Source organism: Mirounga angustirostris, unplaced genomic scaffold (assembly GCF_029215605.1).
Source record: "Mirounga angustirostris isolate CCGP_5_RB_7025 unplaced genomic scaffold, mMirAng1.0.hap1 SCAF_8, whole genome shotgun sequence".
In the NCBI taxonomy this organism is placed as follows: domain Eukaryota; kingdom Metazoa; phylum Chordata; class Mammalia; order Carnivora; family Phocidae; genus Mirounga; species Mirounga angustirostris.
The window spans coordinates 24,719,521-24,863,699 of NW_026991716.1; the positions used below are offsets into that span (position 1 = coordinate 24,719,521).

At 40.5% G+C, this 144,179-nt stretch overlaps 1 protein-coding gene across 3 annotated transcripts; it reads left to right on the forward strand.

The window, feature by feature from the left end:
- The first annotated feature begins 17,277 nt into the window (after nucleotides 1–17,277).
- On the forward strand, nucleotides 17,278–101,263 carry MYLK4 (myosin light chain kinase family member 4). 3 transcript variants are annotated; one of them, XM_045866470.3, is made up of 15 exons: nucleotides 17,278–17,514; nucleotides 19,121–19,391; nucleotides 76,458–76,536; nucleotides 76,881–77,331; nucleotides 78,507–78,805; nucleotides 79,957–80,062; nucleotides 82,275–82,368; nucleotides 82,445–82,554; nucleotides 82,833–82,974; nucleotides 85,750–85,820; nucleotides 86,633–86,761; nucleotides 87,365–87,517; nucleotides 90,575–90,653; nucleotides 94,594–94,666; nucleotides 97,283–101,263. In XM_045866470.3, exons 1-14 carry the CDS (start codon nucleotides 17,498–17,500, stop codon nucleotides 94,639–94,641), a joined length of 2,049 nt encoding a protein of 682 aa, XP_045722426.1. In that variant the 5' UTR covers nucleotides 17,278–17,497; the 3' UTR covers nucleotides 94,642–94,666; nucleotides 97,283–101,263. The 3 variants fall into 3 exon arrangements, with proteins under 3 accessions (XP_045722426.1, XP_045722427.1, XP_054361732.1); XM_054505757.2 differs by lacking the exons at nucleotides 17,278–17,514; nucleotides 19,121–19,391 and adding an exon at nucleotides 55,921–55,970; XM_045866471.3 differs by lacking the exons at nucleotides 76,881–77,331; nucleotides 78,507–78,805.
- Nucleotides 101,264–144,179: the final 42,916 nt, after the last annotated feature.

A 144,179-nucleotide genomic window follows, 5' to 3' on the forward strand; every position in this document is an offset into this window, starting at 1 on the left:
GTCTCTTTATGCAAGATGATTTTACAAATAGGGGAATGACTCTCGAGGCACTAGAAGTAGATAAAGAATAGTAATCAAAAGATAGGGTAAAGGAAGCATTGTTTCTGTTGATACTGGATGTCAAGTGTGTGGCCCAGCCTCCTGGTAATTGTGAAAAGGTGTGAGATCTGATTTTTTCATGGTTTTCTGACTAGATATGTTAGTTTCAAAAATAAAATTAATAGAAAAGGTATGTTAAAATGAATTAAGAATCTTTATTCTTTGGTCATCATAATTTGAAACTGTGCAAAAATGAAAGAGCATGACCTCTTATAGCCTTTTACCTATCCCCAGAGCAACCAACATAGGAACATCACAGAAGCAAGTACTTTGAGGTTTGTTAGTGCAAGAAAAAGTCTTTTTCCCCTACCCATCTTAAGTTTATTGGCCCTGTGAATTAAATCTTCAAAAGAGACTAAAAAGAGAAAACAAATTAAAAAAAGAAAAACATTTATTAACACGTAAGGCACTCATATACACGGAAGTTCATCACTTAGTGATGAACTTGGGCTTACTACATCTTAACCAAAGAATAATCTGTAGAGGAGCGACAAGACAAAGGAAAAGGACTGAGTTTCAAGAGTGGCAAATAGTGGAAAGGTAAATATATGGGAAACTAATGGAAGATAAGGGCCAGTTAAGTTTGTGATTTCTCTGGTGCCATCTGTGGGCTGATAAAGGTCTGGAGTTGTCTCTGAGGGTAACTAACTTCTTCTTTTTTTTTTTCTTAAGATTTTATTTTATTTATTTATTTAGAGAGCTAATGCGAGCAGGCGAGGGAGCAGAAGGAGAAGGAGAGAAAGAATCTCAAGCAGACTCCATGCTGAACTTGGAGCCTGATGTGGGGCTTGATCCCACGGCCCTGAAATCATGACCTGAACTGAAATCAAGAGTCAGAGGCTTAGCCAACTAAGCCATGTCCTTTCTGGTAGAGAGGGGAGGAGGGGCGTCTTTACAAATTTATGTTCTGCTTTTAGGCAAATGTGGGGAGAGCAGAGAGCTTTTCTTGTATCTGCTGCTTCTTAATTGCTTTCAAGTCAAAATACAGTTAGTTGACCCTCATACAATTGTGGTGTTAGGGGCAGTGATCTCCCCCCCCCAACTCAGTCGAAAATCCATATATAACATTTGAATCCCCCAAAACTTAGCTACTGTTGATGGGAAGCCTTACCCATAACATAAATAGTTGATTAGCACATATTTTATATGTTTTATGTATTATATACTGTATTTAAAGTAAGTTAGAGAAAAGAAAATGTTACTGAGAAAATCCATTTACAGTACAGTACTGTTTTTATTTTTATTTTTTGGCAGGCTCAAATATTTTATTTTATTTTTAAGTTTTTATTTAAATTCCAGAGGGTTAACATACAGTATAATATTAGTTTCAGGTGTACAATATAGTGATTCAACGCTTCTATACATCACCCAGTGCTTCTCAGGACAAGTGCACTCCTTAATCCCCATCACCTATTTCAACCATCCCCCAACCCACCTCCCCTCTGGCAACCACCAGTTTGTTCTCTATAGTTAAGAGTTTGTTTCTTGATTTGCTTCTCTCTTTTTTTCCCCTTCGTTAGTTTGTTTTGTTTCTTAAATTCCACATATCAGTACTGTTTTTATGATAAAAATCCATGTGTAAATGGACTTGCCGAGTTCAAATCTATGTTGTTCAAGGGTCACTTTTAATCATTATGCCAAAGTGGTATATTTTGGTGTGCCAAATTCTGCTACCCTTCAGATTCTAAGGCTGTCCTCAAAACAGGTTGTGGAAGAAAGTATTACTAAATATGGAAATGTAATACACTACATTAATTTTAAATGATTATAGAAAGATAGGGACTTATGGTCACCCCTAACACAAGCAAATTATTTTAATTACAACAAATTAGACAACTGTGAAGTTTCTTAAATGTCTTTTCTTTTGGTAAATGTAAGGCTTAAAATATATATATTTTTAGAAATAATACATGTTATTATGGAAAATCTACTCAGACAGAGATCAGCATCGTTAATATTTTAGCAGCTTCTTCCAATTTTTTAAAATGCATTTCTAGGGGCACCTGGGTGGCTCAGTTGGTTAAGCAACTGCCTTCGGCTCAGGTCGTGATCCCAGGGTCCTGGGATCGAGCCCCACATCGGGCTTCTTGCTCAGCAGGGAGCCTGCTTCTCCTTCTCCCTCTGCCTGCTACTCCACCTGCTTGTGCTCTCTGTGTCAAATAAATAAATAAATAAATAAATAAATAAATAAAAATGCCTTAAAAAAATAAAATGCATTTCAAGATTACACTGTATATTTACATATAAATGTGATTCTATATCTGTCTTCATTGTTACCTAATATGTATATGTATTTATGGGTAAAATCAAAAATATTTATTATAATGGGAAAGTATTTATATAATATGGAGTAAAAATTAGAATGCAAAACTATACAGTATTTTCTTTTTAATACATGTGCTTTGCTCATGTATATATTATATATAAGAAAAAATAAGAAAAAGGAAAGAATATAAAGAAAAGACAAAATTCTCCACATATGTATGTATATTGTACATCCATGGTCATATCCATGAATAAAGTTGAGGTATTTGGTTGTACTGTGAGGTGAAAATGGCATTTGACGTGGACTTCAGGAATCTGGGTTTGAGTTGTCCACAGTGTGACCTTGGGCAAGATACTCAACTTCCCAGACTCACTTTCCAAATCTAAAAGAGGAACAACAATGCCTATCTCGATGAGGCACTAAATGATCTGCTGTGAGAAGCAAATGACCTTATAAATGTAAAGTGTGTAGTATATTGCTTGACACACAATGCCTCTATTTTATTCCTGAACCCTAGCTCATTCTGCCTGAAGTTCAAAGTTTTCTCCACTAGATGGTGATGGTAGAAAAATGAAGTGAATCTACCATAGCAACTTTTCTAACCAAATTTAAACTTTTTTTTTTTTTACTCAGCTAAATACAAATAAATTTAAACCATATGATAAGGTTGCAGGAAATGAGACCATTGTAAAACAGTAAAATCTAGGCTTAAATTTTCTCTTTAAATAACCCACTGATTAATTATTTTCAACTGCCCTTGGCAGTTTACTTTGAGCAGTGTAACGATCTTCTCTGTCCTCCTTCCCCAGAGTCAGTTTGGGAATGATGTATTCAGTGGATGACTCAAATAAGTAACCACAAGTATTATTGAACCTCCAGGCATCATCTTGTCTCCTCATATTCATACCCAAGGTATGTTGGACATTTTGAGTCCAGTTAATCCTGACATCTTTAGTCACCATCTTAGAAGTGAGCCCTATAATTATCTGTTCTCCTTTCTGCTTTGTGATTCCTCTCCCTTAACCTAACCTCATGTTGCTTTCTTTCCTAATATTCCCCTGTATCTTCTGGAATCTATGCCACATTTTTTATTAAGTTTATTCTTATAGGTTGTATACATTTTCTTGATATTGTAATAATGTCTTCTGATTGTTCTATTTTCTTACTGGTCTTACTGGTATAAAAGAAATGCATTGACTTTTTATTAATCTATTTTATGTTTGGCTTTTTTCAAACTCTTTTTTTTTATTTTAAGTGATTTTCTATTGATATAATATAAAAATAATATATCTGAACTTTGTCCCTACCTCCTGACACAGAGCTTCAAAATCCCTTGGACTCTCCTGAGTGACAGGAGAGTCTTTATTATGCTAATCAGTTTGCCTCTGATGGGTTCTGACATAGCTTCAGAAAGGTGGCTGGTCCCCAGAAAGACCACCCACATGATTAGAACTTCAGACCAACCTGGGGGTGAGAACATTGGAGATTGAGTTCAATCACAGGGCTAGTGATCTAATGAACCATGCCTACATAATGAAACTCCAGTAAAAACTTTGGACACCAAAGCCCATTTGAGCTTCTTGGCTGGTGAATATCTCTCTTCTTGGCAGAGAGAGTAATGAGCCCTGTCTCCATGGGAGTGGGCGTAGAAGCTCTGCTTCTGGTATCCTCCCAGACCTTGCATTCTGTGTATCCCTTACCAAAAAATTGTAATTATATGCAGAGTGCTTTGAGTGAGTTCTATGATTTGTTCTAGTGAATTATCAAAATTGAGGGGGTCATGAGAACCCCCAGATTTGTATCCAGTTGGTCAGGAGTGCAGCTGGCCCCTCAGACTTGAGGATGGTGTGGGGGCAGTCTTGTGGAGGACTTTGCCCTTAGCCTGATACTAACCCTGGTTAGTTGGTGTCAGAATCGAATTGAATTACAGGACACCGAGCTGGTGTCAGAGAATTGGTGTCAGAACAATACTCTTGCCTTTTCCTTTTCAATGCATTTATCTATTATTTTGTTTTCTTTTTGAATTGCATTAGCCAGTACTAGGTATTATTAAATTATTGGAGAAAGCAGGTCTCTTAATCTTCTGAAGTGAAATTTAAAGTTGCGTAGACAAAATTCTAATTCAATCCCTGATTTAAAAAAAAAAAAAAACTTCTATGGATAAAGAAGATGTGGTATATATATACAATGGAATATTATGCAGCCATCAAAAGGAATGAGATCTTGCCATTTGCAACGACGTGGATGGAACTGGAGGGTATTATGTTGAGTGAAATAAGTCAAACAGAGAAAGACATGTATCATATGATCTCACTGATATGAGGAATTCTTAATCGCAGGAATCAAACTGAGTGTTGTTGGAGTGGGGGGTGGGGTGGGAGGGATGGGGGGACTGGGTGATAGACACTGGGGAGTGTATGTGCTCTGGTAAGCGCTGTGAATTGTGCAAGACTGTTGAATCTCAGATCTGTACCTCTGAAACAAATAATGCAATATATGTTAAGAAAAAAAAAAAGAAGAAGAAGAAGAAGAAGGTAGCGGGAGGGGAAGAATGAAGCGGGGGAAATCGGAGGGGTAGACGAACCATGAGAGACGATGGACTCTGAAAAACAAACAGGGTTCTAGAGGGGAGGAGAGTGGGAGGATGGGTTAGCCTGGTGGTGGGTATTTAGGAGGGCACATTCTGCATGGAGCACTGGGTGTTGTGCACAAACAATGAATCATGGAACACTGCATCTAAAACTAATGTTGTAATGTAAGGGGATTAACATAAGAATAAAAAAATTAAAAAAAATAAATAAATAAAAAATAAAAAGAACATCAAAAAAAAAAAACAAACTTCTAGTAAAATAGGAGAAAGATACCTCCTTAAGGTATTTTTTTTTTTTTTTGCCACAAACTAGCAGTCATTGTTATGTTTCATGGTAAAAACACTAAAGATATTCATCATATTTTCACACATATACATCTTACTTCCTTGCCCTAGAGTTCCCTTCTAGCCCTTTGCTATGTCTGGGTAAGTATTTACTCTCCAGTTTAGATAAGTCCTGTTTACCTGCCCCGACCCTCCAGGCTGCTTTGGTGCCCTTTGCCATATGCTCTGGTGACTATTGACACCTTGTCTATTCCTTATAGTGGACACTTCATAGGATTATACTTCCCAATTACAGGTCTTCCCATTGCTCTCCTGCCTCTACTTCCATTATAGGACAGAGTTTTTCACCTTGTATGCTCAGGGTCAGACCCCAGGCCTGCCATGTAGCAGACACTAGGAATGTACTCGAATGGAATCCATGAATAAAAGCAATCAGGCAGGCTTCAAGTATAGACTTAATGCCTTTTTCCTAAGGTTCACCTTTGGAGCATTCTGTTTCTTCTGTAAAAGTCACCTGACTGGGTTTTCAGGTATGGGAAGGTTTGATGAAGACTTCCCAATGACACGGAGGTATTTAGACAACATTCCATAAAGAAAAAAGATACCTTTTTTTTTTTTTTCCCCTCGGGTGAGAATAAGATGGTCATCTCCAACAATGGAGAATGGCCCCTGGGAAGTCAGACTGAGTTGCTTTGGGGAAACATGGATTTTAACTGAAGATGGCAGAGGGTTTACCATGACATCTGTTTCCTTCTTGCCGATCAAACTGCATTTGAAACCTCATGCAGAGAGGGCTGAAGCCCAGAAGATGAACAAACTGCGAGAAACTGGATGTTCTGGGCATAAGTGTTGCTGCTTTGGGAGCTAAAAGACCCAATAGCACTGAGTTGGAGAGGAGGCCATATTCCCCAGCTCTGCTCTGGCCCCCGAGGATGGGCAGCTTAAGGAGCACCTGTGGACAGCACCCACAGCACAGACTTTGGTGTTGCACCGTGGACACCATGAACACTGGAAGTAGTCAGGCTTCTTCAAGGAGGCTCTTGAACATTGGCCTTCAGTACGCGTAGAGCCCTGCAGACACAGGATGATGCGGTCAACAGAATAGTTTGTAACACAAACTAAGCAACCCGGTGAAGAATTTCCAGAAATAAGTTGGGGATACTCTGGGAGCTGCTAGGTGACTGGTTGGTAGAGTGAGGCATTGCAAAGGAGAATCTCAGAGATCTTTTAAAAAAGGCATTAAAAATTAATATGAAGGTCACAAATGTTCTTGTCAAAAACTGAATAAACAAAAGAGAAAAAATGAACCTTGGCTTCTACCTTATGCCACAGGCAAAAATTAATTCAGGATGAATCACAGGCTTTGATGTAAAAGCTAAAAGTATAAAGCTTCTACAAGAAAACATAGAAGAATGTCGTCATGACTTTGGGGCAATGATTTTTTGGGAGGACACAAGCAGCACTAGTTATTAAAAAATATATGTATATATAAATTAGACTTCATCAAAATTTAAAAACATCCACTCTTCAAAAGATAGCTTTAGGAAAATAAAAACACAAGCCACAGACTGAGAGAAAATATTTCAATACATACATCTATACTGGACTTATATCCAGAATATGTAAAGAATTATTGCAATTCAATAAGAAGACAAAACAGAATGGGGAGAAGGTATAAAAGAATAGTTCATGAAGGAGATATATGAATAGCCAAAACACATGAAACATGCACAGGGAGATGCAGATTAAAACTGCAATGAGGAGGGCCTGAGCTTGGTAGGTTAAGCATCTGCCTTCAGCTCAGGTCATGATCTCAGGGTCCTGGGATTGAGCCCCGCGTCAGGCTCCCTGCTCAGTGGGAAGTCTGCTTCTCCTTCTTCCTCGGCACCCCCAACTTGTTCTCTCTCTCTCTCAAATAAATAAATAAAATCTTAAAAACCACAAAAAGCCCAATGAAATGCTACTACATTCCTGCTAGAATGACTGAAAAGAAAAAAAGACTGGAAATATTAAGCATTGGAAGCTCTAACGCATTGCCCTAATGTGTTGATCATGAGAGTATGAAATGGTATAACCATTTTGGAAAATCATTTAGTAGTTTTCTTAAAAAGTGAAACATACCCTTGCTGCATAACCCAGTGATTCCACTTCTAAGGAATTTACCCAAGAGAAATGAAAACATATCTACAACATGTCCACAAAATGACTTGTATGCAAATGGTTATAGCAGATTTATTCATAATAGCCCCAAACTGAAAACACCCCAAAAGCCCTTCCACAGATGAATGGAAAAACAAATTTTGGTTTTGTCATACAATGCAATTCTACTCAGTAAAAAATAAACTGCCAATATATACAGCAAGATAAATAAATCTCAGAAACATTACGTTGAATGAAAGAAACCAGACACAAAAGAGTCTATATTGTATGATTCTAATTATGTGACATTCTAGACGAGGCAAAACTAATCTCTCGTGATAGCACTCATATCAGTGGCTATCTGGGGCAGAAAGGTGGGCGTTATTGATGGTGACAGAGTATTAGGGATTTTGGGGGATAGTGATAGCAATATGGTGTATATTGATTGAGGAGATGGTTACACAGTTGTATATATTTATAAAAACATCAAACTGAAAAAAAAACACATCAAACTGTACCCTTAAAATGAGTGCAGTTTATGGGGCGCCTGGGTGGCGCAGTCGTTAAGCGTCTGCCTTCGGCTCAGGTCATGATCCCAGGGTCCCGGGATCGAGCCCCGCGTCAGGCTCCCTGCTCTGTGGGAAGCCTGCTTCTCCCTCTCCCACTCCCCCTGCTTGTGTTCCTTCTCTCGCTGTTTCTCTGTCAAATAAATAAATAAAATCTTTAAAAAAAAAATGAGTGCAGTTTATTAATGCAGATTTTATCTGAACAATGTTGATTTTAAAAAATACAGTGAGATCCTATTTCATACCCATGCAAATGAATAAAATTCAAAATGACTGACAATACCAAATGTCAGTGAGGATGTAGAGCAATGGGAACTCTCATACGTTGCTAGTACGTTGCTGGTGGAAGTATAAATGGTACAAACACTGAAAAATTTCTTGTTTTTTAATAAAATTAAACATGCACCTACCCTATGACCTAGCACTTGTACTCCTAAGTATTTACCCAAGAGAGATGAAACATGTCTACAAAAAAATTTGTGGAAGAAGGTTTATAGAATCTTTATTTTTATTTATTTATTTATTTATTTATTTATTTATTTATTTATTTATTTATTCTTATGTTAATCCCCATACATTACATCATTAGTTTTAGATGCAGTGTTCCATGATTCATTGTTTGGGCATAACACCCAGTGCTCCATGCAGAATGTGCCCTCCTCAATACCCACCACCAGGCTAACCCATCCTCCCACCACCCTCCCCTCTAGAACCCTTAGTTTGTTTTTCAGAGTCCATCGTCTCTCATGGTTCGTCTACCCCTCCGATTTCCCCCGCTTCTAGAATCTTTATTCTTAACAGCAAAAAAACCCCAAACCAAACCAAAACAAAAAACACCTGGAAACAATGTAAATGAGTAGCTGATGGAATAAACTGTGGTCTATTCACACAGTGAAATACTACCTTGTAATAGAACAGGATGAACTGCTGAGGTATGCAACAACATACAAGATTTTCACAAATATTATGTTGAGTGTAAGAAGCCAGACACAAAACAGCACGGACTATGATTTCATTAATAGGAAGCTCAAGAAAAGGTAAGAGCAGGAAAACTATAGTGTTTGAAATTAGAAGGATGGGGGCACCTGGGTGGCTTAGTTCATCAAGCGTCTGACTTTTCATTTGAGCTCAGGTCATGATCTCAGGGTTGTGAGATTGAGCCCTGCATCCAGCTCCATGCTCAGCAGGGAGTCTGCTTGGGATTCTCCTTCCCTCTCCCTCTGCACCCCCTCTAAAATAAGTTAATAAATCTTTAAAAAAAGGAATTAGAAGGATGGTTGTCTCTGGGGTATTCCCTGAAAGGGGTTATAATAGAAATATTCTATATCTTGATTAGGATGTTAGTTAATTGGGTATGCACATTTCTCAAAACCCACAGACCTGTATAGTATTTTAGATCTGTGCATTTCACCATAAGCAAATTTTATCTTGGTTAAAAAAAAATGAATGGGAGAGGCTTCCATTTTCAACAATGGCAGCTGGGAAATTCAGATCAACACCCCTGCTGAAAACAACTAAAGATGCTGAGTAAAATATTTTAAAAATCTTTAAAGTATCAAAGGCCTGATAAAATAGGCAAAACTTCAAGGGAAATCCAAATCCAGAGACAAGAGGGACCTGCACACAATATTTCCTCTTGCCCTGAGGGCTTTTGGCAATTCTGCCAAATGTGGGCTTGGATTTTGGTGGCCTTATAGGATGAGGATGACAGTAGTTCAGCTTGGGGTCTACCCAAGCAGAGGGGTCTACTACACCTTCCTCCATTAAGCTCGTGCCCCCCAAAGGGCAATACCCTGAAGGTGAAAGTGAACCAGAAGTAAATCCAAAGCCATAACTACTCCTGTAGGACCATGGGGAAGGTTGCCTTGGCACTGAGCAATAATGTTAAAAGTGTCTGTCTTTGAACCATGAAAGACTATGGACTCTGAAAAACAGACTGAGGGTTCTAGAGGGGAGGGCGGTGGGAGGATGGGTTAGCTCGGTGATGGGGATTAAAGAGGGCACGTTCTGCATGGAGCACTGGGTGTTATATGCAAACAATGAATCATGGAACACTACATCAAAAACTAATGATATGTATGGTGATTAACATAACATAATAAAAAAAAAGTGTCTGTCTTTGAGCAGTGTGGCTGCAGGCTCAGCTCTGTGTGATTTTGCAGCCTTGCAGTTTCCTGAGTTGAGCCTCAAGCCAAAAACTTGTTAGGTCCCGGATTTCTGAGAAGTGCTCCCAGGGCTTGGCAGAGGGACAGGGAGACCCTCTCTAGACCTTTCTCTAGAGAAAGAAGCACATTTCGAATAACCCATGAGTCAAAGAAGAAGTCAGAATGGAAATAAGAACATATTTTGAGCTCAATGATACAAACATATTACATTTCAAAACCTGAGAGACATACCTAAAACAATAGTTAGAGATAAATTTGTAATCTTAAATGCACTTACTATAACAGAAAGAAGGCTGAAAACCCCATAAGGACTTTTTTTTTTTTTTAAAGAAAAACTGTGGGCTAATCTTACTCAAGAACCATAGATGGAAAAATCTTAAAAACAAAATATTAACACATCTCATTAAGTAATATATGAAAGATAATAAGGAATAACCAAGTTGAGTTATTCTAGAAACACAAGGTTGATTTTAGATTCAATAATTAGATTCAAAAATTAGAAGATTCAATAATGTAAATAACCACATTAATGGATTAAAGGAGAAAACCATGCAATCATCTCAAAAGACACACAAAAATAAAAGCACTTAATAAAATTTAACATCCATTAATGATTTAAAAACTCCTAGAAAACTAGGAATAAAAGGGAAGTTTCTTAATATGAAAATGAGAATCCATGAAAATTTTAGAGCAAATATTAATCTTAATGGTAAATGGTAAAACCTTTCCTATTAAAATCAGGAACGGAAGCAGGATGTCTGTGAGCATCATTTCTATCAATGTTACATCTATGTTCATGGTTCATGTACATCTCTAATGTTACATGGTTATTGAGTGAGATTGGCCTTCTTCCTGTTTCCAACCCTTAACGCCCTTTCTTTCTTTCTCTGACTTGACACACTACTGTCAAGCACAGTATTTAGATTATTTAAAAAATTATTTAAAAATAATTAAATTTAATTAATTAATAGTAATAAAATACATGAAAAATGACATGGCAGTAAGAAAAAATGATAGCAGATTTAATAAAAAATTAGCAAAGAAATATGTTCTTAATAAAAGACAAAGGCCAAATGATACATGAAAATGTTCTCAATTCTTCAGGAGACAGAGAAATGCAATATAAGTTAAAAATGATAAATTATTGTATATTAGATCAGGAAAAAGTAAAGTATTGTTAAAGATATGGAACAGCAGGAACATTCTCACAGTGCTGGCGAGAGTCTATATTGGTATATACATTGAAAATATACATCACGCATGCACAATAATATTCATACAAGTCCCAAGCTGAAAATAGCCAAAATGGGTGCACGCATAACTTTCATAATATTTATAGAATGAAATATTGCACAACAATGCAAAATGACAAAGACAGCTATCTCCAATAATATGATGAATCAGTTTTAACTGAAAAAAAGATACAAAATAATGCAAATAGTATGAATACATTTACAAACAAATCCAAAACTAGCAAAATTAAACAGTATATTTAGTGTGCACATTATAAGTGGTAAAACTACAAAGAAAATCAAAGAAATTTTTATAAAAAATTAAAAATAGTGGTTAATTTAAGGGGGAGGACAAGGGAATGGGATTTTGGGACACTAGCAATATTCTAGTTTTGATAGTGGTTTTATGGGAGTTTACAATTATTTCTTAGCTGTACATACAGTTGTATGTCCTTTCTAAATGTGTATATTCCAATGAAAGAAAAATATATTTCAAGTTAGCATGACTTCATTTTGCAGCCATAGGCTGGTAAGGCCCTGATGTACAGTAACAGTAAGTGATCTTGCCCTGCAGTTAAGAAAATTGAGATACTTGGAAGTATTTTTCCTCCTTAGAATTTAAGTTTTAAGTTTTTCAACTGGAATCTTTTATTTTTTATGAGATTTGGTAATATTAACAATAATATTACCAACGATAACCATCAAGGCTGACATTTATTAAGTCCCTCTGATGCATCAGCCATTTTTATCTCATTTCTTCTATCTGAATGACCCTGTAAGGTAAATGTTATCTTCATTTAACAGATGAAAAAAGCTTAGGCTTAGGAAAATGGAGCAACTTTGCTGAGTTCACACAAGTAAATCTCATATGTAAGCCTAAGCTGTTTACAAAGCCCATGCTTTACCCACTAGGTTGGTCTCTTTATTAAGGCACTTGTTATTTTAATGGCATTTTTTTCAGATTAAGAAGAAAATACATGTTTATTTTAGAAAAACTGGTAATTCTTGAAAGCACAAACATTAATTCCCATCCCCACTCTAGAGTTAAGCATTGCTAATATTTGGTGTAGCAACCTTATCCATTTTCCTGTGTGTCTATCTGTATTACCATTCATCTATATATCTATAAAGCATCTTTTTTTAGTCAAAATTAGAATCTTATTGCATATACTATTCTATAATCTGTCCCTTTCCTCCTAACTACCACATTCATCTTTTCTCGTGTTGTTCAACATTCTTCTACATGGGACTTAATGGAAGCATAGTATTCTTTTTATAAAAGTACCATATCTATTCAACCAGCTTATACTTAGGTTCTCTTTCAGTGTTTTAAATACAATAAATAATGTCATCATATATGAATTCAAAGATAATATTTTGTGTACAACTCTATTTTGGGGGAGGCAAAATTCTTAGGAATGCACTTGAGGGTCAAAGGGTATGGCTGAATTGCCTTTCTTAAAGATTAGAACAATTTACATTCCAACCAGAAGTATATGAGAGTGTCCATCACTCTACGCCCACCCAGACTTCATTTACACTGAGGATGTTTCTGTATAAGGCAACTCTACCAACTCCTGTGGTCCTTTCTGTATAATGCCATTTTGCCAGTTCCTATGGTCCTTTTGCACCAAAAAAATATAATAATAATAATTCAATGCTTTTGAGCATATAGCATAAAACCTAAGAACCTATTAGGAACCATTACATAATAGCCAGATTTACTTTCTACCTAAAAATACAACTTTTACCTTTAGTAGGGAATAACACATCCCTAAAAGTAGGTGAAGTTTTCAGCCATCTCCTCATCAGCCACTAATACCCTCACTACTGCAGTATTTTTCCCTATGGAAAATCTCTCTCCTGAACCTTACCCTCTTGGGAAGGGAAGGGAAGAGCAGGCCAACATTTGGTCAGAAGAGCGTGACTTGGGCTTTGCACTTCTGTAATTTCATGCCTTGTTACTATCATAAGCTTCTTCTAACTCCTGAAATTCACTTCTAATTTAGAAGGCAGAAAAGCATACCCAAGAATGTAAACATAAATACACCCTTCTTCCAATTCCAGAAACCAAGAAAATGATGATTCATGCTGTAGAATGGAATTTTTAAAAATTGGACATAAACACAGTTAGACTTTTCTCCATTGTTTGGAATAGGTAGTCACATAGCAGCGTGGATTTCACCTTCTAGCAAGCATTTTATTGTGTTTTAAAAATTTTTTATGGTTAAATAATTAATGGAAGGGAGATATGTATATGGAATGGGGGAAGGGGAAGAAAGAATCCTATGGTGTTGGGTTGGAATTAAAAATATACAAGTATGAACTCCTGATTTTTAAAAAATTATATTTCCTAGCTTTGTCCATGAAGGAGCTAGAAGCAATGATCCCCCAGTAGCAAAGAACACTCCGATTGCCCTTGTCTTAATTTCTAAATACATTCTTCTCTAAAAGGAACCAGGGCTCCTTTGAGAAATGGCAGATTCTAGAAATAGAGCTGGAAAGGTACAACATGGGCTTTGAACATCTTGTTATGCCATAAAGTAAGGAAGTACTCAAAAAATAATGGTGGCATGTCAGAAGTACACAGGAGTGTGCTCAAAAGTGCTCCCATGGACCAAATCTGGAACAATTTGAGCATCAAAATGAATAATATAGGGAATGTATATTCATTTAAAAAAACCCACCAGTTCGTGGCGATACTAAAAAGCAAAGGGGACCAGGATGGAGATGGAGAGCTCTTCTCTTACAGATGAATGCCAATTAATAAATGTAGAAGAAATGATAGAATTAGAAAATCACCGCTTAAGAATTGCTGTGGTAATAATTGATTCAGGCAAGAATAGATACTAAAATCATAGGATGACAGATTGTTGGGGAATGGGATATCCATAAATTCACAGAGCTGCTTATTAATTCCAAAAAGAAAAAGGGTAACTTTGCATTGGAGAAAACTTAATCAGATCACCAAATTTCACATGACAGATCATGCTGCAAGCTACACCATTGCTTCTTGTAATGTTCTGAAAGACACAACATCACTTCCATGGTTTTCATACCCAATGGTTTGCCCAGTTCCAAATATGAAGAAAAATGAGGTGATTCAAAATGAGAGATAGTTTGTGAAATAATAGGTTTGAAGTCTCCAACGACATCAGTGTCATGAGGGTTAAAAAAAAAAAAGACTGGGTGATTGTTCCCCAAATATATAAAAGTAGACTAAAAAGACTTGCTAACTATGTGATTTGTGATTGGATCCTGTTAGGTGAGAAAGTGTCTTTATTCTCAGGAGACATATGCTTAATGTATTTAGGGATAAAGTTTCATGAAGTTTGTAACTTACTCTCAGAAAAGAGAGACAGCAAATATAGCAAACGTTAACATTTGGTGAATCTACGTAAAGGGTATATGGATACTCATTGTTCTATTCATGTAAATTCTCTGTAGGTTTTAAGTTTTAAGAAATAAGTCAGAAGAGGGGCGCCTGGGTGGCTCAGGTGGTTGAGAGTGGGACTCTTGGTTTTGGCCCAGGTCAAGATCTCGAGGTCTTTAGATCAAGCCCTGTGTGAGTTCCTCTCTCAGTGGGGAGTCTGCTTGGGATTCTCTCTCTCTCTCCCTCTACCCCCCCACCCTGCCTCTGCTTGCATGCACTCTCTCTACATATATAAAATAAATAAAAAATCTTTACAAAAAGAAAGAAGTCAGAGGAAAGGAAAAATATTTAACAAAAATTTTATGAAAGTCATATGAGCTTTGGAAATTTATTTATGAATAGTATTTACACAATGTTCTTTGTTCCAATTGAATATCACGTGTATTGTTTAATACACAGCATATTTACTCAATGACATGCATTTACATTTTATAAGAAAGTAAAAAAGGGTATAACTAGATGAACAAATTGTGAAACCATTACAGAAGTAATGAACTAAAACATTATTTAATATTTCTGAAGGAGATTAATTTTTAAATGGTCCCATATATATTTTTGTCTAGTTTTTAAAACTCTCCTGTTTTTATTTTCATTTTTTATTACACAGAATTCAGCTACTTACTCAAAGTCACTTGGAAATATTAAGGATTTAATGTAAATACATCTGGACTTTCTGTAACGTCATTATCCTCCTTGCTCTAAGAATCCTGGCTTGAGTAGAAAATGAGATAGAATTTAGTTTTAAATTGCCATTAATTTTTCTATTAATTACAAGTCATGCATTACATAGTATTCATACCATGAGAAGAGTGAGATTTTTGACTTTTCCCCGACTCACTGTTCCCTTCCCCTTTTCTTTGGCCCCAGGTGACCCAGCAAGTATGGGTATAATTTACGTCCCCTTGGATCCCAGCCTTGGTCACCTGGAAAAGCTGGCCATAAATGTTCAGTAGTGCTTTGTTCTTTTGTTTTCTTTTAACAAGTTTACTTTTTGTTAATCATATTACTAGATTTCCCTTTTTCTTAATTACTTTATTGAAGTAAAATTTACATATGAAATTCACCCATTCTAAGTATACAATCCAGTAATGTTTTAGGAAACTTAATGAGTTGCACACTTATCACCACAGAACAGTTTTTTTTTAACATTTCTATCACCCCCAAAAGATTTTATTTATAGTTAATCTCTGTTCCTGCTCTGAGCCCCAAGCAAACACTAATCTACTTTTTGCGTCTGTAGATTTGCTTTTTCTGGACATTTCAAACAAATAGAATTATGTATGTAGTCTTTATTTCTGGCTTTTTTCACTTAGCACAACGTTTTTGTTTATCCAAGTTGTAGCAGGGATCAGTACTACATTCATTTTTGTTACTGGGGAGTATTCCATTTGAATGGATGTATTACATATCTCTTTTTACCAAGCCAATTGATGGAACTTTGTGTTGTTGTCAATTTTTAGCTATTGTGAATAATGCTGCTATGAACATCCATGTGCAAAGCTTTGAGTGTTCATGTTTTCATTTCTCTTGGGGAGATATCTAGAAAAAAATTGTTAGGTCCCTTGGGAAATCACTTTTTAAGAAACTGCCAAACTGTTTTCCAAAAACTGTACCATTTTACGTTTCCACCAACATGTATGATGAGTGTTCCAGTCAGTCACTCCACATCCTCGCCAACATTTACTCTTGTCTGTTCTTTTTTTTAAGATTTTATTTATTTATTCATGAGAGACAGAGCAAGAGAGAAAGGCAGAGGGAGAAGCAGGCTCCCAAGGAGCAGGGAGCCCGATGCGGGACTCGATCCCAGGACCCTGAGATCATGACCTGAGCCGAAGGCAGAAGCTTAACCATCTGAGCCACCCAGGCGCCCTTGTCTGTTCTTTTAATCATAGCTCTTCTAGTGGGTATAAAATGTTATTTCATTGTGATTTTAATTTGCATCTCCCTAATGACTGACTTTGAGCATTTTTTCTTGTGCTTTGTAGCCACTCATTTATATATATTCTTTGATGAGATGTCTTTCAAATCTGTTGTTCATTTTTAAAAATTAGGTTGTTATTATATTGGTGATTTGTAAGAGTTGGTTGTATATTCAGTATACAAATCCTTTATCTGATGTGTGATTTCATAGTATTTTCTCCAGGTCTGTAGTTTGTCTTTTCATTTTCTTATGCTGTCTTTTGAAGAGCAAATTTTGAATTTCAGTGAAGTGCAATTTATCACTTTTTGCTTTTACGGCTCATTCTCGATGGTTTTTGAAAGGAAGAAAATTCAATAGTTATGTGGATAACAGGGGCATCTGATCGCCAAAGGCAAATGCTGCTTGGTTATTCTGAGTATTACCACACTGATGAGAAGAAAGGTGAAGGTGATATTTCATCCACTGTTCCCAGTACATCCTCTCCTTACCTGACCTCTGAAATGGAGCCATTGGCCTTGAAAAGCCTGGTGTCTAAAATTAATAGTCTTCCCCATCTGACTAAGAAGGCAACAGCTGAGCAACATGAGATCAAGGACCATATTAGTTTAAACAGGGGCTCAAAGTGGCATTTGAGAGAGAGGATACTTCCTTTCAGAGTGGACACTTGTCTTTTCAGAAGACTTATTCTGACTGAGAGTAAAGACCTTTACCAGAGAAGTGTGTAGTCATTTTGAGCTCTGTAAAACTTCCTTTTATCTGCTGGATATTATACTCTGCACTTGAAGGGGTCCGAACCCTAGGATGTCCTCCTATACATGGTAATTACTCTATTTTAAATAATTGTTATAACCTCTCACATCTCTTCTTTCTATGTTGCCTTAAATAACAGGTTGTACCAAACTCCAGGTAGAGCTTAACATTTATTATTTCTTTGCAAAATTATTATATCTTGGACCTGTTTTCTTTTTAATTTGTTAATTTTTATGTGGCTTCCTGATCCAGCATGAGTACCATCTGCAACTACATATTGTGTATAAGTCATAGTTTGCCTTAGAAATAGCCATGCATCTGCCTCCTTTTTTTAATAATGTTTTTTTTTTTTTTCAGGGCAATTTGAAAGACTGCTAGTATTGATCTATAATGTATCATAGTTCTAGAACTCTGGTTGGCATTACATTTCAGTGTATTTGAAGTAAGGTCTTTGTGTGGCTAAGAAGACTTTTGCAGAGCATTGGATTTTTAATAATTTGGAACTTAAGGTTTATATGAATTTTACTATCTGAGTTAAGAGAATGAAAAATGAAGTTTTGTGGACATAATTGCAGATGATTTTAAATTTGAGAAAAAGCTGGAAGCAGGGGCACCTGGGTGGCTCAGCTGGTTAAGCGACTGCCTTTGGCTCAGGTCATGATCCTGGAATCCCATGATCGAGTCCTGCATCAGGCTCCCTGCTCAGGGGGAAGTCTGATTCTCCCTCTGACCCTTCTGCCTCTCATGCTCTCTCTCTCTCTCTCTCAAATAAAAAAAATTTTTTTTTTTTTTTTTGGTGTGTGAGAGTAAGCTTTATTTCTACTCTCAAACTCTTACAACTTTGAATAAATGAAAAAAAAAAAAAAGCTGGAAACAATTTTCAGAAAATCTCCAGCAGGGGGCCTCAGCAGTCAGCGGTGGGAACCCGCCGCAAATTCCAATCAGTCTCTCTCTCCCCAAGCCCCCTTACCATCAAGCGTGTGGACATAAACTATGTGTAGATCTCTAGTATCAGAGCGGTATTATGTGTATTACTTAATTTGGAATAAAAGTATTCCAAAGAAAGCACAAGGATTTGCACTCGATACTTAGCAGTTAATGACAAATCGAAGAAAGCTATCTGGGTATTTTATCTGCGTGACAGCACTGTAAGGAAATTTCTTTTTTAGAATAAACACCAAACATTTCTGGTGTAGGCAGAGAAGTGCTCTGGAAATGGGCCATCTGGTGGAGATTACTCCCCATATGGGGACAAAATTCCCCTGGGGGAAGCATGAGAGACCCCCTCACACAGGAAAGAGCCCTTCCTACTGGGGATGGGAGGAGCAAAACCTGCAATCCCAATTAACTCCAACGAAATTTTATATTCTATATTTAAATTGGCCCCTTGATATACATCTCATTTTATGCACTGAGAGATACAGTCACCCAGGGAAACTGAAGGTTGCCTTTTACTGTTCACTTTTGTAGGACAAGTTGGGGGAAAAAATCCTTTTTTTCTTTCAAAGTTCCAGCATTTGAAACTTGATATTAACATTTCTTTTCCTAGTTTTGGGTCTTCTTTCCAGTTTAAGTAGAAGGGACTTCAAAATTCTCACTGGTCATTTTCTCCAGAAGTCAAATATGTGAGTAAGTGATGAGATCTTTGTTCCCCCTGCCCTTTTTTTTTTACAGTCAAGAGGAAGGCACGCTCAAAGCTCATGATTGCGTCTTAATTTACAAATCAGGGACAGAGGGAGATGAAAACCACACTCCAGACAGTAACTTAATCGGACTCACCACCAAGATGTTAAAAGTGAAGAGGCTGGAAGAAATCAACACATGTTATAACAGTAACAAACGGGAGGAAATGGCCTTCTTCCAGTGCATGGAAAAGGTTGAGAAAGTGAAATGTTTTCTGGAAGAAAGTTCCAGTGAACAGGAATCAAGATCTGGAAAGAATGAGGTAATTATGTGCTAATTTAGTCTTGTAAAAAGTATCAGTTCTACTTTATCTGTTCTTACATGAATCAGTAAATGTAACCATTTATCAGACTCGTCAAATTCTATTTTTGTCGCTTGTGTGAAGAATTACGGAATGTTTATGGATAAGACATTTTTCATTGTGTTTCACTGAGGATTACGTGTTGTAGATTATACAACCGAGTTTGGTAAGTAATTGAGTAATTTGGTAAGTAATTGAGGGGCTTTGAATGTGCATCTCTACCTCGTTGTGGTTAGTGGCTTAGACGTTATGAGAGGGAACTTCTGGAAACACACATTTCTTGAGCATTTACAAGGATGGGTGTGAAATTCAGAGAAGCACTATGAGGGGCACAATCGTTCTGCAGAAGAGTTTCTAATTTCCTCAAGACTTTGAGTTCCTCACAGTGTAGGTGACAAACCTGTTGGCAGTGACTGTCAGAGACGGGGACCAGCAAGCCTTCCCTGAAGGTTACGCCTGGGTCCTCAGTTGTGCGCAATGAAACCCTGAGCCTGATTCTGGCTACTTGATCTTTGGCAAGTTCCTAACCTCAGCCTAGATGCTGCCTCATCAGAATAATGGTTCGATGGCTGTTGAGGAATTTAAGTGTGATAATGTGTATAAAGCACTTAGCACAGTATCTGTTCACCATGGTAAACTGTCATCCAACAGCAGTCTTCTCTTCTCTCTTGACTTAGTCAGTCCCACTCACGGACCCATGGAAGTGCAGCTCCTGGCCCAGGGTTGGCCTCCCAGCATGTTGCTTGTGCCTTTCTTCTAGCATACACAATTGTTTCGAAGTCTGTCACCTTTCTCTCGATAGTGCTCTTCAAGGTCGAGACCTTGAATGACTTGTACTTGGACTCCCCTGGTAACCAGCACAGAAGAGGTCCCCAAAATGTCTGTGGAATGAACAGATCTGTAGAAGTGAATTCTGCATTCTGGTTGAAGGCTAGGAATGAGTATTTTTAAAGATCAGAGCAGGTGATTCTTACTAGGCAGGATTGGAAATATCCTTCTTTGTCCAACTACTCTTCTGAAGAGCACTATTCGGACAGGAAGGGCATTTCTAATGGTGCCCCGGACAATGAAGCAGGGCTGCTAAGTAACTGTCAGTGAGTATGGAATGATAAAACGTGCTGGAGAAAAGAAAGGAGTTGTGTTGAAACTTAGGTTTCTTGAGACCTCCACTTTCCCTATGAGTTAATATCTTGTTCAGTATACACCAAAAAGAAACTTCCACAGGTGAAATTGAAGTCACATATGAAGGACTTCCTCCTTAGGGCTATTAGGATGCAAATGAATAAACAGAAGGATTCCTTTTTCTGTTCATTAACTTCTCTAGGACAGAGAAGACAAAACAGTCTTCTTGGATAACTTTGAAATAACCAGCTACTGGTAATAGTTATATGAATTTGATTATTTTTCCAGGACTGTTTTTCTCCAGGTTCTGTGATATAATTTTTAGAAGTAGGAATTATCTTTGAAGAGGGAGATGGTGCTAAGCTGGAACAGGAACATTTTTAGGAAGAATTGTTTTCATGATAAACTGCACCAGAATATCAGAAATCAAATGATTTGGACATTCAATATTTTTGGATATTTTTGAGGGCAAGACTGAGAATGTTGCTCCTCAGAAACCCTAAGAGAGCACCCTTTGCACTTGGTCTGATGTCCCGCGTGTAACCTGGGCCTTCTGGCCTTGATCCTGCAGTCGATGCTGGGCGGAAGATGGAAAGGAGTGACTGGTAGCTCCCTATGTCCCATTCAGCTTCTTCTTTGTAAATGGCGAAGGGCCCAGAGATGTCAGCAATAAATTTCCCTGTCTCTCTCTCTCTGGCCCTCTGGAGGATGGATGGAACATGAAGGGGAGACACAGAGCTCTTCTTCTTTGTGTGGCTGCCAAGGTCACGGTACTGGAGGCCCTGGCTGGCCCAGTCAGTGGGTGCCAGGGTAGGCAGCGGGCCTTGGCCGCGGGTGGATGGAGAAGGGCATTCCAGTAGCTCAGATGTCAGCAGGTATGCAGACAGAGCTAGACTGACATGTCTCCATCTTCTGCTGGGGCCACAGTAAATCTTCACAATATCAGGCGTTATTCTCCAGGGACCGTCTAAAAAATGCTTGCCATAATTTGCCGTAAGTGGAGAAAACTTATTCTCCTTTTTCTTTTTAGTCCTCCTCTTTCTGAGAAGATTAGCATTGCTCATCACAGTAGAAAATGTCACTGTGGTGCATTGGCAATAATTTACTCTGAATTTCCGATACTCTAGTGATATGGAAGCTTTGTTTGGAAGGCGTGAAGTGCAATTTCTTTCTAGAAGAGTCTTTACTCCCTAGTCCAGGCTGGTAAAACTCAGGTTCTTTTCCTTTTCCTGCTCTTAACCAGGTTTTCTAATTTCACTTATTTTTCCCCCACTAGATTAATTTTAACTATCTTCTTTCTTTTCCTCTACTTTATTTTTTGTTGAATTTGTTAAATGCCACATATTCTACTTTTCTCCTGTGGTTTGTTCACTTTATTTTTCTACTTCCCTTTTTATTCTGTTTTTTTTTTTATTCTTATGTTTATTCTGGTTTTTTTTAATGACTTTTCTCATTGTCTTATATTCTAGAGGGTGTTCAAAATCACCTAAATAATGTAGAATTTTAAAAACTTTTAGCAGATGTGCCATAATAAACCAGGTCTAAGCCTACATAATGTGGTGTTGAAATAAAGTAAAACACAAAAAAATTAATCTGCTACATACGCGGGATGAGCTCACTAGCGATTGTGTATATACTGTTAACTCATAAATGGTAAATGACTCTCATAACTATAATTAGTATCATTTTTATAGAATCAAATCCAGGTTTTCTTCTTCGGTTAGTTCTCTGTTACCTATATAAATAGCCCCCTGGTATACTTCTCTTAGATATGATTTACTGTTTAACACACACACACACACACACGCACACACACATGCACACGCACTTTATTTGTTTAATAAAAGACAAAAGGGCCAGACAAGCAGAGTTTTACTCTTCCATTTGGTTCTGTCTGCCTCCCTTTGCCTGCTCCCACTTATGATACATATACCTACTTTTTATGCCCAAGGTTATCTATGTTCACCTCCTTGTCCTTTGCCCCCCACCCCCACCTTCCTGTAGAACCCTGGTTCCTGTCCTCCATCTGAAAGGCACGGTCCGAACCAGGGGAGTGAGGCAGAGCTGTGGGAGTAGAAACAAGGATGGCTCTAACAGAGGCAGAATGCTTAAGTGCCTGCTACAAATGCTCCAAGACCAAACAAAAAATATTTATCGACAGGATGTGAATAGCATAGAGTGGGTTGGAGCAAAGCGTGGATCTCCCTATTTTGATTGCAGTTGGTGCGCTTAATCGCAGATGGCATTTCCTGACTAACCACTGTGAAATTGTACCGCCAGTGGTGCTCACAGTGACTTACTTAGATATCAAAATATCATGGCTGAGGGTGGAGGCTTTGCAATTTTTAAAGTTGCATTTCCCTGCCCCCATCTCTTTGCTCCTTTGCTCCTAAGGGCAGGAGAAAGCTCCCTGGCGGTGGCCCAGCCAGCAAGGCAGATGCCAGTTTCTGTGGTGCTAATCGTCCTTGAACTGGGGACAAGCGCATTCAAGTTGGTGTCGTTTGTCACCAGCGGGTCTGTCTCTGTCCCTACACCTGTTTCAGATCTGTCACGCAGGCCGTCCTATTTTTCCTTTTAAAGAGGCAGATTATCTGTGGATCGTGTAGCTGGAAACACAAATTGCAGGACCCTGCAAGAACCCTCTGCCATGGGGCAGCGCCTACTCCTCAGAAGTGGGCATGTAACAAGCATGTGCTTGGAAACGTGCTTGTGCTAGATCAGGGGAGGGAAGGAGCGTATAAGCCAAGTGACTTCCATAGCCGCTCCCCGAGAATGGACTTAGCACTTAGAAGAAAAGACATCTGGATTGTAGGTAGCGTGTGCCTTATCTCGTCTTCCTTACTCTGGCGTGTGTTCCAGTCCATGATGACACGGGGAGGTCACAGACAGGCTCCTGCCCTGGAGGACACGCAGGTAGTAACATCACTTTTAATTAAGACAGATTCATTTTACTGTTCTATTTACTGTTCTATTTCCAACCAGGGAGTGGTGCTTGCCAAAGGAGACGGAATGCATGCCCCGTCTTAATCCTTGCCAGAGACTACCGCCTTAGGAGGGGTTGGGATAATAATAGTGGCATGTGGCTCCTTTCAACATTCCAAGCACTTGCACCAACTTTCGGGGAACCTCAAAGCAACCATTCTTGCTGCATGTTAAAGTCGGCGAGCTATTTTTGTTTTGAGAGCAAAATAGTGTCAACATCTCTCCATTCCCCTACTATGTATATGACTTAATTATGAAAGTAGAATGACACAAGAGTAAAACTTATGTCCCCCTTATCATGTCTATGGCGAAGGCAGCATCCGAAGAGCGGCCGCCTCCCCTGGGGGAGCCAGCTCGTCCAGCCTATATGCTCTTTCTTTGGAACCGTTGCCGGATCACGCCTTTCACGTGACACGGCAGCTATTCCAGGAATGGAATTCAGTCCGGAGAAGAGTCCAATTCCGAAAGAAGAGAAATAATTCAGATCCTAAGGATTTTAGCACTTCCCAAGAGAGGGTATTCGTGTCTGGGAAAACAGCTCTTTCTACAGATTTAATACTTTTATCTATTAGCGGAAGATACATTATTTTCAAGACAGTATAAAAACCGTTTGGAAGAGAGGACAGAAACCAGCCTGAATCCCAGGAAGGAGATAGGTAGCAGTGTCCCTCCACTTTGCTTTGTTGCCATCTACTCCCCTGCAGAGCTTTTAGGCTTTTCTCCCCCTGGTGAAACCCCTCCTGTGAAATCTTAACACCACAGATATACTGTATACCTGCTTACGTATTATAGGCATTATTTGTGCTTTATACATAAAAGGAATGCTTTTTTTTTTTACCCCTCCTAAAGAAACAATTTTACCCCCTTGGGGGGTGATACTACCCTCATGGAGAATGCATGATTTATAGTTAAAAAAATTTTCTCTATACCTGTATGCAGATACCAAAGAAGGTATAAAGAAATATTTATCCATCAAGAAACCACCCCTTCCGCATCCTGGTGGTGTTGGTGGACTGAGAGCTTCAGGCGTCAGGCTTTCATAATGGCCCTGAGCCTTTCCACGGGACCCCGACACAATCAGTATTTCGGGGACCATTACGTTCACTTTCAGAGGAATTGCCAAACCTTGGAATGGTTTATTATCTGATCTATCTTAGTTGAGGACAAGGTAAAAGAGATGGGAAAAAGATGGATAGACAGGAACAGACTTTTTTTTTTTTTTTAAGTAAGATCATAAAACATTCTAAGTCTCTTTAGGTCTGACCTAATGCCACCATTAGGTCTGTGTTTTCAGACTTGGTCAGTGTTGTCCAAGCATTACTCATTTTTGGCTGCTTAACAGATCTCCTATGGGAAATACCATGAGGGTTTTCATCTTCTATATGGAAAAGAATGAGTTATCCACCCAAGTTCCCGGAATGTAGCCCTCATAGTATTTCCCAGTGACAAAGTCAACAAGATATATGCATTAACTGGGAAAGTTGTGGGAATGTATTTCAAAAAGTTTTTGCAACTTTTTAACTGTAAAGAAAATGTCTCTTAAGTCAGATTTTTATAACATAGCCTATTGCTTTTTCCCCCCATTGTTAATGGTTATTTAGAAACATGGACAACCTATCGTCTTAGAAATTTCTGCAAGCCCAGAAGTTTTAGGAACTGTTTTTTCTAAGGGCATCAGAGAATCCTACTTGTGATATTAATGTACTCAGTATCCGTAGAACATAAAACATAGTGTTGGCATACAGGTATATAGGGATAGTGATAGAACATAAAGCAATCGAAAGATTTTTTCCAATACATCGGGTACAAATACTTGCCCATGTAAAGTTCTGGGTGTCCTAGACCAAACACACAGAGGAATCATATTGTTTGTGTCATTTCAGGTTCTCAGAATAATTAAAATTATGAGAGTTTTATGTTATTCGGTGTAATATGAGAAAAAAAAATCTTACTTTCTCTGAAAGTTAAAGCAATACAGTAAAAATATAAATATTGCAAATAAAGTCTGTGTTCTCAGGTAAGAAAATGCTTAACATACTTGATAAAGAAATTCACCTAAAACATTATAGTTGTGAAAAGCATATTGAGCTGTTAGTGTTTCTTTTTTTTTTTTTTTTTTAAGATTTTATTTATTTATTTGACAGAGAGAGAGATAGCGAGAGCAGTAACACAAGCAGGGGGAATGGGAGAGGGAGAAGCAGGCTTCTTGCCGAGCAGGGAGCCCAATGTGGGACTCGATCCCAGGACCCTGGGATCATGACCTGAGCCAAAGGCAGACGCTTAATGACTGAGCCACCCAGGCGCCCAAGCTGTTAGTGTTTCTCAGACTTCAGGTTTTCAGGCCACCTTCATGGGTTTTGCTGTATCTGCATACTACTTTAACCCCTGTCAATTAATATTTTCACATATCAAGTTATTTAAAAAATTTTAGCAAAAGCAACGATAGAGTGAAATCATGGTTTTGATATGCTTATTCTAGATTTTCAAAGACACAGTAACACACACACACATTTTAAAAATGGTTTATTAGTGTACAACATAAAATCACCCCAAATCCCTAATGATGAGGTGATCCCACGTCAGTCTCTGGACCCCTAGACTAAGGAGGCTATTTCCGGGTCTTTGCCCTGTGCCACTTGGTACTTTCAACTCTATTTGTCATTTTCTTGCCAGGCTGACCACTGCTGGGTAGGGTGACCTCAGAACTGTCCACGCAGAGGACTGGGTGGGGAGCAGCAGTGATGCACTGGGTCATCCCCACTGGTCAAGAGCTGTCCCATCGGGTGACTAACCTCTAGCACTTTCAGTTGCATGTAGCTGATCGTTGGTTCCCAGGGGTGTTCCACGTACTTCAGCCTCATTTACAATTTTGACTTCAGGAGGAGTGTCTGATTTGCTAGTCCATTGATTAGGTAGGAATGGTATGTGCTCATTTGGATACTGGCACAAACCTGCAGTATAATCCATGGCTCGTGGCTTCGTCCACTCAAGGGTTCTGATAAGCCCAGGTTAGTGTGGCATTTCCATAATGAATGGGACACTAAAGACACCAAAGGCTCTAGCAAGGAAGCTGTGACTCAGAGATTAGGGAGCAAGGCACATAGGAGCCTTGGCGCTCAGCTCATCCAAATCCTTCTTTGAAGGGGGGACTCAAAGTCCAAGAGAGGTAAACTGGACTTGCCCAAGATTCATTACATGGGAGGACTATTCCTACCTAAAATCAGAATTACCCTCCCAACCGTGTTTTCCGGGTTGCTCTTTACGTGTTTTGTTTTACTAGAGCCAGGCTTTTTCACGGAAGGGGTGGGGGGCACTTTGCATGGTGTCTGTGAAGGTTCCGCGTTGGCCACGGCCTGTGGGAACACAAGACAGCACGTATCCCGGGCAGGCGTTGGCTCAGCCGGCCCGGAGCGAGGCAGCTTTTCGAGTCCTGCAGGCCTGCCTCGAAGGATGGCTGGCTGGCCATCAGCCAGGCCCTGGCATTTTGCCTTGGCACCACCTCTTTCTAGGCAGGAGCATCTTGCTTCTTAATTTTCCTGTGCCTCAGGCTCTCCCTCTATGAACAGTTCCCCCAAGGCTTCAACTCGGGAGCCGAGAATCTGAGCAGCAAGGAGCCCAGTTAGAAGGCTCAGGTGGTGACTGAGCAGGTATAATGCTGCTGTCAGTGGCCAGGTGTCAGGAAATTCTAAAGCAAGGCAGTGACCAGGCTAGAATGAGGGGTGTGTGAGCCCAACGTCTCGTTTGTCTACTAGACCTTTAGCTTCTAGCTTTGTCATTCCAAATGTAAGCAGTGAACAAGGTTGTAAACTTTTTGTATGGCTTGGGGCTTATCTGAACTAATTGGGGTGAGGGGTAAGCATAAAAATGAATTATAGAGACAAGATTTTAATTCATAAATGTATTTTTTTCTTGTGTCCTTGAGAAATGACTCTACCTTCTGTGCAATAGAAATGTTTTATAATAGCATTTCCCCACATCCAGCTATACAATTCTTTTTTTAAAAAAATATTTATTTATTTGAGAGAGAGAGAGAGAGAGCAGGGGGAGGGGCAAAGGGGAGAAGGAGAGAGAGAGAATCTCAAGCAGACTCCCTGCTGAGCAGGTAGCCCCATGCAAGGCTTGATCTCATGACCCTGAGATTATGACCTGAAATGCAATCAAGAGTCAGATGCTTAACTGACTGAGCTCCCCAGGAGCCCCCAGCTGTACAATTCTTTTTTTTTATTTTAATATTTTATTTATTTATTTAATTGACAGAGAGAGAGAGACAGCGTGAGGGGGAACACAAGCAGGGGGAGTGGGAGAGGGAGAAGCAGGCCCTGAGCAGGGAGCCCGATGTGGGGCTCGATCCTAGGACCCCGGGATCATGACCTGAGCCGAAGGCAGCCGCCTAACCAACTGAGCCACCCAGGCGCCCCCAGCCGTACAATTCTACATGGAGTTTTCTCTGCTGTTTCTGGAGTGCCAGTATGCAGGTATAACCCATGGAGTTGTTAACTGCAGAGTTCTGATGGGGCATAATAATCAACCTCTGACAAGCATTGCACTATCGCTCTATTCCAGAGCATCTGTCATTCCAGGGGCCCACTTCTAGCTTGGATATTTTTGCCTCTAGCATATATTTGGTCTATAGGATGGTTTCAGATTCTGAAAGGGGTTTTGAGCTCCCTTGGACACTGGAGGATAAGAGAGGAGGAACTAACAGGAACTGAATATTTTATTTGGAGCTTCTAAGTCTCCTAGAATCTGCTAGAGGCCTTTGCACACCCCTGAGTCACTCATGCCCCTTCAGTTCTCTGGAGAGGGCTTTAGATGGTATCATAGTGTGACCTCAGAAAGTGCTCATCACTCGTTCCAGCCTAAACCCTAAGGAAGATCCCAGCAGCCCTTGGTGTTTTCCCAAATTGTCCAAGAAAGAGAAACGGGGGGATGGAACAGGCAAGGGGAACACATGATGAATCTACCTTGTGCAGCATCGTCTTTCACTGGAACATCATCCACGAGGCCTGCAGTTCTCAAAGTGAGATCCTTGGACCCCCCTGGGGCACCCTAAGACCCTTTCAGAGGTCTGCAAGTTCAAAACTATTTTCACAATAATTCAAATTATTGACCTTTTCCACTGCACTGACATTTGCACTGATGATGAACAGGCAATGGTGGGCAAACTGCTAACTCCTCAGCACAGAATAAGACAGCGGCATCAAAGTGTCCTAGTGATCATAGCATATTTCACCACCAGACCCTCGATGTTTTTGTTCTGTTTTGTTTTTGAAAGAGACCGTCTTCCTTAAAAATGTACTTGATGAAACAAGAATGTAAATGTGGTTAATCAGCCTGTATCAAAGTCATTTAGATCTTTGGGCCCATATTCTATATTAATCTACTCAGTAAGGAATTACTGAGCTTCTACTGCATGAAGACACACTGTTGATTCTGCTGGGACTGTCCCATAGTCGTCGCAGGATACGACTCTGGTTTGGAGGGTAGATACTTGAAACCCAAAGACACAAGCTGTTTCATGTATTGATGCTCACTGATGGTGTCAAAAAGAGGCAGAATCTGATGACACAACATCAGGTATTTAAAGGGTAAACATAGGATACACATTTAGGTTGCAAATGGCTTTTTTTCTGTTCAGTCTGAGCTCCACGTATTAGAGATGTTTTCTGTTAGGATCTCCCTTTAGACCACTTGGCAATCTGTAGTTATTTAGAAATTTAAAAATGAACAATGACCTGTGTTAGGTCCTACTTTCTTCCCAACCTTCCAGAATAAGCATGTTGAATTAATAGGATAATATAAGTAAGTTTCTACATTCTTAAGGCTGTGTTTGCATCTGCCTATTTAGAATTTATGCTTTAACTTGGGTCTATTTATTTATGTACTTATTTTATTTAACAAGCATGTAAGTGGCCCTCATTGTATGCCAGACCCTGTTCTAAGCAGTTTACAAATAACTCATTTAAACCTTGTAGGCACTTCCCCGATTGGCTCTATGGCTAATACTAATGATTGCTAACACTTATGTTGTTTATTGTGTCCCAGGCACCGGGTTAAGAACTTTTCATACAGCATCTCAGTTAATCTTCAATGTCCAGTGAATTTATATAATTATTACCTCCATTTTATAGATAAGTGAGGCTTAATGACATCCGGTACTTGCCCAGAGTTATACAGCTATATACCATGATATCTCTTGAATGGGTTAGCTTGCCCCATAACATGAAAAGGAAAACTACATTTATTTGAAGAAAATTTAACTGGAATTTATTTTTTTTTTTTAAGTTAAACGTGAAGTATTTGAAAACAAATCGTCTCTGATGGATTTTCTAAGGACAGTTTGTATTATCTGCACATTATCTAAAATATAGTTTCCATCTGATGACTGCTCTGCTTGTTTGTTCTATTTCTCTATGCAAACACAGCCAGAGTGGCTAGATTGAAAGCAGTCAGGTTTCTTTTACTTGACGGCGAGGCTCTTTTCTGGAACAGCGATGTAACAGGGACCTCTAGTGGGGAGAAGTTGCAAAAGTTACTGCGGCTGGGCAGTGAAGTCCCACCACTTCAGGCTAAGCCTTCTGATTGTAGGACGGGTGTCCTGTGGCCGAAGTCAGCCATCAGCAAGTGTTGGTCCATGGACACAGCAGAAGCTAGGCGAGAATATATTGGAACTAATGATTCTCTGAAACATATAATAAGGCTGGAAAATGATAGGCTAAATTGGCTTACTTTATTGTAACAATGCAGTACATCACATACAAAATATGTGTTAATTGGCTGTTTACATGATTGTAAGGCTTCTGGTCAACAGTAAGCTGTTGGTAGTTAAGTTTTGAGGGAGTCAAAAGTTATATGTGGATTTTCAACTGTGCAGGACGTCAGCAGCCCCAACCCCACATTGTTCAAGGGTCAACTGTATTTAAATAGAGAAGGATTTAGTAACTTGGGCTTGATAGAACATGAGAGAAGGTAGAGCCTATTTATTTTATTGGACACATGTTACTGAATATGTCACAGGAGTCAAGGCAATGTGTGGGTCGTTCAAGCCTGACACAGATACAGTTAAAGATTTATGAACTCTCAAATTATAACAATTACTATCGCTGATATGACAAAAGGGGCAGGAGACTCCACTGGTGTCCTGTCCAGCACCTTCATCTCTTGATATTTCAAATGGTGAATGACTAGACCCGACTTACCTAGCTGTTGGATACCACAAGAGATGCTGCATCATCTACCTCTCGACTCTCCGACCCTGTTCTCTGAGAACCATCCCTGGTCCCAAGCTCAGGAGGCCACACCCAGTTTACTAACAGAGTTGTATATTACAGCGAAGTTACTGGGGGATACAGGGAAGAATGGAAAGTCACCGGGCATAATAGCTAACTCTTAAGCTTGTCTACCAGAAGGTAATGACCTCTAATTGAAGCCTGTCTATTTCCAATTATTCTACTTTAATACTGTGTATTTGCATGATCATATCATCTTATGTGGGATTATTAATATTATTCCCCAACACATAACATTGGACATTCTCAATGCATATTACAATATTAAAGGCTCTGAGAGGTTCCCTGTTAAAACAGCAACAGAACCATTTTAACCAGGCACATGGGAAGCATTCAATAAACGTTAGCTCATATCTGAAACACTATTAGCATTCTAATTTATCCTGAGAGCTTTCAAAATTTATCTGACCACTGAACTCTTCTGTTTCCCGAATCATATTCACGTCTCAGGATGCCATAAGATGTACCTTGTGGAATGCTGGTTTAGAGAGGATCCATTATCAACTCTGGTATCAAATAGCCCCAGATTCAAATCCCCGTGGGGCCCCTTACCAGCTGTGTGACCTTAGTCATTGAGCCTGAATCTCTGTCCCTGGTTCATCATAATGGGCCAGAATGCCCACCTTGCAGAATAATTGGGAGGGTTAAATTAGCTAATCTGTTAGCAAGTGGCTTGGTGCCTGACACAGAGATGTAACCCCCAAATTTAATATCTGTTCCCACTTCTTTATTTTCACCACACCTTACCGCATTCTTTCTCCTCTTCTATGCCTTTTGAAATCCTTCCTGTCCTTCAAGGTCAGATTCAAATCCCACCACCATTGATTCTAATCTGACATCCCGCCTCCTCCCCCCACACCAAGTTTGCCTTAACTACATCATCCTTTAAGAACACCATTTAAATAACATATGCCATTTGTGTGGGTAGTTTTGGTACCCTTTCTGGTAATAATTGTTTCACAGGTTGGGTCTCTGCTCCTAAAAAGCTGGGGCTCCTTTCCTGTGGGGATCATTCCCTAGATTTCTTTGTATCCCTCTTAGCAACTGTGTTAGGCATGTCCATTTTCATTTGTGCTCTAGTTATTACCAACACATTTTAGGAAAAAATTCATATTTTAAGTCTTTGAAGTGAAGATAATTATTAATATACTTATGTCAAATATTTAAACAAAGCAATGAGTAGAATTCCAAATAGCAGAATATTTGGAATGATATTGGTGTTGGACATTTCCCCAAAAAGTTCCAAGAGGATGTGCTTGAATGAAATTTTAATCATTTCTAGACTGGCAGAATCAATTTTGAGAGATCAGTATGATCTGATCCACTCCAGCATTCTTCATTTACCCACAGATCAGAGTGTCTGCAGTAAGAGAATACCCATAATTCTGGGTGCTTTCTGGCTCCTTCTGAAGAAGAAGGCAGTCTGCTTCCTCTTTCTCTCAAGTCGAAATCTGTCTATCAACTTGTGCTCTGAAATGGCTCTAATAAAATTGAGTGAAAATTGTTTACAATTATATCCAAGGGACATTGCATAGATTCTGAAGCCCCTTTTGGAATTAATTATTCAATAAAGAGTAGGTTAATTTGAACGTAGTTTTTATTTTTTTGTTCCTTTTATATAGTCTGATCCTTAACAGTTGCTATTTATGTGTGATGAAGATGGTCATTCACCACAAACCAGAATCTTATTGTTCAGAGCGTGGCCTGTGACTTGTCAGCATCTCCTGGGAACTTGTTAGAGATACAGATTCTTAGGTCCCACCCAGATTTACTAAATAGGAATGCATTTTAATAAGGTCTCTGGATGATTCACATGCATATGTAAGTCTGAGAAGCACTAGAATATTTGTTACTCCCGCAATTGAAAAACGAAGGGTTAAAGTTTACTGCAAAAAATTGCTGAAAGGAAAATAAACATTTCCTACTACACTTAAGAATATATGCTTACCTAAGTAATATATATGTATATTACATGCATACACACACCTATATATTCAAAACATAAATGTATACGTGTATATCCTCCAAAGGGTCTCTCTGGCTGTTCTTGGGAACCAGGCAATATCCTTTCTTGAACATTTTATGAGAATATTTTCCTTGATAAAATAAATATGTCTAATAATAGTTCTTTCCATTAGATTTCCCAGGCAGACAAAATACGAAGCTTGCATTCCGGCCAGTGAGATTAGCTGGGTGAGAGAACTTGTGAAGTGCCAGGAATGGCCTGCTTTCCCCGCGAAGGTCACACTCTCAGAGACGGGTGTGGATATCAAGTTCCTTGCCCATTTGAGAGTTTGTAGCCCTCTGATGAGGCTCTGCGTCATGGAAATCCCTTGGTTGGCTCTTGCCGGCAAAGCAACAGGCGGTTTAATTGAAAGCCACGTATGTGCTGAGTAAAGGACTAATCCCTGAGATTCTACCTGGTCCCGGAGTTACTTCTTCCACAGGTGCTTCCTGGCATGTAAGCATGAGCACTTGTGGCGTGAAGGAGCTGGACCCATCACCTTCCCCTGGCGCCGGTTCTAGGATGGCTTTTGGTTCAGAAGCTCTCAGGGTCAAGTGGAAAGATCATTGGTATCCGGAGTCTGTGGGTCCATCTGGCCTTTGCCACTCACATTAGATAAGTGACCTTGACTATGTTATGTAACTCTCTGAGAATTTGTTTATCTGGGAAGAGAAACGCTGTTCGAAGACAGCATGTCTCAAAGTCTCTTGAGGATCACCTAGGGGGCTTGGGGACTGTACAGATCCCCAGCCACTTGAAAGACACTGAAGCAGAATCTCCATGAGTGGAGCTTGGGAATCTGTGTTTCTAATCACCTTTCAGGGGATTCTTACGAGAAATGTGGTTAGCAATGTTCGAGGGAAACCATTTGATTGATAGCCAGCTCACGTCCCTTCTTCTATCCCTAAACTTATTCGTATCAGCAGATGCCAATTGGCAACTAAGAAGGTGATTGTTGTGTCATTGCTGCGGGTTGGTTAGACTATAAAAATATATGAAACTTTGAACTATCTGGCCTGAGTACTCGTCACCCCTACCACTATAGTGAAATTAGTCCTGTGACCACTTGAGTTTCCTTATCTATAGAATAAACTGGTAATAATACACACAGATGAGATGATTTTTGTTCTGAGTCCATGCTGCATAACTGTCAGCTGATATTACAGAACTTCTTGACCCTCCTGTTGCTTGTTTGGTCTCTGGGGATTATGAATTCACGGAAAATTGTGGGAAACTATAGTTTTTACATATATATTTCCATTTCCACCATAACTCTTCTTTCTTCATGTCAGCTGCATCAAGATTAAAAGGAGAAATGTTTCGTAGGATTAAAAATTTGGTTCTTTCACACTGAGAGAAGAGAGAACGTTGGCTTCTTTACAGTTGGGTAGAAGATACACTAGGTAGTTAAGGTAGCAAAAGAGGATTCACCCAGGATAAAACCAACAGATTTAAAAATAATCCGAAAAGAAGAAAGATATAATACAAAGGTTTAAAGAAGAATTGAGAATCATTTTGCACGACATGCAAGCAGGTGGGAGGGCCTGTCCCTGTCTGAAGAATTATAATAAAGTAAGCCTTCCTTGAATGTATTTTAGACACTGAATAAAATCCAACCCCAGTGTTCTTAGCTCTGAACATATCCACAAATAGATCGAGACAGCAGTTGGGGACAGAGGGTCAAGGAAGGTTGTCAACGAAAGAATGTTTGGGAGGAACAACCAAGGTCAGGTGGAGCGAAGCCCGCACCTTTTTCAGTGTGAGGTCACTCTCAGCAGAAATGAAGCACGGTGCAGTCCCTTTGGCCATTACTGCAAAGCCTTCTAGATTTTCAGTTTTATGGCATTGGCAAAAGATTCCACTAGCCTCCCAGAATGTTGAGTTCACCTCCTCCCAAGACTCCAGCAGCTTCAGGGTTCACTCCGCATGGCCTGGCACAGAACGGCATTCCCTAGGGTCACTGCGGAGCTGGCCAATGAACTCCGTCAAGACCAGCGTCCAGCTCAGATGGATTCTGGCTGTGTGTGTGGGCCCAGGTGGGACTACTGTCTCCAGAAATGCAAGGAATTGTACTGTTCTGCTCAGGCCAACTGGAAAAGATTTATGAAATGCTTCCCGAGTGCCCAGATACCTGCTAGGATCTATAGAGGAGGCCAAAGAAATGGGATTTACGGTGCCCGTCATGATTAGCTGTTGGACCTATGTCAATTCCTGTAGCTTGCTGAGTAGGTATTTGAAATATGGGGTTAATAATACTGCTCTCATGCTGGCTGCTATGCAGAATACATAGACACTGTGTATAAAGCCCTCAGCACTCTGTCTGATACATACTGAGCACTCAATAAATGGTAGCTCACATTAATATTATTGTTACTGTTACTCGAGAGGCTTATCATTTAGTCAAGGTTGAAAGGTCTGACTGTATGAATCGGGAAGAAAACCAGGCTGGGCAAATTCAAGCGTGGTTCTTGGGGACTGTAATTCTCCAAGTGTAGCTGGCAGGCCGGTCCAGGCCGACCTCCTGTGGGACGGGCCTGCAGACCACTGTTGTTTGGGGCTTTCTCTCCTCCCACTTAGGTTTATGCAGAAATGGAGTCACCTGCTCAGATTGCTTGCTGACGACCTCACTACCATGTAAAAGAGAGCACGTCGTGGCCATAGACTGTTACGAGTACCCTCTCCTTGCTGCCACTTTCTCTTCTTTACCAATCCCTTAAAACTCCAATTTCTGAGCCGAATCTCCAAGTCCTTTCGGAATAAAAGATGAACCAGATAAAATGGGCCTGTGAAACTGGAATCACGGTGTTTGGAGTTTATTCATTTTGCCAGTCTTCACTGGGCACCCCAATGGGTGGGTGCCCGGTGCGTGGTGAGGGGGTGTGGATGCAGCTGTGAGTGAAAGAAACCGTCTCCCCTCTGTCCGCACCACCTCCCAGAGAAGTCAGGCCATTGAAAAGAGAGCTGAGGGTGAAGAGAAGCACAGAGACCAGGGGACTTGACCTAATCTGCAGGGAGCTCACGGAGGCCTCTTTGAGCACATGATGCTTCTGTTTGCCTCCACAGGATGAGCAAGAATAGATAGAGCCAGACAGCATACAGGAGGTGCTCAATAAAGGTGGATCAAATAGGTGAACTAAAGAAGGAGGCAGAGCAGAGAGACATGGAGGGAAAGGGCTGAGTGCCCCTCCAGACCTGCCTAAGCAGAGTCTGGAGAGGGAGGAACCTCGTAGCTGGCTCCGGAGTGGAGAGAGCAAAGGACAGCCTGTTTCCATGCATGCGACAACTCCGATTTCCTGCTAATATTCCTACGATTATTTTGTTGCCCCGAAAAGTCAATTCTGGCAATTCCAGGGACTTCTTAGAAATGAAATTATACTTGGTGCCATTTCCCTTCCTTCTGAAATTACTATTGCTATATTTTTAGTATGTTTTAGGGGAGTAAAAAGTATTACTTACCTCTAGTTTTCCATATAACCACTTCTGATGACTACTCCTTTTAAATACCTTTTTTTTTTTTTTCCAGGCCATCCAGCCTGAATTAACTTTTCTTTAAGAAAAGGTCTTTCGTGGTTTATAAATTTTAATGCAAGATGCTAACTGCCAGGATATTTTTGGACCACAACCAAGGATTTAACCAGCCTCGCTTAACAGATGAAACGAGGCAAGCCTGTATGCACCTGGACACAGTGGCTCTTTCATCGTTCACTTTCAAAGTCATGACACCTCCTGGTTTTAACCTCAGGACGTCAGGAATTTTCTTTTAAAACCTGTTTCCTGGAAATAGGTCTTTGCTGTGCTAATGGATAATTTTTCACTTCATATTTTTTTAAGGTGCATAAATTCTATTTTTTTCCGCTTGCAAATAAAAAAAAAAAACCCACCAGGGTATGGAGGGGCATGGTAAGAGTCTCCTCTGTATTAAATAGTACAGGCCATCCCTGTCCTGGATTTTTAAATATTTCATTAGCAACAAGGGATTCTTTCACTGCCCTATTCATTCCCCACCCCTCCTCAGACACTGGACTGATTATTTTGATTAAAAGTGCTGAGTAAGAGAATGTGGGCTGAAAATTAGCCTCTTCAGCAAACGCCAGCGCCTTTAACCACATAAGGACCTGCTCCTGTGGCTCTTTGGAGTCCTTGGTTCGATGTTGTAATTAAGGAAAACTGGGTTTGTGAGACTTGCTTCCTCTCGATGTTTCCTCATCCTTTCTCCCCCTGTGCTGGGCAACTCTCCTGGAACAGAGGGTCACTCTGAGCCGGGAAAGTACCTTTGTGCAACATTTTGAAAAGCGTTCCCTCTAAGGCGTAGATTTGTGGGAACATCCTTCTACATGCCCCATGGACTGACGTCTTGGTCAGCTGACATCACTTATGGGAGAAGAAAAAGGCATCCGTTCCTTAGGCTTAGCCGCGGGAAAACACTGGCTTTCAGGCCATTTGTTTCCTGGAAGAGCTTCCTTGTTTAGTGTGTGAACCACACACTGAATGTGGACGACTTGCCTGAACTGAGAACTTGCTCTTAGTCTGCTCTCCATTTGTTCTTGTTGAACTGCTAAGAGTTCATTCTTAAGAATGTAAATAATGCATTTGCAAAATCTCAGTGGGTTTCCTGGGAAGGCAGTGCTTTAGGGAAAGAAAAGCTAGCATTTGCCAAATGCATCTCCATCTGGATGGAGGTAAAAAGTTGTCTTGGGCCCAGTGGTCCTGCTGGGAGAAATTGCTTGAGTAACCCTTCTGGGTTATGTAAATAAGAAAATCACAGAAACCACTGCCTCCCGGATAGGTTTCAACGGGTCCCTTTGTAGTTGGGCAAAAACTCCTCTCCCAATGGTCTTAGTGGATAAATGCTGAAAAATGCCCCTGAGGAGGAGCCTCCTAGAAACAAAATGAGACCTTCGCTTTTGTCCCCAAAGTTATTAAAACACATCTGATGAACTAAAGTCTCCAGTCTGGAAAAGATCCAAAGAGGCCTAAAGAGAAACTCCCCTTGGGGGGGTCTGGCCCACTGCTGTAGGCAGGGGCTAGGGTAGGGTTGCCAAATAAAGTTCAGGACCCGCAGTGAAATTTGAATTTCAGATAAACAGTGCATCATTTTTAGTGTAAGTCTGTTCATGTAACATTTGAGACATACATAAATAACCCTAAATTTACTCATTGCTTATCTGAAATTCAAATTTCTCTGGGCTTCCTGTAGTTTTATTTGCACAGCAATGGGGCGTGGCTCACAATTAAGGCTGCACAGGACGTGTTTTGTGACGGGGGTTGGGAGCTAAAGCCGGGGAACCTCCGGTGTGATTGCAGCTGGTGGACTGGAACGCAGGGCTCCAGGGCGCTCACGGGGACCAGCAAGCAACACCTTCATTGTCGTGCTGGGTGGGCCCTGTGATGGCTCAGTGGGGACGCAGTGACCGAAGGCAGAGCTGCAGAAACCTGAAACTACGGGCGCCAGGAATGTTCGCCAGCTTCTCTCTCATGGGACTCGGGTGGGGATGGGTGGAGGAGGCCAGAGAGTCCGCTGATTGGGAGGTGGGGGCTCGACAAATTGATTGAAGATCAAGAAAATGCAGGTGTGGATTTCCTGGTTTTCCAAGTTGTGAAGAGAAGCCCGCCAGCACGGAGGACTTTCGGTGCACAGTGATAACCAGAAAAGAAGAGAAACACATCCTGTGATGCCCCAATCGGTTCCCAACCTCAGCCCCAGTGGGAGTCCCAGCCTAGCCCGGCATGATGGGAACGGGGTGGGGCTGGGGGCAGTGAGCAAAGTCACAGCTGGAAGAAAATGCTTTGTTGAGCAGGGCCCAGCATGCAGATGGGTAAAACGGGAAGTGGCAGGAGCTGACATGGGAAAATAGGGGGGCCGAGGCCTCGGAGAGCCTGATAGAGGAGCTTGACTCTCCCGAAGGCTGGGCATTATCAAACTCTTATTTTTTTTTTTTTAATTTTTTTTTTTTTTAAGATTTTTATTTATCTGACACGCAGAGAGAGAGCGAGCACAAGCAAGGGAGCATCAGAGGGAGAGGGAGAAGCAGACTCCCCGCTGAGCAGGGAGCCCCACGTGGGGCTCGAGCCCAGGACACTGGGATCATGACCTGAGCCCAAGGCAGACGCTTAACCTACTGAGCCACCCAGGCGCCCCCGAACTCTTTTATTTTTAAGCTCTTTCTTCAAACATTACATGATTAGGTAAGACAGAAACAGCCCTTCCAGAGGTCAAGGTGCAAACCTTCCACCTTGCAGCAAACAGGCAAGTGTCATTGTAGCCCATGTGTCTTACCTCCGAAAAATAAGACAAACAGGAAGAAACGAAGCATGCATGCTGCCCCGAGACTTGTCCCCCACTGTCTGATGCTACTTATGAGGATTTTGTGGCACCTGGGTTACCTTGAAAAATCGAGATAGCAGCCCTGCTAATTACTACCCACGTGGTCGTGGAGTCATTACCTCACTCTTCTGTGCCTCGGCTTACTTGTGTGTGGAATGGAAGAAAAATGAGCATTTACAAGGTTGAGGTGGCTTAAATAAGAGCAGGGCCAGGCCATTATGAAGTCCTCAGTAAATGCTAGCTAATAATAGTGATAATTACAAGAAGAAGTAAAAGGAGAAGATATGAACCAACCAGGTTACTCTCTCTCTCTTTTTTTTAAATTTCTGAGCTCTATCCCAGACCCATAAAGTCAGAATTTCTGATCCGTATGTTTAGGACCCGCCCCTAGTAATTCGTAGGTATTCTGAACTTTTGAAAACACTGCCTTTTGTTGTCTATGAAAAAATGCCTGTCCGTTGGGGGCTTCCCACCCACTTATGGGGGAAGTTGTGTCCCTGAGACTCCCGAGGAGAAGGGGAGCTTTCCTAGTGCCTCCCTGTCACCAGCTCTGGGGCAGCCTCTTCCCCTGGCATGCTCCCCACTCTTCTCAATTTCCATTCTACCCAAAAGCCTCCTGGGGCTTCCCTGTGTCTTGTTCCTGCCTTGTGTTCAGGCTCTTAGATTAGTAGAATCCCAAGTTTTTGTGTTTGAGACAGAACAGTGGACCCACTGTATTTGTTTTAAAGGGTAATAGCAATTGACTTCGATTTAGTTAACAGAGCCAGTTCTCTAAGATTAATAAAGATTGCCAAAGAGACCAGAAACAGCCAGTTCTCCAGGCCCTTGGGGTTCCACCCATCTGCCTGTGCCTACGCTCTCTGAAACCACACAGTGGACTTCACTAGGGCCACATTTCAGGTAACGGTATCTGATGCATATTTATAATTCCAAAGTATTATATACCACAAAATTGGTCTTTCCTGCTGTAAGGTAATAATCCCGTCTTAAGATATTTACATAGAAATTTGTTTTAGCTTGAGTTACCATTTGGTTAATTATATAGTAAAAAAAAAAGCCAAGGGTGTGAGGGCTGCTTTGGTCTGGGGTTCCTTTGAGCCACTCCTACTTTTCACTATGCTTTCTCATCTCTCTCTCTCTTTTTTTTTTAAAGATTTTATTCATTTATTTGAGAGAGAATGAGCTAGAGAGAGCATGAGAGGGGGGAGGGTCGGAGGGAGAAGCAGACTCCCTGGCTGAGCAGGGAGCCCGATGCAGGACTTGATCCCGGGACTCCAGGATCATGACCTGAGCCGATGGCAGTCGCTTAACCAGCTGAGCCACCCAGGCGCCCGCTTTCTCATCTCTTGTAATGGCCCTACAACTCTGGGCAGGGCTTCTGTGTCCTCTAAGTTGGAGTGAGTAACTTTCTCAATGGCTAGGGGAGTGCACCAAGGATGGAATTTAGTTAAGCAGACACCTAACACTGAGATCTGGTTTCACGAAAACCACTCACCTACAGTCTCCAAACACTTACAACTATTTCCTGGCAAATGGCTATGGCTTTGTGTGCCCAGAGCTCCTTCTTTCTCTCACCTCCTCCATCTTCTCTGCTTTTTATTACATCTGTCTGTAACTTGAAACATTGTACTTTTTTGCAATTCTATAGTTGCAGAGTCTCAGTACCATTTTTGGACTTCAACAAGCATTATACATTTCCTAATGTGATTATTGGAGATGCTGGTTATTTCTTAGTCTTTTTAGAAATGCTTTAGCGCCTCTCAGCTCCGTGAGACATTTCATAGTATGTACAACCAATAAGGAAAGAAGTCAGCCACGAGAAAACAGCCCAGCACCAACTTGCTCCTTGGTAAATTCAATGTTAGTGTCTTGAAAATGAGACCAAGAATGCTGACCTTGGTATATAAGAATGAACCTTCCAGACACTGAGGTCATTCCATATTGGAACATGATCATGAAGTCATGAGCTTGTAGCTGGATAACTATTTGTCAGGGATATTATAAAAGGGGTTTGAATGAGACACATTCATGTGCCCCTCCAGAATGTAGGATTCTTTGATTGTTTTAATATATTGAATCCTGAGATATGCTGAATTCTGATTTATATTCCCCCCAGATACATGAGATTATTTTAAAAAGTGCTCTGCACGCCAAGATTTAATTCAAAAGATGCTAGGTCTAGCATCCTGCTTAGCCACACAATATATTCTTAATTTTATATATAGTTTTAGTAAGCTTGAGTTGTTTGTGTCATGAGCTTGAACTTAAAAAATTATGTTTCTTAATAGAATATGAGGATTCTCCATGAGGATTTCCCTGCCTGTCTTAATCATCATCAAGACATGAACTAATTTTTCATTTGTCTGCTGCTGTGTTGCATACCGTGTTTAGAAAATTAGACCACATTGTGGTCTATAGGTTCACTCCATGGCGATGAAATGGACTCCCTGAAGATCTCCAGTAAATAATGAACTGTTGAGTAGATTCAAATGTCTTGGATTATTTAGGTCTAATGTCTTGGCCATAAAGGTGCAAAGGATGAATTTCTGTAGTGTGAGTTTACTTGGCAAAAGAAAAAAGAGACTTTCTTCTTTCCTCCACGATTTCCCTTATGGCTCTCAGTGACCCTTCCCACTTCGGTTTCTCAGCACGGGGTGACTAAGATCTTTAGATGCCTTTCTGCTTGGTTTCTTCTCAGCTGGTTCAATGTCAGAGCACCCCTTCACAGCTCCTATAAATCTGAACCCTCTGGGATTCCTGTTGTTTTTCCTTAACAAATCCCTAACCCAGAGTAAGCCCCCGCTGGGCCCTCAGGAGCAGGAACATTTGGATGATGATGACTAAGCAGCCACCGGAACGTCCTTGACGTGTCTAGATCACCAACACAGGTGCTAGGTGAGAAGGAGAAACATCATTCTTGGCTGCAGGGGGACTAAAGGAAGACAAAGTAATCTTTAAGAGCCAGTATAAGGAATATAAGAAACAGTCAATATAACTTTGTGTAGAAGAGCCCAGAAATAGGCTCCCCTGAGAGCTAGCAGAACTAATGAAAGGTATCTGTCTAGCCAGATATGCCTGGAGCCAGAGTTATCCACTGCCCAACCACTTCTACCTGAGCCCTTATTGAGGATGTGAAAAGCCCCAACTTTATGAGGTGTTTTGACTAAGCCATGAATGAAGAGGAAATTTGAAGACGTGATTGTAAATGAAAGAACAAATGCAGACCCTAGGGTGTCAGTGAGAAAGAAAACTTCAAGGTAGCCTAGTGTGAGGGCAGTCACCCAGTTTTATTGAAAGATCTTTGCATCTTTTGTACTTTCAAATATTTGAATGCTAAATTGCTTGAGCAAATTTGCTTCACTGCAAGCTTTAAAATACACTCTTTTTGATGCTCTACAGGGATGAGAAAGCTTACCTTTAAAACCTTAGTCATCTTAATAATTATCAGACATCACACAACTTATTTTTTTAATTAGAGAAGTAACAATATGAGAAGTTGGTGTATCATTGAAAAAATGTGAATTATTAAATGTAAAAGTGAATTATTAAGGTGATATAACAGGGTCTCAAATTTTCTTGCCAAAATTGGGGCAGCTCACTCATAATTAAAATATTTTATATATAAGATACATAAAATATTTTTATATAAAAATCTTCATATTTTTCATATAAATTTTTTATATTCATTTTACATTCACATAATTTAAAGAGTCATAAAGTTCTATAAAATTTTTGGTGAGAAATAGCAGTCCCTACCCTTATTCCCCACTTCCCCCTCATCAGAGGTAAGCATTTTTATTTGTTTTAGCTGATTCTTTTTGTCATTTACCACCATATGTCTAAATAACATGTATATGTTGTTTTTCCATTTCATATTTAGGCTTCTTTAATTGAATGCTGTAGAAAGAAAGCCTCATCACCCGCCTCCACCACACACACACACACACACACACACACACACACACACACCCCTTTTATGTCCTGCCTATTCCCCTCATTCTCCCAACATAATTGTAATTTTTGGTTAAATAAATTTTCAGTGTTTCAATTATTGTGATTTTGGAAAATTCTATTCATGACTGAGAGCAATGTAGAGCTTCACTGTGTATTTTCTTTTTCTTTTTTTTTTTAAATTTTATTATGTTATGTTAGTCACCATACAATACATCATTAGTTTTTGATGTAGTGATCCACGATCCATTGTTTTCGTATAATACCCAGTGCTCCATGCAGTACATGCCCTCCTTAATACCCATCACTGGGCTAACCAATCCCCCCTCCCCCCTCCCCTCTAAAACCCTGTTTGTTTCTCAGGTCCATAGTCTCTCATGGTTCATCTCTCCCTCCAATTCCCCTCGCCCATTTTTCCCTTCCTTCTCCTAATGTCCTCCATGTTATTCCTTATGTTCCACAAATAAGTGAAACCATATGATAATTGACTTTCTCTGCTTGACTTATTTCACTTAGCATAATCTCCTCCAGTCCCATCCATGTTGATGTAAAAGTTGGGTATTCATCTTTTCTGATGGCTGAGTAATATTCCATTTTATATATGGACCACATCTTCTTTATCCATTCATCTGTTGAAGGGCATCTCGGCTCTTTCCACAGTTTGGCTATTGCAGACATTGTTGCTATGAACATTGGGGTGCATATGGCCCTTCTTTTCACTACATCTGTGTCTTTGGGGTAAAAACCCAGTAGTGCAATTGCTGGGTCATAGGGTAGTTCTATTTTTAAATTTTTGAGACACCTCCACACTGTTTTCCAAAGTGGCTGTACCAACTTGCATTCCCACCAACAGTGTAAGAGGGTTCCCCTTCATTGTGTATTTTCATTTCTTACTCAGCCTTTTCTTTTCGCTGGAGTTACTGGTTGCCTTGATTTTAAAAATTTGTTTATTTAAAAAAATTGTGTCATTAATTCAAAACCAAACTATTAACTGTCTAAATCTTTTCTACAAAATTTCAGATACATTAAGTATCCCATTGAATTTATATTCTTGAAGGAATTTCTCCCGGAGACTTCTGATCAGTCTGAACTTTAATTCATTCTACGCTGGTTGCCCTCTAGGCCTGAAGCACGGTTGATATCCTAGGATTTCTACTCCCCATCAGTGTAGAAAGACCCTGTCTCCTGTCTCCTATATTGAGTATCCTCTGGTAGATATCCTTTGTTTTTCTTTCTTGTTTTACTCCTTTGTTTAGATAGGCCACATCTTCTGGTAGTTTCCTGAGAAGTGATGGAGGGATGTAATATTTTGAGACCTTTCATGTCTGAAAATGACTATTTTACATATGCACTTGGATAATGGTTTATCTGGTGTATAATTATAGACTGGAAATAATTTCTTTTCAGGATTTAGGAGGCATTGTAACTTGTCTTCTAGTTTTCATATTACTATGGAAAAGTCCAAATAAGTTCAGAATTCAGATCCTTTGTATGTGGCATATTATTTTTCTCTCTAGCAGCTGTGAGAGACCCTCTATTTGCCCCCGAAATTTGGAAATTTCATAATGATAGGCCTTGTACAGGTGTTTCATCCATTGTGTGGGATGTTTTCTGGGCTCTTACATCTTTTAAGCTGGGAAACTTTCTTGGACAATCTCATATTTCCTTGTTCTGGAGTTCCTATTATTTGAATGTTGGATCTCCTAGTCTTCTAAATTTCTTATCTTTTCACTTCATTTTTATTTTATATATCTGGTTGCTCTGCTTTCAATGACACTCTTTATTGTGGAAGTTTTCTTTAAATTTCCTTGTCTACTATCATAGTCTTAATTTCCAAGAACTCTTTTTAATTCTCTGAGTGTTTCTTTTTTTATGAATCCTGTTCTTATTACATAGATTTAATACATTCTCTTATTTCTCTGAGGATAGTGATGAGTTTTTTAAAAAGTTTTCTTTTCTCCACATAATCTCTGTTTCCTCTAACTGCTTTGTTTTGTTAGTTTTAAATCTCTGTTTTTCATGTTAGGGCAGGGATCCCAAAATTTGTCTGCATGTTAGAATCGCCTAGGAAATCTGAAAAAAAAGTCCAAACTTTAGGCCACATGCCAGACCAATTACACTGCAATTTTTGGGAATAGGACTTAGAGATCAGTATATTTGAAGGTTTCCAGGTGATGTTATGGGGTTTTGTGGGACAATTTAAGTTACTTCTCAATGTTTTCCTCTGTTGTCTTAGGATTCAGCTCTCCTGCAGGTGCCCGATTGATTACCACTTACCCATCTGCCTCCCACTTCCAAAAGTCTATGACTGTCATCTCCTTTCATTTTTTTTTGTGTGTGTTTTTGTCATTTCACAAATTCCTTTACTGTTATTTTAATGGGGTTTAAAGAAGGAGCAGAGTGTGGAGTTAGGGAAGAGCACATCGAGGAGGTAAGTTTTGAACCGGAAAGGCCCTACTGATACATTTACAAATATATCAGCTGTGATTTTACTTCACTTAATTTATAAAAAAAAAACCCACCCCAATTTTTATTAAATATGAGAGCACTGACATCACAGCCACACAGTAAAACCTCATGTAGTCAAATTTTGCTAAACCTATAATTAGTGATAATGGACTTGGTTAAAGTTTACCTTTGTTCAACTTGGCAGGAGAGGATTTGCTTAAGAAAAAATTACCTTTGTTCTACTTGGCAGAGGGAGGATTTGATTAAAAAAATTAGTGTAAACAAGATTGTAGATTAGCAACCTAGGTAAGAGAGAAAATATTCAAGGATATTATTAGAACTTACACATAGAAAGACAAACTAGTTCTTCTGATTGCAAATGCTGCTTGTCAATGTGAATCTGATATGGCATGTACTTGAACCATACTTTATTAGCTATTAATTTGTATTATAGAATTAAAAGAACTGGATTAAATTTGCACTTCTTTTTAAACAAATTTCATACTTTTTTAATAGACTTCTCAGGTACCTGAACTTGGAATTGTTAAGAACTTACTCTAATGAAAATAACAGAAAGACAAACTGTGAAATATAACATGTCATTTATAATTAATAAATCACTAAACACAGGCAAGAAATTCAGGGCTATAAAATGCCATGCATTTTCACAGTCAATTAATACTAAATTATTGGGCACATTCAATTCTGTAGCTGGGTGGGAAAAATCACTATATTTAATTGCTTTCAAATTCACAATTTTACCTGTGAAATGGTGGCCCTCTTTTCACACTCTAAGGGACTATTATAAAAGATGGGGAAATTGCACCTCAGCCTTCCAGTTCACAGGAATGTTGTTTGTTCTGCTTCTTTTAAATACTACCCATTGGTCTTTTCTTCCCACCCTCCATTTTTTCCCTCCTTCCTTCCTTCCTTCTTTCTTTCCTTCCTTCCTTCCCTCCTCCCTTCCTTCCCTCCTCCCTTCCTCCCTCCCTCCCTTCCTTCCTTCCCTCTTTCCTTCCTTCCTTCCTTCCTTCCTTCTTTCTTTCCTTCCTTCCCTCTTTCCTTCCTTCCTTCCTTCTTTCTTTCCTTCCTTCCCTCTTTCCTTCCTTCCTTCCCTCCTCCCTCCCTCCCTTCCTTCCTTCCTTCCTTCCTTCCTTCCTTCCTTCTTTCCTTCCTTTCTTCCTTCTGTCCATCATTCCTCACTGACAGACATTCAATGTGCTAATCTTCATGCATAAAATTAACTGGAGTGTTTTCTCCCATGTGGATGGATGTGACTCAAGGATATAACCCAAGATTTAGCTGCACTTTCTGCCCTTTGAAGAGTCTTCTTTGTGAAGAGTGCTGGCTTTCCCTAAGAAGCCCCAAGAATTTTGCTCAAAATTAGCTTCCCATTTTTGCTCACTGCTTACTAGTATGATCTGTCTGTAATAGCAAGTCCAAAGTGATGCCAGTGGAATGGTGGAAAGAGCACCCCATCATGAATTTAGAGAACTGGACTTAAAAAGTCACTTAAGGATCTAATGAGATTAGTGACTTCCAACCTTATTAATGTAAAAGAAAAAAGTTCACAGACTCCCTTATAATAGCAGTGATACTTCTGTTATTTCCTGTTGGGAAAACACATGACTGAAAGCTATTTATATTCAGCAGTTCTTTAAAGTAAGTCTGAATTTTACTCACCACACAGTATAAACAAACATGTGAACAATAGTCCCACATTCAGTTTGTGCTATTATTTAGCCACTATATCACTTAGGAATTTTATGTAACTTCTAGACAGAGAGCTCTAGCTATGGGGGATTAAACACATAAAGATTTAGACCCTCACAATAAAGAAGCCCAGAGGTGTTGGTTTACAGCCAAGGTCTCTGAAATTCTCTGGCCTTTTCTTCGTGCTCCCAAGGTGGTTGCTGGAGCTCCTGCCACAAAACCTACTTTTCTTAAAGCTTGAAGAAGGAGGGGCAATGGAAAGGCAAAAACATTTTTCTTGAAAGCTTTTTATTCGTTTATGTTTATATCTCCAGGACTACCCCATTTGCAAAGGAGGTTGAAGGATGTAGCACGTTATGTAATAACGTCTGTTAGAAGGGAAGATGGGAGAAGGCTGTCGGATAGGCAATCTATGACACAGTCAGGCTCCAGACAATGCCGAGGCTGCATCTGGAGTCGTGGGCAACGAGGGGGTTCTCCGTGTATGTGTTGGAGACCACAGGTAGACATCCAGGATTTCTTCCATCTCTAACACTTTCTGATACTGGGAGGCTGACATCTTGACATGCTGTGTTTAAGGCATTTCTCAGAGGAGGCAGCAGATGGTGAAAAGAGCACTGAACGCAGAATAAGAAGACATGGATACAAATCCTAACTATTGGCCGGGAGCTTGGGCAAGTTGTTTAACTTCTCAGAAGCTCAATTCTTCCCCTACAAGAAGGAAATCAGAATGTTTTCCCATAGGGCCCTTGTGAGGATTGATCTAGACTTAGTGCAGTCTCAAACATATAGGTGCCCACTCAATGTGACTTTGAGTTGAGGAGTGCAAGGTCCTAGTCTAACCTCAGATTTGGGGACAACCAGGGGAATGTGATGATGTGCTAGACTCTGCCTTGAATCCCATTTAGTGGTGCTGAGGCAGGCCCATCACGAGGCCATTTCCCAATACGAAACTGTCTGTTGCAAATGACTCGACCCCAGAAGCAGGTGTCAATTGGATTGCAGAGGTGTGAGGTCTGCTCCATCCTGCATGTCTGTGCTCTGGAGGTCTGTGTAGGTATCTGCTTTATATTTCAGGATTTTCATTTTTTATACTAGTTCATTTACAGATGTTTGATCAGGTGTGAACTTCTACCAAGAAGACTATAAAAAAGCAATTTAACAAGTGAGTCTGAAATGCCATATGAAGGGTCAGACTTTACACAAATTACGTACTGGACTTTAAAAATGAACAAAGTTGCTCTTTCTTTTTCATTTCCTTGAGACGCTCCTGGAAGGAAAGTTCAGGAGTTCAAACTGCCTCTTTTGGGCTGCTGTCCAAGCAACCACATCTCCCTGCCCTTTCTCACACTGTTCTCTTTCCCTGAAATGTCCTTTCCTTTCTATTCACTGGCAAAAAATGATTTATCTTTGAGGTCCTGGCTCAAGCAGCATCTTCACTTCAAAGCCTTTGATAACCCAAGACCCAGGCGGAAGAAATCCCTCTTTGCCCTGTGCGGCTGTGTTACCTATCTCGCATCTTTCCCATAATAACATTAGGAGTTTAGTGAGAGCTTCCCATGTGCCTGGCACTGTCCTAAGTGCTTTACATATGCTCATTCAATGCTCATAAAAACGTGATGAGGTAGGAGCTACGATTATCCTATCGCAGATGAAAATTGAGGCACAGAAAGAGTAAATAGTTTGCCCAAAATCACACAGCTAGAAAATGGCCAACTCAGAATTTGAACCCACGTTTCTTAAACAATTACAGCATACACATAATTATTTAATAATGTACTCATCAGTTGCTCTTACTAGATTATAAGAAACTCTCTGTCAGGGGTTCTGTCTTATTCCTCCGAGCGTACCCAACATTTTATCTTGAATGAATGAATGTATATATACACATACTAGCCTGGGGTAGCAAATTCAAACTGTACAGAAAACTTCAAAATGGACAGAAATTACTCTGAGGCCCCAATTCAAGTTTCTCTCTCCACAGTAAACACTGTTAATCATTTCTTGTGATTTCTTTTAGAAGTTTTTATGTGCATATCAACATATATGCAAATGCTTTAAAGGATTTATCCCAATAGGATCACACTTACATTCTGCTCCTTGCTAGTATGTACAAGTCTATTTTCAACTTAAAAAAAAAAAAAAAAACCAAAAATAAAAGCCAAAGGGATGATTCATGATATTTTGATTACGGTACCTTGAAAACTCCATCAACTTAGGGTCCATAAAAATTGTTGTCATTTAAAATTGTTGATCATAGCACCAAATCCAATTTTTAAAATGTTCTAACCACATGGTAGTAACCTCAAATCCTTTGGGGAAGAGGAAAAGGAATAAGGAAAGAGATAATTATTGAGCTTAACCAATGTACTTATCAACAGTGCATACTCAGAATCTTTCATTTTGGTATTCTTCTGCATTTACAGAGAAGTATTTATTGGTGGTTTTTTCGAGAAAAGGAACTGGGGAACAGAGAGCTTTGAGTGCGGTATGAAGGCTCAAAAATTCATGGTGGCAGCAGTCTTGGGAGCCTGGGCGGTGGGCGTGCGTAACAAACAATGGGCTCCTGCCTAGCACAGAAAAGTTTCCATAAATCTTGGATTTTTCCAAAGAACTTTAGATTCACACATGCTCTGAGTTCTTCTACTGTGCAAACATTTCATCTCCTTCTCTGGCAGGGAAAACACCTTCATTTTCCATGTGGTGCAAATACGTACCTCTTTCAGAAATGGAAAGAGAACAAGAATTTCTGCAAAGGTGAACCAGAGAAGAACAACGTATTTGTTTGTGATTTTGATCCTCACCTGTGGACTGGACACTTGAAGCAGGACCAGCTCATTCTTGAAAGTCAGCAGAAAGCTTGGACTCAGATGCCCTTTAGGGATATACTTCTTTCCTCCTCAGCAGATAAAATCTCCTGTGCTTCGGCCTTTAATGTAGCCAGGAAACCTTAACATGGCACTTTTCTCTGTCCACAATTGTCTGGTTAGCCTATTTTCTCTCTAGAAAGTTCCCAAACAGCATTACATATATTAGTGTCTATGACTTAAAAAAATTATGGTGAAACATAACATAAAATATACCATCTTAACCATCTTTAAGTGCACAGCTCTGTGGTTTCTCAGGACATTTACACTTCCATGCAACCATCCCCTCCATCCATCTCCAGAACTTTTTCATCTTGCAAAACTGAAGCTTTGTGTCCATTGAAGACTAACTCCCCATTCTCCCCTCCTCCAGGCCCCGGTAAACATCCTTCTGTTTTCTCTTTCTATGAATTTGACTCTCCTAGGTACCTTGTATATGTGGAATCATAAACTATTTGCCCTTTTGTGATGGGCTTATTTCACTGAGCATGTTTTCAAGGTCCATCCGTATTGTAGTCTGTGTCAGAACTTCCTTTTTAACGTTGTATGTATATACTACACTTTGTTTATCCATTCATCTGTCAATAGATCCTTGAGTTGCTTCCACCTTTTGGCTCTTATGAATAATGCCGTGAACACGAATATACAAGTATCTCTTTGAGTCTTTGTTTTTAATTATTTTGGTATAAACCCAGAATTGGAACTGCTGGGTTATATGGTAATTCTATGTCTATCTATCTATCTATCTATCTATCTATCTATCTATCTATCTATCTATCTATCTATCTATCTATGAAACTGCTACGTTGTTTTCCACAGTAGCTGCACCTTTTTACATTCCCACCAACAGTGCCCAAGTGTTCCAATTTCTCCACATCCTCACCCACACTGTTTTTTGTTTGTTTTTGTTTTTGTTTTTGATAGTAGCCATCCTGATGGGTGGTATCTCATGGTGGTTTTGGTTTTTGTTACTTTGCACTCAAAAAAATCATTCTTCATTCTGGGTTCAGGTGGAAGTGGCCACAACTTATTTGTGTTTGAAGAGGAATAAAAAACGCAACGTTCTCTACTGAACAGTAGCTGAGGGAACATTGGCCAGCCTATCCCTGGGCCTAAATATGGAATACGACCTTTAAATGGTACTGGCTGGGAAACTGCACCACCTGGCCGTGCTGGTCCTTAGTGACCTCCCCAGGGGATTCCTGACAGTTAAAGCGTGTCCGGACTCTTGGGGTAGGGAACTCCCCCTCTCTCATATAATACCAGTGGCAGCTTTGTGCGAACTCTTATATAAAAGGGAGAGTGTTCTTCCAAGCGTCAGGGTCACGCATGGACACTCCTTCTATTTTAGCAGTGGTGACAGTCTAGATGTAGAGACACACAGAAACTTCTCCTTGGCAGTAGAGAGAGGATTCAGAGTAAACACTGTGCAGACACTTGAAAATGCTTGTTTGAGGAAGATTAAATTGAACTAGTGTTTTGGTTGCTTTTCTTTTTCTTAAAACACTTCCACATTTGTCCCTGTATCTTAGCCTCCCAATAATCTTTGGATCTGGTAGGAAGTAAGCCCATTTGGCAGAGAAAAACATAGCCTTTGAGATATTAAATGCCTTCCTCAGGGGCACACAGCTGGTAAGCAGAAATGGGACTAGAACGTAGCACACTGGCTATAGACCAATAATCAATTTTGATGGAGATGATCCCATCAGGGAGCTAACATTTCATGGATTTGAATAGCTTGCTTTCTGCAGGACTTCTTATAACTCGAAGCACCGTACCCTGCTGAGCAGGGCAGAACAGCTTGTATCTGGCCCTTTTGCCATAAAGTCTTGGTGAGAAAGGCATATAGGAGTCTGACTCTGTGAAGACGGCATACGTCACCGGGGCCTTCTTCACCTCAATACTCCTTGAAACCCTTAGAAATTCGGTTTGGTTAATCCTGCTTTAATTAAGTTTAGAAACCACTACTTATGACTTTCATGATCATTAAAATCAACTTCTCGAAATACGAATATTATAGACTAATGATTATTCTAGGTTTTTGTTGTTGCTACTCTGCTTAGCTCAAGTCAGAGATCGCCTGAGATTTTGTATCACTGATGATATTCTTTGAGTAATTGGTGGTTTCCTACTGGATTTTAAATGGCCTGAAGTAGACACAAGGGTCTGGGCGGAGCTCATCAGGCTATTTGCAAATATGCAAGCCTCTGCATAAATGGTCCATCCTCTGGAATTTGCTAACTTGAGACTTATGAGAACTATGTGTCCCAGAGAGCACGTGGGTACTTATGAACACAGCAGGTGAACACCATTGATAGACAAAACGGAACCAGCTGAGACTTATGGCTTCTCTCCACAGAGGTCATCCATCAGCTCAGGTGGCCCCTAATGAATATGAGCCCCAGAACATGATGAAGCTGTTGTTACTGGGAGAGTAGTATCAGCGCTTGAGGGTTTTAGATTACGGTGAGTATTAGTGGGAACATGGTGATGGTTTCTTTAAATAAACCACTTAACAGCAGTCCCTCTTCTGCTTTAAAACAAAAGATGAGAAAAACTTACTTCAAATGGCAGACTCTGATATGTGTTCTGATATGTATTCCCCTGCGTAATGTATAACTTTTATTTTTATTGTCTATATTGGTACAGAAACACCTTTTGTCAAGGATACTATGATTGGACGGAAGAACATTAGTGACTGTGAGAAACAAGTATCACTCGTATCTTGCTCTCTGGAGTGAAATCCTCAGAGCCTACTTTAAAATTATATACCTTAAAATGTGTCTTATTTTTTTGTATAACCAAAGATACCCAACTTTACATTACTGAAAAACTGTTTAATTAGTGGATAATATTACATGCTGAATGCTTGTCTCAGATGCTATTCCAAAGCATCCTTATCACCTCCTCGTGCCTCAGATAATGCCGCCCTGTTAAAGCTTATTCATACATGATCATGTTCATCCCACGGGGCTGACACCCCATGGAAGAGCTCACAGAAAACAACCAGAAAATTTTCTTCTTGTGTCATACTAAAACACAGTTTGAAAATAAAAAGAGACTCTTCCCCTCATTTTATCTCATCTATACTGAGCCATTTGCAAGAGAATTTAATGAAAAATTTGGAAGTAACTGGTAGTTAAGAATATTTAGTATATAGCATCCACCTGGGAATGAAGGTAGGGGTTTGCTAACATATTAAAACACTAACAAAAATTTGTAGCTTGCATTCATCAGGAAAATGTCATGCTAAACTCATCCCTTTTTCTCCTGGGTTACTAAACTAGCTGATGTGGGAGTGCTGTGATTAAAGATTGATGTCTGCAATTGAGTTTCTTACCATGTCTTGTGGGACATTCAGAGGCATGTAAACTGGATAATAGAAGGCTGAAGTTGTGGGTAATTAAAACACAAGACTCAATATGTGTTCCTGAATGGATCAATAGGAACCTAGAGCTGTGGTTTTCAGCATGTGCCCTGCTGCGGCATGCATGGAGGATGATGGTTGCTATCCTAGACTTGTGTACGTGGTTGTGTGCAGGGCTGTGCATAGTGCAGCGGACTGGCCACAGGTCCAGCCTATGCGTCCCATTCAAGAAAACACACCTGGAGGGGCGCCTGGGTGCCTCAGTTGGTTAAGTGTCTGCCTTCAGCTCAGGTCATGATCTCAGGGTCCTGGGATCAAGTCCTGCACTAGGCTCCCTACTGAGCAGGGAGCCTGATTCTCCCTCTGCCTCTGCCCCTCCCCCCTGCTTGTGCGCTCTCTCTCTCTGTGTCTGTCAAATAAATAAATAAAATCTTTAAAAAAACACACCTGGAGATGAGTTAGTGCAAGATACAGTATTATGAAAGTCAACTTATCACTCTGATTTGGAAAAATAAAAAGCTTACAGATTTCCATACCTTGGACATTATTAGTAACAAATTATTTGTGATCCTGCAAAATATCAGCTGTGATACTGCAGTACTATAAAATACTCAGCCCTTTGTCCCTTGATCTCAACGTGTTCAACATTTTAAACACTAACTTTAAAAAATATTAAAAAGTGTGCTTTGAATCTCCTAAGGAACCACATGGCTTGGGAGCTTCTACCACCACTGAAGCTGAAAGTAGCCTGCAGGAGGGAGGCATCATTCAACACTGGAATTGGCTTTCATTGCCAGAAAACCTATAGATGAAGGAAGCTTTAAACCAATATTTAAAAGTTTATTTTTAAGAAGGTACTTTTGATAACTATATTTAAAGAGTTGTTTTTCTATAAGTCTTGCTCCAAATGGACTTTTATTAAATAATGACAGAAATGTCAACATGATCATTTATTATTTAGGTAAATATTTAAAAAAATTATTTCTTATTTTAATGGAATATATGTTCAAGTATGGAAGATTTTATTTCACCTCTGTCAAATCTTAGCATGTCCTCACAATACACTGATAAAGTTTGGTGAATGAAACCCTAGTTCACCAAATCTGAAAGAGGAGTCTTGAATGTGGCAACAGAATTCACATTCCACTAAGATGAACTTTGCAAATTCGAGGGATAGGACCCTAGCAAGCTAACCCTAGGGTAATGTTCCCAACCCTGGACTGCACATTAGAGTCACATAGGTTGCCAGAGAAAATATACAAGACACCAGTTAAAATAGAATTTCAGGTAAACAATGAGTGATTTTTTTAGTCTAAGAATATTGTATGGACCATAGTTATGCTAAAAAAGGTATTTTTTTAAAAAAAATTTTGTTTTGGCATTTTTTTAAAGATTTTATTTATTTATTTGAGAGAGAGAGAGACACAGAGAGAGAGAGCACAGAGGGAGAGGGAGAAGCAGACTCCCTGCTGAGCAGAGAGCCCGATGCGGGGCTCGATCCCAGGACCCTGAGATCATGACCTGAGCTGAAGTCAGATGCCTAACCAACTGAGCCACCCAGGTGCCCCAAAGGTATTTGTTTTCTATCTGAAATTTAAATTTAACTGGGCATCCTATGGTTTCATTTGCTAAATATGACAACTACTAGCCTTGAGAAAAATACCAAAGTGTGGGCTCCACTCCAGAGTTTCGGTACAATCGGTCTAGAATGAAGACTCCAGGATTGGTATTTTTCAAAGACTTTTCAGGTGATTCTATCACGCAGCTATGGGTGGAGGGTCACTGCCCTATAATGCATGTTTTGACTTTGAACCTTGTTCCATGACTTCCCAGTGTAAGCTTAACCTCCTTTTCAAGGTATCTTATGCCTTAATTGCTATGGTTCCACAAGCTTTGTGTAAAGTAAGAACCACTAGGCAGCCTTGACCTCTCTGCCATTCCTTAGATAGGGGAGCTTTTATTTTAGAAATTTCTCTCTATTCAAATATTTGGGAAATGAAATGTCTCTGTGCAGATACTGGGCTCCTTTTGGTATCTCAAACCATTGTATGAAGCTTACGCTGATCCCGGCCTCAACATAGTTCACAAATGTGTAGGTCACCCTTGTGCATTCCCTGAATTCTCATAATGAGCCTCCTACACCTGAGTTCCTCCACCAAAATACTCCATCTCCCGAGGATGTGTCAGATATTAGGATTAGGCTCTGCTGGTCCCTGTTTAAATCTTTGGTGGTGTGTGCAAGAGCTGAGTCTAGACCTCAAACCTAGAGGCTGAAGCTGTATCATTAGACCTGAACTCAGTACCCAAGACCTTAATAACCATGGGCATACCTTTCAAAATTTAGTCTTCCTGATTGGAATTCACATCAATGTTTCTCTGGATTCCCATTTGTTCTGCTTGTTCACTTGTTGGATTCCTGTTGCCATTCACGTGCTCGAACACTGGAGCCTGCCATGGCCTTGGATTCTAAGGTGGGTGAGCCTATTTTGTGACCTATGCCCAATGGGAAGATGGAAGGTTCTAGTGCAAGGCCCAGATCTGGCCCTGTCTTGCATTGAGGGGGACCCCATGCTTCACTAGAAGATTAACAAATAGGACACAAGTATCATTGCACTATTGACAGAAATTGGAATAACGGGAAGGTAAGCCAATGTGCGGTATAAAGTGTTGAGTTTTGTTTTAGATATTCAGAGTTCAAAGCTCTTATAGCATGTTCAGATATTAAGATCTAGTAATCATTGGGATTTTGGGAATAAAGATAATTTTGAGATCATTCGTACAGAGTTGAGTTGAAAGGATTGGTGATTCTCCAAGAGGAATAAATCTTAGCTCAGTGTTCATAGATGTCAAATATATGAGTAGATGAAAACACTGATAGAGTGTTATGATGACCAGAGTAGGAAGAAATGTCACACAGCTATCAGTTTCTGATTATGCATGAGTAATGAGTACCACTAATGGGATAAGGTCTAAACGTAAGAAACCAAGGGATCTTCTAAGAGAACAGGAACCATCAGAAATCTGATAGGTACATGGCTTGCCAAGAGATGTTAAAGTTTTAAGATATTTTTAAAATATGTGCCATATCAGAGTTGCTCATTCAGAAAGAAACCAGAGAGTGTTTTCAGGGTTATGTGCTAGGTTGGAAAATATACTGAGGTGTTGAAACCAGAAGGTGAACCCAGGCCTTCCTATAATATAAAGACTTCAGCACGAGGGAACCATAAGGAGGAAACAAGAACTTGTAGGTGTGAGTTGGAGTACAAAGTCACAAGCCAAAAGATTAAGTGGACTGGAACATATAGTCCTGGGTATAAACAAAACAACAACCCTGGTGAGAAGCTGAGAGCTGCCAGAATCCCTAAGTGTGTTAGGAGTAGCCAATTTACCCCTGGACTCCCTAAGGCTAATGAGACTAATGGCTTAAATCAAAGCAAATATATTTTTTGAGATTGGAGAATTCCTTCTGTTTTGTTAGCAGAGGACATGGAAAGGTGAGCCATGATTTTTTTTCCCACAGCCAAAATTTATGACAATGAAAGCTACATTGTATGGAAAGTTTGTGAAGTAGAACTTTGATAAGTAGAGGTCAACTCTTTCATATCCTCTGAAAAATGATCCACAAAACCACTGAAGGAGAATGTACCAAAATATAACGCTTAAAGGCAAATTTTTATTATTTATTTATTTATTTATTTATTTATTTATTTATTTTTTAAGGCAAATTTTTAAAAATGGAGTTTTCATCAAAGAATATAAATCATAAGCACACACTTCTATTATTTCTAAGTACAAGTATACAAGTATATTTATATACTCACTGTCAACTTTTTCAGCTTCTAGTTTGGAGCTAGCATTCTTTGATTAGAACTTGAACTTAGAAAGGGAACTTATTTTAATATTATTAGTTATTTAAATGAAACATTATTTAGATATTACGTTGGGGTTAATTCTATCAAAATTCTTATTTTTAAATTTTAATAATGATATTAGATCATCTAGGGGAAAAGGTTATGTACAGTCTGCAGACATTAATTTGGTTAAATCAGTATCAATGGAGGCAATATTTAATAAAAATATGGATGATTATGAAATATATATGAATGGTATGCTATTTCATTAAAATATATATCCACATTATATAATAAGCTAGCCTTAGTTATTTAATCACTTGAAAAAAAATACAGATTTTAGGATTTTGATTTGAGGATTTTTTGCAGCTGGAGTCTCCATTTTATAGAATGTGGATTTTCATAGGAGTCGTAATTCTCATCTGATTAATTTTCTTTAAAATTCTAAAGAAAAACTGCATTTGACTTTGACATTTATTGTAACAACTTTTAGTAGAGAAAATGTTGCAGTGATTCTAATTATAAGTAGAATTCATAAAATATACTTAACACTATTATAACATCTACCAGGAACTTACTTATTTTTAAATAACACTACTTCTCTATTAGATAGGAAAAGTTGGTGCCAATATGAGTAATTTTGTGGGAGTGAACAGAAAATGAACGACAGCAAAGTAATAGCATGTGAAGAGCTTTTCATGTTCAGAGTTGACCGATACTGCTAGTAAGTTATATATTTGTGTAAATGTATTCCACCAGTAATGAGGTCAGTTTGAAAAATATATTGCTTATAACTGAATTAAATCAAAATGAAACATTTTACAGTGATTGTTAAATGCCAAATTGAACTGATTTCATTAAATGTGAAATTCAAGTATATTTAGACTATGGCCTAAATTTTAATACATGAACATAATGAGATATGACCAGAATAGTTGGAAAAAGTTACTTATATATTTTTTTCTTCTAGCAGTTTCTCGTTTCACAGTTTAGATTTATTTTCTGGAATTTGATGAGATAGCTTGGCATGCGAGTATGAAGTTTGTAGTCCCTTTCAGTAAATGGAGGAAGAACACACAATATTGGCCTATGCTGTCTTCTACAAGTACTTTGCTCATGATAGTTACTTAAGGCTGTTAGCTTTGAGTGTAAGTCAGTGTTCACAAAGAAAAGAAAGTTCATTAAGCACTCTGAGAGGTGCAGCTGCATGTAGTAAACACAGATGGAGCACACTTTTACTGAGGTTCTTAACTGAAAACAGACTTTAATCCTGTTCCTGGAATACTCACAATTGAACTTTCCATCAGTGATTGTGCATTTCTGCTGCAGAGACCAGATGTCACCTCATCATAGCCGTGTATTTATGTCTTGCTATCTGGGTGTAGTCTAGCATAGTCTCCAGGAGGGTAGAAGCCCAAGTCTGCAATTGTTTTTTGCTTCCAATGGAAATACACAGCATGCATGATATGCTCTTCTCTTACCTCACAGAGAATTCCAAGTGGGGTTCTTCACAAGCCAAGGAAAGTAAGCCAGCCGCTCTCCATTCTCAGGGGATGTCTAGCCTAAGACTAAAGATTCTCTTCAGATAGTTACTGCATGTGCTAATAGAGTTTTCTTAATCCTATCCATCATTATGTCTTATTTGAGAGGATTTGTTTTTCCTCCAAACAAAAATAGGCACTTTAAATCTTACTTGACCTAACTATGTACTTCCCACAATAGTAACCCATTACCAAAACATATTTTAAGGCTTAGGCTTATGCCAATACCTAACATAATCTATAGCTCCCTACTTCTTTTAAACATCATAGAAAACTGATATATAATAACAAATGAAATGCCGAGAACTATGTGTACATTCAAAAACTGTATTGTGGTGGGTGGATTTTTAATGAGAGGAAATAAAGATTGAGACTGTATACCACAATGTGCTATTACGTTTTTAAGGATGAAGGTGCTGTGGGAAAAATCACCAGTAATATCAACAGCCTTCCTCTTAGCAGGGACATTTTAAGCATTATTAAAATCTCCTATAATTAGGTGAAATTGGGTAGAATCTCATTTCTCATCTCCAGTTGAGCTGATTGGGCTACGTGCTATGAATCTTTTCAAAGAGAAAGGGAAGTGATTCAGCCAGCAAAATCTAGTTTATTTGGGAATAGCAGAGGAATTGCAATTCAGGACAAGCAAACTATGGCAAACCATAGGCAAGTCCAGAGAACAAAGGAGGAAAGTGTCTGTTTATAGAGAAAAGGAAGAATTCGGAGGGGTTGTTTTGGACAAAAGTTCATTGGAGAAAGAGGAATTTGAAGTGGTGGCAGATTCTCATTGGTTGCAGGCATTGGAAGTGGTGGTGGCCATTCATTGGCTGCAGGTAAGGCAGCTTCCTATCACCAGGGGAGAGGAATTCTTCCTTTCTCTTGCTGGATTTTGCAAACTGTGACAGGTGCCATAAGCATGAGAACTGCCCCCTTCATGGCCTCCTGGCTCCAATTTTGTGTTAGGTTTCCTTAACACATTTTCACATTTCCCCCTTTTGATAGAGTTCTTTCTTCAAAAACATTGCTGATAGCGAATTGGATCATTTATTCCTTATTAGAATCGTTTTGTCCCTTGGTGCGGGGAAGGACCTTTTCTGGGTGTCATGTCCCATGCCGGAGGGAAAGTACACAGACTGGAAAACACTGAGGCCACATCTGGATAACAGGCAAGGGTGGGGAGGGAGAGCTTCCAGGCATTTCCCACCTAGTCTATATCTTATCAAGGTTGTAAGTGTTGGAGATCATCTTGAAGCATTGAGTCAGCACACCCTATTGGGTATGTTGTTTTTATAAAGATTCAATAGGCAACAGGCACAAAGATTTTAAAAATGTTTACACAAAATAAGATGAGGAGCAGAATAATGACCCCAGCTTGTATTATAGTGCTAAACCAGGAGCCCAAACCAGCTAGAGATCAAAGGACCATAGATCATCAGGTGGAACTTTTTCTGGCCATGTGTATGTTCCCAGATATTACATAATTGGGTTTTTACTTCTCTGGAGGAATTTATCCCTGTGAATAGGTACAATTTGTTGCATTGGGATTTATGATGGGGAGAAGTCAAAGCAAGGTACAGGAAAACCTGGTTGTTGAGGTTTGACTCAGTGAGAAATATCTGGGGGGGGTGCAAGTATAATTAGGGGTCACATTGGAGATGAAGGGAAAATTTGCTATTGGGAAGGCTATAGGGTCACATCTTCACAGCTGGATCGAGGTTTCTGATGACAGGTCCAACAATCAGAAAGGCTTCTTCCTTTTGCAATGGATTGGGAAATGTAAGCAAGGGCATTCTCTCTCCAGTACAGAGAAGGAGAAACAAGGTGAGAAAAAGCAGAAAGGAGAGAATATACAGGCCTGATCCTGTCATCTTGGGAAAGCTGTCTGCTTCAGTTCCTAAAAATCTTTAATTTGAGGTCACCAGTTGGTGTCCTGGTCCAGTCAGGGTTTGGGGTTTTCTTTAGATGAGACACATTGATCCAGGAGTCAACTCCTTACAGTGTGATGACACAAGGATTGGTTGGTAACACTTGATAAGGGCCTTTCCAGCAGGGTTGAAAAGAATCTTTTTGGAGATATCCTTTCCAATTAGCAAAATTCCTAGGTTACAGAGTGTGGTCTTTGATGTCTTTGTCTCCCAGAAGTGTGCTGTGAAAATGTTGCTCTACTTGAATATGATTATTTTCAAGGGCTGTAATTAGAGCTTTGTAAGAGTAATGTATATATCCTTTATAATGTGCAGGTCAGGAGAGGGAGAAGCTAGATGTGCGAGACCCCAGTAATTTTCTCAAAAGATGAGGGTTTAAGAGTTCTAAGGGGATGGATCTGAGATTTAGAAGGGCCAATGGCAATACTTCTGGTCAAGGGATTTGGAAGGTTTCCATAAATTTTTCCAATTGAGTTCAGTTCCTTTGACTAGGCTTGAAGACTGAGGATGATAAACACGGTGAAAATGCTATCCAGCTGGCCAAATGGCACAGACTTGCCATAATATTTGACCAGTAGAATGGGTTCTTCAGTTGTCATGGAGCTCAAGAGGAGTTCCCCAGGTAGGCATGGTTTTATTCCAATAGGATTTTACCTACTGAAGAAGGATAGTAGCTTGTCTACATGGAAAGGCTCTGGCCCAGTGCGAAAACATACAAATCATTACCAGGACATATTTGATTCCATGACGTGGGGGTAGCTGATAAGGTCCATTTGCCAAAATTTGAATGGCCCATTAGGCAATTTAAAGTGCCCAGGAACAGTGTGGACAGGTTTCCCTGGATTGTATTTTAGGCAGGTAGGGAAAGCAAGGTAGGTACTTTTTGCAGTCTTATTGATATTTCTCCACCAGTATTGATTTATAAACAGCATTTTATCTATAGACCAATGGTATAATGCATGTACAGTGGTCAGTAGTGGGAACTTTAGAATTTCTGGTAGGACCAGGTTTATACTTGGTCCAAGCCAGAGGTTTTTCTTCTTATCATACTAACAACCATTTGATTGCCAATATTGTTTTATTGTTTGGTGTCTGCAGTTAATTTCTCCAAATTATCATCTGGAAGCGAGTTCCTTTGGACCATGACAGAGATTTGACTTCTAGACCCTTTGAGGGCAGTATTTCTAAATGGAAATGTCAGTAAGATGATTTCCTTTGGCTTCCAGAAAGTCAAGCTTATAATGTCCCAGGATTTTAATAAGAGCAGGTAAGAGTATGGCATCCAGTAATTCCTGAAAGTAAGGGCTGCTTTTGATTTTATCTCCACTGGAAGTAAGGAAACCACATTGTTTCCCTAACATTCCAAAATTGCAAGCCACTCCGAAGTCATATATCCTGTTGGTGTAAATGTTGGCAGTTTCACCTTTGGCTAGAATATGGGCCCATGTGTGCTTATAGCTCCTTGTTGGGCTGAAGTGGCCAAAGGCAAGGGTGCTACCTTGCTTGCTTCAAAAGGAGTTAATACTGAATACCCACCACAATATCAACCCTCAGTGAACAATCAAAACTTACTATTATCCACAGGAGTTTCATTTAAGTCATCACAGGGGTCAGAAGGGGATCTGTTAGTATTAAGAAGTTGTGAGTGGTTTCATTGGTAGAGGAGGGGAGACGAGTAGCAGGGTTAAGGTTGTTACAGCAAGCAAAAGTAGTATAAGGGGCAGTTCACAGTAGAATTTCATAGGAAGTGAGATGGCTTATTGAAGGATGCTGAGTGTGATGAGAGCTAAGAGCAGCTTTGGCAGCACCGAAGGGGCTCAAGGGGATCCCAAGACTATTTCCTCAGTGGCCTTTACAAAAAAAAGCGGTAGAGCTCTGAGGCATGGGGGTGGAGCGTATCCCCAGGCTGTGGGATCTAGTTGTTGCAGGATCCTATTGGTTGGTGGTAATCCCCAAGATTTTGGTTGAGTATCCCAAGGGCATTCCCTTCCTTTTTGTATGCAAAAAGGAAGAAAGGGAGCTGATAATTTGGATGTTCAAGGGCAAGGGGCCTTATTAAAACTTCTTGTAACATTGAAAAGTCATGTCATCTGGATCTTCCTAGATGATAGGGTCAGGTTTAATAGTTTTAACAAGGTATATAAAGGTGGGGTCATAAGGAGAATTTTAGGATACAGTTGCAATAATAGTCTGCCAATTCAAGAAAACCTCACAGTTGACATTTGGTTTGGGGCTTTGGGAATTTCAGGATGCCATGAAAACTGTCTAGATCCAAATGCAGTCCTTGTTCTGAGATTAGAAGTCCTAAATATTGAACTTGAGTATGAACAGATTGTAATATTTCCTTAGAGATGTTATATCCTTTTTTCGGCTAGGAGTTTTAGCACATGGATGCTATCTTCTTGTGAGGAGGCTTGGAAAGGGGAGCAAAGAAGTAAGTCATCCATATATTGTATTATTGTGGAGCCTCCAGGGAACTTGATATCATCTGGGCCAGCCTTTAATGTTTGTGAGCTTTCTGTGAAACCCTGGCATTACTCTCCTGTAGCTTTGCTGTCCTTCCCAAGTAAAAGCAAGAAGATATTGACTACCTTTATCTACTGGAATACTAAAGAAAACACTACATAAATCGATCATGAAAAAATTTGCTCTCAGTAGTACTGGAGGTAAATAAAGTGGAGGTTGGGAATAATAGAATGGTGGGGGATGACAATATTGTTTATGGCTTAGAAGTCCTGGACAAGCCATTTGGTTTCTTCACAGGTAAAATAGGAATGTCGCAGGGATTGATACAAGGGATGAGGGGGCCCTGGCCCTTACCGTTTTATTATTGGCTTATTGCCTTGAAGGGCCTCTTTATTTACAGGTATTGATTAATTATGGGGAGAGGTTTTGGGGGATCTATTTGGATCTTAATAGGAGGTGCACTGTGGATTCTGCCAATATCAGTTTAGGATTTACCCAGGAGGGTGGTAGATGATCCAACAGGGACAAATGATTAGTGTCCTTGGAATTAGCTCTGGGGGCCATCAGAAACATAGCAGATAAAAGATGTTGAGGGTCATGAGATTTGCCTACTTGGCTATTTTGGTTGCTGCTGTGAAATTCTAGAATTATTTCCCCTTTTCAAGAGAAAGAACTTCCAGCACAATATTTTTCTAGGAAACCTTGGCCCAATAAATCAAAAGGGGTAGAGGAGGAGAAAAGTGTGGGTATCTCTTAGAAGGCCTAAGCGGAAGAGTATCATTAGGCATAGGAACCTGTTGAGGTTTATTAGAGACCTTCATTCTTTGAACTGTTTAGGACTCTGAGGCAGGGGCTGTTTAATGGAAGTGGTGTTGAGCACTAGAGTGTTCCTCCAGTGGCAATCAGGACACAGAGAGATTCATTTCCAGTTGGAGAGTGGTTTTTTCAAGTGCATTCCAAGTACAGAGAACAAAGGAGGAGAGTGTCTTTTTATAGAGGAGAGGAGGAAGTGGGAAGGGGTTGTTTTGAACAAAATTTCGTCAGCAGGAAATGAGAGTTCATAGTGGTGGTGGCTTCTCATTGGCTGTGGGTAATGGAAGTAGAGGGCCCTCTTATTGGCTGCAGGTGAGGGCAGTTGCCAGGTTGAGAGGAAATTTTCCTTCTTCCTGCTGGACTAAGTAAGCTGCAATGAGTGCCACGTGTGTGCCCGCCCTCCCGGCATGGCTTCCTGCCTCCAATTTTGAGTTAGGTTTCCTTAACTTGTTTCGCAATGCTCTTTACGATCTCTCCAGATTCAAAATGGATTTTATGATTTAGTAAGTTTTCTAATTCTTTGTCTTGTTTTGAACCCTTACAATATTGTGGGTTTTTGGGAGTACATTGTGTGGTTGAGAATACAAAAGTTAGGCATCTGACCTACTGGATTGTGAGGCAAACTCCTCCCATTGCCTTAATTTCTTTCTAAAACCTCATGTAAATTTGTGATGTTAAATCTAAGGTGATTTTTCAGATTCCTTCCTGTTCTGCCATAAACCAACGTGGAAAATAAATAGCTGGTTTCCACAACAACAACAACAAAAAAGGCTACCTTTTGCTTTGTTTTGCCTTTGTCTATTGAAATAGCAATCTCTAGCCTTTGAGAATAAGAATGTTCCTCTCTGAATCAGCAAATGAGAGGCAGGTTCACTGCCACAGATGCCTAAGACCATGAATTTGGAAAGGAACCTGAGCGGCATGTTTTATAAACCCAGCCCCACCTCACTGGTTACTACCTCTGAGTAGTGCTTGAGAAGACACAGTAGAAGAATTCTGAAGAACTCAGGGACGACTCCCACCTTCTCCTTGCAGCAAGGGGCAAATCGGAAACATTGTTGGTAAAATCTCCAAGAGAACTCCCTCCCTGTTGACAGGGCCTAATGTGGTTGAAGCAAAGTCCTCACCTGCTGAGAAATGGAGACTTAAATAAATAGCACAAACCAAACAAGCACGACTTTTTTCTATGATCTGCCATAAAGACACTTTTACTTAGGCCTCACTCAGGTAAATCATCCCCACAAAGAGATGCCAACAAGCAAGATCCTTGGAAAAGCACCGAGCAGCAATTTCTTGCCGGCGTGGAAAGTTTCAGAGTGTGCTCTGTAACCGTGCCAAGCTTTATTCTCGATTCTGTGGCATCACAGAACTCAAGCGCTAAAGGGACGCTGGAGTAATGGCTATGATGTCTGACTTAATCACCATTAGAAATATCGTAGAGGGCTTCGGCAGGAAAATGCGGAGCCATTTATTTAGCACCTATTTTAATGGTGAGTTAGGTGCTATCCAAAGAAGTGTAATCCGACATTTCAGAGGAAGTAGGTACTGCTTGCTCTTGTCTTCTGGCAAAATTAAGTTCCATAATCATAACAAGGTGAAATGTGGCAATAACAATATCTATCCTCTTCTCATCTCTATCATCGAAAGTATCCATTAAGCATCTCTTGGGGCCCCTGGTTGGCTCAGTCAGTGGAGCATACAACTCTTGATCTCGGGGTTGTGAGTTTGAGCCCCAAGTTGGGTGTAGAGATGACTTAAAAATAATAAAATCTTTTAAAAATGTATTCATTAAGTGTCTCTCTGTGCTAATGTGTTATAGCACATTAAAAAAAGTTATGGTTGATGTAGTTATATGAATAATAGATCTTAAATATATGCATTAAGCAAATGAATGTTTATAGCACATGTTCTGATTTTTATTAAGTATAAGACATTTGTTAAGAAGGTGGTCAAATGATAAATTAGGTCAATAACCCACACTGAAGATGGAGTCTCAGATGTGAATTGGTGACACAAACCTTTACATTCTTGCAAAGGTCTGAGAAGGCTACAAGCTTTCTCCTAGAGGTTCAGGCCAACAAATTTCTCTACATGAAAGTGGAAACTTCTAGGTGCCACAGGAGCCTAAGGGCGAGACAGTAAAGCCTGATACTGGGGAGGATATAATAAAGGGCATGCTACAGCACCCCTTCTGGAAATTTTATACAGTTGGTTGAGATGCTCAGCTCAGTAAATATTGCCCAGCATCAGCCCCCACCGCTACTTTCTAATCAATCAGTGTTTATCTGCCATATACCGAGTGAGATGTATTTTCAATAAAAGTGGAAGAAAGACTGACTCCTCTTTTGGTAGAAGGATGTGGGACTAGAGTGTTTCAAGGAAGAATTAACAAAAGGAAACTTCTTGAGGTAGGGTCTTAAATAATGAATAAGAATTTCATACATTTTCTGGAAGTATGATCCCTGGAGCACTTAAAACAGAACCACTTCCAAAGCTTATGAAAAATGTTCTTGAGCTCCAGCCCAGACCTACTGATTAAGAATCTCTGGGGCAGGAGATTTATAAACTTTGGACCACTGTCCCAAGGTGTAAGGTGGGCAAAGGTATTGCTGATAGAAACTCTCCTACCTCCTCTTTACTCATCAGTCACTGCTTTCTCCTTGAGTGTCAAGGCACACTTTCCAATTCCTACTAATAATTAACTTTCAGGAACAGCACAGATACTATTAAAAGCTTTTATTCCAATATTAAAAATTGCATGGCCATGAGCCTACTCTTGTGGCCAGGTGCACTCATATTCATGTTCACTGATGCAGAACTGAATTTCATAGGCGGGAGTCCACAGTCACCCTTTCAAAACAGACTGCACTGGATGGGGACCTAGAGGTCCCAGCCATGCCAGATATTGACCCTCAAGTTATTGGGTCTTATGAGGGTTCGGAACGTGATTACATCAGGAGCTCAGGACACCCACTCTTTACCAACCAGAATCGAAGTACTTCCCTATTTTAATAACTGGTACAGTACCAGGGTACCAGCTGCATATTTTCCTGTATTTACCTAATAAAACAAAAAAGTGAGGTAAGGACATGAAGAGTTCAGCAAGGCATTCAGAATGTTCTCCATAAATTGAGACTTTAAGTATATCTTAGGAGTGAAAGCACAGACAACTAGATGGTATCAGAGTTTATGTACTATCTGTGTACTTTAAAATTTTTGTTTCATAAGAACTGGGCTAAATAAAATTACTTTTGTTCCTTTTAAGGGGTTGATAATCACCTTTACAGCAACCAAATTATAGCACTTAAATTAATAATCCTAACTTTATTTGCATTTTGGAACTGACCAGAATATATTCCTGATTCTCTAGAGTTTACCATTGGCACAGTCTCCCTGTACCTGTCTTACTTCAGGTTGTTGTAACAAAATACCATAGACTGGGTGGCTTACACAGCAATTCCTTTCTCACAATTCTGGAGGCTGGAAGTCTGAGATCAGGGTGCCAGCATGGTCTGGTTCTGATGAGAACTCTTTTCTTGTCTTGCAGACAGTTGCATTATCTCTGTATCCTCCCGTGGCAGAGAGACAGAGGAAAAGGCGCTGGTCTCAGGTCTTATACCGAAAGACGCTAATTTCACCATAGAGAACCTACCCTCATGACATCATCTATACCTAATTACCACTTCAACTAATTACCACTTCAAGGCCCCACCTTCTAATATTGGGAGTTAGGACTTTAATATATGAATTTTGAATGAAGAACATAATATATGAACACAAACATTCAGCCCATAGCAGAAATTTTACACCTTAATGTTGCTTTTCTCTGAGACCTGAGTTTGGTAGAGACCCCAGAGATTAGTGGAAAATTCTAAGTACATGACGTCAGGTCTTGTATACCCTTCTGAGTCCTTGCTAGGACTCCTTGGGTCAGTGTCAAAATTCTGGGCATTCTTCAAAGCTCACTGATCTTCCACACAGTCCTGGACTTCCACTGGCCACTGCTCTCAAGGGCAGCCGGCATCCAGACCAGTGGAGCGTTTGTTGGCTCCTTCCGGCTTTCTCCACAGTCCTCCCTCTAAGCTTAACCAAGTGTGACAATGGCTCTTTGTGGATGGAGGCCAGATTCAAATAAATACAAGCAGCCATGACAGATATTTTGTGAAATATTTCTTCGCACCAAGTCATTATGGATATTATCTGGGTCAATGCTTCCCACACTGTAATGTGCATGGGAATCACTTGGGGAATGGTTAAAGCGCAGATTCTGATTGGATAAGCGGAGGGAAGGGCTGAGAGTCTCCACTTCCAACAAGCTCTTGGGTTGCTGTTGTCCACGGACCTACTCTGAGTAGAAGGGACTAGAAGATGAAAGGTTGGGGATTGTCATGACTGATTATTTCTACCTACTGAGTTTGGACTACATATTCCAAATTCAGAGACTTTTTTAGAGCTTTGCAGCTTCTCACTGCTTTTCAGAGATAGGTTTTTAAAGCTACTTTGTAGTGTGCTTGTAAAGTTTGCTGTGCAGGGCAAGATATGGAAAGGCCAAGCATGAGGAGATTAGGTATTTTGCTCAGGGAATGTCAGTTCAGATCTCTGACTCTCCCTGACGCCCCATGGGACCACACCTCACCTCACCTGAGGAAACACTGAGGAAAAACAGACTCCACTTCCATGAGCCAGCCTGTGGGGAGAGGCTGGGCCACGACGCGGACTGCTTCTCAGAGCAGGAGACAGGAGATGGAGTGATAAAAGTGAACCGAAAAGAAAAAATTATAAAGCGCACTGAGAACACTCTGTGAAATGAATGCTTGTAAAACTGCCTGCGGCAGGAAGAAACAGAAGAGGTTTATTAGGTGATGAAAAAACACTGTATACTTCATGTGAAAACATTCCAAAGCTGGGTCTTGTGTAGTACAACAGAAGAATCTTACTAAGTAAGACTCAACTTAACCAAATGAACATCAAGGAGCTATAATCCCATTTGTACCTGCATTTGAAATTGGTTATTCTCTCCTCTCTCTGTCTCTGTCTCTCTCTCTCACAGACACACACGCCGTTGTACTTTCTTAGTAATCTTGCTGCACAGTTTTTGAAGTGCTCAGGCCTTGCTTTTCTGGTGACAGAATCCCAAGAAGGCAGAGCATGCCACCATTTATGGTTTTCAGATATGCTTTTGTGTAAAGGGCTATCAATAATTCTACACCCTGTGAAGTGGTGTTTCTTCACTTAACCTGAGTTTTCCCCTCTTCTGTTCACCTCCATTTTGGTGGAGGAATTGAATCACTTTCAATTAACTAAGCTTTGACCAGGAAGCAAGGCAGAGGATTTCAGGTGTGGCTGGAAATGCTGGCTTTTTTATTGATGCCCCTGAGATCACTTTTGGAGGGGAGGTTTTGTGGTCTCTGGGGAAGTCTACCTGGGGCTCATTTGCACACACGTGTCCCTGGGTGGCCGGCAAGGAAGAGGCAGCGGTGTGCTGGATTATCCATCCTGGAGAAGATCAAAGACCCTTGCTGCTGGGTGAGAGGAATTGGACATTAGGAGAAACACCACGTCTCCAGTGTTATTACTATCATTCAAAACTGTGGCACAGCAGCCTGGGTGGTAAGAAGGACTCAAGGAAAAAAACACACAACAATGGGCGCCTGGGTGGCTCAGTTGGTTAAGCGACTGCCTTCGGCTCAGGTCATGATCCCAGGATCCTGGGATCGAGTCCCACATCGGGCTCCTGGCTCAGCGGGGAGCCTGCTTCTCCCTCTGACCCTCTCTTCTCTCATGCTGTTTCTCTCTCGCTTGCTCTCTAATAAATAAATAAATAAAATCTTAAAAAAAAAAAAAACAACACACACACAACAAAACAACCCAGAGTGAGGGAAGCTGAGCAGACAGACAGTGGCTCCCAACCCATGCAGTACCTTGGAGTTATTGGTGTGTGTGTGTGTGTGTGTATGGTTGTGGGGTGGGGGGAGGGGAGGATATTAGAAAAAACAATAGTGTGCAGTTCCCCCCTCCCCTTTAGGGGTGGAACCCATGCATCAAATATTTTCAAACATCCCGCCCCCCACCCCTGGTTTTGACCTTGTTAGAACAAAGGGGGTTTGGGCCTGGAAGGTAGGGGATAGCATGTGTAGCCAACCAAAGTCACATGTGTAATTTGAGTGGGAAAAATGAGTAGTTGCTAGTCAGAGGGCTCAGCATTTTCTGTGTGGGGAGGACAAGAGAGATGATGATGAGAAGGAAATACAAAATTATGAATCCATATAAGATGTTTGGGGTAAGCGTATCCATTGGGCATAAGATGAGGAAAAAACACAATCTATATGATCAAAGTACCTGATGTGACTAAATATTTAGGTGAAGATTCTTAACTTGTTCTAACTGCTTCTTCTAAAATCAACAAAGGCAGGCTAGATAGAAGAATGGAGGTGAGCCAATGTTTTTAATGACGTGTAGCTCTCATCCACAGCCTGGCCTAGCCCCTGGGCTGGCGGGGCAGATATTAGGGGTCTGCCACCCCCTGACCCGTTGGTCTTCATCCACTACCTCAGGATAGGTAAACATCCTAAACATATGGCCTGCATGGGCTTGGCCATAGCAAGGAGGTTATTGGAATAAGAAAACCTGAAAGTATATTTAAAATAAGAAAAGTCTGTAAAAAAGTAAAATAAAATAAAATAAGAAAAGTCTGTAGTCAATAAGGAATAACCTAATGCAGTGCATTTGACCAGTGCTGTTCCCTATTCAGTCTTTTCCTGCTAGAAGAGACAGTTAAATGTGGTAGCACACTCTTTTTTTTTAATAGTTCTGCTCAATACATCTTAAAATCGAATAAAAGTAAAATTACCATGTATCTTTACTTGACAGATGGTCCAATTAGACTTTCCTGGACCAGCCTTTAATTTCAGACCTTTTTTTTTGATATATATCCTTGAGGAATTCTACTTACTTGCTTTCTGAATGAAGCACAGTCCGTGTAACAGAGGATGCATCAAAAGGCTTTAATTTTCCTAGCAGGGTTATTTTCTCAGGTGACTGTTTGATTATCCTTGATGTTCTTCTCAGCAGCACGGGAGGGTCTGCTTACTGAGTCCTGAGGCCAAGGTGAACACTTTCCCTTCCTGGATTCGGTCAGTCGGATCCTGTCCTGCCTTATTCCATGCCAGTCCCCATGGACCATGAAACAGGTTATGCTTTGCGAACATTTTTTTTATCAGCCGGGGACTTTAGGGAGTCTTCTCATTTAAGGCAAGAATTTGAGTGTGCCCTGAAGATGAAAAGAAATAGATTTACTTTACAAATGATTTCTAAAATTATCTTCTATACTCAAGCAAGGAAATGTAGTTTGGATATTCTGAAAATTTCTCTTTTTGTATCTCTTTTAGGCTCTGTTTTTTTTCTCTCCCTCATGATGAGCCCAATCAAAGTTTAACAACATCATTATAAATTGTTACCATTTTGTTTTTGTATTTCTAGGCATTAGGTTAAAATTGCCAAAAAGTGTTCCTCTTGGTGTCTCCACAGCAGTGATATGACAAGACCTCAGCTTAGGGGATGCAGTTAGTATAGTCATGTTCCATCGCGATGGTAAAAAAATAGTTTTCTGTAGCAACCATAATCCCCAAATGCAGGGCTGCGGATATCACTCACCATCAGTTAAGTGATGCAAAGGATATGAGCATCAGTGACAGGGATGCATTTCGGTTGGTGCTGGGTGAGTCGGGCTTTTCGGTGACACAGCCTGATTAAAGAATATTGTCAATTATCATATGGTTTCACTCATATGTGGAACATAAGGAATAATGCAGAGAACCACAGGGGAAGGGAGGGAAAACTGAATGGGAAGAAATCAGAGAGGGAGACAAACCATGAGAGACTCTGGACTCTGGGAACCAAACTGAGGGTTACAGAGGGGAGGGGGGTGGAGGGATGGGGTAATGGGGAGATGTATTAAGGAGGGTGCTTGTGGTGACGTGCCCTGGGTGTTATACGCAACTAATGAATTGTTGAACACTGCATCAAAAACTAATGATGTACTATATGCTGGCTATTTGAACGTAAAAAAAGTAAAATAAATAAATTATATATATATATATATACACTAAAAAATAAAAAGGAATATTGTTAGAATGAGGGCACCAGTCCTGCAGGCACTTCTTTCCTTTACTGCACAGGGGTTCACCGAGCATATTGAGCATGTGGTGCTGGGGAACCGTAGGTGAAGAGAAGTGTCCTTATCCCAGTGGGGGTTCAGGCATGTCAAGTGACCATACAATACCCAGAAGACGATCACTGCGTTGTGGGTGCCCAGAGGAGGCAGTAGCTATTTTGCCTTTCTGTTCTTTAAAAGTTTAAATCCACTTTAGGATGGGTTTTTTAAGTTGATTTTTATTGAATGGAAATGAAGAGGGATGAGGCAGAGTTGTTCAATGGAACTAATTTTCCTTTTGGTTGCTCTACCATGTTGAGGAGAAGTAGAGTTGTAGTAGTACTGGGACAGGCTTGTGGTTCGTGGTGGGAGTGAGCTCCGCACCAGGTAGGTGGGCACACTCTTCTGGATGGATGTTGCCTTCCTGCTCAGCTCTTGTTTCTATGGCAGTCGGTGAAACTGCATGGAGACCAGAGTATAAACAGCATACAATTGGTCTAAATTGTCAAAATAGTCATTAAGCAATGAATCTTGACCTCTTAAAAGCAGTTTGCAAGACATGAGCTGATTGTTCAAATTATGTGCTTGTCCTTGAACCTGCTGATTAGAATGTTTCTTCTCTAAAGCACATGATTTAGAAAATCAGAATGTAAGAAATGGTGTTATTTGGAGGAACGGTCTCCAAATTATTGTGATTTTGCACTGCGATCAGTAAAATGCATTAAAGTAAATCCCAGTATGTTTATTCAGAAATTATGCACATTGATAAACAATACATGTATATTTATTTTATAAATAAATTTAGTATATTACAGATATTTATAAATTATATATCTGTCCAATTTTATTCATACATGTTTTAAAAAATATATAAAATATAAATTTTAAAAGAATGGAAAACAGATAGAAATGAGTTCTAACATTTCCTTTACACAACCTGAAGACTACTTTAGACACACTCAGGGCACATACTCTCACTCGGGACACCAGTCTAGAAAACTGTACAGAGTGGAGAGAACAGAACTTGTTTTAAATACTTGGGCATTTGGGTTTCCTTTCTTCTGTATGTCATTCTAAATGCATCGATGGATTATTATAAAAGCAATGAGTAATTGGTCACAAAAGGAATCCATATGCAAATACAGAAGTATTTATTAAGTGAAGGAATAATGAATGAATCTGAATGAAATGAAGCCCTCATGTTCAACTCGGTCATCAGTGTGAATTTAGCAAAGGAACATAGTCTCTGACATGATTTGTATCTAATAACAGAGGGTGATAGTAATCCTTATAGGAACATCATGCTTAACAGTCCTGTCATGTCCTCTCTCATAGGTAGAAAATATGTTCAGTTTTGGACAAGATATATCTACAGACTTGTGCTTCTTATTTTAGCAACTTCTTTTTTTTAAAATTTTTTTATTTATTTTTTTATCCCCATACATTACATCATTAGTTCTAGATGAAGTGTTCCATGATTCATTGTTTGTGCATAACACCCAGTGCTCCATGCAGAATGTGCCCTCCTCAATACCCACCACCAGGCTAACCCATCCTCCCACCCCCCTCCCCTCTATAACCCTCAGTTTGTTTTTCAGAGTCCATCGTCTCTCATGGTTCGTCCACCCCTCAGATTTCCCCTGCTTCATTCTTCCCCTCCCGCTACCTTCTTCTTCTTCTTTTTTTTTTTCTTAACATATATTGCATTATTTGTTTCAGAGGTACAGATCTGAGATTCCACAGTCTTGCACAATTCACAGCGTTATTTTAGCAACTTCTACAGATAACATGGAAACACAAAGTAAAAGCTCTTCATGCTGAAGCTGCTGTCCAGAAACAGGAAAGGAGAGATACAGCTTCTGTTTTTTGGAAACTCAGTTCAAAGTTCCTCTAGATGTCAGTATTACATAGAGAAATGAAAATACAATAGCCTGTGGCAATGAATAAAGACCTCTTTACATTATTTAAGTGGTAAAACATATGTGATATATAATTGACAAAGAAAAAAAACAGCCTCATTTGGAAGCTGGTTTCTTATATTCCTCAGAATCAACAGGTTCTCCTGTTGGTCAATTCCAGCTGCTCTACCCAAAGAATGTTAGCACAACTCCTGGACCTTTACCACCAACACCTGGATGACCTTGGAGGCAAACGCTCATCAATCTGGCACTCTATGGAGTCTTACCACCAAATTCTCAATTTTACCTATTTTGATGAACTGAAATTGATTAAAACGTAACAGTTTTCATTATCAAGTCCACCAATGTACACGTTATCCAGAATAAATACAGAAGCACAATGTCTATCCACCAGGAGTTTTCATTTCAAAAGAGAAACACTGAAAGAAAAAATTATACAGTATCTTAAACACAATTTGTTAAACTATCTTATCTGGCTAATTTGACTTATTTTCAAAATGGGACTTAAATTCTCTCTCTCTTGCCTTTCTTCCATGTTAATTCTAGTTGCTTGGTAAATATTTATTTCTTCACTCTACTAACGTGTTTCCATTTTATACCCTTCTCTCTTAATCTTCCTTCTTATCTCCCGTGGTACTGGCTGTGCAATAGATATTCAATAAATACTAACAACATACCTTGCCTGTAATCTTCTATTTTTTTTCTAAGTGACAGTACAATGTAGTAGTTAAGAGCACAGAATGAAGGAGACAGCTGACTAATAATCCTGGCTCAACCATTTCTGAATTGTATAATGCTTGGAAATTACCTGATTTCATTATAAAATGTGGCCAACAGTATCTATCCCAAAGGGTTGCCATGAGGATCAACTGAGTTAATAACATGCTTAGAAATGTGCCTGGTATGTAGACAGTGCTTAGTGTATATTAGCCATCATCATCATTGACATCATCCCCACCACCACCATCACCCTCGTCATCATCATCATCATCATCATCACCACCATCATCATCACCATCATTACCACCATCATCACTATATCCTAGTCACTGGGTTAAGTGCCAGAGATTCAAAGATGAATCAGTCTTTCTGCCCAAGGCTAGTGGGAAATTAACGGGAAAAAACGTTTAAGAGTGTTGTCAGTGATGCTGGGATGGGTGCATATGCTGTGCGCAGAGGAGAGAGCAGCTGGATTTGCCTGAGGAAGTTGCAGAACATTTGTATTGTGCTTTCACCTAGAAGACGAAGTTACAAACTCTGAGGCTATAATGTCTAATTTTGGTTTTCCACAGATTTACTAAACATACCTTTGTGTTTCAATGTCTCTATCTGAAAAATGGAAATGCTCTGAACCTATGAGACTGCCCCTTGGATTATTTAAAAGTACATTAGCATTCTGTCTTGATGCCCCTGAGCTGCACTTATGCGGCGTTTCATGCTTGCAAGTCACCCTAAGGCAAATTTTGCTCTCTTTCCAAAGAAAAGAAACTGACTCTTTGGACATCCATACAATTTCATTAATTTATAATGCACAACTTCAGAATTTGTGATAACTTGGGTGGATTGGGCTAATGTTTACTTTTTATGTGGTATTTAAGAAAAGTTGGCTAAGCAAATTCAGAGAAGCCAAACTGTGAGAATGATGTTTATCTGCCTAGGAAAATGGTCATCTGCTTTAAGCCATGTGAAAACTCATTCAGAAAAGCTTACTTTAGTCTCCTGCTTTCTGGTTTACAAAGCCTATTCATATAGATCCTCTCATTTTCATCTGATTAATATGTGAACCATATCAAGACAATATGAACAGAGGTCAGAGGTGACATATACATTATCAATATCTTTTAATCTATTCATGAAGATGGGCCTTCTTTTACAAACAATGCCAGAGTTTAACAGAATTTCTTTTAGAGTAGGGAGTTCATTTGTTTTTAAATATTGTAGTCTATACAGTTTCATTAATTCAGACTGTCCTGCCCTCTAACTTGCTATTAATTTTAGTGGGTTTTTTTTTTCATTTTTGAATCATGTAATACAGTAGTTTTCAATCTGGGATGATTTTGCCCCCTGAGGGACACTTAACAATTTCTGGAGACATTTTGGTTGTTACAACTGGGAGGGAAGCTATCATCATCTTCTTGTGGGTAGAGGACAAAGATGCTGCAAAAATTCTATAATGCTCATGACATTTTCCACAACAAAGAATTATCCACCCCATGTATCAGTAGTGCTGAGGTTGAGAAACCCTGATGTAATTAATAAGTAACTTCAGTTATTCAATTGTGTATCCACAGGCTAAGGAGAAGTCACGGTCACACCCTGGTCTGAAGGAAACAGCACCTGTCAAAGGCAAAAGGACACCGGCCCTCACAGGTAACATCTTTAGAAGACTAGATATTTATGCATAAGGAAAGCTGTGATGTAAAAGTCCTGTTGCCATTGCTCTTATTCAGAAGGAGTTACATGTTCATAGAGCCCTGTGTTGGGAGAAGTGCTGTTTGAATATCTTTATTTGATTGGCTTTGGGTCCTACTAGTTACAAACTAGAAACTCTTTAGGAACCCAAATGTCAGTCAGTTGGTCATGTTCATGTCTACTTTGCTTTTCAAAATCTTGTATCTTCTGATAAAGAGAAACCTGAATAGAAATGCCATTATGTGAAGCCGAAATTATACTGATCACATGCATCCTCCATTAAAATATTTTGTGGCTTTTAGAGAGATCTTCCCAGAAGAACCAGCCCTCCTCCGAGAAAAAAAAAGTTAATAAACTCAATGAGAAAAATTCTGAGAAGACCAATGCCTCTCTAGTTCAGAGAAGTTTTGCCACATTTCATACAGAAAGACCACAAGACGAAGTCAAAGATTTTGCTCTAAGAAGTTCCATAGAGCCAAGAGAAAATATAGACACAAGAGACATTTCGAGTACACAGAGACTGAACAGACAAGAAAGTAATAGTTCTGGAGATGATAAGCAAGCCACTGTGGATCAAAATGGATGTCCAGTGTTCAAAGGAGAGAAAAATGGGCTTCATTCTAAAGAAGATACTAGTGAAAGCGAAGTTGAGACAAAAGGAGGACCAGCAATTGCAAATGAAACGGTGTTGGACAAGTGTTCAAATAAAAAGCAGTGTGTTGATAAAACAAATGGTGATCAAATCTGTGAAAGGTAGGCTTTAAAGCATTGCACGCCTACAACTGATGTTTTTGGTAGACCTATGAGCCATTGCGATTTAAAGCCATACCAAAAGGAGAAGTGAAGTGAGTTTTTAAAGCAACGGTTTGAAACCAGTTTCCCAGCTGGTGTGGGTTTTTCTTGGCCCTGTTCTCTTGCCATTACTTTCTCTTCTTGCCTGTGACATTTTCAGGCATTTTTACTGTTTTCTTCTGTCAACTGATAAAGATAATGATTATTATCAATCAGTATTTTTAAGATTAAGTATGAAGTTCTTGTTTTTAGCAATATAAAGCACATGCTTCCTAAGATCAAGAACTGAATAATGAGATCAGATTTATCTGTAAGTTAAGAAACTAATTCTTAAATTATGCATGATAAATTGGCTATTTTCCTAAGGTATTGTGAGGATTGAGTAAGAAGTAGATTATTGAAGGACTCTTCCTCAACTGCAAAGTTTCACATAAATCCAGGTAATTATGTAGCCAACCACAATCAATTACTCTATGTTGTGATGGGCCACAGACTCTATCTGGAACAGAGTATCCAAATATCTCTGTGTTTTTTATGGAATTAAGATATAATTTTTATTTCATTTATTAATAATGTATTTGAAACCCAATCATAGAGAAGTCAAATTTTTAAAGAATTAAACATAAAGGCTAATGTTTATTAAGAAAGTCCATCATTGCAAAGATCTGCTTAGTAAGGTAACGAGCTGTTAAAAAACTGAAATTAGGTCAATTCTTTGACCGATAAAGGTTTACTCTCCCTGCTGTTAATATTCAGAGAGATGATTGCTTCCTTTAGTATACTTTAATTTAGTAATCTCTCTCTTCTATAAGAAAAGGAAGTGAAAAAAATGAAGATCGAATTAGCTAGGTATCATAAGATGACTGCTTTTGTAAAGGGTCAGTGGAATAACTTGGGGTCACAATGAGGTCATCAGGGAGAGTCCCTGGGATCCTGTTATCTACACCCGCTCTTGTGCTGCTTCGTTTGATGGGGAAGCATACTGCTCCATTTCATCCCGAATGCTGAAACAGCCAACTCTATCATGAAGCTCCGCCAAAGCACCATGTTCAGGAAGCTTTAGTGCTAAGACTTTTGATCATCTGAAAGTTATCTCCTTGAAACGTTGAGAGCTGCAGGTGGATTTTATTTTCCAGGTGTATCAGCAATGTGAAAGCCATTTCTACAACCCGAATCCTGGAAAACCCAGCGCTAGCACCCACTTTCCAGAATGCTGAGCAAGCAGAACACACTGGCAGCAGCAAGCGGAGGGTGACGGAGGAGTGCTTCACCAAAGAGGACAGCAAAAAGAGCAGAATAGATGTAGAGAGTCCAGGTGAAGGACACACATTTAGGACACAGGAAACCAGACAAGCCCAGGGGGGCTTACAAGGCAAACCCTTGGCATCTGCTGGAACTAAGACCTCCGGACAGCAAGATCTGATGGCCCCATTGGGTAGGAAATGGTTTTTGTTTCAGCTTTTTAAAGCTTCTTAACCTTTTCCAGCAAGCATTTCCAACTAAATTTCACTTAGCCTAACAGCCTGAAGGAGACAGAATGCCATACTGGATGCCATTTGTGTCTGTAATTCAATCACTTTTTTTTTTTTTTTGGTCTGAAGAGATGAATGCCACCAAGAGAATTCTTTCATGACTTCTTTTGTTTTCAGCATATTTATGGTGTGAGAGATGAATGTCTATATCAAATCAGATTCCCGGAGACTTCTATTATCTGAATTCTTAAAAATATTAACATCTGGCAGAGTGCCTAGCACAAGATAAGTGCTCCAGAATTACGTGTTGAATACATTTAAAGTTCTGAAAGCAAAGTTATTATCTACTCACCTCTCCTTGTATCCTTGTATGCATGTAAGAAGCTGCATGCAATAGATGCTTAAATATGGAATAAATGGGGAAATGAATAGGCTCACGGGAAGCAAACCATGGAAAAATAAAAAGAATGCTGGAAGAATATTACTGAGTTTGTGTTTTAGAACCGATCATGAGGTGGACTAGAGTTAAAACACTTAGACCGGAGGGTGGGAAGTGGGAGCAATTTGAAAGCTGTAGAATATGTCCTTAGCCAGTTTTACTGGTTGTTTTATTTCAATCCAGGAAAAATTCATCTCTGTGCCTTAAAAGTGTCTTAAATAAAGGCTAAAATATTTTGCAAAGTAATGTAGAATAATAGCAAACATTTCAATGACATGAAGTAACTCTTCATCTTTCTTTGCTTTAATTAAAATAATGAACCTTATCAGTGGTGCTTTTTTTTTTTTTAATGGATCAAACACTTCATTATCTTAGAACTTAAATGGTTTTGGGCTTGGGAGAATTATCCGTATGGACTGTTTTGGGGTTGGAGATTTTCAACTACTGTGACATTTCTAAAAGTTATCCTGAAGATGGTATAAACCACAGTTACATGGTCCTGACATTCTTTCTGAAAGATGTCAGGTGTCACCTTCATGACTTACAGACCATAATATGAAATAGAAACATATATTCCCTGGATCACTAGGAATAAAATAGATAGCCCATTTTATTTTATTCTGAGGCCCAGTCTGGTGCCAGAAAGAGGTCTGACTGCTTCCTCTCACCATCTAGATGATGTCCCGGCTCCTCCCGCCCCGTTTAATCACCGTATCGTGACAGCCAAACAAGCAGCCATCAATGTCTTTTATACTGTGAGCAGAATGGAAGTTTTAGGAGGGTAAGTAATGCTCAATTTTAATATGCTTTCCACAAAAGAAGAGCATTTTCAAAGAGGCAGATCCTGAGGATTGCATAAATGTTTGCCAGTCTTGACCCAAGAACCAGAAACATCATAAACAAGCATTTTAAGAGATTTTTAGCATTTCTGAAAATCGCTACTGATGTCAGAAAGGTTGATGTGGTGACAGTGACTGAAGTCCATATTTATTATCTGCTTTACTTCCCACGTTGTGATATCTGAAAGTGGGAGAAGCCCCAGTGAGTCACCAGAAGGTTTAGAAGCTGTCCAAAACTTGAAAACGGAGACACAAAATGTAGGAATGAGTGAACAACACTGTGTATTTCTTGTGGCATGTGTTAAATCTTTTTTTCATCATTGTTGTTGGTTTTCCATTTATGTTCTTACTGTATTAATTACTATTATCCATTTTGAGTGATTGCTTCGGTCCCTGAAGAATTTTTTTGAAGGACGTCTAAATGCATACTCTCTCCCTGAAGAAGGAAGAGTACAGTCCATCAGGGACCGAGTTTATTACTGGGGGATATTCCTTCTTTTTCTATGACAGACACAATCCTCCTTTGATATCTTGTGATTTAAAGTCTAAATTATAAAGTTTACTACTGTCAGCATATCTATGTGAAATAGCATAAGGAAGCAGAACATTTACACAAAAGCTACTTAGCAACCCATGGAAAATATGTACAGTAACTATAGTGCATGTTTCTGCATTTGGTCATTGGGGGTGTGGTCGCCATTTGTGAAGTCCCTTCTTCCTCTTCCTGCCCCATATTTCTTTCGCCTGCACCATGGGGAACCCCCTGAATGCTTTCCTCCTCAGCCTGCTGATTATAGAGAGCTCCTCTTGAGACTGTGAGAAAGGGCAGAAAGACAAATGAAAACCCTGAAACATGAATAGGTGCCCTGGGAGTCTTTAGTATCACTGCACATAGTAGCTCGTTTGGGTCGTCAGGGACTTCGGTGGCAAACCAGCAACTGTTTCTCGGAAGGAGAATTGTTATTTGCAGAAGACACTTTGAGACAATTCCCAGGGTATTTTCTTTTTTCTTTTCTTTTTAAAGATTTATTTACTTTAGAGAAAGAGAGCACAAGCAGGGGGAGGGGCAGAAGGAGAGGGAGAAGCAGACTCCCAGGTGAGCAGGGAACCTGATGCGGGGCTCCATCTCAGGACCCTGAGATCATGACCGGAGCGAAAATCGAGAGTGGGACGCTCACCCACTGAGCCACCCAGGCAACCCCAGGGCATTTTCTTCATCAGTAGCCACATGTGAGGTGCCTGGGGCTGTGTTCACGGTCTGGACATGGTAGTTGGAATTAAGGTCCTCCCTTGGCTTATGTTTACAGAAATGTCATTCTCCGAGACCAATCTGTTTGTGCACAGATGTAGCTGAGTTGAGTGGGACCTCAACTCAGTTGGTCACCACCCTGCCTCTGTCAGTTGTGGCCACATCCTCGCCTCTGCAGCCCTCCAGGAATGTGGGGGGGTCTTAGGGTCACAGTGTTGTTCAGGAAGCTTCCCCTTAGCTCCCTGCCATGATAGCCACATTGCACAAGCAGGCACCTGTGTTCTATTTTACTAAATCAGGAATCAAAGCAAGAAGTCACATTTTAAAATTGTTCATGAGTGTACATTTTGATATGTGATTACATGTGTAAGAAGCTGTCCTTTAAAGTGTATAAAAATTTATATCCAAGCTAAACCGTCAAAAATCTCATAGGTGATTATGTAATATGTATTTTTTATTTTATGTATCTGTATGTAATATTGTTATTACTTTATTTATATGCAGTTTCCAAAAATAATTTTACATGCCTGACCTACAGACTGTATTGTTCATTCGCTTACAAAGCCCAACTTATTCCATTCATATGGATTCAGAAAGATTCTATTTTTTTCTATAACAGAAGTTCTCACATTTTAGGGTGCATATGAATCATCCAAGGAACTCTGTGGAAATGCAGATTCTGGGGCCTCACCTTAGATTCTTGCCTCAGTAGGTCTGGGGTAGGGCCGGGAAACCCCTCAGCCCGTGACGGAGAGACCACACTTTAACATTATTTTAGAAGTTTATTGGCTACAGTAGATACACTAACAGGTTTGCTGATTCAAACCCCAAAAGAGAAATGCCCCGGGAGGGGCGTCTTCCACTTGGCCCCACCTCACGCTGCACCACGTCCTCTTCTTTGGCAGGGGGCGCTTTGGCCAGGTACACAGGTGTGAAGAGAAAGCAACAGGTCTGAAGCTGGCGGCCAAGATCATCAAGACCAGAGGCACCAAGGATAAGGTAAAGTCCGTGCAACATGAATCTGTCCTTGCCGTCATCATCTTCACTTCGCTAAAGCATCTTTCCTTCTTCTCAGGATGAAGTGAAGAACGAGATCAACATCATGAACCAGCTGGATCACGTGAACCTCATTCAGCTCTACGACGCCTTTGAGTCTAAGAATGACATTGTCCTGGTCATGGAGTAGTACGTGTTCTCTCCCTCCCCCACCCCCTCCCCCATCCTTCTTCCACCCCTCCCCTGCACAGCTGCACGCAAGCATGATTACGCGGCGGTAGCTCTGTCCTGCTTTGGAAGTTGCTAGATCCGTGCTTGGTGCACTTCTGATTCTGACCGGAGAAGTCACCGGGCACACACATCTGCTGGAAGAGCTAGACGAGCTTAAACACGCGGCTGCTACTCCAGGAAGTAGCTGTGTTCACGAAGGAGCCATACTCAGGACTTGACGCCTCTTCCCTCTGCAGCGTGGACGGAGGGGAGCTGTTTGATCGCATCATTGATGACAACTACAATCTGACCGAGTTTGACACCATCCTGTTCATCAAGCAGATATGTGAGGGCATAAGACACATGCATCAGATGTATATTCTCCATTTGGATCTGAAGGTACAGCGTGTTCTGTTTGGTATGAAACCCCTTCCACCCTCCCCTCCTGTGGATCAGTGGGCCCTGTCAGATACTATATGCCAGCTTGGGGAATTTATGCTGTTATGAGGTACATATTTGGGAATTAATGAAAACCTGGATTCTTAGTGTCATCTCCCCATTCCTGGCTTCCGCCACCCCCTAATATTTGCATATCTCCACATTCAGAGACTACTATTCAGATTCTTGTAACTTGCCTGTGTGAAAGGGATCCATATGGGAGCTGCTTTCCCTAAAAGTTTAGAATTAAAACCACCACCACCACCACCACTACCACCACCATGGTATCCTTGCTGTGTCCCCCTCATTTTTAGAATAAGTAGGTGGGAGGATTTTAGCTAACTCAGAATTCCCCCGTGGTAGCCAAGTTTTCCAGCTCTCCAAGCATCCTTAGCAGTCTCAAACTCTTTTAGGACGTGCTGGACTTTAGGGATTTGTTTTTCTGTGGGCATGCTAGAACACTGAGTAGGAACCTATGGCAGAATGGGATACAGGGCAGCCAGAAGGTCGGTGCTAAAATGCTTAGGAGCTGAGAAGAGTGGTGGGGGTGGGGCTGGCACCACGTTGAGCATGGTGGAGAACCTATGTGAGCAGTGGGGAGCCAAGCCACCTGCCTTTCTCCTCTTATTTAATGACCCTTCCCTTTTGATCTCTCTCCCAGTATGAAGTGCCTAGAATTGGACTATACCTAGTTAGGACCAGTAAAAGACCCAAGCTCAATAACTCTGATCAGCTCTAATATCGGGGCTAAGTATCATAAATTGCCTCTTCTTGTGTGACACAATCATTTTCTCATTTCCCTGTTTGCACAGCATGACCGTGAGATAAAATATATATTCTCTATAACATACCATCTATTGCAAGTCATCAGGGATTGTAGAGCTAAATAAATTTAACTTCCTTAAATTGGTTTCCATGGTCCTCTCTTCTTGTAACTTAGCTTCCCTCACTGCCTTGATTTATGTGTGCTACCTCTCCCATTCATGGGGCAGGAGGAAGTGGTATATAAAAGACAAAGTCAGAAGTTGAAAATCATTAGCAAAGCCCTTGGCTTCGGAACTGTTTGATAATGTGTATTTCCATGGAGCATTTTCCTTGAGTGTAGATATTCTGCAGATATCCCTAAAGGGATTTGATTGGCAACTAAAACTAGGACCTGACCTATCATAAGTCAAACAGCTCTGTATGTGGCTTCATAACATTGATTGAGGACTTGCAATGGGCAATTTTAGTTACGGTTTGTAGGTAAAGATAATAGTAATTGCAGCAGCTGGATGGGTCATTAAGGACCACTCATCCCTTGCATAAAGCTCCTTGGAAGGAAAAGGGCCAAAAATATTAAGAGTGCTTGTCACCATGGAGGGGAGATTATAGGTGACTTAAAAATGAAAAATGGTCTCCTTTATATTTTTCTGTGTTTTGAAAATCTTATTCAATGAATATGCTTTCATTTCATAGTTAGAAAAAAATTAACTTTTTAAAGTGCCCTCAAAGCTGTAAACACATTTTTATGTCATAGTAGTCTTTGAGAATCGGACAGCTTTATTCATATCGATCAGTTATTTAAGCATGAAACCACATATTCTTATAGAACATCCACTTTATCAATAGCTTTTACTCATAGACACCAATTTTAGAGATATTTTAGAAAAGGGCTTCCAAAGACACTATGCCAACCAAATGGTCCATTGAATGTTGGTAAGGAGACTCTACATTATTTCATCCATTACTTCTTAGTTTCTGATCTCATTTGAACCTCCTCTCCACCCAGACAGGCAGGGGAGGGACAGCTGTGATCCCACATAAAGGATGGGACATGGGATCCTGAGGATTCAGAAACTTGGCTAAATGCACCCCAGCAAGAACTTGACAGTTCCAAGCAATTCTTTGAAAACTTTATTTCTCTTTTATGGATGACCTAGACTTTAAATCAAATTTCCTATTTTTCTCAGACCTCACTTTTTCTGACCTAACAAATACAGGCACACTTGTAAGACATTCCATAAACACTGAGTTGCAATGCTACTATCCACGTTTTCTCCCTCTACACCCCCCACCCCCAATTCTGTCACCTTGACAGAGAGCAAAGTCTTAACCAGAGTCAAACTCCAAGGGAACACTTAGTCAAGGGTTTGGGCACTGAGAACAAACTCAATAAAACTTTGGAATTGCTGAGAATGAAGAATGAGCGAGAGGGAAGTCTTCCTTTTACACATGACTTTCTCACGGATTAAGCGCAAAGGGAAAATCTGGAGGTCAGGAGCGTTCCCGTTATATTACATCCTCGGTGTGACTGTTTAAAGGAATCAGGCCATTTCTTCTGGAGCTCATAAATCTTTGGGAAAGATATTCCTCCAAGAAGGGGGAATTCATACTTCATAATTTTAGGGGGGCAGATGTCAAGTCCGAGACAGCCTCCACCACTCCGTTTGGAAGGTACTGAAGCTGACTCCTTGTCTTTCTTCCCTCAAAGAGGCCCCTGCCTGAACTCACACATTATGGTAAACTGCAGAACCAGGGAGAGGGACAGGCAGGGTAATGCAAGGTTGGCAGGGTACCCACAACCTCATCCACCACAAAATTAAAGGAGAAAATACCCACACAGACAAGCCAGACCCAAAGTGAAAGGCCTGATATGTTTTTCCTGAGCATCGTTGTATTTTTAGTTGTGGTTCAAGGACAATTTGAGTGAATGATGGTTGTTTTCATTGCTAATGTGTCTCTTTCTCCTGGCAGCCTGAGAATATCCTGTGTGTGAATCGGGATGCCAAACAAATAAAAATTATTGATTTTGGATTGGCCAGAAGGTATGTGTATTTGGACATAGGTATATGAACGGAAGTAGTGAGCATGATGGTGCTTTTCTTTGCAAAGATAAATCTGATATACCTCTTGGTTTTAGACTCTCATTTAGAATTAACTTGACAAAAATGATATCCCAGCCTTACCTTGCTGACTTTGGAATTGGAATGTTTAGAGGTTTCTACGGTGTATCCAAGAAAAAAATAAGAAAACTTAAAAATCTCATACAGTGAAGTTATTAAATTTGAAGACATTAATTTAGAATTCATAAGTTTGTCTTAGTCTTTTATATGCGTTCTATCCGTAAAGAGAAGATTTACTTTAAAAATTGAGTAGTGTAAATGAGATTGCAAAGGGTTCTGGTACATATAAGCTTCTTAAGTGAACGAAGAGTTTATATGTGGACTTCAGTACATTAATGGTGAATATAAAATGGATGCAAATAATTGCATTTCATTTATTCATTAATGTGGGCTTACTCAAGCCATTGGCATGTCAAGGATTGTATCAGTTTTCCTTTTGTTGTGTTCTAGAATTCACGTGTTCTAATTATTCTCACCAGCTTTCCCCACCACTGTTTCAGATTATTAAGGTTTTATAGTATGAATTATGACCCTTAAACTCCTGGAACTTTTTTTTTTTTTACAAGTTTTTAACATTATTTCCTAAATACACGATTTCCTTTAAAGCCTATGTATTCAAAATTTGCTGTGTGGCTGAAGTTCTTTTGTCTTATAGACTGCATTTTTTCAGTTTCTACGATTGTTGATGTTTGATCGACCCTGTCCATCCCTCCACTTTGTCTTCTGAATTCCAGATACAAACCCAGAGAGAAGCTGAAGGTGAACTTTGGAACTCCGGAATTTCTTGCCCCTGAAGTTGTGAACTATGATTTTGTTTCCTTTCCCACTGACATGTGGAGTGTGGGCGTCATCGCCTATATGCTGTAAGCAGATCTCCAGTCTCTCTGACACTTACCCACAGGCATAATAGCCCAATTATGTCTTTTAACAAATAACACCGTGCCATGTTGAGTCACTTTCTAGGCTCTGTGAATCCTGGGGGTGAAAGGAGTAAATTCTTTCCCTGTGCATCACCTGAAAAAAGTAAACGTATGTCTACTTGTAATCGCTTTAACTGTTAGGACACCACTGAATGCCCTAAAAGTAATTAAAAAGCAACTTGTGTCCTGATCTCCTAAAAGACGAAGGCTAGCCTTACTCCTCAGGGTGACCCTTTGGCGTTGGCCATCTGAGTGTGTGGCAGACTTTAGCAGCTGTAAACGCTCTAAAAAGGAAGTTGTGCTCTTCTTAGAGATTTCATATTTTAGGGGGGCTGCTGACTCCATGGCTGCAGGTGTTTCATTAGGGGCTGGGGTGGGGGAGGAAAGCGTTTTCCTGATTGCAAAAATATATTATAAAATTATGTTTAATTATCAGGTTATTTGACTTCTCTCAGTTTTAAACGACAGAACCGAGAAAAAGCAACCTCTCTGTAAAGGGTTTGAAGCTATTTAAACGAGACTCACTCTGGCGCCTGTGTCTTACAGATTGAGTGGTTTGTCTCCCTTCCTGGGTGACAATGACGCTGAGACCCTGAACAACATCCTGGCCTGTAGGTGGGATTTAGAGGATGAAGAATTTCAGGACATCTCGGAGGAGGCCAGGGAGTTTATCTCCAAGCTTCTGATTAAGGAGAAGAGGTAACCCAAGTTGGTTCCGGGCTCCGGAAGAAGGAGGGATAATAGGGAAGCATAGGCTAACCGCAATTCGTGGAAATAATTCCCGAATTCTCTTTTTGACATCTCCAATGCCCATGCAAAGTTGTAAATGGAAAGAGTGTGATGCTCTTGACCTTGTTTACTAAGATCGTGGACTGGTTTGGTCAAGAGGCTTGAAAGGGGCTACAAAAACTTCCCTGCTTCTGCCTTTTGCAATAAGGCTCTAGCAATTAGGGGCTCTTGCTGGGCCTCAAAATGAAGGGTTTGGGATAAGTTATTTCCATAACCCCTTTCATATCTACAAAGCACATGTCCGGTTCTGTGTAGCTGAACACTTAACTATCATTTCATTTGAGAGCCTACTGTGGACCAGACAGTGCCAAGTGCTTTATAGACCTATCTTTTAACCCCCATCCATTTCTAAGAGGTGGGAATTATCATTATTATTTTATGGATGAAACTCTAAATAGTTTGCCCAAGATCATATGGCTAGTCAGTGGAACTGAGTGTCAAACACGTCAACCTTCCCCTAAGGCTGCCCACTTAATTGTTACATATTACACGGCCTTCTATTTTCTGTCATGCTAAAACCACGTTAGTTCAAAATTCAGCAGATGGAGGCGCCTGCATGGCTCAGGCTGTTAACAATCTGCCTTCGGCTCAGGTCATGATTCCAGGATTCTGGGATTGAGCCTCACGTTGGGCTCCCTGCTCCCTCCCTCTGCCCCTCTCCCTCTGCTGATTCCCCTGCTTATACTTAGTCTCTCTCAAATAAATAAATAAAATCTATAAAAAAATTCAGCAGATGAAAAAGAGTGACCTTGAAACTTAAGGGCTTGCGTTTTAGAATTACAGGCAGGGGAAGGACATTGTGATTTAGTCAAAAACAGTTTCAGATGGTTTTATACCTAAAATGTAAAATGGTAAATGGTGTTTAAGATTTTCAAGGCCAACCATACTGAGCCTTGCTTCATTGTTTTATTATCTTTATGGCTTTTAAGTTATTAATAAACATGACTGTGAACAGATAGGAGGGTGTATTTGCGGGGAGGGGATTAAAGAAGCAACATGGGTCTGGAGCAGTACCTGAAACCAAGGAGGTGCTTTGTCGACAGTCTGCCAGGAAATATGTCTGGGGCATTGAGAACACATGTGTAAAGTCAGACCCTGCCTTTAGGTACCCCATGATCTAAGAGAAGAGATAGGTATTTCTTAAAAAGATAGAATACAATGCAGTTAATGCAAAGATAGAGTCTGTTGAAAAGGGTCAGTCAGGACTGCATCCTAGAGGGTAAGGAGGACTTAGCCAGGCGGGGGGGGGGGGGGGGGGGTCAGTGTGAGGAGAGGGCACTGCGCAGACATGGGTTTTATCTTTAATGGAAAGGCACAACAGCTGATGTCACTATTATTATTATTATGTGTATATCACTGAACACCAGATGGAAAATGTCAACTCTATCACATCTTTGGTGGGTGAGATCTACACTTACTGAGAATCTATTCGACAGATACACTTTTATGTGTTATCTGATTTAATATTCTGGATTAAATGAGGAAACAGAGGCTGAGAGCAGTCAAGCAGTCATGTGGTTAGCACAGGGCAGAGTCCTAGCCATGCCTGGTGGCCTCCAGCGCCATGCCCTACCCACTCCTTTGGTCTGAGGGCTTCACAAATATGATCATGGAGTAAATTTCTGGGTACAAAAATAAACTCGAAATTCTATTAAAAAATTAATTATTAGTACTATGTTATTGTTAACTTTTTAATAGTCAGCTTTCAGAAGTTTGCATTACAGTGAAGAAATAATAATTTTTTGGCACAGTCAGCTTTTGGAATGCTTCTGGGGATTTAGTACTGAAAATTCATGATATTCAACAAAACAGGACTTCCATCTGAGGTTGGTGGAGGTCAAGAGTTTTAAAAAAATTATATCTGCCTGTTTAAGGTCCTCCTAATGGTGATGTTGTCACCAAGTTACTAAACTTTCCATCATGGATTAAAGTAAAGGGTTATCATCTCTTCAAATCTTATACTTAAATGTTCGGTATCTGAGGAAACAATTTTACTGAATCAATCTACAAACTGAAGCTCCATGATCGTTGGAAACTACTTTCTTGATACAGTTTCAGAAGTAGACTCCAGATTGTTGCACTCACTTATAGTTTTTATTTTGAAAGGTTATTTGGTTTAATGTGATAAATGTTAGCACACAAGACAAATTTATAAAACTTGGAATTAGAATATAATATAATCTTTGTAATTCTTTCCCACGTTATTTTTTAAAATTGTATAAACATTTGCTAGCTCAAAAGGATATAGTTTCTTTGTAAAGGTATCTAATGAACTCTTTCTCAGTACTTATATTAACTTTTCATCTATTTAAGTATTCAAAACCTTTTTTTTTTAAGATTTATTTATTTAATTTGAGAGAGAGAACAAGCAGGAGGGGCAAAGGGAGAGGGAAAGAGAATCCCAAGCAGACTGCGCTGAGTGTGGCGGAGCCTAATGTGGGGCTCAATCTTATGACCCTGAGATCATGACCTGATCATGATTAAGAGTTGGATGCTTAACTGACTGTGCCACCCAGGAGCCCCCAAAATTTCTTAATTCAAAAGTTAGTGATACATATTATTCAAGAGTTTTAATATATAAATCACTTTTGCAATTATCAAGAATCATTTAGCATTTGGCTCTTGAGGTAGTTAAGTGTGCATTTGTTTTTCCACTGACTGATAAAAGTTCAATTCATGAAGCTCAAACATTGCATGAAAAATGGTTACTTGTATTGGAAAGTAGATGTTCAATTATGAACAAGATTTTTAATTATTTGCCTCACTTGTCTTACTGCTGTTGTTACCCTGACTGGATTTGCTGGTAACCTACAATCATCAATGATAGTTCCAGAGAAGATAGAATTGCCTGTGAATTTGACATTTGACCATCTGGTCTCCCAAAGGCAATGGCCAGAGCTGAGGTGAATGACAGATTCAGGCCTCCTTGGTGTGTCTCTGCTAAAAGCCTTCCACATTTCCCTTTAGTTGGAGAATAAGTGCAAGTGAAGCTCTCAAGCACCCTTGGCTGTCAGACCACAAACTCCACTCCAGACTCACCACTCAGGTAACTGAGGCTTGTTGATTTTCCTCTCCTTTTCTAACCAACCTTGGTCTTTTGATGATCAGAGGCTAGAAGCATTTTAGCCTCATATGGGGTTCTAATTCCATCTCTCACAGCCTTCCAATCTTGTGCTAGTGTTGAATTGCTTAAAATGCTTTTATTGAGCAGTTTGTGTTTTTTTTTTTTTTTAAATAAATGCTTCTTATGTTGTTTAGGAGATATTATTTTCAGCATAACTATTTATTATGTTTATTCAATCATTGTACTCATTATAAAATAAATTACATCACTGTACTATGTGCACACACATATATAGTCTAGGATATATAAATATACAACATTTTGGCGAATATAGGTTAGTGTACATTTGGGATAAACATGTCTCCTTAAAACAGAACTTGGAATTTTAACATTGATGCTTAACTGGTTCAGTCTGCTCTGGCACCAAAAAACTGTAATACTAAGGTTGATCCAGATAGTATTATAAATATATGTGAAGGAGACTCTTACCAAAGACTGAATGAAGATGACCTAAATACTTGTGGTTTTTTTAATCTTTTTTTTTTTCCAAGTTTCTATTTAAATTCAAGTTAGTTAACGTACGGTGTAATATTAATTTCAGGTGCAGAATTTAGTGATTCATCACTTATATTCGATACCCAGTGCTCATCACAACGAGTGCTCTCCTTAATCCCCATTCCCCATCTAGCCTATCCCCCTGCCTACCTCCCTCCATCAACGCTCAGTTTGTTCTCTATCATTAAGAGTCTGTTTCCTGGTTTGCCTCTCTCTCTCTTTTTTCCTTTTTTCCTGAGAACTTGTTGAAAATAATTGAGCCCACATTCTGTGTTAACTTCGTACAATAAAATCCCTAATCTACTCTATTGCCTTAATTGCCATTTATGTTCCGACAGCTGTCTGTCCCTTCGGCACAGATTCCTTTCCTAAGCTTCAGATCCATATATCCCCCTGTGTACTTGACATTTCCACTTGGATCTTCTCAGTCCTAAACTGAACTCATTTTCCCCACCTCCCCTCATCCTCTACCATCCTCCCAAACCGCCCCCAACTCCCACCAAGTGGCCTCAACCAGACCTCCGGGCTTTGCTGTTTCCTTCCTCCCCTCCATCTTCCCATCTCATATTTAATTTATCTCCAAGTTCTGTACATTATTTTCCCTAATTATTTCTAGAATCTGTCTAACCTTCTCCATCCCCTTGGTTATCCTGACGCATGACAACCCTCATCTGAATTACTATAACAGCCTCCTCCAGACTTTCTCCACCCACATCGCTATGGATTATACAAATAACACAGAATCAAAAGTGTAACATTTAAGTAACTCAACTAAACATTTAGGATGTTTAACTGGCCAAGATATATAGAGAGGCAATAAGCAATCTCTGCCTTCTGGCCTCACTGCGGAAGGTCTGACATGAGCATCTGTTAAGATGGCGACTGTCATGCCCTGGAGTCATATGTGTTTGATACACTTTCATTTCCTCCATCTCTGCTCCCCATCCTCCCTCCTCCCCAGGGTTTTGGAATGGAGCTTTTTCACTGACCAACAAACCTTGGAATGACTATGCTTCAGGTACTCATTTTTTCCACATCCAGTTTTTATTGAAATTAACTTTACTTCTTTTTTTTTTTTTTTTTTTAAAGATTTTATTTATTTATTCATGAGAGACAGAGAGAGAGAGAGGCAGAGGGAGAAGCAGGCTCCCAAGGAGCAGGGAGCCCGATGCGGGACTCGATCCCAGGACGCTGGGATCATGACCTGAGCCGAAGGCAGACGCTTAACGACTGAGCCACCCAGGCGCCCGAAATTAACTTTACTTCTAAATTCAGCATCAGTACTAAGTTTTATTTGTGTCTGAATATACCTTTCCTTGATAATTGGTACTGATGTCAAGTAAAAATAGACTTTTTACCTAGTTGGTACATCACCCAGACTACATAAACTGCTTATTAGGGTTACCAACCTATTTTGGGCCAATTTTCCACCAATGTATTTTTATCCAAGCTTATTGGTGTCCAAATACACTTTCACGTGGTAGGACAATATGGAAACCGTGGCAGATAAATAATGACATTATACAGTTTAAAAAGTGCTTAAAATATTTTTAAAACCACATAACAACAATAAAAATCACCTTTTTGTTATTCTATCCAACTGTTGGTAACTAGGTGAATAGATATTTCACAAATATCTACGAATGAAAAAAAAAAAACAAATTCCATTGTAGAAATCTAGTTAGTTATCATTAAAGTTATAATTATATGGCACTGTGCCAGGAACTGTTCCAACTGCTTTATAAAAATTAATTCATTTAATTCACATACCAATTATCTGAAACAGATACTGTTATTCTCTTCACATAGATGAGGAAACAGAGGATAGGGGTTAAGTACTTGTATGGGATCCCACCAGGTGAAAATGATGGAGGTAGCATCCCAGTGTAGACAGGCAGGCTCTGGAGTCTGGGCAGAGCTTCACCACTCTGCTGTCCTGCTGGATAATGGACAAAGGGGGCCTGATGATATTTCCAGAACTCTTTATGTACTGTACATTTTTGGTGTTACTGAAAGCCAGTATTCAAGCTTAATGTATTTTATTTTTCAATGAAATATTAAGACTAGATTTTTCCAGAAGATTCATTTTTGGAATGATCTTTGTTCCAATATGTTCTATAAAATCAGAATTTAACTTTATGTTGAGAATTTAAGTCTTATCCAAAACTATTTACTATTTAAATCTAATTTCTATTTCAAAAGTCTTTTCTGAACTTTTATTTATCTCTTTTAATTTCATGTTTAAAAGCACTTACCATTTCTTAACCACTAAGCCTGCCTATAACCAGTCAGTAAATTTAAGGATTTTTTTCCCCCAGGAATTAAAGCCCTGTAGCTCTCTGCCTTCTGTATTATGCTCTTACATTTCCAATCATCCATATATAACCCATCTTCCATCAGAAACAGCTCTCAGCTGGAGTGGAACAAAGCATTCCGAAATTACAAATCTGTTAGAACTCATCAAGCGCCTACTGCAGACTTAATAAATGCTTTGGGCCTGGAGGAAGGAAAACTGAACAACTATGACATTGTTTCTTTTCTGCCAGAACTAATAAGCCTCTACCTTTCCTTCCCGTTTCCAGTTTTATGACCTTAGATCATGCCCTTTTTCCAATTTATTGAACTAATAAAATACCTTAGAACATGATATTCCACCTCTGTCCATCTGTTCTCTAATTCACCAAATCATTACTTCATTAATGATAACTCTGATCATCTTACTCCTTCACCAAAAATTCTTCAAGCGTTCCCCATCGTGCACACCAAACAAACCAACCCAGCAGTCCAGGCCTGCTCTGACATGCCCTGGTCTCGGGTGTCTGGTCCTGTCTCTGCTACTGCTTCTAGATCAGCCCAAATCCTAGCAAGTGCCTGAGACCTACTTTAAATGCCACCTCCTCTAAGACGGCCCTTCTCAATCCCCAAACTGGAGGTGCTTTCTCCATCTTCGTGGACTTCTCTTGTGGCACTTAAGTACTCTTGAAAACTTTTGGAAGAAGCAACATCTTTGTCTCAGTCTTGACTCTCATGCTTTGTCAACATGAATGTTTGTGGAAATGAGTTTTGACAAAACACACACGTGTAAAAATGAAGTGTCATCAGATACCAAGCTCTCTGTTTCTGACCTGAGAGGAAAGGTAGTGATGACAAGGGAAAGTGGGAACATGCTCGAATTGGACCCTGAAGGTGGGTCAGTGTATCTGTCAGAGGGTCATGAACAATGTAGGCTTCTAGAACATCTCTCTAAGAGCATTTTCTACCCAGTAGCAAGTTATTGACTCTTTAGTTGTTCTCATATCAGAAGTTAGGAATGAAATGATAAAAAAAAAGTTCTAATCCTTCTCCAAATGTCTTCTGGTTTCCCTAGAAGAAGAAGAATTGTTGCTCTAACGCAAAGAACCTTGTGACCAAATAATCCATAGAAGGCACCCATTTGAAAGGTTGGTCTTGGGTCTTTTCCTAAAGAGATGTTTTTGCAAGCCTTCAGAGAGAAAAGCAAGAAATAAGTCACATGTGTGTTGCACTATGTGGGAAGCAGGGTGGTGTTTCTGCTGACAGGGAGGGCCCTGATTTTAGATTGCTGTGTGTGCAGCCTGGATCTGCCGTTTTCTAGCAGAAAAACCTGTTTCCTGATTTGTGGGTTGGGAATAGTCTTACTTCCTGTGCTCGTTGAGTGGCTCCATGAGATAATCCAAGCAAAGCCTGGAAACCAGGGCCTGGCACATAGAAGGTGCTTGATAATTAGCTCCGGAGGTGCCAATAACTGAACAGGGCAGTCTCCGGTAGTCCTCACAATTGTGTGGGGTCAGAGGAAGTATTCGTATTTTTTGTATTGTTGGGGAAACCGATCTCAGAGACTCCAAGACTAAATAACTCCCCCAAAGCTGCGTTGCTAGTAAATGGTAGAATGTGACTTCTCAGGTGTCTCTGAATTTAAAGCCCATGCTTATTTTTCTTCCCTGAGTTGCCTACTCTTGGACCTGGAGAAACCACCACTTCATACAAAGCCTCTACCCTGCTTAGAATTTTGTCAGAATTCTTAAGATATAGTTTTACACATGAACACCTTTGATTATATCAGTAAGCTAGCTTACTTTATGCTCTAAAGGAGAGGCCTAAAGCAGTGCACTTGTTACGGAGGACTTTTAGAAATCCCAATATTTATGTCCTTGTTGGGGGCCCATTTACCCTCCAGCAAGTCAGTTCTCTAATTTGGGGTGGTAAGTCCATGGCCACTGTTGCAACTCAATTTTAACAAATGTGTAAGACTTATGAATCTATATTCTTGCTGCCCACTGGTCTTACTCTTTTATTCTGACTGGTATTTATTCTGGTCCTGAAGTTTTTCTTTGTCCGTCTTGTAAGCTGCCTTGACTCTTTCATAGGATAAGATCAGGCAAAAATAAATCAATAAATCATGACCAAAGTCACAGACCAGAGTTAGGAAAACATTCAGCCTCTGGTCCATGGGTCACTTACTTAGAAGTCTATCATTTATCTAGAAATCTATGAAACATCAACAGAAAGCCTTCGGCTTCCTACTTACAATGACCATTCTCATGTGTCAAAGTAAAGTTTTGGGGAAGGTAGAAGATAGCTTTACGTCTTGTGACAATGCAGAGAAGGAAAGGACTCTCCGTGCTCCCAGGCCTGGGTCGTTGGGCTCGCTGAGGTGCAGCCCGGCCTTCCCCTGTGAGTGGTGGGCACCAGAGTCCGCAGGAGGCTCTCCCTGCCGGTTTCATCCACAGTGACCACAAACCTCAAGGGTTTACCACAAACTGCATTCCCACATGAGCACTGGAGTCACTTTTGAGGCCTGGTAGGGATGAATGCATTGGGTGACAGGAGGTCGCATTGCAACCTGTGGCCAGGGTCTGGCAGGGAAAGAATGAGGAGTGAATGACAGTGGGAGGGGGTACAGTCCTTCCATGTCACGTTGGCGCTTTGAACCCAACACGATGGAGGACGGCGGCAGCCCAAGCAGTGACAGTTATGCAGAGGACAAAAACATGTGAGCCGGTCGCACTGATGCTGTTGGATATCGTCTTGGTTGGAATTGCTTGATGCGAACTTTCTCTGAGCATGGCCAGGCCCGCCTCCGGATGGTCACTTGGGCTGGCTGCCTTCCACTCTTCCGTCCCTCCGGCTCCAGCTGGCAACAGAAATTCACCTTGGTTACACTGCAGGCTGGGAAAGAGCTGTTTCAGGTCCATGGGATGTGGGCGCTTCCTAGTTTCCTTTTTTTTTTTTTTTTTTTCAAATTAAATAAATGTAAACTTAAGATATTAACTCCTGAGAGCAGCCTCATTTGAGAAGAATTTTTTTTCAAATCATTTTTTTATAGTATTTCCTGCCAGGATAAGATGGGTTTTTGGCAGGCTCTGTTAGGAGTAAAACCAACTTTGTGATAATATTGATTTTTAAAATCTGGTGGTTGAAGATTATTCCTGTGGAAAAAGAATGACTTCCAGGCCCTATGAATAAGGCAGGATCCACAATGTAAATTGAGGCATATAAATCTCCTGCAATTTGTTAGAGGTTTTTTGATGTGTTGAGGAAACACTCTAAAAAGCCACCCGGGGCATTTTGTTCCATCTTCTGCCCACCTGTGAAATAAAAGTTGAGGATACCTCCTCAGTTGCACAGGAGTGATGTAGGGCCGCAAACGGCGCGCAGGCCCGTGTCACCCGTGGTCATAACGCAAAGGAGAACATTCACACGCCTGCTCCGCGATGTCACTGTGATGCGGGGTCACCGACAGGATGGACGGTGTGGCAGAAAGCTCGGGGGCTGGCTGTGCTTCACATGAAACAAAGAGGCCTTGTCCTTCGATTTTGCAAATAGTACGAAAATATCTTGCATAAACTTGAAAAAAAAAAAAAAACCCAACTCTGGTAAGCGTGGAATCCTGCAAGGGGTTTCTTTTTTTTTCCCTCTCACACGCACACATGCATTATAAAAAATCATGTGTGGTTTTCCTAAGGGGCACAACCAACTAATTACAATTTTAAAAGCCCTGCTGAATTAACAAGAGTCATATTTTGTTTGCTTTGCAGGAAAACTGCTGTGGTCGCTGCTGCTTTGGGAAGATTTCTGGAAAAATCAGCAGTTCTGATGCCTTGACCCCGAGGATGATGGGTGGCCGTGGGGGGTGGGGGAGCCGCCGCACTTGAACTCGGAGCGCCCAGTTAAGGCGGATGCCTAGTGCTGTGGTCCTGGGGGTGCAGAAAAGCCCCACGCCCCTTTCCTCACAACCCCACACCCCATGGCAGTACACAATTGGGAAGATGCTTCCCTGACATCTTGAGTTTTCAATGTTTATTTTTTTATTTTAGTCGCTGGGATAAGGGGTACCTGATTTCTGCTCTTTCTCAGCTTCCTAGAGCAATCAGACTGGAGATTTATTTGAGACATTTAAACCTGGAGGATACATTGAGAGGGAGAAAACTGCTTCCAGTCCTTAAACTATGCCTTTCAAAGGGGTGATCATATCACCGGAAGAAAATTCTGTCTTTCAAACCCTTGATCACTTGGTTTCTCAGACTGTGTTATTTTGATTTGGTCTGAAATCAGGTGAATCCGACTCATAAATAATCTGCTTTCTGGAACTTGAGCTGTCTTGGAATCCTGAGGCAAGAGGCATCAGATGTCGTGTTTTCTGTTTATTCTGAACTTTTGTCCCAGCTCATCAGTTTCTTCCGAGCAGTGATTCTACTTTCAAATGAGTGATGCGCATTTCACAAGGCACTCCCCTCTCTTCTGACTGAGCATTCACACGCGTGAAATGCACTAGTTTTCACCAGTGGAGCAAGAATTACAACCTTAGGAATAACCGTAACAGTTACGAGAGCTTTCCTCATGCTGCCGCTGTCAATGAGCGATGGGTCGTGTGCATCCCAAGGAAGGACGGTGCTTTGCTTCCAATGTTGAAATGACTTTGGAAATAGCGCTCAGGTTTCTGGGTAAATGCCAACATTTCTGAAGACCAATGATCTCACCTACGCAGAATCTTGCATGGCTCAGTGGTTGTGAGGAAAGAACATTCAGAAATCAAAGTGAGGGGGAACATTCCTGCTCACTCTTTGGATATGAGAATGATTTCCAGTTGGAAGCTTCTTCTTGTTCTTGAACTCATATGCCATTTCATTACAGATTTTTAATAACGGAAGTGAGCCCTACCGTATATAGCACAGAAAGGCACAGAGCCTCTGAAGAGTGAAACGTGGGTGCCGTTTCTTTACGAAGAAGAGGCCATGCAGGGCCACACGCAACTCCTATCACACAACTAGCACCACGCTCACCATTCATCTTCTTAAGCTGTCCTCATATTTCCCATTTCCAAATAACTCCTGTGATGAGATCAGCTATAAGAATGCATTTTTAGCTGTAAATGGTTCTAGGCTCCGATAGTCACCATAGTAATGGCCATATTAGTGAGGGCAGTTTTAATTGGCATTGGCTTTTCTCCATTATTGCTTGTATCCACCTAGTGGGTCCTTCTAGCATGCCCGTGAATAACTGTATGTGCAATGTTCTTATTCTCATGTGCAAGGTAAAGGGGAAGTAGAGACAGAAGAAAATGTGTAATTTAGTTAAGACCACATGCCAATTTAGTGGTCATGCTAGTTATAAAACTGACTCCTTTCTAGCTTTGCTCTTACATTATGATGCATTTCTTTTTTCCTTTGGCCTATGCATTTATTCAAGGTTGGTTTTCTCCTGGTCCTGCTATGTGACTATGCTTAAAATGTTTAATTTGGTTTCCTTGAAAAAAAAAACAAAAACACATACAAAAAAAAAAACACCACACACAACAAAACCCTGTGACTGAAGTGTTATATTACTGTGCTTGCTATCTTTAGCTGATGGTATTCATCGAGTCTGGAAAAATACAAGCCAGTGCATGCATTAATACTCAGACCGCAGAGAGCTGGCATTCTCTCAAATGCTAAATAAGATGCAAGGGCCTGATTTGAAAACCCCTCATGGAAGGGCGTTTTCTGTCCTGTGGTGTGGACTCTCTACCAGATAGAGCAGGAGGTCTTTTGCATTCAGCTCCCATTCTGACTCACGTTGGCAGAGAAACTTTCACCAGACCCCAACACACATGGGAGAGGCAGCTTAGGCCAAATAAAGGAATGATTTCTTTGTCAAATTAATCCACTAATGACCCTGCAGTCAGTGGGTGTGATTTTTTTTTTTCTTTAAAGAGGTTTAGAAAGGAGACTCTACTTTAAGAATGGATCTCCTTTGAATTTGGAGTTAAATTTCCACATTTGGATGGGGAGGCATCCCCACGCCAGCAGGGTGTCTTTTATATGAGAGCTGAGGATAGTTTGCATTGCAGAGTTGATCATTACAGTCTAGAGTTACAGCGAAATGGGAGAATTTCGGTCTCCTGCTCATCCTGCTCCCTCCCTCCACGCCCCTGTGCAGCTGCCCCAGCAAGAACTGGTAACTTGGTAGATTGCCGCTCTGATGGGAAAGGGGGCTTTGCACAGCGGAGAAATCAAACCAGATGCAAGCATGGACCAGAGAAGCTGAGTCTGGCGAGACTGGGGCTATTGTGATCAATTTTTCCAAGAATTCATTAGAATTTGACAGCCTGTATTGCTTCTCCGCCCTCCTAATGGACGTTATGGCTTCAGTCCTTGCATTAGGCAGTAGCCTTTTCTTTGGAAAAAGGCGGCAATTCAGCACTGATGTGGCATTTCCCACTGCCTGGAGAGAAATAAACCTCACAAAGGATTCAAGAAAAAGCATGCCCCCATTTGTCATTTGTAAGATACCAACACTTCCCCAGAACCTGTTGCTATTTAAAAATCAGGGAGAAAAGAGCTCATGTCCCAGTCGGTGACATAAAAACATCTGAAATTGGATTCTCACCTGAACTACTTTGGGGAAAGATTCCTAGGTCAAAATGGGGGTAATTCTCATGTTAGTTTCTAGTCTGACTTGCTATTATTTTGCTTTCTTTCCTCGAAAATGTAAATAGGCATGCTGCTATTGCTGTGGCATACTTTGATGTGAAAGTGTTTTGAAAGATGCGTGAATTATTACATTTTCACCATTTTTATGGAATTTAGCATAGAATTTTTTTTCTCATTTTAAAGTCAAAATACGTATTTGATATTATGGAAATGAGGGTCTTATTCTTTATTTCATTCCTTTTTTCCTCCTTCTGCTCCCACTACCCCTACTCTCGGCATAAGGCAAATGGTGTCAGGATGCATACATGTACTAGTTCAGTCTGGATGAGGGAACCTCATTTGGAAGGTCCATCCGTGTGAGTGTAGCAAGAGGGCGAGGCAGGTGTCTGTTCCGGGGCAATTTCAGCATGGGGGTAACCTGCGCCCTCGCTGTGGCTCACTTCTCAAAAGCCATGATGCTCCCTACCTTGCTTTTGCTTTAGCTTTTTGCCTTTTTTTTTTTTTTACTTCTTTCTCTTTTTCTTCAGTTAGAATCAAAGTCCATCTTCTTATCCATCACAGTGCTCCCCTAAAGCCTTTTTGGGATAAAAATGATATTTCCAAAAGGCGAATTGCTTGCTGTCCTAAAGGAAACTTGAAGCTGGACTATTAGACGGTCAGATGTTTGAGTCCTGGATGAAGGTGACTTCTTTGTCTAGCATGAAGTCAATGGCTTCTCCCACTAGAAGTTCCACATATGTCTCTGAGCTCCATTTTTGTCAGGAGTGCTTTCCATAAGTGATCTTGATGTGGGTAGTTTCACCTTCCATGAAGGCTTATAACTCAACTACTACTTATTCAAAAGAGCAGAAAACATCGAATACCTGAGTGTTCCTATCTTGAATTGTATGTATTTTGTAGTTGTCCCAGCCGATGGATGTCAGTGAGTCTTTTCGATGAGGTTTAGTAGTGTAGGTAAGAAATAAAAATGGATTCGTAATGTGGTGATTGCACATGTCATGTATATTTTTTATTTCTGAACATAGTTTCATTCAGCTGTATTTCTTTGCCTTATAAAGATGTATAACAGTCATATATATGTATTATATTGAAGAATAAACATGGACCTTATTTATCCTTTGGTTAATGAGTTAAATTATTCGAAGAAGTGGACTTGGTAAATGCAATACAAACTCTGTCCTCTATGATAAATTCTGACGTGTTAAAAATCCTGTGATATTTAGAACCCAATACCTTAAGAATAAGGTGTTTTTTTTTTTTAAGATTTTATTTATTTATTTGAGAGAGAGAGAGTGCATGAGCAGGGAGAGGGGCAGAGGGAGAAGCAGACTCTCCCCTGAGCAGGGAGCCTGATGCGGGACTCGATCCCAGGACCCTGAGATCATGACCTGAGCCAAAGGCAGACGCTTAACAGACTGAGCCACCCAGGCGCCCCAGAACCAGATACCTTAAAAGAATGATGCCACACTACTTAATTGGGGCTCCAGAGGCATTCACATACTGGCTGGTCCCACAGTGGAAAAACAACTCTCCCACTTGAAAACAATGGTGGTTGCGATGTACCCACACAGATTTAGGATTTTTTTTCCTATTAATAGAAAATATGGACTGAGATATATGTAAAGTGTGTAGCACCAGAACATTGTTTAATGAATTATTAAGGCAATTAGTAATTCAATCCCTTTAATGTATCTTAGCCATTATTCCTCAGACAGGTGTCTGTAAGGTGTCTGTTTCAGGAGATCTGCTACTGAAATATTTCAGTATACAACGGCCCCCAGTCATCAGCTGCCACGTTGCTTTCTGGGGTCAGCACTGGCTGGAAACGGTGCCGGGGCTGCTCAGCTCCCAGTGTGCATGTGTGCCTGAGGATGACATGCACTTCCGTGCCAAAAGTCACATGTTAGCCCAGCAGTGACTGACACTGACTCAGGGTCAACAAACCGCCCCTCCCCCCTCCACCCCCCTCCCGGCCCCGCCTGGCTTGAGACAGCCCCACCAAATTTTCTATTGTCTCCCACAAAGGTATCCTATCCCTCTCTTTGGAACTCCAGTTGTTTCCCACTAGGACCACTAGGTGAGACATTGTGACTTCTTCCCCAAAGTGAGGAGACCTCATTGATCATCTGTGATATTGTGATATTTTAAAAACTATATATTTGGGGGTGCCTGGGTGGCTTAGTTGGTTAAGCGGCTGCCTTCAGCTCAGGTCATGATCCTGGGGTCCTGGGATTGAGCCCCATGTTGGGCTCCCAGCTGGGCGGGGAATCTGCTTCTCCCTCTGACCCTCCCCCCTCTCATGCACGCTCTCTCTCTCTCTCTCTCTGTAATAAATAAATTTTTAAGAATCTTAAAAAAAATAAAAATAAAAACTATGTATTTGGTCTCATCCCTGGTTCCTGGTGCAGAGCTCCCAAACTCTTGGAATTTCCTGAGTGGTAGGGTGAGTGGAGTATCTTTTGTCATTTGTGATCAGCCCCTTCCAACCATACCTGAGTTTATGCTACTGAGGTGATTCTTGGAGGATGGGGTTGGTTGCCTGAGGAAGCAACCATGTGATTTGAGGGTTGGAACTTTCAGCCTCACCCCTCCACCTCCAGGGAGGGGAAAGGAGCCGGGGACTGAATTAATCACCCACGGCCAATGATTTTATCTGTCATGCCTATGCAATGGAAGCTCTATAAAAACTCCACACAAAGAGGTTTGGAGAGTTTCTGGGCTGGTGAACAAGAACCTCCATGTGCCAGGGGAGTGGCTTACCCCAAACTCCACAGGGACACAAGTTCCTGTGCTTAGGACCCTTCTAGACCTTGCCCTATCTACCTTATCTGGCTGTTCATTAGTATCCTTTATTATGCCCTCTATAATAAAGTAGTAATAGTGAGTAAAGTTTTCCGCTGGATTCTGTGAGCCATGGTAGCAAATTACTGAGCCTTAGGAAGGGTCATGGGAAGCCTCTATCTGTGGTCATGTCAGACAGAAGTGTGGGTAACCTGGGGACCCACCACTTGTGACTGGTGTCTGAAGGAGGGGCAGTATTATGGGACTGAGCTCTTAACCTGTGAGGTCCGTGAGAACTCCAAGTAGTTCATGCCAGAATTGTTTAATACAAGGGAATAACCCACACATTCAGTGTCAGAAATGTTATGAGAAACAGTTTTCCTTTACCCTCCAATATTGGCACAATATAGGTCTCAATGGACAGCTCCACCCTTTAACAGAAATAAATCTTCAACGCTGGAGTTTCAGGGCCTGGGACTCAGAGATAAGAACCAATCATCTTCCTACCCTTCTCCTTGCTCTGCCCTGAAGTAAAGTGAGTGGGGCAATCTCCCTTACCACCCCTACAAAGGGAGGGCACTGATACCCACTTCATCACTTCCTCGAACGACTTCTTGCTCTGAAAGGGGATGCCAACCCCCCTTCATGATCGACACCCATCAGGAAGATAAGCGGTTCCCGATGCTCCTCCTTCAGTAACTTATTTCAACTGCTCCTCATATAGGGCTTCTCCAAGTGCTTATAATTTATGTTCCCCAGACATTTCTGTGGGTCCAAGTAGGGTCTCATAAAAGGTACTAATCTGTATTTAGCTGGCTCATGGCCTCACCTGCAGAGCTTAGAGCCTCTGAGCCACTTCCAAGCTCATCCAGTTATTTTTACACAAGTTTAGGAGCCAGCATGTCAGGGAGAGAAGCTTCTCCTGGCAGGACACTGTCTGAGGGCACCTCCCTGCTGCTGTTCCAGCCCACCCTGAAACAGTTGCCCCTGCCAGGTGCGGCCTCCTGGCTTCCTTCAAGAGGCCAGCACTCGAAGATGTATTTTCTGCAGTCTCCACCACACTAACACTGTGTGCAGAGTGTCATGAAAATGCAGAGAATGCTCACTGCCCTGTCAGCCTCATTCTTGGTGCTGGGACAGACCGAAGCCACCACAACTATTGTTAGGAGCTTCCAAGATGTAGAGATAAGTGAAGGCAGTAATCTCCTCTCCCATGAGCCAACTGCTAGGTGGTTCCTTGACCTACCTCCTGCCCAGAGGAGTTTGAGAATTCAAAGGCCCCTTTCCTCTCTGTGCTCTCTTTGCCCATTTTAGTCCAAGCTGGTGGTGCACCTGGTGACATGAATCTTTTAAAAACTTTATAGGTCGCCTGTGAATTTTATTGGGATTGACTCTATTAGAAAAGACCACCCCCACAGATCTCTTCAAGATACACTCTTCTCTACCTTGGACTTCAGCTGAGCCTATCGAGGGACAATACCCTCAAGTTCTTAGAAGCCCTATTATTTGACTGAGTGATTCTCTGATGCACTGTCTTGGATATTTTGGAGGTCTTAACAAAGAATTTGAAACTCTTGGCTTCATGATTGGACCATGTTTTCTTCGGAGTGCCCTGGGTTTGATCTTTACCTGGTAGCCATTTTTCCTTTCTTTTCTTTTTCTTTCTTTTCTTTCCTTTTTTCTTAAGATTTTATTTTTTTTTTAGTAATCTCCACACCCCACGTGGGGCTTGAACTCAAAACCCTGAGATCACGAGTCCCACGCTCTGCTGACTGAGCAAGCCAGGGGCCCCAACCATTTCTTAGTTGTACTATCATTTGTTATCTGGAGAGTCTGGAATTTTTAACTCCCTCTTAGTGTAGAGGTCCTTCCTTTAGTTTACTTCTCTTTTCTCACATTTTATTAAAAGCAGCAAGAAGAAACCAAGAAGTACTTTCAGCGGTATCTGGAAATTTCCTTAGCTAGATCACACAGTTCATTCGGTAAGTTTTCTACTTTCCTCACTATCAAGTGACAGTGTTGATAAATTTCTGCCACTAAATGACAAAGATCATTTTCCTCCAGTTTCAGATAACATTTTCTTCACTCTCCTCCTCAAGCCATCACTCACAACTTCCTCAAAGGTCATTAGGATTTCATGAAACTCTCTTCCAGGCTCCTCAAGCTTTCAAATTAACACCCTCCCCAAAGTCTTCCCAGCTTCTTCCCACAGCCTGTTTCCAAAGCCTCTCCCACCTTTCAGGTATTTGTTACCGTGCTGCCCTAGAGTGTCTGATGGCGCCCGCACGATAGGCTTGCTTATAATTCTGCAGCTTCACCACCCCTTCTCTCTGTCTGAAATGTTTGCCTCTAATGTTGACTACCTGATAAACACCCCAATCCCACCAACCTTCCCCCTCCAGGGCAACATCCTTATCACATCCTCTGTGTTTCTCATGGGGATTGTCACATTATTTTCCAACCTTCTGCTTTTCTGGTCCAGCTTCCCTCCTCCTGTAAGCTCCTTGAGTGTAGGACTTAGGTCTTATTTTTGGCATAGTTATTCTTTTCTCTCCCAGTTTCAACAGAGATACCCTTTGAGTGCATGAATCCTTATTTTGCTGGATTTGGGAGAACATTTTAACAATATTAGCAAGTCTTATTGAATAAACTCTTAAAAATATTTATAATATTTTTCTTATGGTTTAGACCCCTTTTTGTTTTTCTTCCATGTGCCATCAAGTGATTAATGGCAAAAGTATAGAATATTATGAAAAGTAAGAGTTTATTTTCCATGTGCATTCATAATTTAAAAAAATATTTCCTCCATAATATGCTTAAAAATATGCCAACTTGAGAGAAAACAATTCAACAAGGATATTCATAATTCTTGCTAATTAATGTTTGAACTTCTTTTCCCCTCAATTACTTCACACACCTGTTCACTGTAAATTTCCTGAGCAATTTTTATACCATGTTAATGTTGCCCAGAACTTGGATGCACACCTGAAGTTTTTCTGAATTTTAATTATTTTCAAATTAATTTTAATATTCTGAATAATTTCAAACTTACCCACATGTTTAATAAAATTGAACTTTACATTTCAAAAATTATGAAGTTTTCCCAAGGTTTCAAAAGACAGTGTATAGTTTGCTTTTAAAAATACTTTAAAACAGTTTTTAAAAAATCCTTTCACCAAAAAGCTTCCTCTTTGTCCCATATCTTATCATGTAAAATTAACTTGGCAGCTTTTGTGGTGTGCAGTACCTCACAACTTTCCAAAGTGAAACATGGTTATGCTCCTCTGCCAAGCCTACCTTCCAAGTTGCCTCTAATCAGATCCCATGGTTCTGCTCAGTTTTTCTGCAATAGCTTTCACTTTCCTTATGTCCCTCTCAGCAGTGCTATCTTACAGATTTGGCTAACAACCAGAAGTTTCTTAAAACATCGAATGCTTGGTTAAGGTATTTTACAATACATTACTAATAGCATAAAGAGAACAAATCAGATAATAATTGTTTCTGGTGTGGCAATCTACTGGGACTTGTAATTTTCAAAATAATAGCCTTTAACATATAGGATAAGAGGATATCTTGTTCATATCAGCAAAATGAGGTTTCCATTTTCTCGTAGTAAGCTGTAAACAGTGTTTACTGTTCAGTCTTTATATGGTAGCTTATATTGCATATAACTTAATAGCCATTTTTATTAGTTATTGGTAGTTATTATGTGGCATTGGGTATCCTACGGAGACAGTTAGGGAAATAAAAAAAATTAGGCTTAGATGGGTATACGCAGCACACAGACTTTCTGACTTTAAAAACAAGTCTATTGTGTTTCGTATGGGCATATACACACATGTACACGTTTCCTCAGACTTATGAACAGATGTTCAGTTGTCAAAACAATGGAAAAATCAAATTAAGATCAAATAGAAACTCATTTAGTCAATATAAACTTAACTTAGAAGACCAACATCCTAGGCCAATATTTGCCTATTCACCATTTCCAGTTTCTCTTGGAAACAAACAAAACGGGCAGATATAATGATAACCACCTGGAAATGGTAGGATACATAGAGTAAGGAGGCATTGAGGATACTTACTTTAGAAACGTGCCTAAAATATACATTTAAATGACTGTTGTACGCAAAATAGTCATCTTCTTAGGCTATACATTTATTCCATTTTTTTTTTTTTTTTTTACTTCATGCATGTTTGGAATTCCTCTTCAGGAATTGCCCACTGTCTTGTTTGGAAAATGCCTCCATCAGATCAGTATCACTTCTTTAGGCAACAGTGAAATCGTTGAGCCTCTCCACTCACTTTATGCACTAATGTGGATCCAAATGACTTGTTTTCAAAAATTCTGTAAAACCTTTAAATTTAAAGAATCGCCATCATTGAGGTTTTTTTTTTTAACTATATTGGGTACCCCAAAAATTATTCTTTAAAAGTTCTAAAATGGTTTTGAGATATGTGGGTACAATTGAATAGGTATAACTCTCAAGTTACTTCCATGATGGTGATCACATCCATCTCTAATATAAATGTTAACAGTTATATAAATTAGGTATAAGCACTGCTTTCCCTGCATCCCCTACATTTTGCTATGTTGTGTTTTAATTTCACTCATCTTAAAGTATTTTCTAATTTTATTTGTGATTTCTTCTTGACTTACTGGTTATTTAGGAGTGTGTTTCTTAATTTCCACATATTTGTGAGTTTCCTTCCATTACTGATTTCTAACTTAATACCATTGTGATCAGAGAACATACTTTGTGTAGTTCAACTCCTTACAAATTTATTGAGACTTTGTTTTATGACCTAATCTGTGGTCCATCCTGGAGAATGTTCTTCGTGCCCTTGAGAATAAAGTATATTTTACTATGGTTGAGTGTGAAGCAGAGCAGGGACTGGACTCGGGTCCCCTCAATTCTAACTGCAAAATCCAGCATTCCTTAGCTGTCTCCATGACAAGAAAAGCTAAACCTCTGTGCCTCTTAAGTAGTATATCTTGCAGGAATGCAGAAGTGGAAGGGACTTACTGAAAGGAGGGACTCGGCTATGAAGACTGGACACAGGACCAAACCCCCGTCTGTGACAAGGTGGACCCCAGCACTGACCTTTCACTGATGTGTCCCCTTGACATAATCTAAAGATCACACCCAAGGGTGGAGATTAACATGCCAATTAGACATGCAATACATGAAGAAGCACAGGAGCCAAGAAATCTCCACCTCTACATGCTTAAACGTCACCCTTTTCCCATCTGGGCCTCTTTAAAGTGCTCCCGCACCTCTCCTCAGGGGCCAGCCTGAAGGACTTTTCCTCTGTGCTGTCTCCCTTGTGCTTGAGCATAAGCCCCAATAAAGCCTCGCCTGGAACTCCTGTTTGGCGTCTTGTCAATTTCCATTGTTTAGCGAGCCCAAGGGCTCGGTTCAGTAGCAGGTGTTCTATACACGTTTGTTAGGTGTAGTTGGTTCACACACTCTCAATTCTTCTCTTTCCATGTTGATCTTCTGCCTAGTTGTTCTACTCATTATTAAAAGTAGGATATTGAGCTCTCCAACTGTTACAGTGAATTATCTATTTTTCCTTTCAATTCTCTAAGTTTATGCTTCATGCATTTTGGGGCTCTGTTGTTAGGCACGTATGTTTATAATTTTTGACTTCTTGATGAATTATCTCTTTTATCATTTAAACAGTGTCCTTCTTTGTTGCTAGTAACAATTTTTGTCTTAAAGTCTATATTATCTGATGTTAGTATAGCCACTCCGGCTGTCTTTTGGTTACTGCTTGCACGGTATATCTTTTTCCATGCAAACTAACTTTGAGTCCAGCATTTGTCACTTGTAGTACCATGTAGTTAGATTGTGGCTTTTTAAAAAAATTAATTCTGCCAATATCTGCCTTTTAATTAGAATATTTAACCCAATTGCATTTAATGTAATTATTGATCAAGTTTTGTTCTCTATATGTCATATCTTTTTACCCCTCTATTCTTCTATCATTCTTTTATTTTGTGTTAAACAGTTATTTTCTAGTGTCTCATTTTAAATCTCTTGTTTTTTTTTTTTTTTTTACTATGTTTTTTGAGTTATTTTCTTAGAGATTTTCCTGGGAATTATAATTAGCATGTTAAATTGAAACAATCTGCTTTGCATTAATACCAACTTAATTTAAATAGCATATAAAACTTTGCTACAAATTAGCTCTATTCTTATCTCTCCTTTGTGCTCTTGTTATCATATAAATTATATCTTTATATATTATCATCCCATCAATGTAGTTTTATAATTATTGCTCTATGCAGTGTCTTTCAAATCAGATAAAAAGATGTTTTATCTACCTGTGTACCTTTACTGGTGCTCTTTCTCTCTTCATATGGATTTGTTACTATCTGTTGTCCTTTCATGTTAGCCTGAATGATTCATATTATTATTATTATTATTATTTAAAGACTTTATTTATTTACTTGAGAGAGAGAGAGAGCACAAGCAGGGGGAGCAGCAGAGGGAGAGGGAGAAGCAGGCTCCCTGCTGAGCAGGGAGTTCGATGCAGGGCTTGATCCCAGGACCCTGAGATCATGACCTGAGCTGAAGGCAGATGCTTAACTGAATGAGCGACCCAGGCGCCCCCTTAATGACTCATATTATTATTAAACTACTTTATTGAGGTATTTATTTTACTTCATTGGCATACAAATGGTTTTCTTTTACTATTTCTTGTAGGGAAGGTTGGATATCAATGCATTCTCTCAATTTCTGTTTATCTTGGAATTGCTTTTCCTTTATTTTTGAAGTATAGTTTACTGTATATAGAATTCTTGACTGACAGTATTTTTCCTTCAGCTCTTTGAATACACCATTCCACTGCTTCCTGGTCTCTATGGTTTCTGACAAGAAGTCAACTGTTAACCTTATTGAGGATCACTTGTACATGATAAGTTGTTTTCTCTTGCTGTTGTCAAGATTGTCTTCTGGCAGTTTGACTATGAGGTTGCTAGATGTGGACCCCTTTTAGTTTATTCTACCTGAAGTCTGTTGAGCATCTTGAGGTTTTTCATCAAATTTGGGAAGTGTTTAGTCATTATTCCTTCAAATATATTTCTCTCCCCCCACCCCCCTTTTTCTGCCTCTTCTCTTCTTCTGGGATTCCCACTGAGTATATGATGGCATGCTTGCTGGTGTCCCACAGCTGTCTGAGGCTCTGCTTATTTTTCTTCAGTCTTTTTTTTTTTTTCTTGCCTCAGACTGGATAATTAACTTAATCTATTTTCACATTAACTGATTCTTACTTCTACAAATTAAATCTGCTATTGAGCCCCTCTAGTGAAGTGTTCACTTCAGTTGTAACTTTTTAACCATAGAATTACTAATTTTTATTTTTATTTATTTTTAAATTTTTTTATTTATTTGACAGAGAGAGAGACAGTGAGAAGAGGAACATAAGCAGGGGGAGTGGGAGAAGGAGAAGCAGGCTTCCTGTGGAGCAGGAAGCCCAATGCGGGGCTCGATCCCAGGACCCCAGGACCACGACCTGAGCCAAAGGCAGACGCTTAATAACTGAGCTACCCAGGCGCCCCAGAATTACTAATTTTTAAAAATAATTTCCATCTCTATCGATATCTCTTATTTATTTTTTATTTTTTGAGAGAGAGAGAGAAGGAGCACAAGTAGGGGGGAGGGGCAGAGGGAGAGAGAATCTTAAGCATCTCTGCACTGAGTGTGGAGCTCAATCTCACGACCTCGCAATTATGACCTGAGTTGAAATAAAAAGTTGGAAGGTTAACCAACTAAACCACCCAGGCATCCTTCTATCTGTATCTCTTATTGATATTTTCTGTTTGGTGGAGACACTATTTTCATATGTTCCTTTAATTCTTTAGACATGATTTCCTTTAGTTCTTTGCATAAATTTGTAATAGCTATTTATTATTTTTATTTTTTTAAAAGATTTTATTTATTTATTTGAGAGAAAGAGAGAGAGCAGAGGGGAGCAGAGGGAAAGGGAGAAAGAATCTGAAGCAGACTCCACACTGAGCACAGAGCCCCATGCAGGGCTTGATCCCATGACCTTAAGATCATGACCTGAGCCAAAACCAAGAGTTGGCATTTAGCCAACTGAGGCACCCAGGAGCTATTTAAAAGTATTTTTAATAAGTCCCCAAATTTGGCTTTTTCATGGACGATTTCTATTGATTACTTTTGTTCTTTCTCTGTACCATACATCCTTTTTATTTCAGTGTCTCATATTTTTTATTGTTGAAAATTGGACATTTTAAATAATATGGTTACTCTAGAAATCAAATTCTTCTCTCCCTATGGTTTGCCATTGTTGCTCTTTTGTTGTTTTTGTTGTTGTTGTTGATGATGATCTTGTTTAATCACATTCTTGGACTAATTTTGTAAAGTCTGTATTCCCTTCCATGAAGTGGCCACTGAAGTCTCTACTCAGTGTAAGTTTAGTAATGAATTCATAATTAGACAGTGATTTTTATAAATGCTTTAAACACTTATGTTTAACATCTTTTGCTGAGGGACTGTGTCTTAAGTATTAGGGCACTTCTTCAATGCAACAGCATTTTTAGAGCTCTGCCTTAGCCTTCACTTCCTGCTTGCACAGGGTCTCAAGGTCCGTCAGAGGTGATAGATTAGGGTCTTTTCAGTTTTTTCCTAGCCATGTACATAGCCCTGTACATGTGCATGGCTTTCTAAACCCCCTGAAATATGTCAGAGTTTTTCCAACCCCCCTATGAATATCTCATTCTCCAGATCTTTCTTCTAAGTTTTTGGTCAGTCTCATTACCCCAACTGGTAATGCCAACTGAGGCAGCTAAGATGTTAAACAATTGTCATTGGTCGTTTTTGACAACTGCCCTGGGGTTAGGGCCTCTCCCACTGAACAAGATCTAAGTCAGGTCAAATAACAACAAGCCCTGAAAATGGGGATTTCTCAGGAAGCCGCCAGACAGGTCTAATACTGACAATGCTCTCAGGATAAAACTCTTTGAGGCATTTCAAATGCACCATACACCCCCTCATGACTGCTAAGCTGCTGTTTTTCAAGACTACCACAGAGCTGGGGAGGAGGGAATGAGAATAGGGCAAGTTAAAATGCTGCAAAACTGACTGTACTTAAGATATTCAAATATTCCTCAGATTGTTGAAAGCCTTTGATTAATTTCTAGAGTTCTAAAAATGTTGATTTGGATATTTTTTGCCAGTTTGTTTTGTTTTATTGTTTGTTTTTTAATGGAGCAGTGGATATTCAGAGGTCCTTACTCCACCCTTCTGGGCCACACCCATTTTGATGTTTGTGACCTCAGGTGTGATAAAATTTGGTTGCTCCTCTTTCTTTTCCAGACTCTCTTACAGCCAGGGCATGACATTGTGATCCAATCCTGATTAATAGAGAGGAATTATGTGAGAATAGTGTCTCTCAATCTAGAGGTCAAAAACACCAGGTGTTTTGGATTGTTTGTTTTAGTTTTCAATCCATTTCAAACTGATACTTTTGTGAAGTACAATGAAAAATTACTAACAAAACGAAATAGAAAAACAAGACATTAAAAATACAAGCCCTGATTTTTCATTAGACCCAAGAAATGTAAAATTAGACTTTAATAAATATAAGCTGAATAAAAAGAGAGTTACAAAAATATATATGCATTCTTCATTGAAAAGGTGCATATAGGCAATTTATATAGAAAATAGTTAATATACTCATTTTAGTAGCTTCATTGACATAATTGACATACAATAAATTGCATAAACTTAAAGCCTATACTTCGATAAGTTTTGACATATGTATATACCTGTGAAACTATCACTACAATCAAGATAATTAACATAGCCATCACTTCTCAAAATTTCCTTATGCTTCTTTGTAAGACTTCTTTCTTGCTCCTTATATCTCACTCCCACATTCCAATATAAACAATCTGTTTTCTAACAGATCTAATGCTAATTAGTTTGCATTTTTTAGAATTCCATATAAACATAGTATATATTATTTTGTCTGGATCTTTTCATGTAACACGATTAGTTTGAGATTCATCCATGTTATATGAATAGTTCATTTATTTTTATTGCTGAGCACTAATCCATTTTATTCATTCATCTGTTGATGATCATTTAGGTTGTAGCCAAAGTTTGCCTATTAAAAATAAAGCTGCTATGAACATTCATGTACTGTACAAGTCTTTGAATGGACATCTGCTTTCTTTCTTTTTTTAGGGAGGGGTGTGTGTGTGTGTGTGTGTGTGTGTAAATATCTGGGAGTAGAATGGCTGAATCATATGGTGGATGAATATTTACCTTACTAAGAAACTGCCAAACTCTTTTTCACATTAGTTGTGCCATTTGACATTCTTACCAGTTCCTCTACATCTTTACTAATGCTTGGTATGACTAACTCTTTTAATTTTAGCCATTCTAATTGATGTGTAGTGGTATCTCACTGTGCCTTTAATTTGAATTTCCTAATGGCCATTTAAATATCTTTTTGTGTATTAAGTCCCATCTGTATATCTTTTAGTGAAATATCTGATCAGGTTTTTTTTTTTTTGCCCCTTTTTTATTAGGTAGTTTGTGTGTCTTATTATTGAGTTTTGTGAGTTCTTGATATACTTTGAATGGAGATCCTTTATCACATATACAATTTGCAAATATTTTATCCTAGTCTATGACTTGCCTTTCTATTTTCTTGACAGTGTCTTTCAAATGGCAGAAGTTTTATTTTGTAGTTCAATTCATCAATTTGTTCTTTTATAGGTCATGCTTCTGATGTCATATCTAAGATATCTTTGTCTAACCCAAAGTCACAAAGACTTTCTTTTTTTATTTTCTTCTAGAAGTTTTATTATTTTAAATTTTCATTAGGTTCATAAGCCTTTTGTGTTAATTTTTGGAAATGGTGCAAGCCCAGATGAAAGTTTGTTTGTTTATTTGTTTGTTTGCCTGTGGAGATCTAATTGCTCCAGCACTATTTACTGGAAAAAAGTCCTATTTACATTGCACTGACTTTATGCTATTAAGTCAGTTGAATATATATGCATAGTTCGGACACTCTATTCTGTCTCTTTGATCTATTTGTCTATCTTGAGGTCAAGAGCACATTATTTTGATTACTGGGGTTTTATATTAAGTCCAGAAATTAGTTATTATTTGTCCTCTTTTTTCTTTCTCAAATTGTTTTGGCTATTCTAGATTCTTTACTTTTCCACAAGAATTTTTGAATGTGTTTGTTAATTTCTATAAAGAAAGTCCACTTGGAGTTTAATTGAAATTTCACTGAATCTATAAATTAACTTGGAGAAAACTGACATCTTAAAAACACTGAGGCTTCTACCACATAAACAGTATATTTATGCATTTAATTAGATATTTAATTTCTCTTATCAGTGTTTTCTAGTTTTCAGTGTTCAGGTCTTACTCTTTCTGTCAGATTTTATCACTAAGTATTTCATGTTTCTTGAGGTTAAAGGCATTTTTAAAGATTTAGTTTCCGATTGTTTATTGCTACTATAAACATAAAATTGATTTTGCATATTAATCTTATATCCTGCAACCTTACTGAACTCAATAATTCTCATAGATTTTTGTGTTTTCCACTGAATTTTTGCATAAACAATCATGTTATCTGCAAATAAAGAAAATTTTACTTCTTCCTTTACAATCTGGATTTCTTTTATTTATTTCTTTTTCATATCTTATTGTACTAGCTAGAAACTCTAGTACAATATTGAATAGAAGTGGTGAGAGCAGACAACCTTGTATTTTTCCTGGTCTTAGGGGAAAAAAGCATTCACCTTTTCAACATTATGTATAATGTTAGCTATTAAGTTCTTCATAGACACCCTTTATCAGATTAAGAAAATTTCCTTCTACTACTAGTTTTATGAGAGTTTTCATCAGGAATGGATATTGGATTTTGTCAAATACTTTCTTTTCATGTATTTATATGATCATACAGCTTTTCCTTTTTTGATTATTAATAAGTGAATTACACTGATTCATTTTCAAATATTAAACCAAGCCTGCATTTCTGGAATAAACCCAACTTGGTCATAATGTATTATCTTTGCATATAGTCTTAGAATTAATTTGTTAAAATTTTACTTAGAGTCTTTGCATCTGTGTTTATGAGAGCTATTATTCTTTAGCTTTGTTGTAATATCTTTTGGTTTCAAAGAAATTCTGGCCTCATAGAATAAACTGGGTAGTATTTCCTCATCTCAATTGTCTGGAAGAGTTTGTGTAGAATATTCCTTAAATATTTGGTAGAATTCACCAGTGAAGCCATATTTTTTAGAGTTTTCTTCGTGAGAAGGTTTTTAACTTCAAATTCAATTCAATTCCTATAACAGATACAGGACTATTCAGAATTTTTATTTCTTCTTGTGTTAATGTTGGAAGTTAATGCCTTTCAAAGAATTTGTCTATTTCACCTGTTTGTTGGCATGCAGTTGTTCATAATATTCCCTATGGTCCTTTTAATATCTTTAGAATCTATGATGATTCTGCTTCTCTCATTTCTGATTTGTGTCTTGTCTCATTTCTGATATGTGTCTTGTCTCTTTTTTCCTGATCAATCTGACTTGAGGCTTATCAATTTTATTGATCTTCTCAAAGAACCAGCTTTTGTTTCATTGGTTTTCTCTATTAATTTTATGTTTTCTACTTCATCAAATTCTTTTATTATCTTCATTATTTTCTTTATTTTGGGTTCAGTTTATTTCCCTCTGCCCTCCCCGCCCCCCATTTCTTGAGAAGGAAGCTTAAGTCATTGATTTAAAATATTCCCTTTTCCAATATAGGCACTTAGTGCTAATAATTTCCCTAAACACTGTTTTAGCTGTAAACCCAAAGAAGTTTGGGATACAAACTGGAAACTTCTCAGCTTGTGTCATAAAATAAAATATTCACTAGTATCCTAATAACACAGTATATGGGATCCATTCCATGGGATATTCTTGCAGGCAAAACTGCACTAACTCCCTTATGGCTGTACTCCCTTGAATATAACCCATGGAATATTACTGTTACTAAATTTTATGCTCTCATGTACCATTTTAAAATGAGGTTCCAATGTGCTCCCAAAGAAGCAGACTGGCCCCACGACAGAGACAAATCAAGGAGGTATTCAAGCATTGGTGCTTATGTGCATGAAAAATTATCTGGCATACTATGTTCATAGTTATCATCAACTGAGTGGATATTTTGTGCCTAGCACTGTGCTAAGAGATTTACCCTCATTATCTAATTTAATCTTCATAATAGTCTGTGTGAAATGTTGTGTCCTTCTATAATACCAATTTTCCATATAAGGAAATGGAGTCTTCTACAGCTAGGTAACTTGTCGAAGGTCATTCTGTGGCCAAATTGGACTATGCACGAAGGTCTTTCTAAACCAAAAGCCACAACGGAACAGTCTATCACATTGCCTCTAATGCCTGTTCACAGGCATGTCCTGACTACCTGGGTTAATAGTCTGGTGAGGATGGTACTAAATCATCGGGTTAGGGTAGAAACATGTAAAAGAGCACATTTGAAAAAGTTTGAAATTCTCTCCCTTGTGAAAAATGCATCTCCTCATTAGGGGTTACTGAGGAGATGTTTCTTTGACACATATGAATGCAGCAATGGTAGCTGTGGTCATAAAGGCAGTCAGCACATATGTGGCACTTATGATATCATAAAGAAACTCTCCTTATGCCTATGCTCACTGGTATTATTTCCTACTCTCTATGAATTCATACACACCTACACACACACACACACTTAGAGCTTCCCACATGCTGCTTTGCAGCACCTGCCATGAAAGGACATAAATCCAAGTGGAAGACAAGGAAGCACATTTTGGATAATCTGATATCCCAGCCTTCTTCTTAGGCTAGGTCAGTATTTACCAGATAATTATTCATTGTAAACATGTCTATGAGCTTGATTTATTAGATGCTCTTATCTACCATCTTTGTATTAGAGTCAATCTGGCCATTCAAAATGAAAATGCTCCATTACATTTTTACTCTTTAGTCTAAAGCTTTGTTCATATTTGTCAGCCATTCTGGAATTGTTTAAATTAGTGCAGTTTTTTAATTGAGTGTCAAATACACTCTGGGGATAGGCTGGTCTCTCAGTTACCCAAAGTGTTTAGTCAGGTCCTGGAAATTTGCGATGCAGGGAAACACCATTGCTAATAAAAGATTTTGTTATTAAGAGCTTATCTGAAATCCCTCCTCTTGCCTTCTGATTTCCCATCTGTGAAGTGCTTAGGGATTAGGTCTCTTCTTTTGGGAGGACAAGAGTTTTGTTCCAAGATGTGAACTTTTTTGAGAATTAGAGACATTTTCTCAAAGCTTCAGGGTGAAGTGACCTCCCTAGAGCAGGCTGGGTACATTCAGCTGATATTTCAAAAATCGTAGAAACCTGCTGATCATCCCTTGTCTCCAAAGAAAAGTTCAAAAAGCACAGATAATCCCCCAGGCCATTTGGCAAGTATCTGGTCACCTCTGGAGCTCATTTTACACATGTGCATATTCTGTCCACCTACCCCAGGAATAAGGCTAGAGTATCAGATTATCCCCAATGCATCTTGTCTTCCATTTAGATCTGGAGCCTTCATTGCAAGTGCAAGGCACCGGGTAGGAAGTGAGCCCTCGGCTTGCCTTGGAGGAATTAGACGCCATTAAAGTGAAACCATTAAACCTTCCCACATATTTGTGTGATGGCTTAGTCTGAATTTTAGGATGAGGGCTGCATGCTAACAATCTCCCATCTCTGGTTCTTCCAGTAGGGACACCCACACCATTTATTGGGTCACAGGATCGGAAGGCCAATGGCAGCTTGGGAAGCTCTCCAAATTCACCTTCTTGCCTCTGAGCAACACTGAAGTGGCACCCAATGCATCTCCCAGAGTGAACTGCCTACCCCACTCTTTTACTCTCTGGCACCACACCCCTCAACTCACATAAGTTCAGTGCAGCTGCAGTGGGTTGTTCCAAGTCCGTGCAAATGTGTGCTCCAGCTGGCTCGCTCCTTTTCAGCTGCAGGACTCTTCCTAAATCAGAGAAAGCTGCTTTGTCTGGGCACAGCCCTGGAGTAAAACCCCCTTGGTGACCCTCAACCTATGGGAATTGGAAGTCAATGAGAAATCCCCAACTTCCTGTTCTCTGGAGAGATGATGTTGAGACACATTCTTCACAGTTCCTCAGAATCCGCAGGGGAGCCGATCCCAGTTGCCTGCTGTGTTAGCCAGCCCAACAACACAATCTTGTGGACTTTTCTTCCCTTTTGGTCTTCCCCTCTCCGTTCTTCACTCTGCTTTCTGGGATTACTTTCTCTATAAACTACCTGCATTCAAACTCGTGTCTCAGTCTCTGTTTTCAGAATAACTCAAACTAAAACAGACGCCATCCCAACATCCTTAAGGTTGAGTCTCCATGGGAACAAAGTGACCAACTGGCTAGGTCATTACAGCTGATTCTCCACTACTCGATAAAGTGAAAGAGAAGCTCCATTTATTTAAATAAATACCCACTTGGTTATTTGAATGAATTGATGGCCCTGTATTTGGTTTACACAATGGGAGCCTGAATGCTGCTTCTCATGCATGCTTTGCTCTACTACATGTTCCTGCATTGGATTTGAGACCTCCTCTAAGATTCCTTCTTACACAGGACCTGCCCTTCAGTGCAGCCTGCACCATCTCTCTCTGTAAGGCTCCACCACCCTATGTAGAGGTCAGGGCTTCCTGAGAATAGCAAGGCGTATCTGAAAGCCTCTCTGCCACCAGCCTCTGTTCCCTGAGGTCTGTCCCAAAGGGTGGCATACTTTACTTCTGCACTTGTTTGCTTCTCCTGCTGAAAACAAAAACTTCTCACATTACAATTGCCCTGTGGGCCAATGAAAGAAACAGCTGTCCCTTTAGAATGTGCAGAGGTGGTAGAGTTGAACCTAGGCTGATCCCTAAACTCGGCCAACAGCCCCATAAGTGGGTGATACTGGCCATGGTGGGAACCAGCAGACACTTGCCTGCCCTAAGGATAATGCCATAATGATAGTATTAAAATGGATGTTGCGGGATACCTGGGTGGCTCAGTCGGTTAAGCGTCTGCCTTCGGCTCAGGTCATGATCCCAGGGTCCTGGGATCAAGTCCTGCATCGGGCTCCCTGCTCCTCAGGGAGTCTGCTTCTCCCTCTCCCTCTGCCTCTCCCCCTGCTGGTGCTTGTTCTTCCTCCCTCTCTCTCTAATAAATAAATAAATAAAATCTTTAAAAAAAATGGATGTTGCATGGGGAACTTAATTTTTTTTAGCTTTAATGAGGCATTATTTACATACAATAAAATTCAGGCATTTTAAGTGTCCACACTGTATACATCATACACACGGTAGAATACAGTGTGATGAATTCTGGTAATTTGATATAGCAGCCATCACCACAATAAAGATATGGAACTTTCCCATTACCCTAAAATTGTCCTTGTGTCCCTTTACATTTAATCCCCTCTCCTGATCCCAACCCCTGACAACTACTGATACCTTTATGTCACTATAGTTTTGCCTTTTGTGCACTTTTATATACACGGAATCAAGCGATATGTAATTTTTTGTGAAGGAAGTCAACTTCCTTCACTTAGCGGAACATTTTGAGCTCCATTCATGTTGCTGCTTGTGTTAATATTTTGTTCCTTTCAAAAAAAATATTTTGTTCCTTTCTATTGCCCAGCAGTTTTTATCCTATGAATATTCTGGACATTCTTTATTCATTTAGCAACTGAAGGGCATTTGTTTCCAGGTCTTTGTTATCTGAATAATGCTGCCATGGATGTTGGCATTTGGGTCTTTGTGTGGACATATCTATGTTCATCTCCTTGGGTAAATACTCAGGCATGGGATTGCTGGGTCATATGTAAGTATAATACTGCACATGGGATTCCAGAGTGGTTGTACCATTTGGCATCCCCACCAGTAGTGCATAAGAGTTCTAGCTGCTCCCATCCTCACTAACATGTGGTCAACCTTGTTTATTTCAGCCATTCCAGCAGGAGTGTAGTGTCACCTCCGAGTGGTTTCCATTTGCATTTCCCTGGTGAATAGTAATGTTGAACTCCTTTTTATATGCTTATTGTCCAAATACTATTGCTGCTACACAACATGCTCAAATGTTCTTAGGGGACACACTGAGCCTAGGCAGATGTTATTACCAGGAATTTACAAGTAAAGATCCAAGGTCTTGAGTGGCTGCATGACTGATCTAAGTTACTTCTGGCAGAACTGGGAGCAAGGCTTCCTAGAACAGTGCATTCTTCACTAGGCCACAAGCTCTCAAGTGCCTGGGACAACTGTTATTAAAGGGCCTTGCTAATACATTAGTAACCTGAAGTTTTGACAGGCTGGTGGCACATTTTAACATTAATATTTGTCATATTTTGACATTAATAGCTGACATCCACTATTCAACATTTGTCAAGTATTTTGTTCTTTTTAGCTGTTGCACCTCTAACCATTTCTACTAGATCTAATAAATGGCAATGTCACATGCTTAATTAGTAAGTGCTGAAAGTTATTTTGCTCTGAAGTATTCCCCTCCACTAACTTGGCCCATTTGGGGTTTTGCAAGAAGGAAGCCTTTTATTTATCTTCCCACGTTCTGGGGAGCAGGTGTTGAAGACCCCGTGTCACTCAATTTTCCCTCCCCCGTTCCTTGATGCCCCAAATACTTTCTCCCCTGGTAGAGATCGTCTTTGAACTTAGGGCTTAGAGCCTAGTGGGAGTAAATGCTTAATATATGTCAGCTGGCAGAGATGCTAAAAGGGGGGTCTAGTGACAGGAGTCCTTCAGGACTGAGTGAGGAGTGTTGGAGGGGGGTGGGGTGTGTGTTTTACTCCCAGGAATAAAAGCAAAGACCTGAAGCTCTTGGGTTTCCCCAGCCAGCCACTGGGAAAAACAGAAGCCAGAGGTAGGAGAATGTTCCAGATCTCCTACAAAAGGCAATTAGGAGTGTTGGAACCATGGTTCCAGAATTTTCTGCATTTTTAAAATTCTGTTACCTCCTTTGCTTGTTATTTCTATAACCTCGTCTACTTCGCTCTTTTTAAAAATGAAATTCTTTAAAACCGAAAAGACTTAGAGACTTATTTTTAGGACAAGTGTAGGCGAAGGGCCCTGGGAATTAGCAGAACTTAGGGAAAGAGGTTTTTAAAAGGCAAAAGAACTCCCTGATCTTCTAAGATTTGAAGAAAGACGGAGATTCATAAAATAGTGATTAGTGCGCACGTGTGGGCACATGTGTGTAGGCATGTGTGTGTAGGCATGTGTGTGTGCATACGCTTGTGTGCGTGTGGGCATGTGTGCTTGCGTGTTTGTGTGGGTGTGGATGCGCATGCGCGCCTGTGTGTTGGGGTCGTGGGGAGGAGGGATCCAGTTCAAGGGCTCCAGGCAAGGGTATCGCTTTGGTTCTCTGTGGTCATTTACTCTTTGGAGTGAATTAATTAAATCCATACATTGAGAGGATTTTTTAAAATTTAACTTAATTTTTTTTATTTGAGAGAGAGCGCAGAAGCAAAAGGAGGGGCAGAGGGAGAGGGAGAAGCAGAATCCCCGCTGAGCAGGGAGCCCGATGGGGAGCTCCATCCCAGGATGCTGGGATCATGACCCCAGCTGAAGGCAGACGCCTAACCAACTGAGCCACCCAGGTGCCCCGAGAGGATTTTTTTAATGAAGATGGAGGAAGGAAGTATTTGGGTGAAGGGGGCTCACAAGTCTCCACTCTGTATTGGTGTTGGGTCTTTGCTGTACTTTCCTTGCAAACTGCCTAAAAAGTCACGATTCTCTCAGAGGTCAGCTCCTCACTGCCCCAAATCAAAGAATCTTTGATCCATTATTTCCTTTTGAAATGTCTTGTGGCTGCAGTTCCCCACCTGCACAATCAGATCGGCTCTGGAATGCTCTGGGACCACCTATTTGCCAGGCAGTGGTCATGCACCTCATGTGCCCCTGAGAATCGGCTAACTTCTGCTGCTGGGGCTCCATCCTGAGCACGCCCAATCTTTCCAGTGTGTCTGGGGTGCAGCCTAGGCACTGGGCTCTTCAAAATCTCCCCAGGAGATTCTCTGAGGTACCAAGGTTGGGGACTGCTCACTGCCTGAAGGAATGGGATTGTTTCTTTTTCTTTCTTTCTTTCTTTTTTTTTTTTTTTTACTGAGTAACTTGGTCTTTTACTGAGTAACATTACTCAGTTTATTACTCAGCGGTTTTTACTGAGTTCACTCTTATGGTTTACAGATGGGGAAGCTCTAACCACATCTGGAATTCCACACTGTCCCTAAGAAGACAATTCCCATGCCTACAGGATCCTTGGTCCTGGAGTTCCCATTGACAGGCCCTTGAAAGGGGTCCATAACGGAGGTTTGTATTTGCCACTCTGCACGAATTAGGAGTTAAGATGGACTTTTCAGTAGGAAACCGAGTAAGGAAGATGAATGTTGAGATGTGAAAAGAGAGGTGATCCCTTCAGATTATTTTTATTTTGTTTTAAATATTCAAACACCAAAATAGGCTCAACACCAGATTAAGCTTTCTCTTGAAATGCTTGTCTGTGCCTGTCTTCTAACCACAGCAATAGTCTGGGCTTATAATTCTGTGCTACCTATAGTAAAGTTATTTCAAGTACAAATAAAAAGCCAGTGATAAAAGTGACCTAAACAGAACAGTTGCATTCTAGTCACCAACCGTCACACAAGCAGCACCCGAGGAAGTCAGATCATTGGCTATAAACAGGCTATATTTGGATGACTTTCCATCCCAACTCATTCCCAGACCTGGTCAGGGCCACAGCGGCTTCCCACTTGGTCATTTTTGTCTATCAGGGTCTTGTGCCCTTATAATCTGGGGTCCCTCCCTTTTCCCAGGCTCCCTTGGAAACCACCGTGTGGTTGCCCATCAGCTTACAGCCCCAGCCAACCAGGCGGCCACCAGACACTGGACCTCAAGACTAATGAGTTTAGTGTGTCTGGGCCATTCGAGGTGGCTGTGAGGTTTAGTCTGGTGGTTGCTGCCCTCCGGATGCCACCCAGGCACTGGGTCACTTGGGCTCCAAGGTTCCTCAAGTCTTGGGTATTCTTCCTCCCTCCCTCCACCAATTCTCAATGTACCGTTAGGTGGGGAGGGAGAGGAGGTGGGGAGGGTGGGGCAGGAGAAATGGAGAAGCCCCACGGAGGGTAAGTTCCATCATGAGGCTGAGTAGATCTTGACTAACTACATCTCCTAAATAACTTTCTTGTCTAAGAATGAGAAGAAATCACCTTTCTGTAAGACTCCCAGGGCGTGTCATGATCACATTAATCACAAGAAGGCAGCTCTACCATTTCACGTTCCTCAGGACGGCTTCTGTCAGAAAAACAGAAAAGCGTATTGGCGAGGATGTGGAGAATGGTGGGGATGTAGGATGGTGCAACTGTTATGGAAAATATTGTGACGTCTCCTCAAAAAAATTAAATCTAATATTACTATATAATCCAGCAATTCCACTTTTGGGTATCTACCTGAAAGAATTGAAAGCAAGGACTTGACGGGATATTTATTCCCCATGTTCACAGCACCATTATTCACAATAACCAATAAGTGGCAGCATCCCAAGGGTCCACTGGCAGAGGAATGGATAAACAAAATGTGGTGCCTGCATATATATGGAATATTCCTCAGGCTTAAAAAGATAATTCTGACACATGCCAGACAAGGGATGAATTTCGAGGACATGATGCTCAGTGAAACAAGCCAGTCACAAAAGGACAAAAATTGGATGATCCCACTCATATGGAGTCCCTAGAGGAGTCACATTCATAGAGATAGAAAGTAGAATGGGGGCTGCCAGGGGCTGGGGGGGATGGGAATGAGGAGTTACTGTTTAATGGGTACAGAGTTTCAGTTTTGCAAGATGAAAAGGATCCTGTGGTTGGACGGTGGTCGCACAACCATTGGGCTGTACACCTAAACATGGTTAAGATGATAGATCTTATGTCGGTGTATTTACTACAGTTTTTTTAAAAAGAAGGCAGCTCTAAAGCCAGTGGAAGATGAGCTCTCTCAATGTGGAGATCATTTCCCTCTTCATTTGGGGACCCCGCCACTGTGCAAATGCTTCACGGAGTCATTCGAACCTCCAGTCACAGTCATTGATCTTTCCCCCATACGGGTGGGGCCTCTCTAGGATCCATGGTGGGAATAGGACCCACTTCACACAGCACGGTTTGGGCCTTTGCTTATTTCTTTTTGTGTTTGTTTGGATTTTAGTTTTTCTAACTGTGATCTTATAACTCTATTAGAAAACAACACTTTCTTCAGACCAATATTTCTATTCATCAGGCACTCAAGCACCACAAAATAAATATACAAGACCACTTTCATGTTTCCCTGGAGTTTGTATCTTTTTGGGTGGGGTAGATTTGATCTACAATGTTCTGAGAACTTCCAACTTCAGAGCATCATATATAAATGTGAGTCTATTCTTTTCTACTTTACTGAAGGTAATGTCTCTTGGAAGAAGCTCAAAGTGCTTTATAAAAATCCATCTTATTCATTTCTTTCCCCCACACTTATGGCGGTAGAATGAAAACACTAGGATCTTCCAGTTATGAAGAAATAGAGTCCAGGCTTCGAGATTGCACAGCTAGGGGGTGGAGATGCCAAGAGGAAGATGCCTTCTTGGGCTACGATACTCCATCCTGATTTCCATGCATGCTCCAACAGCTCCCTCAGTCTAGACTGGACATATTTACAGCAAGTGGTTGAAACCTTAACGAAATGCGCTGTTAAAGACAAACTTCATCGAACTTGGCAGAGACGTTCAACTTCAAACACGCCATTCTCAAGGGGTGTGTGGATGAGTGCAGAAGCCAGATTTCTGGCTCGGGGAGAACCAAAATTCTGAGTTTGTATATGACGTTCAGAATCTGAGCACATTAAACATGAAAACTGGCATTTTTACTTAATGCAAAAGAAGCACAAACTTTCATTCCTTTCAGAGAGTTTCACAAGCATTTTTGGCCAATAGTAACCCTCAATAACAGGATGGCAATGGCTTAAATATTTTGTTTATGAAAAGCAACACTGTAAAATACCCTAGAAAGTCTGGGCTTCTTTGGTGAGCCCTGAACTGTTCAGAAATTAGGCTCACTATCTGGGGACCAAAAAAAATAAAATTCAAACCATACACAAATGAGATTTTTCTACTGTGCTTCCTCCTGGATTTAATGCTTCCACGGGAATTCTATTCATCGCCCGATTATGGTTTGGTTTCTATGGGATTAGTGGGAAAGCTCATCTGCATTGTGTTGAAACCCAAAGCTGCTTGTTTCGGAGCTTGCGGCCACTTTCTGGGATCTGGCTTAGGTTGGCCACCAGAGGGCAGTGTCGTCATTCACTAGCCGCGCGCCCCGTTTCTCCCTCGCCCTTTGGGGTTGCAGACCTTTTCCAGCCTGCCGTGCTTAGCGTACACTCCATTATTATTTTTTGATTTATAAAGCGCCATTCCTCCGCAGATTCCACCCCCCCCACCCCCAGCTGCTTCAGAGAAAGCGCTCAGAAGCATTAACGAGCAAGGAGAGCAACCCCTGCAAAGTGTAAGGTGGTCTGATGGAAGAACGCAGGTGGACATCTGGAAAGAAATCTGCTGAGAGTAGGGCCCTGGTGGCAAAGGCACTGGCTGGGGCTGGGGGTGGGGGTGGGGGGTCAGCAGCAGGGCGACACGTGTCCACAGCAAGCAGGGAAAACGGCTCTATCCAGTGGGGCGCATGCATGAATTTGTTCCCATAAAAGATAGAAGGAAGACCAACTTTGGGCATTAGCAATCAAAACATTCCAAGCCAAGACCTGCTGGGCCTGAATCAGTCCTTGTTCTTGGTCCAGCACTGTGACTGGCAAGGAAGGCCAGGCTTAGTCTGCCTCAATCCACAGGGAGCTGAATGAGCTCCTCATTGTTTAGGGAACTGATGCAAATGAGCCCCCTGAGCAGGGACTGGGGATGCTGCGGCAGATGCTGGGAACCCTGAGTCCTGAGAGAGGGCCCTAAACAGGGCGGAGGTTAAGGAGATGAAGCCTTCTTATAAGGACAGCCAAAAGAAATGATAACATATGGTGTACCAGGACACCGGGAAAGGGGTAAATCATTAATGGGGCAAATCAACAGGAGCATGTCGGTAAGATAGCAACAAAAATAACGATGCCTGATAAAAATGACAGTTCTTGGAGTCCAAGGGAAACAATGAGCCGGGGGAGTCGGCAGGTGCTCTGCTCCTGGTTCATCAAACATGCTGGTTAGTACCACATTTATTTTGGACGGTTCTTCCAACAGTCTAGCAAAGTAGGCATTGTGTTCACCCCTGTACAGAGGAAGAAACTGAAGGTCAGGTGTTCAGGGTTACGTGGCCAATGAGATGCCTACAAGAGCTGGAGTGAAGCCCCACAGCCCTCCAACACCAGGTCCCGTTGCTATACTTTGCTGGTTTCCTGAGAAAAACCGGATGAATGTGCACCCAGAGAAGTGAGTGTGCATGTCCACACAGAACCTCGAAAGGATGCCGCCTTTATCCCACAAGTGTTCCTGCCGGCTGAGAGGGGAGAGGCATCCAGAGCAGCAAAGCCTGTCTGCCCTTCTCCTTGCAATTCAGAGCGGAGCGGGCTGTGGCCTCAGGCTGCAGGCAAGATGCTGGGCCAAGAGGGTCTCCTCGGCTTATTCCTCACCTCGCTATAGCACCCTGTGTGCGGGAGTGGAGGGAGGCTTGAGAGGCCATGGCCTGGAGGGCAGGGAGGAGACCCTTTTTGAGCACACATTCAGGAGCCTTAGAGGAAGGCCACGAACCACTGTCATGAAGTCCACAACAGTGTGCACATTTGGTTAAGGAAAGGGGCAAATTAGAAATAAGAGAAATGCTTCTCTAGACACATGAGTGCCTTGGGCCAAAAAGCTTTAGAATTACTTATTTTTTCAGTTTATTGTTACTATATTTTTTAAAGATTTTATTTATTTATTTATTTATTTGAAAGAGAGAGACAGAGATAGCGAGAGAGAGCACAAGTGGGGAGGAGAGGGAGAAGCAGGCTCCCCGCTGAGCAGGGAGCCCAGTGTGGCTCGATCCCAGGACCCTGGGACCACGACCTGAGCTGAAGGCAGACGCTTAACCGACTGAGCCACCCAGGTGCCCCTTTAAAAACAAGACCATCATTCTACCTCGGAAAGAAAATCCCTCTCTGCTACAAAATTGCAAGTCCTGGGAAAAGTCCCCAAGAATGGTTGATGTCACAATAAAACAACTGCATGCTCATTGCAGTGGTAAATGGTGAGCAGAGGATTAAAACAAGGAGAGAAAGATGGAGACCCTGGGAGGAAGGAGATCTGGAGCCCTGGGGCATCCGGGTCTATTCTCGGCTTCGCTGAGCGGGGGAAGGAGGAGAGGATGATCAGGAAGGATTTGCTGATGAAGTTATTGATGAGCCGAGAGTGGATTACCAGCCCCTCACGAGAAATCTAACTTAAAGATGGAAAAGACAGAAAAGCTGGCCAGGGGGATTTGTCTCCAGCTAACCTGCCAACTTTTGGAAAAAGATGGATTGTCACAGATGGAAAGAGGGGGAGGAGGAAAGGAGGAGACACTGTAAGGTGGAGGGTCCTGGGCTGAGCCTGAGCTCCTGGTCTCCACTCTCCCTAACGTCATCCCTCAACAATGAGCCCCTAGCAGAACCGGGCATTGCCTGCCTATTTTTGTCACACACATTGGTGTAATCTGTTCAAAAGCTCCAGGATGCCAAGTTAAAAGGGAGATGGGTTTGAGTCCCTGCTGCCTCTGGCTTGGGGCCTCTGCAGGCAGGATGGCCAGTGCTGGGGTGGGGTCGGTTGCCTGGTTGGGGGTCTGCAGAGTGGCTGTTGCTTCACATACCTTCCCTGGGAGCTGAATCTCAGTTTGGCTGTGATGGTTACAACCTGAGTGGGTGGACACCAACATTAGCCTCTGATTTCCACAGCTGTGCTTTCCACAGTCCCTTCCCCTACTCCTTCCTCCCCCTGCCAATGTCTTGGAGGCCTTACGAGGTGAGGTAGAAAGTTCCCCATCTCCGATTTTCCTGGGGAAAACTGTGATGTAGGGGAATGATCAGTCTCCAATAAAGTCAACATCTTCCATGAGAAATGACTTGCCCCAACGAGTTGTTCTAGGGGGTTAAAATTTTTTTAAAAAAAATTTACCACTTTCTGAGCCCTAGTCTAGATGTTTTGCATATCATAAGTTATCCACTTTAAGCTTCAAATAATCCTAGGAGGGAGCTACTATTATCCCTACCCTGCAGTTGTGGAAACTGAGACCCGCAGTGGTTCTGTGTGACTCACTCAGGGCCCCAGGTAGTGGTGGTAGATTTGGAATTTGAAGTCAGTTCTCTGACTTAGAGCCCTGGGTATCTCCTCTGCATTTTCATTATTTTTGTTGTTGTTCTTGTTGAAAATGGCTTTATAGGTTTTGCAAAATAAAGTGTGAAAAGTCACCTCAAGACCCACCCACCATCCAGGGATAAGCAGAAACATTTTAATGAATATCCTTCAAGACATCTGTATTCTGCTTTAATTTTAAGACAAGCTTGTTAATACCAGGTTATTCCTACTTGAAAACTGGTCACAACACATTGAATTGAGTCGAAGAGGTGGCTTTTGGTCTTCAGATTTGTCTAACTGGGTGTGCCTCTGTTTCATGTGAGGAGAAGTGCCTTCCTTACTGCAGAGTTTCCTCACTCCCGACCCCTAGTGTCTGCTACTCCACCTCTGTGAAGGCTTGGTTCTAATTTCTGTGCCTCATCAGCTCTTCCTAAATGGTCCTCAATCTCCCCAACGTCAACTTGGTCAGCTTCCAAGTCAGGGAATATTACGCCTTCTGCCTCTAGGGGGCAGGATTCCATGAATGTGGTGGAGGAGATCCATGAGCGTATCCTGCATTCTTTCTTGATCTTGGAGGCAAGGGACCTTTGGGAATTTCCTGCTGGTCAGTAGGACCACAGTAAGAGCTACCATTCAACCTGGGTTTAGACTGGACAAGCTCTCTGTTAAGGTTTTTTAATACTCATGACAAATGCCACAAGGCGATAATATTAGCCCATTTTCTACATGAGGAAATCAAGAAGTTCAGTGACTTGTTCAAGCACAGACAACTGGTAAATGTCAGGATTTGAGCCCAGGTCTTCTGAGCTTCAAAGTCTGTGTCACATCTCTTATCACATGTGAGATGTCTTGTGTGAGAGAAGTCTATAGAAAAAGGCCAATTTTTAGCCAGGAAAAATTAAGACTAAGCAAGGCTTAAAGGTAACTAACAAACACAGGCATGCATACACACCTTGTATCAGCACACGGCCTATCCCCCTCTTTTTGAAAAGTGTCTAGGGGCGCCTGGGTGGCTCAGTTGGTTAAGCGACTGCCTTTGGCTTGGGTCATGATCCTGGAGTCCCAGGATCGAGTCCCACATCGGGCTCCCTGCTCAGCAAGGAGTCTGCTTCTCCCTCTGACCCTCCTTTCTCTCATGCTCTCTGTCTCTCATTCTCTCTCTCTCAAATAAATAAAATCTTAAAAAAAAAAAAAAGAAAAGTGTCTAAATAAACAAACCTGTGCCAGAACTCAAAGTTGAGTGGCTTAACCACATTGGGTATCCAGCACGATCCATACACCTGCTTTGTTTTTATTATTGTGCAAAGAGAGTTCTAATCACAATATGCTTTTCTGAGTCAGATGAAGGGGGTAAACTATTTGGCTATTAAGTGGTATTTGTGAAATCCCAGTGGAAGAGACTATACGTTGATTTTGATGTATATTTACTAGTGGTTTAATAATCCTAAAGAGAACTCAGAGAACTGAGCTATAATAATTAATGGAACTATGGTGATGGAAGGATCTGTAAATGCTGACATTCAAGGAGGTCAATGGCTAAATAATGAGATTGATGCTTCTGGGTCTTGTATCAGTCAGAACAGCTCATGCTGCAGAAACAACCCCAGAGTTTACTTTGTGCTTATTAAAATCCAGATCAGGCAGCTTTCGGGTCAGCTCTCTTCCCAAAGGTGTGCAAGGATCCAGGCTTCCATCTTGTAGCTATGCTATCTGGAGCATGTGACTTCCAAGATTACCAGGGTGAGGAAGAGAGGGCCAGGGGGCAGGTGGGAAGCTTCTAAGACTGTATTCTAATGCCAAAATTAAAGTCTTTTTCCACACCAAGAAGGACAAGAATTGGTTAGGTGCCACTGTACAAATCAGATCTAATCTTTATACTTTTGATGATGTCTTCATTCTCTCTCGGATATATCAACATATTTTTGGATGATAGTTCCAGAATTTTGGAAGCAGAATTGAAGTCTGTGATGGTAAGAACTTGTCATTGGATTTAGGGGCCACCCTAATCCAGGATGATCTCATCTCAAGATCTTTAACTCAGTTGCATCTGCAAAGACTCTCTTCCCAAATAATGTCACATTGACAGGTTCTGGGTGGATGTCTGTTTTTCTTTGGGGGTGGTTGCATAATTCAACCCTCTCCAAGCACCATCTAGAAAGAACAAATGTTAACATCTTTTCATATGCTCCAGGTAATTTTTTATTAAAAAAGTAACATTACTGATAAAACAGAAGTCTACTTTGTGCTCCTTCTTAGTCCCATTTCTTATGCTCTGCCTTCCCTTATTCTCTCCCTCCACAGACCCACAACTCTGACTAATTTACTATATATCCTTCCAGATCACATTTTTATATTTTCATTACACTCATATTTTCCATAATAAAAGGATAGTATTGTTTTATATTTTTAAAAAATTTACATAAGTGGCATCTTGTTGTATACATTAAGACTATTTTGTATATTCAACATTTTGTTTCCAAGAGCTTTTCAAGTGGAAAGACATAAACATAATTATTCATTTTAATGAATATTTTAAATTCCATTATATGAATGTGGTGCTTTTAGTTTGTTGGCACCAATAATGTTGGGAATTTAAATTGTCTTCAAATTTTTTTTCTTACAAACTAGTGAGTGTTAGAGTTCTTCAGAGAAACAGAATCAATAGGATGTGTTTGTGTGTGTGTGTGTGTAGAGTAATTCTCTCACTATCTATACCTATATATATCCATAGTTACCTAGAAGTATATATCAATATATATTGAATGGGAATTATTTTAAAGAATTCATTCACATGATTATGGAAGCTGACAAGTCCAAAATTTGCAGAGAAGATCAGTAGGCTGGAGACCCAAGAAACAGTTGCAGTTCAAGTCCAAAAGCTGACAGGGTTCTTTCCTCTTTGGGAGGGGTCAGTCTTTCCCTTAGACCTTCATCTGATTGGATGAGGCCCACCCACATTACAGACACAATCCATACGATGGAAGGCAATCTTTTTACTCAAAGTCTATTGATTTAAATGCTAGTCCCATCCCAAAAATACCTTCACAATGGATCACAAAATAAATGTAGTGGGTCTTGACTGGCATTTTGTATTTGTGAAATGGATTTGGTTCTTTAAATAAAAATTATGATTGTTTTGGTACACAAACAATATGTGAGTACACACTCTTTGTGAAATATGCAAAATGATATAAAAGTACAAAGAGCAAAAGTCTATATTGGCATACTTTTAAAATGTAGCTATTTGAAGGATGAAAGGGGGCACTCCATTTTCTTCACTTGCTTTTTCCTGATTATGAGGAGCTTGAGCATTTTCAATTGTTAGTGAATAATTGAGTTTCTTCTGAGAATTGTATAGATTAGGTGGAGTCAGGTCCTTTTTCCAGACCTGAGGCAACTTCTGTCCCCTCCCCTTAGAAGCAAATACAATTATAACCATTCTTTGAGGGCTCAGGTCCGCTCATCCTTACAGCTTCTACTTCTTAATGGGATTGTTCACATTTTGTAGCATCAAATCCAAATAAACAAGAGTCCTCTAGCTTTAAAGATCCATTTGCAGGAACCCACAAACTTTTCATGAAACCTGCAGCATTTATGTGACCTACTTGGACATTGGGGCTGGATAATTTTCTGCTATGGGAACTGTCCTGTGCATTGTCCGATGTTTAGGAGCCTCCCTGGCCTCTACCCACTAGATATGCCAGTAGCATAATCCTCCCCAGTTGTGACAACCAAAAATGTCTCCAGACCTTGCCAAATGTCCCCTGGGGGCAAAATCATCCACAGTTGAGAACCACTGATTTAACTGAAAAACCCAAATAAAATACCTGTAGCAGATCCTTTCAGAGATAGTACTCACTCATCCACCCAGCAAACACTGAAGCAGAAAGGAAATAGGGATTTGAAAACATCACCTCCCCAGCTGATTTATCCTTTCCGGCATTGCCTGATTTCTGGTTGCTCTAAATTTGTAGTTTCTGGCCGAAGTTTATTTCTCTGCTTACTATATTTAGGAGGAATAATTTCCTAAGTAAAAATGTATGGTCAAGACAAATGGAGAGCAAATATAGGAAGAATCTGTCTTTTATTTCTATGGCAGGAAATGATAATAACCTAAAAGGGAGTTTTGCTTAAATTTTTCTGTCTCCTTAATTGAATTTTCTCTTTTGCTTTCACAGTGGGGACTAGGCTTCCAGATGTTATTATTACATTTTGCCTTTTGATGTGAAGGGGACCTTCAAGCAACCAAGATTCACAAGAATCAGTCTTCCCTTATTTACAGGTCAGGTATATGCCAATCACAAAGTCCAAGACAAAGTTAAGAACCTGAAAGAAGCAAAAATGTTTTCCAAAGCACAAAAATGCACACCATGAGGTCCATTCACAGGATGTGTACGTGGTAGTTACCAAGTGTGATTATTGGCTTTCCCTGCCCTACGTTAGGAAAGAGCGGACACAAGCACATGGTTGCTCGCAGCCCCAGTGGCAAAAGGCAAGGAACAACAAAAACAAATGCAATTAGAAATGCTCTCTCAAGACTTCAATATCTTAGCAGCCGGTGGTTGTCTAATATATGGGATACACAACCCTAAACACTGTGTTTGTCCCCACGAGTAATATCACAACGCCACATAATGCTGGATATTTATAATGACATCAGAGTCATCAAAGCAAGGTTCGTGTATGTTAAAAATAATCGGTTCTTCTGGGCGGTGGTGATGGCTCCCCAGCCATTTGAATGTATTGAACACCATTTAAATAATGTACACTTAGAAGTGAACTGTTCTTAAAATGACTAGAATGGTGAATTATATGTTGTGTATATTTTACCGCCATTAAAAAAATCAGTTATTAAGAGGGCTGGGAAGTTTGTGATATGTTTTGGGAGAAAAATACAACTAAAAGGGTTATGGATTAAAAATAAAAATGTTCTGCTTAAAAAGATAAGCAAAAGCTGTCTTGATGATTTGCTCATGAATAGTCTCTTTTATCGAAGCTTGATATACATGATGTCACTGGAATTCGTTTAAAAATAGCAAGCAACCACGTTCTAATAGAATTGACTGTTGTGATTTTGGGGGACTAGCTTTTATTTTTAACTCTGACAATGAAATATGATTACAAATCTCGTGGTGTGATAATGGAACTTAAAAAAAAAAAAACAAACTCACATTCTATGGCCCAAGCCCAGCCTGCCTCCTCTGATGAGTGTTGGTTTAGGGCCTTACACATGAGCATCTGGGGTTGATGGATGAATACATTTACTGTTTGCATTGATAACAGCGAATAGATTCCTGGTGGCCAACCCTGCACACACATAACCCTCACGAGCCTCTGGGAGTAACTGCTTTTATTCAGAGACACCACCATTTAAAGTTAATTGTAGCCGTTAATAGCCTTGGCATTAAGAGCTCACTGACACAAACCCACACTGTCATGTTCCCCAGACCATGCCAGGTACATTATAAGGCGCTTTGTCATGTCAGATGAGAACGTTGGACATTGCCTGCTTCCTGCTGCTGGTCCTTAGCAATCTATTTTACTTGACATTTCTGCTTTTTGACATTACAATGGGAGGTATTTGAGCCCACATTAAAGTAAGAGGGCTACAGATGAGTGGCCAAGAGGTGGCGCTGTGTTTGGAAACTCAGTTGTTTTGTACTGACCACTGACCCTCCCTGAAACTGTTTTTTGGGAGAGACAGCTTCAAATCTCTTTTGGGGAAATGAGATGCAGAGTTTGCATTGAAACTCATAGCCTTTGTTTTTTTTTGTTTTTTTGGGGTTTTCCTTTTATAGTGAAAACCCCAATATTCCGCAAATGAGTCTTAAATAGATATTCCTGGATGAGGGCCAGTAGATTCACTCAAAATTCTTCATTTCCATCACCTGCAAATCGCAAAGCCTGTTTCTCAGTCAAAATAAGCGGTGTTACAAGAATAGCTGGAAGCATCCTCCACTCAATGGCTAAACAGAATTAGGACAAGAGTTTGAAAATATCAGCCATCAGTCCACCGGAGAGCTCTGGGCAGCCAACTGGAATGGAATTCTTTGAGGAAAGAAAGGATTTTTCTGAATCATTTCCTTAGGAGAGAAATAACCACACCAATTTTAGTCTCAAACTTTCTAAGTTATTTCTCAAAATCTTTGGAGACTTTTCAAACCAGTTCTAAAAGTTTTTATAAAGTCAAAATGGCTCTGAAATATCCTGTCTAAGTGCAGAGATTCTTGCTGAATGGATAGGGTGTGATGTGGTTTTCTGAGAGCTTGTTTAGATTTCAGGAAGTGAACAAGATAAGCTGAATGGCCTTTTCCTGCTCTGACGCTTAAAAAAAAAAGAAGTCTTGCCCAAAGATGCTTGAAAGAAACCACTGACATTTCCTAACTTCAAAAGGGCAGAAAATCTAACTGGGAAAAAAGAAAGTCAAATTAGGGGCTCAGGATGTAGCAAAGACATATCAAACAGTAATGCAAATCTTGACAAATTTTAGAATAAACACAGAGCTCTTAAGTTTGCATTTTTATTTGCATTTTGTTTTGTTTGTTTTTGTATGAACTTTCCTGTTAAAAAGGCTGAACTAGGAACACACCTGTACAGTCTGAAATGCTTCCCTTTTCCTTCTGTTTGCTCCTTTTCTTTGCAATTCACAATCAGGAACAGCAATAATCTTGGTGGCAAGAGGTGTGCTGTTTTAGAGATTGTCTCAGAGAAGTTCTATGTTGATGGAATAGTTTGGAGTTGAAATTTGTTTTTGCTACTTTTTTCTTTTTTATCAAACAGAAAGGCAGCATGGTGTATTTTCATTGCATTTTTTACTTCAAAATGAGTAGATTTTGCAGGGGTAAAGACTACCACAGCTGCCTCCTGGGTGTGAGTTTTCACCTTGAGAAAACGTGAATACATCATATTCACCTTGTTGGAGGGGTCTAATTTTACAGCTGCCTTGGGACCCCACCCCAGCCCTAAGCCACATGGCAAAATCAGGGAAGTGGCACTCAGCCTTTCTTTGGGGAAAAGGAAAGAAGGATCTGCCTTGGCCAGCCAGGCCTTGGACAGAGACCGAGGGGGTCCCAGATCCCTCATTCAACAAGCCCTGTCATGGCCTCACGAAATGACAGGTGACCTGTTCCTACTGTACCTTTCCCTGCCATGAAAACCTGTGATCGGGCCACTGGGGCGGGAGTCCAACTCTTGGGGGAAATCTCCTAATCTCTCTGAATCTCATTTTACATGTGTCCCCTCTCTCTGCCCGTGGCTGGGAGCACGAGGGAGCTCGGTGAGCAGGGGGAGCATTCCGCCTGCTGGATTGGATCATGTGGACCCACCCGGTACTTCCCAAGGTGGGAAGGTTGCATAGGCAGCTATGGGTCCTTGAGGCCCTCACTCTCTTTCAGGGAAGAGCCAGTTGGATCCCAGAATGACCCTTTCTGGGAAAGTAACAATAAAGCCTAACTTTCACTTTCAACTTTATCCCACACAGGCTGCTAGCAAAATGCATAGGATAAGATATTCCATTTCTCAGAAGGAATTCTCGGACTACTGGGGATGAATGCATAGTCTGATTTGACTTCATTCACGAAGCACTCATGTCCCTTTAACTCCCGAGGGTACACGCAACCCTTCAGTTCTGCAAAACCCAGCTCTCCAGGGGCACCTGGGCACAGCGAGAAGAGCGGGAGCTCTTTGACTTTGAAAGTGCCCTACAGTCTCTGAGAACCTGTGTCCTCATCAGTGAAATCACAGAATGAACCCTCTCTCCACAGCAGGTGTGAGGTCGATGTAGAGAACATAGTGAAATGCCCAAGCACAGGGATCTGGCCCTCACAGACACACCAGCCTGCCTTTTCCTTTTCCACAAAGAACTTGCCTCTGAGGACTGGCCTCCAGTAGCTTCCACCTATAGTGAAGGGTGTGGATTTTGTTATCCTAGGCCAAGACTCATGGGAGTTGTGAAGAGATGCAAGATGTTCAGCTATTACTTTGATAGATCTTTAAAAATTAAAGTAGCTTCTGCTCTAGAAGCTAAGAGCTATTTCCGGGAGATTAACAAGGACAATTCTTTATATTCCTTTTTAAACTAGCATCTTCATAATGGCAGAGGAGGATAAACAGAAGATGGTAGTAAGTGCTTCTTTTCTATGAGCTCATGGATTTCCCTTTATCTGTTCCAGAACATTCTCTTCTCTTCTGGGAGTGGGACAGAATGCCTTTTGATCTTTTGGGGAGAACAGAACATTTGATGGCCTGGAACAGACTGATTTGCCAGGAGCCAGGCAGCCCTCGGACAGGGACTGTGTCCAGAAGGGCCTCTGAGTAGCTTTGAGGCGGGTCTTTCCCTGATCCTGCCCTGCCCAACACCTAAGTTTCTCCTCCACTGCAATGGCTGTCAGACCTTGATCTATTCTGGAACATTCTATTCAGAAATCAACAGCGGCCAAGTCACTTCCTGGCACCTGAGAAGCCTAGAGGCCGCCTTCCATCAGAGGTATATCAGGAATGGCACGTTCTGATGGCCTTCCTGGACTGGGCTCAAAAGCAACTTCATCTTTTCTTCCCACTCCCTGCAGTGAGCTCTCGGATGTGTCTACAGACGCATTGCCCAGTGAGTCACACACCACTCAGGCGTGGCAGGCTCCATGGCCCCCTCCCGGGAGGGCTCACCCCAAGCCCTCATTTAAGGAGGGACCAGCATCTGCTGCTCCTGCAGCTGCTCCACCCCAACCTCACGGCCCCCTTTAGGTGGGGAGAGGGCCTGTGAGGGGACATACTTTGCCTTTTCCCCAATCACGAAGTAATTCTCTCGTTGCTGAAAGCACTTTCCTGCTGAAATTCAGGAAGAGGTTATTTTGAAGTCACGCCAGTAAAAGCGCTGGAAACAGTGATGGGAGCTTGAGCTGGAAGCCGGGGACATATGCTCCATGCTGATTCTTCATCCCTCTTATTTATTTGCAGGATCTGAACTAATTTCTCAGCTGTAATCTACACCACCCACCACCTAGGAACTTCCCAGAAATGTCCGGCAGGAGAGGGGGCGGGCCAGCAGCAACGCTCTGACTCTTGGCAGGGCCTGCTCAGCTGCCGACTCGATTTCCAGTCTATTCTGGCTTCGTAATTCACTTAGACGATCTCCTCGAAATAAGCAAACAATATCGGCAGCAAATGGTTGAGTGAAAATGGCCCAGTTTTACGAGAGGACAGAATGCATTCCATGATCAGCCCGCAGAGGGAGTGGGAGCGTGAAGATGGTTGTGGTGGCCACGAGCCACCTGGTCTTTACATTTCGATATTTCATTCATCCTGGATTTTTTTTCTTTGCATTAGTTTTGTTCTTTAAAAAAGCTTGCAGTAGGAAACTCAAATGCATGTTACCAAGTGACAGACGCTGGTCTGAAAATACTACGTGCTGTATGATTCCACGTCTGTGACATTCTGGAAAAGGCAAAACCACGGAGGCAGTCAAGAGATGTGTTTTTGCCAGGGACTAGAGGGGAGGGAGGAGTGGAGAGGCAGAGCACAGAGGAGTTTTAGGGCAGTGACACTACTCTGTGACACTACATTGATGGATACAGGTCATTATACATTTGTCTAAACTGAAAGAAGGTACAACAACAAGAGTGAGCCCTAATGTCAGCCATGGATTTGGGGTGACCATGGTGTGTCTGTAGAATCATGGATTATGACAACTGTACCCCTGGTGGGGACCTTGATAATGGGGAAGTCTGTGCATGCGTAGGGGCTGGGGCACATGGGAAATCTCTGTACTTTCCTCTTCATTTTGCCATGAAACTAAAACTGTTCTAAAAAATGAAGTCTAGCGAAAAATATCGCATTAAAATGTTTTTATCTGGGAAGTTACTATCATATGGGTGTAGAGTTACAGTTTGCAAAATGAAACACGTTCTGGCAATGGATAGTGGCGATGGTCGCGCATGGACTTGCCACTGAATCACAAACTTAAACACGATTCAAAGGTAAATTTTATGTTATGTGTGTTTCACTACAGCTAAACATGTTATCCATCTCAATGACTGACGTTTCTGGCACCGCTGTAAATTTTTCACCTGAGATGTTCCCCTTCATCCTGGCCTTGCTTTTCCTACTCTGAGAAGCTGAGGGCTGCTGGGTGCCGTAGGGGAGAAGTAGCAAGCTACATCGCTGGGATGACCTGTCCACGTTTTATGCGGTTGACAAGCTGTTTTGTTTTCCTTAAGACAAAACCTTAAATGCCAAAATCTTGTTATCGAAAATTCCTTCCACATTAAACATACAAAGGACCTCCCCTCTTAGACCCAGGCAGAGAGTGTCATTCTCACTCGTCAGGCTCACCTTTTATTTTATGTATGTGAATGGAGAATGAGAGTAAGTAAGACAAAAGGAGACAGGCAAATACAGAAAGATACAAAGGGGGCTGTACGGGTTTTCTATCATGGAATAACAACACAGACTGAGTGACTTAAAGCAATGCACACTTATTATCTCATGGTTTCTGTGGATCAGAAGTCCAGCATGACCTGGCTGGCTTCTCTACTCAGGTGAAGGCTCAAGGCAAGGTGTGGGCCTGTCTAATTTCATGTCTGGAGGTTCTATAGAAAAACGTTTCCAAGCTCATTCCCACTGTTGGCAGAATTCAGTTCCCACAGCCATAGGGCCGAGGTCCTGTTTCCCTCTAGCTGTCAGCAGGGGCTACTCTCAGCTCTAAGAGTTCACCTGCCCTCCTTGCTATGTTGCCCCTTCAACTTCAAGTCAGTGATGGTACTTCAAATCCTTCTCATGTTCAAATCTCTGACCTCTCTATCCAAACTCAAAAAGCTCATGTGATTAGGTCAGGCCCACTGGATAAATCTCTCAATCTTAAGGTCAACTGATTTGGGAGCTTAATTACATCTGTAAAACCCCTTCACAGCAGTATCTAGATTAGTCTTTAACTGAATGACTAAGAGAAGGTGTCTGTGCATCAGAGGATGGAAATCCTGGGGCCATCTTGGAATTCTGCCTACTATTGTGGTCTTTTAAATGTATTGGGCTTTTAAGGTGAATGTCTTTTGTGTCTTCACGTCTGTGCTCACCTCACATACAATTAGCATGCCTTTCATACTTTGCTAACCATGGAGAGCCGTGGAGCTACAATAACCATGCTCCCAAGAGCAAGAAAGAGAAGGGGATTCTTTCTCCATTCCTGGTCAGTTTGAACCTGGGCCAAGACCACCAGCGTAGGTGATAATTGTGACAATTTTTTTGGAGATCAGATTACTATTGACCCTATCTCCTCCTGTCATATTAGGCCCCTGACCCTTCTCAGATGGAAATAATTTTCAGAACTTGAATAACAGTGCTCTAGAGGCAAAACCCTTACTAGCTAGTGACACATACCATTTGGCATCAATTCGGTCATATTCTCAAAGCATATAGTATATCTAAGTGACATTTGTGACTATTGCTCTACAATACAGGTCATAGGTGCGTATCTTCCTAACAGAAACATTACAAAGAGAAAGAAAAGCATGTAGACGACCGGATTTGCGATTCGGGTTGGAAGCATTAAGTGAAGTTTATTTTTGTTCTCCTCAAGGATACAGGCTACGCTAATAGCGCACCTATGGTAGAATATTCTGTCTGCTTATTAGCAATAAAATGTTCTAAACAACTGAAAACCATTTGTAGGTAGTTTATGTACTAAATATAAACTTTTTACTTACTAAATAAGGTTCTTGCGGCTGCCTGACTGCTCAGGTACCAGGAAGTTGGGATCATCCATGTTGGATGAGTAGTTTGTGTAAGAAGAGGTTTCCTTTCCAAAAACAGGGCCTAGGGTGTGATTTCTGGTGACTCACACTGTATTGAGTCCATTGTAACAGGCAGGGAGCCACTGTCGGTGAAGAGCTCACTATCTGATGTGAATGACCTGGGCTTTGCTGAGCTGTGCTTGGTCTCATGTCAATCAATCAGCAGGGCCGAGTCACCCCTGTCACTCACCTTCCCGCTAACTTGTCTTGTAGCCCCAACCACTGAAGTCCCAGCCCTTTCGTCATGGTTCTCTGTGTACTCCTGGCCCCTCTAACCCAGAGAAAGGAGGCTCCTTTTGGACTGGACCTTACTTCATACTGTCTAGCTCATGTCAAAATATTTGCCAGAATTCTTCCAGCTGCTATGTATAGCACCTGGCTATCTTTCTGCCCTCTTCTGCCTCCTATCCTCTCCTTCTCTGCCTCCTCTCCTCTTCTGTCTCCACATCCTCCCTCTCCCCATCCTCCTCTTGAGAGTCCCTCAGCACATTTGTCAGTTCTGAAATGAGCTCTATTTTGAACAACACATTCATTCTGCTTCTCCCCCAACCCTGTGGTTTCATTATTTCTCTAATCAATGGATTTTCTCAGCCCCAGTTCATCCTCACTTGTCTTTTTTTCATGATGCTGAATTTCACTAGATGTTCCAAACCACTCCAAGTCTTTACCACTCTGCTGGGTTTGTATATGGTTTAGAAAAGGAGCATATCCATCCCGTATGGTCTGTTCACTCAGTCCAGACTCCCTAAGAGAATATTCCCAGAGTTTGGAAACAATGGGCTTCTCGTATGGCCATGACTTCTCGTAGAGTCCTGACTCGTTGTGGCTTTCTTGCTACAGAACTGTGCGTGGAGGTGTGACTTTCTTGACCTATTAACCTATAGGTTTCTCCCCTCTGGCACTTATGTTTTTCTCTTTTCCTCATCTCTAGCAGTTATCTGTCTGGGTGTCTTCACTGCTTTGGAGGAGACAATGCCCGATGAGAAAGAAAAATGGTCCAGGAATACCTCTGAATTTTGTGCACCAAAAAATGTAAGTCATTAGAGAAGAAAGGATTGAGGAGACGAGCAAATGTGCTGGCCAAAAGCCAGAGGGTAAGACTAGAAGAAAGACTCCTTAAGGCTGGGGTTACAGAGGGGAGGGCAATGGGCAGGCTTCCCAGGGGAGCCACCAGGAAGGTGGCAGATGATCTTCCAGAGTGGAATGGTGCACTTGGGCCTCCAAGCCATTGGCACCTCACCAAGACTCCTGGGCCCTTATTGTGACTGGAAGAACTGGAACTATTCTCCAGTCCTGAAGGCCACGGGAGGTTTTTATGGGACTTCCTAGTGGTTTTTATGGGACAGACTTTTGCTGTAGTATTTAAGGACTCAGTAAGAAATACTGTTCTCCTATGTCTAATGGCTTCTTTTGCTCGAAAATAATAATATTGCATTTTAATGAGACCATAATTCAGAATTTTCATTAATTTAAACCACCCTTCCTATTAATTATTTGGAAGCAATGCAATATTCCTCTAGTTTTTTAGCAACTGAATTTTCTGAACACATTGATCAAACTTTGTTTTGTACATTGTGTGTCTGGGTTATGGAAGGGTCGTTAAATGTTATGACTTTTTACAAAGCATTCGGGGAATCTGCCTTGTTCAGATTTGTGCATGGAAACTTTTTGCCTTATTTTAAAGTAGAGTTATCTTATTTGCTAAAGACATGAACCAACTTGCTATAGTCAATTAAAGATGGCCACAAACTCTTTGCCATCCCCTGGATTAAGAAGGGAAAACTATATGGTCTTTCTTAGAAAATCAGCTTCCACTAAGTTTTGGGGCAGTTTTTGGTATTATTATTAATAGACTTCATTTTTTTTTTAGAGACATAAAACATATATATTTTTTTATTATGTTATGTTAATCACCATGAGTTACATCATTAGTTTTTGATGTAGTGTTCCATGATTCATTGTTTGCGTATAACACCCAATGCTCCATGCAGAATGTGCCCTCTTTAATACCCATCACCAGGCTAACCCATCCCCCCACCACCCTCCCCTCTAGAACCCTCAGTTTGTTTTTCAGAGTCCATAGTCTCTCATGGCTCGTCTCCCCCTCCGATTTCCCCCCCCTTCATTCTTCCCCTCCTGCTATCTTCTTCTTCTTCTTCTTTTTTTTTAAACATATAATGTATTTGTTTCAGAGGTACAGGTCTGTGATTCAATAGTCTTACACAATTCACAGCACTCACCATAGCACATACCCTCCCCGGTGTCTATCACCCAGCCGCCCTATCCCTCCCACCCCCCACCACTCCAGCAACCCTCAGTTTGTTTCCTGAGATTAAGAATTCCCCGTATCAGTGAGGTCATATGATACATGTCTTTCTGTGATTGACTTATTTCACTCAGCATAATACCCTCCAGTTCCATCCACGTTATTGCAAATGGCAAGATTTCATTCCTTTTGATGGCTGCATAATATTCCATTGTGTATATAGACCACATCTTCTTTATCCATTCATCTGTCAATGGACATCTTGGCACTTTCCACAGTTTGACTATTGTGGACATTGTTGCTATAGACATCGGGGTACACGTACCCCTTCGGGTCCCTACATTTGTATCTTTGGGGTAAATACCCAGTAGTGTAATTGCTGGATCATATGGTAGCTCTATTTTCATCTTTTTGAGGAACCTCCATACTGTTTTCCAGAGTGGCTGCAACAGATTGCATTCCCACCAAGAGTGTAGGAGGGTTCCCCTTTCTCCGCATCCCAGCCAACATCTGTCGTTTTCTGACTTGTTAATTTTAGCCATTCTGACTGGTGTGAGGTGGTATCTCATTGAGGTTTTGATTTGGATTTCCCTGATGCCGAGCGATGTTGAGCACTTTTTCATGTGTCTGTTGGTCATTTGGATGTCTTCTTTGGAAAAACATCTATTCATGTCTTCTGCCCATTTCTTGATTGGATCATTTGTTCTTTGGGTGTTGAGTTTAAGAAGTTCTTTATAGATTTTGGATACGAACGCTTTATCTGATATGTCATTTGCAAATATCTTCTCCCATTCTGTCGGTTGTCTTTTGGTTTTGTTGACTGTTTCTTTTGCTGTGCAAAAGCTTTTTATCTTGATGAGGTTCCAATAGTTCATTTTTGCCCTTGCTTCCCTTGCCTTTGGCAATGTTTCTAGGAAGAAGTTGCTGCGGCTGAGGTTGAAGAGGTTGCTGCCTGTGTTCTCCTTTAGGATTGGACTCCTGTCTCACATTTAAGACTTTCATCCATTTTGAGTCTATTTTTGTGTGTGGTGTAAGGAAATGGTCCAGTTTCATTCTTCTGCATGCGGCTGTCCAATTTTCCCAACACGATTTGTTGAAGAGACTGTTTTTTTGCCATTGGACATTCTTTTCTGCTTTGTCGAAGATTAGTTGACCATAGAGTTGAGGGTCCATTTCTGGGCTCTCTATTCTGTTCAATTGATCTATGTGTCTGTTTTTGTGCCAGACCCATAATGTCTTGATGATGACAGCTTTGTAATAGAGCTTGAAGTCCGGAATTGTGATGCCACCAGCTTTGCTTTTCTTTTTCAACATTCCTCTGGCTATTCGGGGTCTTTTCTGGTTCCATACAAATTTTAGGATTATTTACTCCATTTGTTTGTAAAAAGTGGGTGGTATTTTGATAGGGATTGCACTGAATGTGTAGATTGCTCTAGGTAGCATTGACACCTTCACAATATTTGTTCTTCCAATCCATGAGCATGGAATGTTTTCCCATTTCTTTGTGTCTTCCTCAATTTCTTTCATGAGTATTTTATAGTTTTCTGAGTACAGATCCTTTGCCTCTTTCGTTAGATTTATTCCTAGTATCTTATGGTTTTGGGTGCAATTGTAAATGGGATCGACTCCTTAATTTCTCTTTCTTCTGTCTTGTTGTTGGTGTATAGGAATGCCACGATTTCTGTGCATGGATTTTATATCCTGTCACTTTACTGAATCCCTGTATGAGTTCTAGCAGTTTTGGGGTGGAGTCTTTTGGGTTTTCCACATAAAGTATCATATTATCTG

Coding starts and splice junctions, on each gene's coding strand:
- MYLK4 (XM_045866470.3), top strand. Junction 78,806..79,956: donor AGATCTGATGGCCCCATTGG/GTAGGAAATGGT, acceptor CTCACCATCTAG/ATGATGTCCCGGCTCCTCCC. Junction 80,063..82,274: donor AGAATGGAAGTTTTAGGAGG/GTAAGTAATGCT, acceptor CTTCTTTGGCAG/GGGGCGCTTTGGCCAGGTAC.